Source organism: Rana temporaria, chromosome 11 (assembly GCF_905171775.1).
Source record: "Rana temporaria chromosome 11, aRanTem1.1, whole genome shotgun sequence".
Classification (NCBI taxonomy): domain Eukaryota; kingdom Metazoa; phylum Chordata; class Amphibia; order Anura; family Ranidae; genus Rana; species Rana temporaria.
In genome coordinates, this window is record NC_053499.1 from 129132830 (window position 1) to 129244768 (window position 111939).

At 42.6% G+C, this 111939-nt stretch overlaps 2 protein-coding genes across 2 annotated transcripts; one reads left to right on the forward strand and one right to left on the reverse strand.

The window, feature by feature from the left end:
* Positions 1-11777: 11777 nt before the first annotated feature.
* HSF4 (heat shock transcription factor 4) lies at positions 11778-91691 on the reverse strand. Its single transcript, XM_040329126.1, has 14 exons — positions 91487-91691; positions 65575-65683; positions 63873-64000; positions 51738-51862; positions 50054-50129; positions 41363-41427; positions 36296-36395; positions 34456-34471; positions 33022-33121; positions 26054-26278; positions 22903-23008; positions 17780-17845; positions 14815-14902; positions 11778-12393 (listed from the first exon to the last, which is right to left on the reverse strand). The coding sequence occupies exons 1-14, from the start codon at positions 91607-91609 to the stop codon at positions 12218-12220; spliced, it is 1503 nt and encodes a 500-aa protein (XP_040185060.1). The 5' UTR covers positions 91610-91691; the 3' UTR covers positions 11778-12217.
* A 6371-nt stretch (positions 91692-98062) lies between these two features.
* LOC120916827 (protein kinase C theta type-like) lies at positions 98063-104019 on the forward strand. Its single transcript, XM_040327770.1, has 6 exons — positions 98063-98494; positions 98832-99085; positions 100398-100599; positions 101400-101588; positions 102408-102536; positions 103897-104019. Exons 1-6 carry the CDS (start codon positions 98063-98065, stop codon positions 104017-104019), a joined length of 1329 nt encoding a protein of 442 aa, XP_040183704.1.
* Positions 104020-111939: the final 7920 nt, after the last annotated feature.

Genomic DNA, 111939 nt, shown 5'->3' on the forward strand with positions numbered 1-111939 from the left:
GTCCAAAGTATATCGGTAGAGGTTACACGTACATACATATTTAGTAGTGGTGGCTGCAAGGCATGCTTTAACTGTACTCCTGTATTTTATGATTGTTCACATTTTAAAAGTATGATATAACAATTGTAAGAAATTGCCTGCCTTTTAATGTTACTTAAACATTTCTATGCATTTGTATTAAATTATATCTGTATGGTTTTAATATGACTCATGGCCTTTGACTCGCATTTGGTGCCTTAAAATTCTCTCCTTATCTGAGGGATTGAGTATATCCTTTAAAAATAATAATGCAGACTCAGTACCTGAACAGAATAAACTTAGACAAGATAAGTGAGAAAACAATGTTTATTGGATTTTGGCTGTTTGTAAAACTATACAAATTTACAGCATAGTGCAAATAGGTCTCATTAGTGCATCAGATTCAAGTAGAGTTACAGTGTATACAAGGCTGTCAGTTACAGCTATGGTGGGCAAGGTTGTTACTGAAGGTATCGTATGGGTAACACGGGTATAGATAATGGCCCGGATTCACGTAGCACTTACGTCGGCGTATCTCGAAATACGCCGCGTAAGTGTAAATGTGCGCCGTCGTATCTGTGCGCCGTGCCCATAGAACTAGATACGCCTGAAAATAGGCTTCCTACGACCGACATACGTTTCCTATGCCGTCGTATCGTGGGCGCATATTTACGCTGGCCGCAAAGGGGCGCTCCCATTGATTCGAATATGCAAATGAGTGAGATACGCCGATTCACGAATTCACGGTGCATTAATATACGCGGTTTACGTAAGGCTTACGTCCGACGTATAGTTATTCCCCATCTATGAGGCGCAACTCATGCAAAGGTATGGACCAGGGAACAGCCGTCGTATCTTACGTCGTTTACATAGTAGTATGTGAATATGGATGGGCGTAGGTTACGTTCACGTCGTAGGCAGTGATTTGACGTATCTTAGGGAGTATTTTCGACGTGATTCTGAGCATGCGCACTGGGATGCGTCCACAGGACGGCGTATGCGCCGTTCGTTCGCCCCATCATTTGCATGGGGTCACACTTCATTTAAATGGATCACGCCCACTTCCACCTACTTTGAATTAGGCTGGCTTACGCCTACGAATTTACAATACGCCGGCGCAACGTTGGGAGCAAGTGCTTTGTGAATACTGTGCTTGCCGCTCTGCGCTACATCGGTGTAGCGTATATTCGATACGCTACGCCGGTATAACTATGTGCCGCTGTATGTGAATCCGGGCCTATGTGTGTAGCTGGTAAGAATAGTCTTGCATAGTTAATCCATAATAGCAAAAAAATGTAATGTTTGAGTTTTCAGTAGCAACCCTTTAATATTAGGAAATGAAAACCTGATAATTGGCACTGGGCACGATTATCTTCACTTTTCCAGCTTTGGAAAATGTGTTCACTGCTCCTTCACCTCATAATGTAGACACATCTGTTGTCAGTGTAAAATAAACAGTGAGCAAGGGTTAATCTCTACACCATGCTGGCAGGAGGCTGGCTTTTCTACTCTACTGCTTTGTACTTTGTTTTAATGCATCTGGAAGGTAGTTCACTGATTTTAACTTTAAAGGGGTTGTAAAGGTTTGTTTTTTATTTTCTAAATAGGTTCTTTTAAGCTAGTGCATTGTTGGTTCACTTAACTTTTCCTTCAAATTCCCTTCTAAATGTTTTTTTTCTTTGTCTGAATTTCTCACTTCCTGTTCCTCCTCAGTAAACTTTCCCCCATCATCATCTGAGCCATTCTGGCTGGGGGTTAGTGAGCGTGTCTGTCCCCTCCCTCCCCGCATGATGTAGTCCCAAGGGAGGGGGCGAGCATGCGTGATTCGGTTTGCATGATTCCATCAGCCGCATCTCTCCTGTCTGCAGCTCTCCCTGTGTCTTTGTCCTCTGTCCTCCTCCCCCCTCCCTTCCCTGCTCGTACCTGTGCAAATCTGCTATTAAATGGTGCCATCCGCTCTGTACCATAAGAAGTTTCCCTGTGCCTGTCTTCTGTAAAAACATCTGCCTCATTGTACCTGTATGAGCTTAGCTCCCGCCACTCAGCTCACGTGTGGCTTTCTCTTTCTCTTCTCTCCTCCTTTCTCCCCCTCTTCCCCGGCTGACGTCAGCAGGAGGGCCTGGCCCTGCCCACTACAGCTGTGAGCCGGAGAGAGAAGGAGGAGAGGAATCAGCTGTGCTCCCGAAGCAGAGCTCATACAGGTACGTTCGGGCAGTTTTTTTTGTTTTACAGAACACAGGCACAGGGAAACTTCAGATAGTGGTACAGAGCGGATGACAGCATTTAGTAAAAGTGGGTTAACAACCACTTTAGTTCAGTGTGGTTTTAAAATATTTTAACAAGCTGGGTGATATGCTTACATCACATACTAATTGATAAACTGCTGACTGTCTGTCCTTATGGAATCATGCTCTCTGTAGCCATATGCAGCAAGATGTGGCAGTATGTACTGACCATGTAGCCGCTGATTATTATAATTCCAAAAATTAACCTGTTACATGCTAGCATGTAACATTTGTTATTTCTTTATTTTAATTTTTGCATGTATGTGTATATGTGTGTAGTTGTGTATGCACATATATGTACACATGCGGTATGTACTGTATATGTATGTTATCCATGATTTTCTTTGATAGTTATATCCTATGATTTTATCAGTCCTGTTTACTTTTACATTATGTTTTCTTGTAACCCCGATGAAGGGGGAGTTTTGACCCCCAAACGTGTTGGCTTTTTTTTATTTTGATAAATGTATAAATGAACTTGAACTTTTTTATCCTTTGGCCTGGCACTTCTTCCATTAGTGAATATTCAGCGAGATGTCATTCTGTTGCTAGTCCGAATGCTACTGAATCCTGATCACTGGCAAAGGGAGTGACATTTTTTTGCCTTTAGCTACAGACAGAGAAATTCTATTAAGGACAAACAGACAGCCTCTTAACAATCCTGCCGCTGGTGATTTTACAAGTTGCCAGAGGCAGCATGACTTGCAGCAGAATCATCCATCTGACAACAGCCTAAACCCACACTGCTATTCGAAAATTGCAATGCTTGCTTAAGAGTATATCTTTTCAGACAATTGGAATAAATATGTGTATATATATATATATATATATATATATATATATATACATATATATATATATATATATATATATATATATATATATATACTGTATATAAAAACAAATTCTGGTAAAACACTACACATCAAATCTCTAAATATTCCAGTAAAAACATACTCAATGGTCTATATATAGAAAAAGTGTCAGAAGGAAAGTTTTTGCATTGCTCCCAACAACCAGATACTTCCAGTCGTTATTTTAGGCTAGAAAAGAGTTTGAATATTTGACATCACAAAATTTTTTCTTTGAATATTAGCGTGGATTATGTTGCAGATTTAACCCTGTTTGTCTTCACTATGTGTGCCTAAACAAAGCAGTCCATGTAGAAAATGTGGCCATGTATTTAAAAGCATTTTTCTAATAACAACTGACTTTTTTAATCACTTAAAGCGGGGGTTCACCCTAAAAAAAAAAAAATGTTCTAGCATGCCATCAAGCATACTAGCGCGAGCTACAGTATGCCTTTATTTTATTTTTTGGCGCCGTACTCACAGTTTAATCCCGTAGTGAAGTTTCAGACTCCCCGCGGGGAATGGGCGTTTCTATGCAGAGCGAAGATGATTGACGGCCGGCTCTGGCGCGTCACGCTTCCTGAAAATAGCCGAAATAGGACTTGGCTCTTCACGGCACCTGCGCAGTCAGCTCCTAGTCTGTGCGCAGGCGCCGTATAGCGCCGTGAAGAGCCGAGACCTACTCCGGCTATTTTCGGGAAGCGAGATGGGCCATAGCCGGCCGTCAATCATCTTCCCTCTGCATAGGAACGCCCATTCCCCGCAGGGAGTCTGAAACTTCACTACAGGATTAAACTGTGAGTACGGCGCCAAAAAAATAAATAATGGCATACTGTAGCTCGCGCTAGTATGCTGGATTTAATAGTAGAAACTTGTTATTTTGGGTGAACCACTGCTTTAAAGCAAGAACAGTACTACATTTAGTAGTGGGGCTAGTGCCTTAGCATTAGATGGCCTAACTATTAGGCCTCATGAACACTGCTGCTGATAAACAGATGTTTAGGAGCAATTGGGCATTTTTTTCATCTGCTCCTGAACTCTCCTCTAGGTTATTTTATCAGTACATGTACACTGGTTTGTTTATAGTCATTTCTAGGCAGTCGAGTTTAGCGGCTTTTTCTGGAACCCAAAAAAATGCGTTCAGAAGCTGAGTTTAGAGGCATTTCAAGCTCCAAATGGGGCTAAACGCGGTAACTCGCATTTAGCAGCATTTGGTTTACAATTTTTTTTTATTTTAAGCAAAAAAAAAAACATTGTTTTTCAAACGCTTCTAGAAGCAAACGCAGCTATACGTGGCTGAACGTGGCATGTACTGTAAACGCAGCCATGTGTAGACACCGGTTTCTAGCTGTCAAGTTAAATTGTTTAGGAGAGACTGAACAACGTCCCGTGTACATGAAGCCTTACATCAGATTTCCTATGGCGTTATATACTGTAGCTGTTCATATTTCACATTTCTGACTTCCTAGAACACAGGTGTCAAACACAGGGCCCGCGGGCCAAAACCGGCCCTCCAGGCCATTTCATGTGGCCCTTGCAGCTCTTCTGCAGCTGCAGGAGAGCTCCAGCCCTCCTTTGGTCCTCCTCTTGACCCTTACTTTCTGCTTTCAAGCAATGCATCCAGAATGAACAAGCAGTCCATTGAAAGGGCAAACTCTTCCTATGCTAATTATTTTCAAAAGGCCAATGTAATGAGAAAAAGTCCACCTGGTCAAATGGGCAATTGTTTACTGTCCTAAGAAAAAAGAGTTGTAACAACTTAATTGTTGTTTTCAATGACTACAGGTAGGGTTCTTTATGTCTTGTTTAACCACAAGATCAAATGGGTTTAGTCAGCCAATCTGAAACCCTCCAGCTTAAGTTACTGATATTAAATTGTATATAGAAGGAAGTTTTTAACTGTTAGATTAATGGATGGAATGATTTGGAATATACAGGTGATACCCGAAAAATTAGAATATCTTGCAAAAGTTCATTTATTTCACTAATGCAACTTAAAAGGTGAAACTAATATACGAGATAGACTCATTACATGCAAAGCAAGATAGTTCAAGCCGTGATTTATCATAATTGTGATGATTATGTCTTACAGCTCATGAAAACACCAAATCCACAATCTCAGAAAATTAGAATATTGTAAAAAGGTGCAATATTCTAGGCTAAAAGTGTCCCACTCTAATCAGCTAATTAAGCCATAACACCTGCAAAGGGCTCCTGAGCCTTTAAATGGTCTCTCAGTCTGGTTCAGTAGTAATCACAATCATGGGAAAGACTGCTGACGGGACAGCTGTGCAGAAAACCATCATTGACACCCTCCATAAGAAGGGAAAGCCTCAAAAGGTAATTGCAAAATAAGTTGGATGTTCCCAAAGTGCTGTATCAAAGCACATTAATAGAAAGTTATGTGGAAGGGAAAAGTGTGGAAAAAAAGGTGCACAAGCAGCAGGAATGACCGCAGCCTGGAGAGGATTGTCAGGAAAAGGCCATTCAAAAGTGTTTTGGACTTTCACAAGGAGTGGACTGAGGCTGGAGTCAGTGCATCAAGAGTCCCCACACACAGACGGATCCTGGACATGGGCTTCAAATGTCGTATTCCTCTTGTCAACCCACTCCTGAACAATAAATAACATCAGAAGCGTCTTACCTGGGCTAAAGAAAAAAAGACCTGGTCTGTTGCTCAGCGGTCCAAAGTCCTCTTTTCTGATGAGAGCAAATTTTGCATCTCATTTGAAAACCAAGGACCCGGATTATGGGGGAGGAATGGAGAGGCACACACTGCAAGATGTATATGAAGTCCACTGTAAAGTTTCCACAGTCTGTATTGATTTGGGGAGTCATGTCATCTGCTGGGGTTGGCCCACTGTGCTTCATTAAGTCCGGGGTCAACGCAGCCGTCTACCAGGAGATTTTGGAGCACTTCATGCTTCCTTCCGCAGATGAGCTCTATGGGGATGTGGACTTCATTTTCCAGCAGGACTTGGCACCTCCCCCACACTGTCAAAAGCACTAAAACCTGGTTCAATGACCGTGGGATTACTGTGCTTGATTGGCCAGCAAACTTGTCTGACCTGCACCCCATAGAGAATCTATGGGGCATTGCCAAGAGAAAGATGAGAGACATGAGACCGAACAATGCAGAAGAGCTGAAGGCCACTATTGAAGCATCCTGGTCTTCCATAACACCTCAGCAGTGCCACAGGCTGATAGCTTCCATGCCACACCGCATTGAGGCAGTAATTGCCGCAAAAGGGGCCCAAACCAAGTACTGAGTACATATGCATGCTTCTACTTTTCAGAGATCTGATATTGTTCTATGTAAAATCCTTGTTTTATTGATTGCATGTAATATTCTAATTTTCTGAGATTGTGGATTTGGGGTTTTCATGAGCTGTAGGCCATAATCATCACAATTATGACAAATCACGGCTTCAACTATCTTGCTTTGCATATAATGAGTCTCTCATATATTAGTTTCACCTTTTAAGTTGCATTAGTGAAAAAAACTTTTGCACAATATTCAAATTTTTCGAGTATCACCTGTAGTACACATTATTGCATGCATGGAAGCCACCTAGGTGCATGGGACATACAGTCAGTGTCATCTTAAGAGCATTATAGGCTCCCGGGCAATACAGTGCACTGGGCCCCTGTCTACACAATCACACACGAGAATTTACTGACAAAAATCATAAAATTTACTGGCAGAACCACATTTTTTACTGCCACTGCAAAAAAAGTACCTAAAATTACAGTTTTCAGGGCCGAACAATGCAAATGTCAGTATTTAAACTATAAACATATAGCTAGTGCTATTAGCAATGTGTTTAAGTTAAACAAAAGTAAAACAAAAAAAAAGTCTTCATTGACATGAAGGTCAGGTTACTATAACCCAGCCAGCACAGAGTTTCCTCTTACATCAGAGTCTGCAGGATTCCCCCTTACAGTGAAAGGGAACTCTTATGTAAAGGGGAACGCTGCAGATCATGATCTAAGGGGGGAACTCTGATGTGGAGGGGGGCTCTGGTGACCAGAGACCACCTTATATCAGAGTCCACTGCTTTCTCTTTCCCACTTACATCAGGGTCCGCAGCCTGAGTTCCCCCTTGCATTGTAAGGGGGAATCCTGCAGACTCTGATGTAAAGGGGAACTCTGATGTGGGGGGCACTCTGGTGACCAGAGACCACCTTCCGTAAATACACTAAGGTAAGGGGGTTCACTAATATAGGAGGGGTAACCTTTATATCAGTCCCCCCTTACATTTTTGCATTCACTCCCCCCTTACATCAGCAACCCCCCGCACTCGTGGAGGACCTGATCTTCTCTGTGATTTCCGCAGACTGGGCATGGGCAGTTCTAACCCGTCACTCTCCACAATATTTTACTGGGGTGGCTGGGCAGCCGGTGGGGCCCCCCAGGCAAGCAGGGCCCCTGGGCAACTGCCCAGCGTGCCCAATGGAAAAGATGGCCCTGCATACAGTATCTGCCTGATGGGTGGAGTGTCCATATGCTTGTGATGACAGGATAACTGGGGACTCTGGAGGCTCCTGATCATTATATTAAGTATTCTGTTGAACTTTAACAGCTATTTTGGAATTTAATAGATACTATTCTCTGGAAAAAAACAAGCTGCTGCGGATATTCATTTGGATGGGAGGAGTTTGCATCCTATACCTGTTGGCACACTCCTGATTCCACAAAAACATAAAAAAAAATATTATTAGTCAATATGATTCTTATTTACAAGACTGTGAATGTTGAGGCAAGCACTTTATTGGTTGCTAGAAACCAATGTCAGGCATTATGGCAGAGGAGCAGGAAGGAACATGAGACTGAAGGGGGAAGTTGGTTGAAGCAGGGGCCATAGTCAGCCTTTGTGCACATTAATTATATGCCACTGGCCCTAGCTCTGGACCAGATAACAGCTTGTAGAAGGCCAGATGTGGCCCTTTGTTTGGAGACCCCTGGTCTAGTATATGACTCTTGTACATGCAGGAGGTCCAAGTCAATATGGTTGTTCTCTTTTTTCCTATTTTTCGGTAAATCTGATAACCATCAAAAATTAGGTGGATACATTTTTTTTCACCATTAGGTTTAGATTATTAGCGGCTATTTTCTTTTTAGTACAATTACACATTTCTCAAAAAGTTTCCTATAGTGCAAATTAGGAAATATGTACAGAAAAATAAAATACAAAGAGCTGTTGAGCAACCAAATAGAAATTGGATTCTGACATAGTGTCTTCAGTAAATACATTATCAGATTTCTGATTGGTTGAACAGACTGCAGCACATATTTTACATTGTGATTAAAGCTGAACTCCAGGCAGATTTCAATGGCACAAATGAATTAAAGTGGATGTAAAGCCACTCTCATCCTTTCTAAACTACCGCCATAGTGCTGATCTATAAGGATATACGTCCCTCATGCATGTATCCTTACCTGTCAAATGTTTACCCTCTGTCTGTTATAAGAACTGAAAAACTGCAGATTCTGTGGGTGGGTCTGTTGTCTGGAGCTCGGTGGGTGGAGTTGTGAGGTCAGTAGACTCCCCATCCACCTCTACACTCCCCTTACACTAAATTCTGCTATGATCACTAACATCCAGTCAAAATCCAGAAAAGTAACCACATGACTTCAGAAAAGGAGTGGGGGTGGGAATTAAAAAATAATGCATGTCTCCAGGCTAGTGCATGAGATATGTAAATAACCTGTCACTCACAGCAAGGGGGCGGAACGGACTAAGGTTTTTCTCTGTAAGTCAGTTTTATTTCACTGAACAATAAAAGAGGATTGCTCAGAGCTGGATTAACTCTGTGTGGCAAGACTGGGCACAGATGATAGGAAACCTTATACTGTACAATGTGACAGCAAAGAAAAAAGAAATTTGGGTTTACATCCACTTTAAGTTCTGTAATCATTAATATGCTATTAAATGTATTTGTATATATTCAAGCGGAGTACATACCTGAATTTGACTTATTTTTCAGTCTACAGTACAGTCTGTAGATCAGAGCCATAGAGGGGAGGGAGAAGCAGCACAAGGAGCCAATCTGTGGTGTTCTGCAGTGCTAAAAGCATACTGAAAGGGGGCGACAGCAGAGTGACAGAGAATTAAGCTAATCACTGTGCTGCTTCTCTTTTCACTGTCCAGTCCCAATTTGGAGGCGGGACTTCTAGGGCAAAGTATGATTGCAACAGAGAAGAATCGGGTCTCCTCTTCTGACAGACAAATCGGTGTTGTATTGTAAAGCTGTGTACATCTCAGGGCTGGATGGACAGAAATGCAAGTCGTTTTTGGCCGATATAACAGCTCTGTGTATGTGTTTCATCTTTATATTTAGCCTGGAGTTAAACTTTAAATAAAACCTTAAGAGCCTTGTATACAGTGTGGAAGAGAAGAAGTCATATTTACTATATGTATACTATAGTTGCATGGCACATGCAGGCTTATTTATTATTCCACAGTAATCCACAGCAACCAATCAGAATCAATCTATTACGAAACTGAGTAAGATCTGATTGGTCACTGCCCTTTGCACATCACTACTCATTATGTTTCCGTAATCAATAAGCCTGGCTGTATTATGTCTTTCATTTTGATTGTTTATCCCACATGTTTAGCAACATAAATCAATATATGCCTATTAGAAACATAGATAAACCCTGGTAATTTGTCCTACAGGTGTCAGATGAAAGTCAAGAGAATCAGTGGAAGAAGCTCCGACCCAGAAGCAGTAAGCAGGGGAGAAAATGACAATGTTCTGATGCTGAAGGGGCTAACATAGAATACCATCAATTTACAATCAATCTCAGTAATATAGGAAAAGATTCTAATACTGCAAGAAGTCAAAGATCCATATATAGTTATAACCTTATAAATACTAAACACAAGTGCTAAGATCCTGGATATGTGTACATGTCCACATTGTGTAGATATATACTTATATATGTACACATGGTTGTCTAAATATATATATGCATATAAAAAAAACAAAGCTCAACTTTGTTAAAAAAAAAATGATAACTGACTTTGATGTCCAAAAGCTACAATAGAAAAATTACCAGCGTTTCCCAGAATCCTTAGCGGCTCACGGCAGGTAACTCATTACATTCAGTGGAACCCCCTTCCTTTCCTTGCCACGGCAGAGGAATGCAAAATTAGGGTCTCACGGGATCAGTTAAACAGTGTGAATTAGTTATGATTATAGCATAGCCTCTTTCAGGGCCACAAAAAAAAAACATATTATTTGTGTGCAAAACATTAATGGCGCTGAAAGAGGTCCAATATTCTCATGCTATATGTTTGAACAAAAGGTGGTGTTGTGTTGCCCCAAAATGTTTCCTGAATCCCGTTCTTTTCATACATTCAAACCTGGACGTGTTTGTGGTGCACACCCAGAATCCACCCCTCCCCTGCTGAAAATGAACCTTCGGCAATATATAACGTTTGGTATAAGTTAGCCTAGCAGATCTTTTTCTATAGCTGGAGTTAGGCCTGGAGTCCAATGGATCCATTAGTCAACTATTGGCAAATGTAGGTCTTAAAGGACCGCTATTGTGAAAAAATTTGTAATTTCAGTGGTAGACCTTTGGCTCCTTAGTCCCAGTCTAAAATGGATTTGATTATAAAACCGGAATACAATAGACTGTTAATATGATAGTAAAAGAGTAAAGAGTTTCTCCACACAGCTGATATTATTTTCTCCAGCACACATGCAACTGCATATTGCTTAAAATGTATGTAAACCCTTACAATGATCTTGTTCCCTTTTGGTTAAATGTACCATGGAAAGCATTTTGTTATTTCTGTTTAATAAATGTCCGAAATCCAGCACTTTGCATTGTGCACCTCCATGTTATGGGAAGAGGACGATGTGTTCTGTAGCCCTAACACACATACAGTCCTAGGGTAACAACGCTGTTCTTCCATAGAAACAGTACAGTGAGTTAGTGTTGTCATCCTAGAACTGGAAATGTGTTATTTGCAGGATCATAAGGTGAAAATAAAACCTAAAAAAAAACATATTTCGTCAAATAGCTGCCATGAAGCTATGATTATGACACTTCATGTTACATAATCTTATCCTACAAACTGCTAGATTATCTATTTTCATTTACATTTATAAGAGTTACTTTCCTGAACGATTACGCCTTTTTCTACAATACTATTGTACATGTTCTGTTAATGGAACATCTATTTCTACTATATTATTGTATATGCTCTGTTAATGGAATTTTGTTGATAATTATAAAATTCAATAAAATATTTGAAACGGAAAGACACATATTCAACTCTGTTTGTGTGAACGTTAAGAAAACTTTGACTGGTCTTCTGTTCGGTCTTTAAATGGCTAACATACTGCAATAAAGTAGGATTTAATAAAATGAATGCAGCCACCACAATAACAGGTAAGCTTTTGTTTTTGGGTTTAGATACACTTACATTTTTCTGCTTTTAAATCAGCTTATTTCTCCATGTTATATCACTTTTTCTTCTTTTCTCATTCTTATTAGTCAGTGGGGTTGATTTACCAAAACTGGTGCATCTGTGCAATGGTATCCAATCAGCTTCTAAATTCAGCTTGCTCAATTAAGCATTGGCAAAAAAAAAAAAACTGGAGACTGATTGGTTTCTATGCAGAGCTGCACTAATTTTGCACTCTCTAGTTTTAGTAAATCAACCTCAATGTCTCCAGTCTTTCCAGGTACATCTTGCTTTTCCTGCCTTATATGATATAAAAGGCAGTCAGAGTCAGACTGTCAAATTTTGAGTTTAACATGGCTGTCTGGTAACCATGTCACCAGCTCCCAATTTGCGAAAACTCACATTGGTGCTAACTGGCAAAAAAAAAGTACGAACAGGAGGGAATAAGCAGCAGAAAGTGGAGAAACATGTATTTTTGATTGGCATAAAGCACGTGTGAGAAACACTGAGAAAAGAAAACATCTGTATGGAGAACCTCTTCGTCTAGCTATACAGTGCAGAGGGTTCATTTTCAATCTGGAAACTTACAGTGGTCCTGTATAAAGGCACTCTTATTTATAACATGTAGTTAGATAGGTCACTCATTTCTATCCTCTGTTGGGTGCAGATTAAGGGCAGTGTCTCCTGGAATTACCCCACTAGAGAGGTAAGACACCACGGCATCATCAGGACCAAAAAGGGATGAAGACCTTGATAAATTGACCATCTCTTCAGTCAGGAAAGGGACGGCGTTCTCAAGCTCTGTTTCTTTTCCTGAAAAAGCAACAGACAACAAGCTTTAGTAAACTATTATAGTATTTGTGATTCTAGGAGAACTATCAAATAATTAAAGAAATTTCAAATTCAAGACATTTCAGATGAGACCCATAGTGCTAAGACGCCACCTCACATTACAAAGTTATTACTTACCAGAGGCGTAACTAGAACCTTCAGGGCCCCAGTGCAAGAAACCATGAACATTTCTTGCACCAGGGCCCTGAGGCAGCAGTGGTGGGGGGTGGGTGGAATCAGTGGCAAAGGTGGTAGTGGTAAGGGGGGTGGGCTCAGTCCGCCGATGGTGGTGGGGGGGATTGGATCAGTGGCAGTGGTGGTGGTGGGGGATGGGATCAGTCCACTGATGTTGATGGGGGGGGTTGGATCAGCAGCAGCAGTGGTGGTGGGGGATAAGATCAGGCCACTGATGGTGGTGGAGGGATAGGATCAATGGCAGTGGTGGAAATGGGGATGGGATCAGTGGCAGCGATGGTGTCATTCAATTTCTCCTCCTTGCTCAGTGTGTCTCTGCCTCTGTGCTCCCTTCACGTGCCTCCAGTGATGCCTCTCCTGACATGGGACATGGAAGAGCCCCTCCCCTTCACTCTACTGGCAATCAGTTGGTCAGCTGACTTTCCCTTCCCCAGTCTGAAGCTCTAATTTACTTCAAAAAAGGGTGGGCTCTGGGCACAAAGCACTGCGCCCTGAGCCCACCCAGTTGTGTGACATTAGCAAATTAATATTCACTAATGTCTTCCTGTTTCTCCTCCCGGCCAATCAGGAAGCGGGTTCTGAGACCCGATTGGCCAGGAGTCCTAAGACCCCATGGGGGTTGGTGTGGGGTGGCGGGCTGAAGCGACCAGGGTGGTAGATGTCTCAGATTTGTTTGCCACCCCCGACCAATGGAGCACCAACCGCCACTGCAGCTGGATTCTATAGAAATCTTCTGTGCATGGATGTCTAGTCCTCTTCCTGCTTCTGAACCCTGACTACTGTGGGGGTTAATAGCACTGATTCCTCTGTGAATCTGCAGTAAAAAAGCTCTTGATGGGAACTTATCCCTCTTGCCTCCTCCTCCTCTTCCACCAAGAAAAGTTTACACCGTATCTAACATGATCTCTGAATGGGGGGGTCCAATTATTTATCTTAACCTCCCATTCAGATGTTACATGTAGTGTACTTTGTATAAAACAACTTTTCCCAATGGAGGACGGAGAAAGGGGCGGGCCCCCACCAGGAGCTTGTTCATTACAGCTTCACAGAAGACTCAGAGCTATTAACCCCACAGCTTCTTAATTTCAGCAGTAGGAAGAAGACTGGGCATCCCTGCACAGAACATTTGTACAAGATATAGCTGGGGCATAACTAAAGCGCTAAAGCTATAGAGAATTTTTTTTTTTTCCGGCTAAACTTCATCTTTAAACTACATGACCATGCATTACACAAATGTATCTTTAAACTTCTTTACCCTTCTAGATAACTCTCTCTCCCAACTAGGCAACTTGGTCTCACAATTCACAGGTTTATATAAGGAGACATAAAAAAGAGCCAGATGCTCCACCTCGCACAAACCCATACAAAGTTTTATTCCAATAAATAAAAATTACTCACATGTTAAAATCAATACAGCGCCTTGTGTAACAGAACACTCTCGAGAGTATGTGTGTGGATCGCTTCTTCGTCCGGTTGTGTGTCCATGGTGACCTTACAGTGTCAACTCCTCCCTACATGTTTCGTCACAACTAACATCATCAAAACAGGCAGCTGTTGTTGATTTTAACATGCGAGTAGTTTTTATTTATTTTGTTAAACTTTTTGTATGCTTTTACACTATGTGGAGCACCTGTCTGTTTTTTATGTCTCCTTATATTGTCCCGTGAATTGTGAGACCAAGTTGTCTAGTGGGGAGAGGCTGCAAGATCCTGGATTCATCTGTTTTGCCGGATGGTTACATCAACCTAACTGCTTTATGAATTCTCTTATTTGGCGGGTCATGGCTTTTCAGTAAGCCTTTTGTGTAAAATAAGGTGGAGATGCAGGCAAGAGTGATGTGGATCTCATACATTTGAACACCTTTCATCTTTGCATATTTACTTTTTTGCACTGAGATTATAATTATGGGATTTTGTATGATGAATGGACTTGTTTGATTATTTTTGTGATATTGTTGTTAGTATTGTATACATTGCATTTTGATTTATCCTCACTTTTGTCTTTTATCAATTACTGTATTTTTATTAATTGTGCAGCACAGACTTGCGTTATGATGATATACATATTTTGATTATTTTTTATATGCATTATAACCATTTGTATCTAGTGGTGTGCTAGCTGCTTTTCTTTTTGTTTGGACCATAAGCTAAATTCAACTATTTTTTTTTAAGGTAATTGTTAATAACACAAAATATTAACTGCAGATACCTGTGCAGGGAGAGTTAAATTGTTGGTTTAACCCTTTAGATGGCATCTCTGCTACATTCTTCTCCAGATCTACTGAGAGCTGTTGCATCTAAAATAAAAATTCAAGTGTGAAAGCTCATTAAAAAATCAAGCCAATAAGGTACACACCCTGGTGTGTTAAATCCAATAATGCTGTAAAAAAAAATAGTGAGAATGTGCAAAATACATAATTCTATAGCAACCAATTAGAAATGTTATATTTTTCTTGGAACTGGTTTGTTAAATAAGCAGTTATTTTTGAGCAGGAGCAATATCTAAATGCCTCTCTACAAATGGTATTGAAATGCTCTTCATGTCAACTGACAAGTTGCAGACAGATGCCATACTGCCCACAGCTCTATTGGGTGTAGATGCTAAATAAAGATCAGACTAAATACATTGAATATATTGGGATTGACTAGAGAAGATGTTTAAAGTGTAGCTCCAGGCAATGTTGATTGTTCCGTATGGTGAAGAAAGCTTAGAACTACAGACAAATTAAAATTTAGGTTTAAAAAGAAAGAATTCTATTCAAGTATATATTCTGAACTTAAAAAAAAAACCTTCTATTGCTCTTGGCCTCCTCCAAATTCCTTTTTTCTTTTTTTTGTGGCTGTCATTCAACTTCCTATTAAAGGGTGGCTACCAGGGGTCAAGTCCTGGGGGAAAAAGTGTGGGAACTCCCACCCAAGAAAAAAAAATGATACGCTCATATGCATAATTACTAAACCGCAAGTTCTTTCTAAATCCCGCGATAACTCGCGGCAGACCTCCGCAATGTCTCCTGGGAACAATGACAAAAGCTCCCAGGAGACATTGCGGCATCGAGGAAGTGACGGAATACCTGCACACTACCCGATGAATCCATATACAGGAAGCGGCCAGTAACATAAAGGATTACTAAGATTCGCCTGCCCCTGACAGTGACTCGGGCGGCACGGGCGCCTCGGCTGCTCTCAGCTGCTCAAGTCCTGCAAAGGGAACTGAGTTCCTGCTGTGAAAAAAGTGCAGGAACTCCGTTCCCACGCGTTCCCGCAGGACTTGAGCCCTGGTGGCTACAATATTTATCCATGGTTTCACTACATGTAGGAATGTAGCCACCCTCTCTAGTTCGCTCCCCAAATGGACTATGGGATTTTTAGTGTGCATAAAGTAGTACACATGTCCTCAACTAATGTGCGCTGATTGTTCCAAACAAACAGATGTGAGGGGTAAACAACGTTTTGGGAGTTCACAAAGGAATGTTACAAGGAGGCAGAAAAACACTGCAAAAACTATTTCATAAATGCATTCTATGCATTAGGATAAAAAACCTTATGTGTGCAACAGCCACCCCAGCACCCCCTAATACTTACCTGAGCCCCATCTCTCTCCAGAGATTCCCACTAGTGCCTCGGCCATCAGGGACCCTCCTCCTGATTGGCTGAGAAAAAGCAGTGGCACCGTTGGCTCCCAATGCTGTCAATCAAGATCAGCCAATCAGGAGAGAGAGGGGGTGGGGCCGAACCAGGGCTCCGTGTATGAATGGACACAGGGAGCTGTGATTTGGTGTCCTCATTGCAAGCTGCTTGATGGGGTGGCACTCGACAGGAGGGAGGAGCCAGGATCACAGAAGAAGGACCCGAGAAGAGGAGGATCTGGGTTGCCCTGTGCAAAACCACTGCAACAGGGCAGGTAAGTATAACATGTTTGTTATTTTTAGAGAAAAAAAAACATTCACTTTAAGTAATGGATGTGTATAGATTATTTTTAGTGAGTGATAATAATCATTTAGTGTCACTTTATTCCTGAATGGCTGCTAAATTCGGTCAAAAACCGATCGTTAGTAGGCACAACCATCGGTTAAAAATCCATGCATGCTCAGAATCAAGTCGACGCATGCTTGGAAGCATTGAACTTTTTTTTTTCAGCACGTCGTTGTGTTTTACGTCACCACGTTCTGACACGATCGTTTTTTTAACCGATGGTGTGTAGGCGCGACGGACCATCAGTCAGCTTCATCGGTTAACCGATGAAAACGGTCCATCAGACCGTTCTCATCGGATGGACTGATCGTGTGTATGCGGCTTTAAAGTGGTTGTAAACCATTACAACCACTTTAACCTACAGGTAAGCCTAGATTAAGGCTTACCTGTAGGAGGAATAAATGTCTTCCAAACCTAAAAGGTTTGGGAGATATTTGCTGAAATAGCGGCACAGAGGTCTATGGCGCATATGCCGTAGACATCGTGCGCAGGCGCACTGAGCGTGCCGTTTCTTACGGCACTTGTAGTGCAAAGTGGATAAGCCTTTCATAAATAACCCCCAAAATCTCTCCATTTGTGATATAGACAGCAATAAAAAAAATGATATTTGGTGTTGTGGGGAAGGGAAAGAACGACTATTAGATATGTTGTGCTTTCTGTGTCCCCACTGAGGGCATTTCTGAATGTAGTTACTGTTATAGTAAGTGAGGCAGGGTCTCTCCAACAAAGACACCTCAATGAATCCTTGGCAAAAGTTTTAACATTCTCCTTTCTGTCCAAAAAACAGATTAAAGCTACATTTTAAAACCTGGAGTCTGTCAATAGATGCAGGTTCTCCAAAATGAAAGATTTATATTGGGACTTGTCAGGGCCGTCTTTATAGCATCATGGGCGCCTGGGCAAAGTAATGCTCTGGGGCCCCTACAATGATGACATACAGGTAAACAGACATCAAGTAGGTATCAGGCAGACTCCCTCCCCTGTGTATCTATCACTCTCAGTGCCATCATGGGCCCCCAATTTTGGGGCAGCGTGGGCTCAAGGACCAGCTGCTTTGGGGAAAGTGCAGGGGCCCCCCATGCAGCTAGGGGCCCCTGGGCAGTGCCCAGGTGTGCCCTCTCATTAAGACAGCCCTGGGACTTGTTAAGAGATTCCTTTGATGCTTCTCTATCATAAAATGTTAGTACAGTAAAGGTTCTCACCGGTGACAGACTGGTCTCCATGGCTGGAATACTCCATTCACTCACACACAGGCCAGCACTGAAAACCTGAAAACGTAGTATATACAGTATTATTCTACAGTAAAAGACAAAATGTATACAACCTATAGCATATTGTGTAGCCCCACAATTATACAGTCTGTTTATGTATTTTAGTGCATATAATTAATTGTATCTACAACTAGCAAAAGTTGTCTCATTACAGAATGGGCAAGGCTTGGGATATTACAAACAGTAATAGAGGAGGGTAAAGGGAATGAGAACATGAGTATTGCAGAACAGAATGTGGCGCATATCAGTGTTGCCAACCTACCAGATTGAATTTTACTAATACAACACCCAAATTTTACTGGCACAGCCAAGTTTTTTACTGGCATTTCCAAAAGTTCCAAAATTACAGTTTTAAGTGCAAATTAGAGTATTTAGGCTACCAACAAATACAATATGCAATTAGCAATATCATTTAAGGTAGATTATAAGGCAAAAAAACATATTTCTTATTTTATTTTCGATATAGTGAGTAAGTAGCTCAGGGACAGGAGACAGGAGACAGGAGGGCAAGAAATTCGAATGGACGGCCACACACATGAAATTGACTCTCACAGTGACACTGACAGCAGTGTGCAGCAGCACAGATGATGATGAGACCTCCCCGATATGACATGTCCCATTGACAGTCTCTCTCCAAGCCAAGTGGACGCTACTACTTGGCTCCATTGCACCATGACATGCTAAGGCACCGCCTCCACCAGAGTCACCCGATCACACTGTAGCAGGCACTCGGATGGTCTCAGCCAGCTCCAGACCAAGCCGAGCATCACAGCCATATTTTTTACTGGCAACCTTTTACTTGCAGGAGAAAATTGCCTGTGGCCTCGTACACACGACCGAGAATCTCGTTGTAAAAGAAACATTGTTTTCCTCGACGAGTTCCTTGTTAGGCTTGTCGAGAATCTTGTCAAGCTTTCTTTGCATACACACTATCAAGACTAAATCTCGTCGTTCTCAAGCGCAGTGACGTACAACACGTACGACGGCACTATAAAGGGGAAGTTCAATTCCACTGGCACAACCCTTGGGGCTGCTTTTGCTAATCTCATGTTACTGCATGTTAAGTAAAAGTTTGGTAAGAGACGATTCACGCTTTTCAGTCTGTTACAGCGTAACGAATGTGCTATCTCCATTCCGAACGCTACTTTTACCGAAGGTGCGCCCCCATCTCATACTTTATTCTGAGCATACGCGGGTTTCTAAGCATACACACGAACGTGTTTCTCGTCATAAACCAGCACAACGAGAAACACGACAAGGAAATTGAGACTCCCGACGAGAAAAAAGAGAACTTGTTCTCTTTTTTTCCCGTCGAGATCCACGACAGTTTTCTCAACGAAAAACATAGACACGACCGTTTTTCTCGGCAAAAAAGCTCTGCCATCAAGTTTCTTGATGCATTTCATCGAGGAAAACGGTTGTGTGTACGAGACCTGTTTTTTACAGGCTGCCAGTAAAAGTATTGATGGTTGGCAGCGTGTTGTAGAGGTGTGCAGCAGTCATCATGTGCAGGACAGGAGTGTGGAAGGAAGGACAAATAGCTGTATGTGCGGGAAAGGGGTGCAGAGGATATGACAGTGGACCATATGTGCAGAAAAGGAGTATGAAGGTTACAGCTGACGTAATGTATATGAGAGGTGGCGAGATTAGGTTATGACAGTTGCCGAAAGAATCCGAACATCGGTGCGGCTCTATACGGCGCCTGCGCACCGACGTTCGGCTACTTTCGGGAACTCGTGACGCGCTGTAGGCTGTCAATCAAATAGGAACGCCCAGTCCCACAGCCCATACCCGGAAGCGGCGGGAGAACATCGATCTCTAAAACGGTAAGTACTACATTCATTTAAAAAAAAACACCCGATTCTGCTTACTAAAATTAGCCTCAATCTAATGTTAAAAATGTATATTTTGGGTGAACCTCCACTTTAAGGTGAAAAAACACAAACCTTTACAACCCCTTTAATCTCTGCTGATGAAGTACACAGAGTACTTAAGCTGGCCATACAGTACAGTATACAAGATTTACCTTCAACTATGTAGTGCAAGGGCTTGCCTGATTGCGTACAAATTGAAAGTGTTTACGTTTGGCCTCATGTTATATGGTTATGGTAAATCTAAAGGAAAATCGTACAAGAAAATTGTATAATGTATGGCAAGCCTAACTAAACATGTAATGAAAGTACAGTAATGTTGTACACTGGTTACCAGAAGCCTGCTTCTCTTGAAACCCTATGAAAAATCACATGCAAGTGCAAGCGGTTGAGCAGCACATTGTGGTAGACAATAAGGAATGTACATATGTGCGCCCTATCTGAACTGTGTTTTTTTTTTTTTTTATTGAACCAAGGGTACGTTGGGGCAGTGGGCAGCACATTAAAAGGTACATGCAGCCATCTTATTCTGGCTGCTATACAGCATCACTCCTACTTTGCCTTATTTATTCATAGCACAAGTATACATTAAATATACCTGTAGTGTAAAGCTAGGTATACACTACAATCCAGTTGTACAGTCTAATCAGATTATAACATGTATAAGGTTAAGAATTATGCAAGTTGGCATTGCTGACCACCTTCTATGAATAGCAGTTGCCTGGATGCCTCAAGCCTCATCAATTTCAAAAAAAGGTTTGGTCGAGGAGAGTGCTGGATCTGAGAAACATTTTAGGGCCTGATTAAGTGGAGAACTGTAGGTTTAGTAGTATTGATATAGTAGTTAGGTTTCTCCAAAACCAGAGGTCTCCCTATCCACTGAGGAACTTCAGATGAAAACTGGAGGTGAAGAAGAAAAGCTGCACAAAAAAGATGCACCATTAGGTCTCATGCACACTGAGCATTCAGGCAAGATGCATAAGTTGCAGGCATTTGGGTGCAGGTGCAAAGTAGAGGTGAACCATCCAGCCCCAAGGCTGAGAGCTGCTGTGGCTGGACAGGGCTGGACAGTGCACTAAATGCTACTACGTTTAAGTATGGTAATATATACAATATTTTTTATTGTAATTTAAAAAAAATAAAGCTTTACAATAACTTTAACAACCTTAGTGATTTACTGCATCTTTTTGAAGCTCCATTTCTTCTTCACCTTCAGGACAGGCGTACAGATTAGAAAGTCGAAGTTAAGAGAGAATTCCTGATCAGCATTCTTTGCCTATTTCAGTGTCTCAGAAAACAGTAAAGCCACTAAATCAACATGACATCCAGGTTGTCATGTTTAGAACAGAAGGTCAAAAATGACAGTTCTGGCATTCTCTCAGTACAGATTTTATGACCTAAAGTAAAGCTAAAGGCAAAACTTATTTTTGGATAGAGTAACTGCGGGTTAGAACTCCTGACAATTTTTTTGCCATCTGTGTCCCACTGGGGAGATTTCTTTTCATTTTCTGTCCCTTAGCCAAAACAGGAAGTGAGAGAAAATCCTTCCAAAGTGAGGAAAATTTCGGGGTGTCACCAAGGTCACCAGAACAAGTGTCCCCATTGGAAGATTTCCCTCTATTACTATTCAGATGTCAAGCCAAAATTTGCAAGAGTATCTGGCTGCAGACTCTCGACAGGAAACATGTGACCTCCACTAACTTTTTTTAAATCAACTTTAATGTAACAACCAATAGAAACAACTCAAGTAAGTGGAGGTAACATGTTTCCTGTCACATATCTGTATTTCTTGTCTTGAGTAGCTCCAGTCTGCAGCCAGATACGTTGCATGCAAGCAGTGATCAAACTGCAGTGAAGGGGTTAATTTTGTGCAAAATGTAAAGGGGCTTTTATTACTGTAATTCAAAGTGTTCTCTTTACAGGAACACTTATAATTAAACTTTTTTCCCTAATTAAAGCTTGCGGCTCAGTGTGAGCTGCCATGACAGAAAGATCGGAGCTTCTCAAGGCACAATGATTGCTGCACTCGCCTACCACAGCAATCATTGTGCTGTAAGATCCTATTTTGGGGGTGTCTGTGTGCCTTAGACTCTGAGGCGGCCAGGCACCCCCATTAACCTCCAATCACCAGTACCACAGCGATTGGGGGTTAATTTTACCAGATAACAGTGTTCTCTTTACAGGAACCCTTACTTGAGTTGTGTCTATAGGTTGTTTGTTATATTAAAGTTGATTAAAAAGAATTGTGGATGTCACATGTTTCCTGTCGAGAGTGGAGCTCCAGTCTGCAGCCAGATACCCTTGTCTAGATACCCTTGTCTAGGAAACATGTGACAGGAAATGCAGATGTGACGGGAAACATGTAACCTCCACTTATTCAAGTTGTGTCTATTGTTTGGTTGTTACATTAAAGTTGATTAAAAAGTTGATTATGATTAAAAAGTTTGAGTGGAGGTCACATGTTTCCTGTCAAGAGTGGAGCTCCAGTCTGCAGCTAGACCCCTCTCAAAACGTGGAATTTTGATTGACTTTCACTTTCGATGATAATGGTAAACAGGGCAAATAGGGTAAATCTCCCTTATGGGGACACAATAAAAATGGACTAGTGTTCCAATCCCACTCCAATCTATCCAAACCCCAAAAAGATTTTGCATTTAGTTATACTATAAAAGTGAAGTTAGGAGGGCTTTTGATATTTAGAAGAAAGGCACTATAGGCCTTTTGGAGCAGAGGCAACAGTAGCTTCGACATATCCGTTATCTACTTTCTTATGCCATTGTTTTATTGACAAAACCTTTCACTTTTATAAGATACCTTAGTAATAAATATTTTAATATATTATAGATTTTTCATCTGTTTTTTAACCTGACCTGGCTGTACACTGTTGGGATTTCAGAGGAACTAGCCGAAATTCCAACTGTGGGTGGCCCTCAACAAAAGTTGATTACTTAGCTAGATTTTGTCGAAGGCGCCAGATTGAAAATTAGGTTGAAAGTGATCGAACTGCAGGCACTATTCAGGTATTTTGACAGCCTGAACTAGCAGCTGTCAAAATACAATAGCCAAGGCAGGGGGGATTCATCACATCATTTGTGTGATTAGAGCAATCTGATAGAACGGTATTAGTGTATGGTAAGCATTTTCAGTATTATATGCTGTTTACAGAGATCAAGAAATACTCACATCCAGCACAGCAGCTGAATCCAAGTTATATGGCTGACTTCGAAGCAACAACTGAAGCCCCTCCAAACTGACATCAGTATTATCCAAGGTATCTGGAAGATCTTGTCTGAAAAAAAATGATCACAAGCATATCATAGAGATAATTCAGTAGGCAATACAAATGAGTAAAACACATCAGGAATGCAATGTATCACTTAAAGGGGTTGTAAAGGAATAATTTTTTCCCCCTAAATAGCTTCCTTTACCCTAGTGCAGTCCTCCTTCACTTACCTCATCCTTCCATTTTGCTTTTAAATGTCCTTATTTCTTCTGAGAAATCCTCACTTCCTGTTCTTCTGTCTGTAACTCAACACAGTAATGCAAGGCTTTCTTCCTGGTGTGGAGAAAGCCTCTTGAGGGGGGAGGGGGCGAGCAGGAGTGTCAGGACGCCCACTAACACACAGCTCCTTTCTCTATCTACAAAGTAGAGAGTGTTCTGACACTCCTGCTCGCCCCCTCCCCCCTCAAGAGGCTTTCTCCACACCAGGAAGAAAGCCTTGCATTACGATATTGAGTAACAGACAGAAGAACGGGAAGTGAGGATTTCTCTGAAGAAATAAGGACATTTAAAAGCAAAATAGAAGAATGAGGTAAGTGAAGGAGGACTGCACTAAGGTAAAGGAAGCTATTTAGGGGGAAAAAAATACCTTACAACCCCTTTAAAAGTGATCTATACATGAATTTTACCATAAAGCTATGTTAACAGTCTTGTTTGGATGGATAAACAAAGAGTTACAGAAAGGCTGAGATACTTACCTGTTCCAGGGCCTGCTTCAGCACTGGCCACATGTCTGAAAGCTTAGGAATGCTAAGACCATATGACCAAGAGTCTAGGCCTTCTGACTTGAGGCTACCACTAATGACAGTCTAAAGCATCAGGCCGCGTACACACGATCGAGAAACTCGACGGGCGAAACACATCGTTTTCCCTGTCGAGTTCCTTGTTCGGCTGTCAAAAAACTCGTCGAGCCAAATTTTCCCATTGCCCGTCGAGGAAATAGAGAACATGCTCTCTTTTTGGCTCGACGAGTTTCCCGACGGGTTTCTCGGCGAAAAGTGTACACACGACCGGTTTTCTTCGGCAGAATATGTCTCCCATCGAGTTTCTTGCTGGATTCTGCCGAGAAAATCGGTCGTGTGTACGCGGCCTCAGTCTTTTTTCCACAGAAAGCAAGCACAGTATTTATATTATCATTGTATTAAGATATGTTGATCTCAACATATCTTTCCTTTCCTTCATTGGCTGCTCACAAATAGAGAATCTATTTGAAGACTAGACTACTGACCTCCAAAGTTTTGATTGACCTGGATCTAAAGTAAATAAAAAATTAGCTGTAGCACTTTTCCTCTATGATTACCACTCAATATAGGCTGATCCTCAAAGTGCGCTTTAAAACCATAAGGCATAATCCTTGAATTTTTTCAAGCCATAACTATAAACTCACCTTTTCAACGTGGCTATTGGGTTCAATGAAGTACATTACCTCCTCTAACCACTGACCCAATGACACTAATTGTGTATATCGACTGAACTTACAGCACAGAATAAAAGTACATTTTAAAGGGGTTGTAAAGGTTTGTTTTTTATTTTCTGAATAGTTTCCTTTAAGTTAGTGCATTGTTGGTTCACTTACTTTTTCCTTTGATTTCCCTTCTAAATGTTTTTTTTCTTTGTCTGAATTTCTCACCCTGACTATCCCCCAGCCAGGACGGCTCGGATGATAGGGGCAAGCTTACTGAGGACGAAGAGGAAGTGAGAAATTCAGACAGAAAAAAAACATTTAGAAGGAAAATCGAAGGAAAATGTTGGTGAACCACTTCCATACCAGGCACTTATACACCTTCGTGCCCAAGCCAATTTTCAGTTTTCAGCGCTGTCGCAATTTGAATGACAATTGCGCAGTCATGCTACACTGTACCCAAACCAATTTTTTATCATTTTGTTCCCACAAATAGAGCTTTCTTTTGGTGGTATTTGATCACCTCTGCAATATTTATTTTTTGCGCAACAAATAAAAAAAGAGCAAAGTCTTTCTTTGTTTCTGTTAATTTATTTTATAAATAAGTACCCTTTCTTCTTCAATGACGGGCACTGATATGGCTGCACTGACGGGCACTGATATGGCTGCACTGACGGGCACTGATACGGCAGCACTGACGGGCACTGATAAGGCGGCACTGATAAGGTGGCACTGATGGGCACCAATAATGCGGCACTGATGATGAGCATTTATGGGCACTGGTATGCGGCACTGATGGGCACTCATAGGCGACACTGATGGGCATTCATAGGCGGCAATGAGGGGCATTCATAGGCGCCACTGATAGGCACTCATAGCTGGCACTGATGGGTACTTATGGGTTCCACTGATAGGTGGCATGGACGGGCACTGATAGGTGAGCACTGATGGGCACAGATGAGCACTGATAGGTGGCACTGATGGACACTGGTGGGTGGCACTGATGACACTGGTGGGTGGCTTTGCTGGGCATCACAAATTTGTTTGTGCCATGCTGGTGCCAGTCAGTGCCCATTTGTGGGCAATGATTGGCATATGTTATGCATACATTTGTACATGTGGATGGCCATGGGGACTTACCTGGCCATCCACATGTTGGGTGCTTCCCTGATGGTCCTGGGCGGCATCCTGGTGGTCCAGTGTGGGCATCCAAGGGGGGGCTGTGCTCATAAACAATCAGAGCAAACACCCCCCTGTCAGGAGAGCCGCCGATCGGCTCTCCTCTACTCGCGTCTATCAGACGCGAGTGAGGAAGAGCCTATCAATGGCTCTTCCTGTTTACATCGTGATCAGCCGTGATTGGACATGGCTGATCACGCGGTAAAGAGCCTCCGCCGGAGGCTCTTTACTGAGATCGGTGTTGCGGTGTGTCAGACTGATACAGAACACCACCGATCGCCGCGATGCGCGCCCCCACGGGCGCAAGGCGGCTGTTATTCTGCTGGACGTCAATAGACGTCCAGTCAGGATAACACAACCACTTCCCGGACGTCAATATGCTATTGAACGGCCGGTAAGTGGTTAAGGGAACCTATTTAAAAAATAAAAAAGCAAACCTTTACAACCCCTTTAAGCGTTATGATGCCACTGACCTCTCCAATTGATTCCTTCGTCCTCGTCCCTCCAGTTGCTGAGATCCTGAGGGCTGAGGTGGGCTGCAGCTCTCTTTACCTTCTAGTATGGATTGAACCATTGCTACTGGCAACACAGGGGGATCTGAACATGCACTGCAACTTGCCAGAGATACATCTGTTTCTGTTGATCCCTTTACTCCAGGACTGATGGGTTCTTCTTTAATGAGCAGTAGACATTTATTCCTAAATATAAATCAGTTGGGTCAATGGCTATAATTAAAACTTGTATTTTCTAGATGAGAAACTAATCTCAGTAGTCTGGCATTGACAGTTTTGGGCATAACCTTTTATAAAAATGTATTTCCTTCCTGCATAACAATGATTTCTGGAATACCTAGAAATGGTCTATCCTCGGAAATGGTCTATCCTCAAACTGCCTTACTTTCTTCACTTTCACCCCATCTAACATTGTTTACCCTGACCTAACTGCCAATAAGTTCAATATCCCACTATATTCACCCTGGACATGTCTGCTCTTGTTTGTTCACACGTTTCATATTTAAATGTATCTTAAAAAAATGGAAAATGTTCTATCAAATACTTACCATAATTTTATTTCCTGATGGATTCCATCGAAGCCTACGTGTGTGTTAATCCATCCTCCGCTCCAATGCTATAGGACCCCATTCTCATAAATTTGCGATAACAGCCAGGGACTGCGTTCCGTAACTAGCCAACTCTTGACCGATGGGTGGAAACTCCGTCTGCCATGGAGTACATCAGGAAAGGAAAATTACGGTAAGTATTTGATAGAAAATTTTCAGTTTTCCTGACAGACTCCATGGCAGCCTACGTGTGGGAAATTACCAGCCAAACCACATGGGCGGGCAGGGCCGCCATCAGGAATTATGGGGCCCCTTACACAGCTTCAGGCATGGGCCCCCTGGAGAAGAGAACCGGGGGGGGGGGGGGTGCTGCCGCCTGAAATTGAGAAGCGGGGAGGCTGCCACGAATTGAGAAGCGGGGGGGGCCCTTTACAAAAGAATAAGAAATAAAGAAAAATATATATAAAAAAGGGGGGTTGCCATCTGGGGCCCTGGGGACCTCCGGGCCCTTTAATAAAAAAGAAAAAAGAAAAGAAAAAGGGGGTTTGCCACATGGGGCCCTATATATATATATATATATATATATATATATATATATAAAATAAATAAAACATTTTTATAAAAAAAAGGGGGGTTGCCATCCGGGGCCCTCTAATAATAATAATAATAATAATATAATATATATATATAAAAAATAAAAGAAATAAGATGTATAAAAAAAATATATATTTTTTTATAAAAAAGGGGGGTTGTCATCCAGGGCCCTGGGGATCTCCAAACCCCTTGGGACCTCCGGACCCCTATAAAAAAAATTGTCCCTTTATTAAAAAATAAAATAAAAATATATTAAAAAAATATATATTTCTTTATAAAAAATAAATAAAAAAAAGGGGGGTTGCCATCTGGGCCCCTGGGGACCTCCGGGCCCCTTACAGGTGTACTGCCTGTACCCCCCTGATGGCGGCCCTGTGGGCGGGTATGCTGATCAAAAACAAAACTTTAATTTGCCCCGTCAACCGACAAGAATTTAGACCAACGTTTACAGACGATAAGGATGCAGGTTCTATGCAATAATGCCGCATTATTGAGCATTATTAAGATACATTTAAATTAGGATGTTGGTATTGCTACTGATGTCATTTCTGAATTTTGCTAAGGCATTTGATACTATTCCTCATAAATATCCGATGCAAGAATTGAGGATACAAGAGTTGGTGGAGAATGTTTTTCAATGGGTAGCAATAGGTATAAAGAAGGCAGAAAAGGGGTTCTTGTTAATAGAACAAGTTCTAAATAAGCTGGAATTTGTTGTTTTATATTACAGGGATCAATACTGAGCCCAATGCTGGTTATTCTGTTTATTAATGACATTGGGCATATCCTTACAATTAATCAAATATAGCTGGGTGAAACCAGGATAGAGAAGGACTTGGCAAGACTGGTTAACAATAATCTGAGCAGTACCACTCAACTCCAAGTGACAATTGCAAAAGCAAACAAAATCCTGAGATGTATAAAAAGGAAGCTGTGATGCTAATTAGTATTCTGTGTAAATCACTTGTAAGATCATATTTAATTTTGGACACCATATTGTAAAAACAACAATAGAGTTTTAGAGTAGGTAGGTAGCAGACAACTAAACTATTAAAACAGATGAAAAATCTTACGGTAAAGGATTGAAAAAATGAGTCAAGCTTGCTAAAAAGATACTATGGGGTATATTCACATACAAATAGATTGGCGCAGCGTATGTGAGATACGCTACGCCGCTGTAACTTACATTAGGCCGGTTCGAATCCCCAAAGAATTTGCGCCGTAAGTTACGGCGGCGTAGTGTATCTCAAGCAGCGTAAGGGCGCGGAATTCAAATCGGCGATTAGGGGGTGTGTTTCATTTAAATGAAGCGCGTCCCATGCTCCGTTTCTAAATTTCCCGCCGTGCATTGCGCAAAATGACGTCGCAACAACGTCATTTTTTAAACTTAGACGTGACTTACGTCCATCCCGATTCACGGACGACTTACGCAAAAAAAAAGAAAAATTTCAAATTTCGACGCGGGAACGACGGCCATACTTAACATGGCATGTCTAACTATACGCGACGAAATAGCAGCTTTAACTATACGCCGGAAAAAGCCGAATACAGATGCCGTAAAAAAATGCGACGCCTACTCGTACGTTCGTGGATCGTCGGAAATAGCTAATTTGCATACCCGACGCGGAACACGACATGAACGCCACCCAGCGGACGCCAAAGAATTGCATTTTAGATCCGAAGGCGTACGAAGACATACACCTGTCGGATCTAACCCAGAAGCCGTCGTATCTTGTTTTGAGGATTCATAACAACGATACAACGTGGGAAATTTGAAAGTACGCCGGCGTATCAGTAGCGTACTCGCTCTGTGGATCTACCCAGTGCTTTAAGTGGGCCAAAAGAGGTGCCGGTACTCTATTAGGCGCCGGTGCCCCCCCCCCAATACTGAACATGAAAATATATATATTTTACAAACCCTCTCTTAGACGAAACCTAACATTTGATTTTGCTGCTAAAATTACATAAACCAGCTGATGATGTCAGAAACTAAAAAAAGAGAAGATAAAATGTGCACAAAGCATGACAAGGGACAGACACCACAGAAAATAGATAGGAGAAGTATAGAATATACATATCAGTCTGTGAGCAGCCATAGCAACAAAACATCACTCACCATTAGTAAAGAATCTGTACTTCAGATCCAAAGCAAAGTCCGATGACTGATTTTTCACTTTGCTGCACCGTCCTAGGAGGGATAGTCACCCGCTCACATCCACCACGCCGCACTGATCGCTCCTCACAGGCGCGCGGAAAGGAGTTGACGTCATCTAACGTGAGGTCAACTCCCTGCCTGCGCCTGCACGTACGGCTCAAGCCGTACTCTGCACACGGCCCGCCCCCCTCCACTAGCTGATGGCCGGCCCAGCCAATGACTATTATGGAGGAGACGGTGCGCGATGTAATTCGCCCGGAGGCCGGATTAAAAGGTCCGTCGGGCCGTATGATCATATTCCTGGCCTGGGGCTGTGTTCCGGTATGGGAAACCCACGTACTGGGCGCACGGAGAGGTGCTGGTACTCTCCAGGGCCATTTTTGGAAGTGGCGGTACTGAGTACCGCCGCGTTCCGGCCCAGTTAAAGCACTGGATCTACCCCTATATCTTAGAGGTAACCTAATACATTTCTAAAATGTATTCAATGCAAGTAAAGAATTCTATCAAAGTATTTTTTTTAATCCTAATTACTGTATAAAAGACAAGAGAGTTGTGTATGGAGGAAATAATTAGGATGGGGTTCTTTACAATAAGAATGGCTAAACTTTAGAATGCAAGATGAGGCAGTTAAGACAAAAAATATGAATTAATTTTCTTGCAAATAATAATTAACCAGAACTAACTAATTAACCAAAACAGTTTTTACTGCATCCAATTCGCATGACATGTGACTGGCTCTCAATGGAACTGGTTCACACATGTCCATGGCGGCAGCGGTGCAAATTCCAAAAGGGTCCTGTGCGTTTTTGGGTCCGGTTCAAGTGCAAATTCAGGCAAAAATTCTGACCTGAATTGGTGAACAGGAACACACCGGACCCCAGGCTGGAAACCGGGGCCGCACATATGTGAACCCGGGTGGAGGGCAATTGGGAATTATGCCTTTACCTCTATGAAATAATTGTCCACATGTGCACAATGGGATTTACTTTCCCTTCCAAAGTTGCAGGAGTCATGATGAATTGATTGAACTTGATAGACATAAGTCTTTTTTTAGCCTTAAAAGCCTATATAAATTATGCAACTCAAACTAAATGTAATATGCAAATAATATGGGATTTATTGTGACACTGATCTACAACTAAAATTAGGGGTATCTCCAGGGACAACATACAGTTGCAATAAAAAGTATGTGAACCCTTTTGGAATTATATTGATTTCTGCACAAATTGGTCATAAAATGTGATCATCTAAGTCACAACAATAGACAATCACAGTCTGCTTAAACTAATAACATACAAAGAATTAAATGTTACCATGTTTTTATTGAACACACCATGTAAACATTCACGGTGCAGGTGGAAAAAGTATGTGAACCCTTGGATTTAATAACTGGTTGAACCTCCTTTGGCAGAAATAACTTCAACCAAACGGTTCCTGTAGTTGCAGATCAGACGTGCACAACAGTCAGGAGTAATTCTTGACCATTCCTCTTTACAGAACTGTTTCAGTTCAGCAATATTCTTGGGATGTCTGGTATGAATCGTTTTCTTGAGGTCATGCCACAGCATCTCAATCGGGTTGAGGTCAGGACTCTGACTGGGCCACTCCAGAAGGCGTATTTCCTTCTGTTTAAGCCATTCTGCTGTTGATTTACTTCTATGCTTTGGGTTGTTGTCCTGTTGCAACATCTTCTGTTGAGCTTCAGCTGGTGGACAGACGGCCTTAAGTTCTCCTGCAAAATGTCTTTGAAAACTTGGGAATTCATTTTTCCTTTAATGATAGCAATCCGTCCAGGCCCTGATGCAGCAAAGCAGCCCCAAACCATGATGCCCCCACCACCATACTTCACATTTGGGATGATGTTTTGATGTTGGTGTGCTGTGCCTCTTTTTCTCCACACATAGTGTTGTGTGTTTCTTCCAATCAACTCAACTTTGGTTTCATCTGTCCACAGAATATTTTGCCAGTACTGCTGTGGAAAATCCAGGTGCTCTTGTGCAAACTGTAAAGTGCAGCAATGTTTTTTTTGGACAGCAGTGGCTTCCTCTGTGGTATCCTCCCATGAAATCCATTCTTGTTTAGTGTTTTACCTATAGTAGATTCACTAACAGGGATGTTAGCATATGCCAGAGACTTTTGTAAGTCTTTAGCTGACACTCTAAGGCCCCATACACACGATAGAATCCATCCGCTGAAAAATCCCAGCAAATGGGTTTCAGCGGATAGATCCTATGGTGTGTACACTCCAGCGGATCTGTTTCCGCGGATATTTCTCCCCTGGGATGGATTCCAGCAGATCGAATATTTGCTGACATGCCAAACAAATCTATCTGCTGGAATCCATCCCAACGGATGGATCCGCTGGTCTGTATAGACTCACCGGATCCATCCGTCCGAAGGGATCCCCCGCATGCATCGTAATGATTCGACGCATGCGTAATGATGACAGCGTCGCGCACGTCGCCGCGTCATAATCGCGGCGACGGCGCGACACGTCATCGCCAGAGGATTTCGGCGCGGATTTCAATGCGATGGTGTGTACACTCCATCGCATAGAAATCCGCGGAAATCCTCGAGAGGATTTATCCGTGGAAACGGTCCGCTGGACCATATCCGCGGATAAATCCTCCCGTGTGTATGGGGCCTAAGATTCTTCTTCACCTCATTGAGCAGTCTGCCCTGTGCTCTTGCAGTCATATTTACAGGACGGCCACTCCTAGGGAGAGTAGCAGCAGTGCTGAACTTTCTCAATTTATAGACAATTTGTCTTACCGTGGACTGATGCACAGCAAGACTTTTGGAGATACTTTTATAACCCTTTCCAGCTTTTTGCAAGTCAACAATTCTTAATCGTAGGTCTTCTGAGAGCTCTTTTGTGCGAGGCATCATTCAAATCAGGCAATGCTTCTTGTGAAAAGCAAACCCAGAACTGGTGGGTATTTTTTTACAGGGCAGGGCAGCTGTAACCAACACCTCCAATCTCATCTCATTGATTGGACTCCAGTTGGCTGACACCTCTCTCCAATTAGCTCTTGGAGATGTCATTAGTCTAGGGGTTCACATACTTTTTCCACCTGCACTGTGAATGTTTACATGGTGTGTTCAATAAAAACATGGTAAGATTCAATTCTTTGTGTGTTATTAGTTTAAGCAGACTGTGATTGTCTATTGTTGTGACTTAGATGAAGATCAGAAAACATTTTATGACCAATTTGTGCAGAAATCCATATAATTCCAAAAGGGTTCACATACTTTTCATTGCAACTGTATAATACCAGGAACTGGCCAGTTGAGTTTACAGCCAAACATGCCATGTGCTTGAGACACGCCAACTTAAATATCCACACATTTTTGAACAGGGCCAGAGGACGAGAGAGACACACAAAAGCATTTTATCAATGTATTTATCAATTCTGTATTACAACCAGCAATAATATACATTTTGGGGGTCTGCTCAACCACTGCATCAGTCCCTCTAGCTTGTTATCCATGCTCATCTTTGGTATGTTGCATACTTTGTAAAAGTAAGATGCATTACAGTATGTAAACTTCTTGTTCAGCATATATTCAATAACCATTGTCATCATTACACAATCAATACACAGTTGTAAATATTCCATTACATGTATTACCTTTCTACATCTGCACTTGGTTGTGCAGTTACGGAGTTGGCAGTCTGAGCCTCAGTCACATCTGAAATGATAGGCCCAGCAGGACTGCTTAAAGAGGACGCTGGATCTGTGGGCGGCTACATAGGAAACATTTTATTAAATATCCATAGTCTAAGATGCAGTTTAAACTCATAACAAATAAAAGGCCTTATGTGCGTTTATAATAGGGTAAAGGTGTATAGCCTTCCATACAGGGTCATCACTATACATTTGCAGCATACGGAGAAGGAGGAACTCCTTTATCTTTATTTTATTTCTAAAGACTAGTTATGTAATTAAAACATATGAAGGTATTGCACCTTATGTGTGCAGAATGTGTACAATGTCTCAGGACTTCAATAAAACCTCTGACTGTTATGTAAACCAAATTTATATGGTCTGCTTGAAACATGTGATAAACCTAATCTTTTTACATTGGCAACAAAAGGCCTACTTTTAACACCTAAATTACTTCTAGTAAAACAGTTTGTAGCAGTTCAAACCTTCCTTCAAATCTTACCCACAAGATTCTTTTCTGAAACCAGCATTTCCTTTCTGAAACTGGTGTTCTGTTTATATAGAAAATGTATTTACTTTCAATATAGCAATTACATTATAAGGTGGATTTAGACCCCTTTCACAGTGGGGCCACCGCCATGTTAGCGCTAAAGCTCCGCTCGTTTTTAGCGCTGTTTAAGCGGATGCTGGGAGGGTGCTTTTAACCCAAAAGAAGGGGTTAAAAACTCTGATGTTGCGGCGCTTCCAAAACGTTTTTCAGGCGCTTCAGGAGCACTCCCAAACCCCTCCAAATCCCTCCACTTTTCCGAATGCCCGAAAGCGCACCGCCTGGGTGTGAAAGCACCCATTGTAATGAATGGGAGGCAGTACACACGGTCGTTCCAAACCGATGAGAATGGTCCGACGGGCCATTTCCATCGGTTCACCGCTGAAGTGGCCTGATGATCTGATGTGCGTACACACCATCGTTCCAAAAACTGATCGGGTCAGAACGCGGTGACGTCAAACACACGACGTGCTGAATAAAACAAAGTTCAATGCTTCCAAGCATGTGTCGACTTGATTCTGAGCATGCGCAGGTTTTGAACCGATGCTTTTCTGTACTAATCATCGGTTTGGACCGATCGGGCAGCGGTCCATCGGTTCAGTTTTGAAGCATGTTTTAAAATTTTGGACCGAAGGAAAACAGACCGATGGGCTATACACACGGTCGGTTTGGACGGATGAAACTGAACCTCGGTCCATTCTCATCGGTTTTGTCCATCCGTGTGTATGCGGCCTGAGACTATCACAGTGCAGGTGCATTTATACAGAGACTTGATTACACACAGGTGGATTCTATTTATCATCATTAGTCATTTAGGTCAACATTGGATCATTCAGAGATCCTCACTGAACTTCTGGAGAGAGTTTGCTGCACTGAAAGTAGAGGGGCTGAATAATTTTGCACGCCCAATTTTTCAGTTTTTTATTTGTTAAAAAAGTTTGAAATATCCAATAAATTTTGTTCAACTTCATGATTGTGTCCCACTTGTTGTTGATTCTTCAAAAAAAAAATACAGTTTTATATCTTTATGTTTGAAGCCTGAAATGTGGCATAAGGTCGCAAAGTTCAAGGGGGCCGAATACTTTCGCAAGGCACTGTAGCTGTAATGGTTGTAAATATGCATACATGTACATATGTAATGTAATGCATTGACTTCATGTCATACACCAACAACCAACCTTGTGTGCACATACATGACTATAAAGAGTGAGAGCATGAGTACAAGTATGTATGTTTATAATAGGTTTATGTAGGCTTCTTAACACGCTGAAAGTATAATCTGTTCTCAAATACAGCAGCTAATATTTGAACAAAGATTAAACATGTGGTGTCTATTGCCTCTACACTATACATAAAAGAAGATATTCACTTGTACTACTGTTGTGGTGTCAAGAGGCTTAAGAGCTGAGGGTGTTCACCAGCTTTCTATGTACATGATATCCAGTTCTCAGCAATGTCCAGAGCCTGGAGTGACTAAAATAGAACAATAAATAGATGTCATTTTATAAAATATAATGTAATTTTGTTTCAAAAAGCTTATCCCAGATATAGGGATAGCAGTTGCCTCACATAAATAAGTTATTAAACCCTTGTCAAAGTTAGGTGATAAAAGAAACCCATCATGTAATTGCAGCATACAGTTTATGTAAATTTTTGTCATGGCTTTATTTCTGACATAAAACACTCGCTGGCCATGCTTAAAGTGGAAGTAAACCCTCCTATCGTTTTCAGACAAGGAAGCGGCCATCTTGACCTCTGTTTAATCTGTAACTGCCATAATGCTGTACATGTGACCTGTTATGAAACCAGCCATTGGATGGTTTGACAGTTTGGTTGAGAGCACAAGCAAATGTGACAGCTAGCATGCCGAGAAGGTTAACTGTTTTTTGTAACTATCAAATTGAAGGGTTTACTTCCACTTTAAACATGGGTGATACATAAAAAAAAATGGTCACAATAGTGAACTAAAGTTAACCTTATACCTGTAGAATTTCATTTGAACGAATGGATAAGTATAAAAAAAATTGTCTAAACTAGTTTCTTCGAAAGGTGATTCAACTATATTTAAACAACTTTTCATTCAAGTACCATATCTCAATTTTTGTAGAATTAACGCTTTACTTCTAGATTAACTTTGAAAAGTGCATGCACGTAAGACTAGTAGGTATGATTTTTTCTGACCTGGAGCAAATTCAACTATTACAAATTAATTTGTTTCCATTAGATTTGACCAAAAATTACCATCCTTGTTTTTTAATTATTATTTTTTTTGCTCACTGTGGTCGAAACTGATTGTTGAATCTTCCACTTTAACTCTTAAGCCTCGTACACACGATCGGATTTTCCGACAAGAAATGTGGAATATCATGCTTTCAAATTTTCCGACAACAAATGTGTGCCGTCGGATTGTCTGATCGTGTGTACTGTACACAAGTCCATCAGAGAAAAATCCAAAGTACAAACACGCATGTTCCGAACCAATGCTAACCATAAGACAACATTAGCAGAAGTTGCCTAAAGGGTGGCGCTACAGAGCTGAAAAAACATGTAGTTTTGTGTATGTTGGCCAACAAAGTTTTGCCGTTCACGGCCAATGCCCTTCGGACAAAATTCCACTTTTTTTCATTTCTTGGAGACTCTGGTCATAGATTTCTGCTTTTTGGGTTCAAAATATCAGAAAATTAGACTCACCGATTGGATGTAATAAGGGTCTTGCAGGGATTCCACTGGGAGATGTCTGCTAAACTTTGATAGCGGTAAGGCAGAATTTCCATCATCCAACATTAGAGGTCTGCAGTGGAACAGAAATTGTAAATGTACCTATTCTTCAGCATATAGTTTTGTTTGGCTGATATTGTATATCTCTTACCCATAGTTTTACATGCTGCCTCAAAAGCAAGCGATCCAACCTATTTGGCTACAATAGATTCTGGCACCAGGAGCTCAGCTCCGGTCTCTTTAAGGGCCCTTTCACACGGGCGGACAAACGGACCGTTTTTTACAAGTCCGTTTACGGACATGTAATGTATCCCTATGGGATTGTGGACGTTAGCGGATGATGCATCCGCTAACTTCCGTAACGATCCGCCTCCGCAAAGATCCGCTTTTTCAGAAGGAAGAAAACCCTATTTTTCTTCCGTCTGGCGGAACGAATCAGATGAATACAGACACACGGTCCGTATTCATCTGATTCCCCATAGGGGAGAGCAGAGGAAATACAGGGCAGTCTCTGCACAGTGTGCGGGGACCGCCCTGTCCGCCGACAGCTCAGCGGGGATTTGCGGATGATCCCCGCTGAGCCGACGGACACACACGGGGCGGATCAATACGGATCCGCTCCGTGTGAAAGAGCCCTAAGAGTAAATGCTGTTTTTCAGCACTGAGGGTTAGTGGTAAGAAGGATCAGTGTTAGGTTGACAGGGAGGGAAAATGTGTTACAAGGAGGGTTATTGTTAGTGTTACAAGAAAGGTTAGCAATAAAGGGATTGTAAAGGTAATATATATTTTTTTAAATAACAAACAAAATGCAATTGCACAGAGCGGCCACAAACCTCCCCTATTCGGATTCCCCGCCGGTGTTCCTGGCCCCTCCCCTCTTTCCAGTGCCCCTATGGGAAGCCACTTCCCATGGAAGCACTTGTGTGTGCTCACACCTGAGCCCCGCTGCTGTGTCCATTGACACAGACAGCAGGACTCGGCCCCGCTCCTCGGCTCCCTCATCACTGGCTTTGATTGACATTACTAGGAGCCAATGGCTCGCGGTGCCCCAGAAAAGCCAGCGAGACCCAGAAGTGAGGGGAGAAAAGATCTGCAGACATGCACGACTCTGGATTGAATGAGGGCTCAGGTAAGAAAAGAGAGGTGAGGGGGATGCTGACACCAAAAAATGTTTAGGCTTTACAATCACTTTACAGTGACAGGGAAGTCTAGTGTTAGGGTTACAGAAAAGTTGGTATTAGGGTTAATAGAGAAGGATAGTGTTAGGGTTACGGACAAGGCTAGGTTAGGGCATTGTTCTCCATGCCGAATACTACTAACATTTAACTCCTGGAGCTGAACGCTTATGTATTGGTGTAGAGGTATGGCAGCAAGTGCTTACAATCATTAGTATATAAGGAAATCTCTTTCTGATCTAAAGTTAATCATTCCCTTTTCTAGACTGAAAGATTTTACAATATATGAGCTCAGGACCGCTGATGGGGGGGACCACTGATCCTTCTGTAGTGGACTCAGAGACACAGGGGGGGAAGAACAGCAGGGAAAATCGGTGCGGCTGAGTGGAGGGGCAATTACAGAAGGATGCCCTGTGTAGCTCTCTGCAGCAGCTGAAAGTTGGTTTCTCTCCCTCACGCTGGCTTTCAGCTGCACAGACACTGTAATTGCTTCCCCAACATCAATCCCCCTCCCTGTTCTACCTGCCTCCGATTCCCCTTGTGTGCCTCCCTGTCACTGTGTCAGCCCCCCGCCCCTTCCTGCGGCGTTGACGGCTTCACTCTCCCAACGGCTGCCGTGGGTACAGGGTATGTGTCAGGATGGAAAGCAGAGGGAGGGGCCAGTAAGTATGTAATTTTCCTTCCTTTTTTTGAATGGATAAATTGAGTGACTGTCCTGTGTCCATTGATAACTGGGCATAGTAAACTGTGTTTATAAATGAACAGGAGCCTCTGTCTGTCCCCTATGCATTCATCTTCAGTGTAGCTGGGGCTACAGAGAAAGGAATTGAAGAATCTGTGTCCCTTATTTCTTTCTCTGTCTCAAAGGTGAGATGTCAGGGGACTAGACCCCTGATATCTCATCAAAGCCTCCACCCCCCAACAACGTGGTAAAAACAAAATGTAAAAAAATAAACAATTTGAAAATATATATATATATATATATATATATATATATATTTTAAAAAATTGTAAAGAAAAAGTAATTAAAAAAAATGTAATTGTAAAAACAAATTTTTAAAAATTAAAAATATATTTTTTTTAAATTATAAAAAACATTTTACATTTTTGTATTTTTTATTAAACAAATTAAGGGTTAATTCATATGGGTTCTGTGGGACATGAGCTGCTTGTCTGTTACTTTATGAGAATGCAGCAATTGTATGAACACAGCTGCAGGTCCTCATTTGATAAGTGTGCAGGTGTTGGTGAGTGGCCCGGAATGCCCACTGTCAATGTTTGGGGGGCCATACACCTGTATCCATACGCCTGTCAAATTAGGATCTTAAGGCTTCATACACCTGCTGCATCCCCATAGCGTAACATAGGCTGCCTGCACACAGGAAAGGGGTATATGTGCCCAGTAAGCAACTGGTTGAAAAAACATGGATTGACACTGTACAGGCAAGAGCACCTATGTGAATGAGCCCCAATATCTAATTTACACACAGAACTTTTTAATTACTCTATACAATTTTATCTTTTACATTTAGCATGTATTTTGTAAGTTATGTTATGTTTGGGTCCACTGATATTGATTTTAGTGTATGTTTACTGAAAATATTGTTTTGATATGTTCAAGGGGGGCCCTGTCAAAAAGGCTGTACGGGGCGAGGTCCCGCTCGCTCACACAGCGCGGTGGTATCGCTGGATCCAGGAAAAAGGTAAGCCAGCGCGCGCTGCAGGCTCTGCATAGCTATATACAAAAGAGAGGATGTTGCCCCTACAGGGAAACCAGAGAGTGGTGTCCCCTGGGACAACCAAGGGACTACCAGGGCAGTGACGGACAATAAGGCTCTGCATAGCTACCCCGAGCGTGACTCGGGGATACCGATTTTAGCACAAAAAATCCACCCGAGTCACGCTCAGGAATACCGCCAGGGGGGTTAATTGGATAGATTGGTAGCAGTGCAGCCATTGGCTCGTGCTGCTGTCAATCAAATCCAATGACGCGGGCGCTGGGGGGTAGTCAAGTTTCCCGTCGCATAGTTACACTTTTTTTTTGGTGCCTTACATCAAGTGTATTGCTGTCTAAAGTATGGCCGTCGTTCCCGCGTCAAAATTTATAAATCAACGTCGTTTGCGTAAGCTGTCCGGGAATACGGAAGTACGCTAAGCGCTTCGCCGTTCAAAAAAATGACGTCACGGCGCGCAAACCACAGCGGGAGTTAGGAAACGGAGCATGCGCAGTAGGTCCGGCGCAGGAGCGCGCCTAATTTAAATGGCACACGCCCATTTGAATTGGCCCGCCTTGCGCCGGAGGCCGCGGGCGTAGGTTTTCATCGCAAGTGCTTGGTGAATCAGGCACTTGCGATGAAAAATTGCGGCGGTGTAACTTATCTAGGATAAAAATTACTAACACTTTTACATCTAAAGTAAAATGACTCTTTGGTGGCAAACTATAGTGGTCTGTTTAGCCACATGTAGAAAGATTTTGGTAGGCATATCTTTTGTGATTGCTGGTACATTCTGTCTTGTTATGAATATTATTGCTGGGTATTTTACTGCCAATATGTAAACAGATGCAATCGGTGGAGATGGTAATCTTTTTGAGGAAACGTCTTGTAGTCTATGCCATCTACGTAATATAATGTCATTGTAAACACTATGGCCCGGATTCAGAAAGGACTTACGACGGCGTATCTCCAGATACGCCGTCGTAAGTACAAATGAGCGCCGTCGTATCTATGCGCTGATTCATGAAGGCAGTTACGCCTGAATTTGGCCAAGATACGACCGACGTAAGTCTCTTACGCCGTCGTATCTTGGGTGCATATTTACGCTGGCCGCTAGGGGCGCTTCCGTAGATTCACTCGTCGAATATGCAAATGACCTAGATACGCCGATTCAGAAACGTACTTGCGCCCAACGGATTTAGCTACGCCGTTTACGTAAGGCATATGTCCGGCGTAAGTTTACCCCTCATAAAGCAGGGGTAAGTCATGTTAAAGGGGTGTTCCAGCCTGTTTTTAAAAGTTTAAAAGTTTAAAAGTCAGCAGATACAAAAAGACAGGAAGTCCCACTGCTCCTGAAGCCCCCACTCCCCCCCCCCCCCAAAAAAATTACATGCCAAATGTGGCATGTAAGGGGGCAAGGAGTGGATTAAGCGGAAGTTCCATTTTTAGGTGGAACTCCGCTTTAAGGTATGGACGTCGGAAACGTCGGAACAGCGTCGTATTTTACATTGTTTGCGTAAGTCGTACGTGAATGGGGTTGGGCGTAGGTTACGTTCACGTCGACAAAGCATTGAGCCGACGTATCTTAAGGAGTATTTGCGACGTGATTCGTGATTCGATCGGACATGCATTTACATGGGGTCACGCTTCATTACAATACACTGCCCACTGCCTTGCTACTTTGAATTACGCGGGCTTACGCCGGCCCATTTACGATACGCCGACGTAACTTTGGGTGCAAGTGCTTCCTGAATACAGTACTTGCCTCTCAATGTTACGTCGGCGTAGCGCATAGGAGATGCGTTACGCCCGCTCAAAGATACGACAATGTATCTGAATCGCAGCCCATAAATTCCTTCCATATCCTCATAACTATATCTTCTGTATTTCTTTGCTGGACATTTGGTTTGCTGGGATGCCAGTTCCTTTTTTTCTCCCTCTCTCTGCCCCCACAATAGTCTTAGGAGCTGAGAGGGCATTTTGTACACAGTATTGTGAAAGCCAGTGGTCAGCAGGTCTGACTCAGCAGGTCCATTCAGCGCTTATCACCAGGGTGACTGGGTCAGGTGACCTGCACCCAGGGGCCTCGCTGAGCTTGTGATTTTGGTGGGGAGTTTTTGTGAGGGTGGTGATCTCTTACAGGCACTCACATCTTTCTCTTTATCCCACTGCTGGAGGGGCCCGGAGGCAGCTGTCCGAACAGAAACTGGATTAACTGTCAGGAAAAAGCACAACATCAGGTTATTAGTTTCAGAACTCGCTGCCCTCTCACCCAAGCTTTAGAAAAACAGCATATTTTATTAAGAAACACTTAACAAATGTCTCACTGTCCTTGGTATCAAAAACATGACAACTCTGTCAAGACCATAAAAACCTTAAAGGTGAACTCCGGGCACAAAAACGTCTATTTAAAAGTATTCCTCAACAGCAACAAAGGATAGAAACTAATTTTGTATGTACCAAATGTCTTTTTAAATCCAGTTATTACCTTGTAAAGTTTTGATGACATAGTTACTGTGCTGTACATAGCCTCAGCAGAGAGCAGAGCTGTGGGAGTGACCCAGCAGGCCCCACCCACTACAGACCTCATGCAGAAAACTATAGGAATGGGCAGAGATGTGACCAGTCACACTGCACATGGAAAGAGAGCAGTAGTGGGCGGTCTTTGTTACAGAAAGCTCCTGCACATAGGAAAAGTTTCTTACTGAAATACTACACAGATCTGGAATAAATACACACAGCCAGGGGCGTTGCTAGGTCTACAAAAGATCTGGGGCTAGAGCCCATAGCAGCGAAGTAAAGAAAAACATATGCTTTACATCATGGCCCCCAGAGAGCCACCCTTCATACATCATGGTCCCCAGAGAGCCACCCTCTGTACATCAGGGTCCCCAGAGCCCACCTTGTTATATCAGGGTCCCCAGAGCCCTCCTTGTTACATCAGGGTACCCTGAGAGCTACCCTCTTTACATCAGGGCCCCCAGAGACCCCCCTCCTTAAATCAAGGTCCCCAGAGTCCTCCTTGTTACATCAGGGTCCCCAGAGAGCTGCCCTCTCCTTACATCAGGGTCCCCAGAGCTGCTCCTTCTCTAGCATTAAATATAAGCCTCCTAAAGTTTCTTGCCTTCTTTAAATTCACAACATGTGAAGGGGGAGGCGGGAGCACTGGCAGCAGCCATGTCTAAATAAGAAGGTTCCATAATGGGAGGGATCAGAGTTAGACAAACTGTGGTTAGTTGGTTGATGGCAACCAACCACTGAGGAGACAGTGAGCCGGGAGGTGTGGCAACAGCCATTCCAGGAAAGGACTGCAAGCCAGGAAAGTTCTGCTCCCGGCTGAATGCCGGGGGGCGGAGTCACATGGTTGGTTGCTAGACAATGGGTGGTCCTAGCAACCAACCACTGCTGGAATGTCAGTCAGTGGCGAACAGGAAGCGGGACTGCCGCTGCAGGAGTACGGCACTGCTGGTTGGACCCGGTAAGAGACTCGGGGATATGGGCCCCAAATTCGGGGCTATAGCCCCAGAAGCCACCCCCTAGCGATGCCACTGCACAAAACACACCAAGATTCAAGTAAGGATACACGTGCCTTTTTTATTGAGAAATAAAAGGGTCTCCCATTGGACTTTATTGCAGCCAAAACCACATATATTAAAACTTCAGGTGGGTTACTTCTCTCTTTAAATGTCATGTAGTGGAGAAAAATGTCAGGGTGGGCTCCCAAACTTCCACCACTAGGCTTGGCTGCTTTTGCTGTTTGCCTTATATCTACATGATTTGAAGATTGAAGTAAAATCGTTTGCAACTGGAGCATATGTCCCTTTGTCGTTTCTATATATATATATATATATATATATATATATATATATATATATATATATATAAAGAACTACATTTTATTGTACAAAATTATACTCGTAAAACCACTTAATAAAAACATGTTTGCATTGATAACATAAAAAATGACTGGGCTCGTGCCCAACCTTAAATGAGGAATAGAAATATAAATAAAAGCTGCAAACACATCCGTGAGATATTTCTCACAGTAAACGTAACTTGTAACCACCATGCTGCGCTAAATAATATGGGCCAGATTCACAGCGGAGATACGACGGAGTATCTCAGATACTCCGTCGTGTCTCTCAGAGTATCTATGCGACTGATTCATAGAATCAGTTACGCATAGATATCCCTAAGATCCGACAGGTGTAATTGTTTTACACTGTCGGATCTTAGGATGCAGTACCGCGGGCCGCCGCTGGGGGGAGTTTGCGTCGTAAACCAGCGTCGGGTATGCAAATTAGGAGTTACGGCGATCCACAACGGATTTTCGCGTTCGCTACGTCGCCGCTAGTCTAGTTTCCCGTCGCAAAGTTAGTCGTCATTTTTGGTGCCTTAACTTTACACAGCACACGTATGTGCTGTATAAAGTATGGGCGTCGTTCCCGCGTCGAATTTTAAAATTTCACGTCGTTTGCGTAAGACGTCCGGGAATACGGAAGTACGCTACGCACGTCGCCGATCGAAAAAATGACGTCAGTTCGTGCAAAGAATGGCGGGAATTTCGAAATGGAGCATGCGGAGTAGGTCCGGCGCGGGAGCGCGCCTAATTTAAATGCCACACGCCCCTTTAAATTACGCGGGCTTACACCAGAGGCCGCCGGCATAATTTTTCACGCAAGTGCTTGGTGAATCAGGCACTTGTGATGAAAAATTTCGGTGGTGTAACGTATCTACGATACGTTACGCCGCCGCGATTCTACCTGAATCTGGCCCTAAATGCTCAATTGAAGTTCTCAAATCCAATTTAAAATATTTATAAGGTCCCAAGTGAAAAATTGTGATGAAGATCCTTCTTAACACAAACAGAAGTGTGAGCCAAAACCGAAGACCTTTCACCTCAAAAGGCAGACCACCTCCAAAGGAGTCGGATTTATGCTTACCATGTGCAAGGACGCCCTAGTTAAAGAAAGGTCTAACAGGCTTTTGGGAGTAAATCCCCATATAACGGCATTCAGTCAGGCAGCCTTGTAATAGGCATTTGATACTCCCACAAAGGACATGTAGTGGGAAGAAAACACTGGATAGTGTAAAACCTTTTAAAACCGCTCTTTATTACACTAAAATAACACTAGGTAAACTGTAAATGTGCATATCGCCAAACAAACCCAACAGGTAACAATGGCGTTTGTCGTCACTTCCGGGGGACGCGGTGACATAGACATGCCGCTCTGACCATACGCGTTTCGTCACTAGCCAGGTTTGTTTGCGATATGCTAATTTCTTTTTTCTGTTTCAATATTTTTATTGACATTTTTATTGTAGACAAATATAACAATAATATCTAAGACTGCAATAAAATAGATATTTCGAGTTTCCTCAATAGCATTATAAATTGTCAGTAGCCATATTCAAGTCTGACTTAGAATTTAAGCATTAAGTCCCAATATGGTCTTAAGGAGCATTCTAATAAAAACAGATCTAAAATAAGAAAGGAAAGAAGGAAAATAAAGATGGTATAGGAAAAAGAGAGAGGGAGAGAGGGGGGAAAAAAGGGGGGGGGGGGAGAGGGTGCTTTCTAACTTAAAAGAGAAACTCCAAGGGACTTCTTATAACATTAAGATAATTAATCCAGGGTTCCCATACTGTATTAAACCAAGCAATCTTGTCGTCTTTAACCTCTTGACGACCGCGCCATAGCCGAAAGACGGCTACAGCGCGGTCGAGTTGTTCTGGGAGGACGTCCCTGGGACGTCCTCCCAGAATCTTGCTCCCACGCACCCCCTGGGGCGCGCTCCCGATTTTATCCGTGACCGCCGGGTCTAGAAGACCCGGCGCATCACGGATCGCGGTAAATTGCCGCTGATAGCAGCCGTTTACCATGTGATGATGCCCGTTTCTTCCCCCCTCTCTGTATTGGTACAGTGTGAGAGGAGAGGAGGAGAGAGGAGGCAGCAGTGCTGTGGGCTGGATCTATGACAACTGCAGTCACAGATCCAGCCATCCATCCCTGCACAATACTCTGCCAATACCCCTATGCAATACTCTGCCGATACCCCTGTGCAATACTCTGCCAATACCCCTGTGTAATACTCTGGCAATACCCCTGTGCAATACTCTGGCAATACCCCTGTGCAATACTCTGGCAATACCCCCACAATACTCTGGCAATACCCTGCCAATACTCCGCAATAGCGCTACAATCGAAGCCAGGATAATTTATTTCAGGCTTCCCAGCCTAGAGGTGAGATGTGGGGTCTTATTGACCCCACATCTTACTGTAAAGAGGACCTGTCATGCTATATTCCTATTACAAGGGATGTTTACATTCCTTATAATATGAATAAAAGTGATCAAAAATGTATTTTTGGGGAAAAAAGTGTCAAACTAAAATAAATAAAGTAAAATGAACAATAAAATGTTTTTTGTTTTTTTTAAGTGCCCCTGTCCCTGTGTGCTCGCATGCAGAAGGGAACACACACTTAAGTCCCGCCCACATATGAAAACGCTGTTCAAGCTTCACATGTGAGGTATCTCTGCGAACATTAGAGCGAGAGCAATCATTTTGGCCCTAGACCTTCTCTGTAACTAAAAACAAGTAACCAGTAAAAATATTTAAAGCGTCGCCTATGGGGATTTTTAAGTAGCAAAGTTTGGCGCCATTCCACGAGCGTGTGCAATTTTGAAGGGTGACATGTTAGGTATCTATTTACTCGGCGTAACTTCATCTTTCATAATATGCAAAAACATTGGGCTAAGTTTTGCTGTTTTGTGTTTTTTTTTAAGCACAAAACTTTTTTTTTTTAAACTCGTTCTCTAGGGTCTTTGCTAAAAAAGCATATATAATGTTTTGGGGTTCTATGTAATTTTCTAGCAAATAAATGATGATTTTTCCATGTAGGAGAGGAATGTCAGAACTGGTCTGGGTGTTCCAGAACGCCTGATGGTGCTCCCTGTATGTGGCCACGCTGTGTAAAAGTCTCACACATGTGGTATCGCCATACTCGGAAGGAATAGCAGAATGTGTTTTGGGGTGTAATTTGTGCTATGCATATGCTGTGTGTGAGAAATATGACAGAAACGAGAATTTTTTTTTTTTTTTTACAGAATTTTCTGTCTTTTTTCTTTGAAAGCTCAAAAAATAAAAAACCCAGAGGTGATCAAATACCACCAAAAGAAAGCTCTATTTGTGTGAAAAAAAGGACAAAAATTTCATATGGGTACAATGTTGTATGAGAGAGCACCGAAAGCTGAAAATTGATCTGGTTAGGAAGGGGGTTTAAGTGCCCAGTGGTCAAGGGGTTAAGAGCCAATAATCGTTCATTAATCATTATCCAAGACAGCTTGGTTTTCAATAGATAACATGGAATTATAGGGGTCTTCCAGGATTTGGCAATAGATATTCTAGCTGCAATAAATATAAAATGAATTAGTCTTTTAATTTGTTTTGACGTTCCCTCTACCTGGCGTCCCAATAATGCATTCAGTGGCGATTTTGTGAGGTTCACATTGGTTAAGGAATATATAAAATTATAGGTACGCATCCAGAATTTCCTCACTTTTTGGCAGGTCCACCAAATGTGGTACATGGTTCCTTTAGTATAACATCCTCTAAAACAATGTGGTGATGCTCCTTGGACAAAAGAAGCTACTCGGACTGGAACCATGTACCACCTCAACATGACCTTATAATTTGCTTCTATTAAAGATGTGTTAATGATCGATTTAGAAGCATTTAGGACTAATTTACTCCATTCTTCAATTTCCATAGAAGAACCAATATCCTGTTTCCACTGTTGCATGTAAAATAGTTTTTGGGGGTTCAAGGATAGGATACCATAGATGAATGACTTGAAAGTCTATCGAGAGACCTACAAAGATTCTCCATAGGAGTGAACGTCGATAAATTAGTAGTGGTTGTGGTTTAATTTCAATAAGAAATTTGTATAACGGTAGCATTCCGAATCGAGCAAATTAAATCGTTTCTGTAGGGTTGATTTCGATAAGGCACCCTTATGATGACAGAGGTCTGCTATCCTTAGTAAACCCTTATTAGACCACCATGAAAAATCTTGTGGACGCAGACCAGGGAGAAATTAGGGATTATTGAGCAATGGTGCCAAGGGTGCATCTGGAGATTTAAGTTTATAAGAGGTAGTTAGTCTATCCCATAAATGAAGGGAAAAGGATAAAGACGGACATAAAATAGTTGGTCTGTCTCTTCCTTTTATCCACATTAAGTGACTAATGTTGGGGTACAAAAAGGATTCCAACTTCATTCATAATGGTTTAGATTGCTCAGTATGAAAACAAATTAATTTCCCGGTAAGGTAATGATTAATTTTTCCAATTAAAGGGGAAAGATTCACGTAAAGTTTGTACTATGGTAGGTTGTAAAGATATATTGAGATATATTGAGAGCTTGCGATTTAGAATGATTTACCTGTAATCCAGTAAAAGTTGTAAAATGACTTAATACCACATTCAAATTTGGCAAAGATGTGATCGGGGAGGAAAGGAGCAACAGAATATCATCAGCGAACAGTGCCCATTTGTGTTCTCGAACTCCGCAAATGACTCCCATTATATCTGGATGTTCCCTTATTTTGATGGCCAATGGCCAATGGTTCTAATGCTGTTCTAATTTTTAATTATTATTTCATAATTTTATTGGTAGTTTCCACTTTTGTTGTAGTGGTAACTACACAATCTTATTTGTTCTTTGATTTCTCTAACTTGTTTTCTTTTCCCTTTTTCCGGTCCCCTTCTTTTATGAATGCTCTCCCTTTTTACGTTATGGTTTGTCTAGAAGATCCAAAAGTTACCCTAAAGGGTACTAAGCAACATCTAAAACGTGAGTACAGTCTGCTGAACCATCATGTCCAATAAAACCCAAAATACACAATCCTTACACACATGTACAGGGACTGAATTCCCCCTGTAAAAGAGCTAGTTTTCCAACAATACTACAGGATTGGAACTGACATTTTACTACTACAGGAAACACATTTTTCCCAAACATCTGCTCCAAAATACTTGCACTCCAGATATACATCAGTATATTTTTCCAATGGTCAGGATAAAAAACGAGGGGTTGCTATCTGTTTTGCCAAATGGATCCCCTTCACGCCCACTAATGTCATAAAGGATGAAGAAGGTCGCTACATTATGGTGGTGGGAAAAATTAATGATAGTGTGGTCACCTTTTTATCCTATTATGCCCCCAATGTTGCCCAGATAGCCTTCTTTCATACAATGCTAAAAGTAATTATGCCTCATGTATCGGGACATGTAATCTTCGGTGGTGACAGCAATACCTCCACCCAGATCAGGCAGGATTTGTACCCAATCGACAAGCCCCGGACCAGACCAGACGCATCATTGAGCGAATCCTCCCAGTAGACTTACGCATAAGTCAAACAGGGTCACTGATTGCCAGCTGCAATATACCTGTCAATATCTTGGAGACCAGATCCCCGATGGTTCGTTACAGTCTCCTGGATAACCCGCTTCTGGGTTCTCCCTGAGCCGATCCCCCACCATACAGCCCTCAGCTTAGGATCTTCCTAGAAAAGTTGGGGACCCAGTATGTCACTGGGGCTCCCTTCTCCATCAGGATGGAGCTTCGTGTAGAATGTGACTCCGGCCAGGTGGGCCACGCCAGGGGGGTCCATGAATGCGCGCACCCTAAAGGTGGATGCCGCACCTGGATAGGGGATTTATTTATTTGTTTATTTATGTATTATGTATTTGTTTTATTCATTTATTTGTTTATTTTTATTATTTATTGAGTATTATTTAGTTGTATTTATTTTTTGCATTTGAGCAGTAAAAATATTCATAAATGCACAAATCACATGTTTTAATGCATTTCTCTGGAGGAAAAAACTGTTTTGACCATCAGGATTCACACCGCTCATGTTAAGCCATGTTCCTATATTGTTCTTCTTTATATATGTTTAAGTAGATGTAAAAAACATAGAAGCCAACTTTGCTATTTTGTTTTTAAGGTCTCATTCGGGTGGATGGTCTGCTGCGTTCAGATGCATCTAAACATCATCGATGGACGTAGCATCAATCTGTGATGTGACCACATACAGACTGGACAATTATATGGTCAGAGCAGAACAAATTGGCTGGTCAGACCAGATGAGCGATTGATTTGCCGGCCATGGCTGCTCATGCACACTTTAAGAGTGTAGCTAGTTTCTGTACCAGCAAGAATCGCGTAAATGAAGTCTAAGCCCTGGTGCGATTTGACATGTCAAAGTGCATATCAAATTGGCAGCATTTGCCGGCTATGGCACAGTTCTAATTGGTGCAATGCTGCACCGATTTAAAAAATGTAGTTTCAGTACTAATTTTTTAGATTTCAGCCTGGGATTTATATTGACATCTGTGCAGTAACTGTTATTGCGGCCGAAATCGGGACTGACAAGCTGGAGTGAAATCGTGTGAGTTCCGCTGAACTCGCACAGCTTCATTCCCTCAGCCCAGTGTGAACCTGGGCTAAAAGGTGCACGCTCAGGAGATCATTTTTTCCACTTGCTTTACTACTCAAAAAGTAGGTGCATATTAATAGTCACATCGCCCTTCATGCACATGGTTTTCCCAGTGTAGCAAATCATCAAGTATTGAATCCAGGATCAGGGTGACAGTCCATACATCTTCCAAAGCAAGCCAACAATGGTACCTCCCATATTTAAAGATTGATGGATATGGGTTATTAGGACACTTTTTTTAATATTTGTATTATACTATACTTTAGCCCTAGCTGTAGCTCAAGATGAGAAAATTGTTCCATAATCAAGTTCTAGAAAGAAGATGACCAATGAACTAACCTTGTTGATAATTTTCTGCTGCTGGGAGTGGTTCTGTCTGAGAGAGACAACTTCGCGCCATAGAACTTCATTCTGCCTGGCAAAAAAAAAGAGATAAATTAAAAAGATTGGAAATTACCTAAAAATGGCCTATTATATTACCATATCAAAGCTTATATGAGATTTTAAAATTGCGACAGCGGATTTGGAGAGAAGATCCCTGGCTCACTGTCACAACGGGAGCTTAGGGAGGTGCGGAGGCTGCTGCATCGCTAACATGTCACACCCTGAATATGGGTGTAACATATTGGGAAAGTTGAACGTATCCGTTAACTAATGTTGTATTTACCAGATCAAAAGGATTAAAAAAAATAAAAGTTTTTTGTTATGGATTACATACGTTCAAAGGCCTCATGCACACACAGTTCTTCTGAATGCCTTTCTCCTGGCAGTAGAAAAACTGCATTGAAAATGAAGGCCTCTTGAGCCCCTTAGGGAGAGAGAACCTTGAGTGATGGGGGCATGGCCAGGTACAGGACAAGGCGGTGGTCACCAAGGATTGGTTATTAGGAGGGATGAGATGGGCCTGAGCTCAGGTAAAACTATTGCCCCAGGGAATTCTGGGTCTTTCAGGAAAACGTGTTTCGAAGAGCTGGCCACCCTCCCGCCCCTTTTTTCTATGGTATGTCAAAGCTTGCTGTGGTTTCTCGACCTTGCCAGCATAAAAGGCTGTAATGGGCTATGCCCTTGATGGAAATCGGAAGTAGGCGGCCTATTCAGCACTTATGGTAAGGGCAGGCCCCCCCCCCCCTTTGGAATTGAGTGCTCACAGTACAACTGTGACTGGTACTGGTTGAAAAGTTTTCACATGTTATGTTGAATTTAATAAAGCTGTGGCCTTGCCCTTTCCAACCTAATGGTTGTAAGTGTGTTTATTCAATAGGATGAGGGGCAAGGGGGAAGGTTTTATATAAATTTATGTTACAGTTAATTGTACCTGGGCTCATTGCGCCTCAGCAGTCAAGTGCCTTAGGTGCATTTAAACGTGTTCAGGTGCATCTAAAGTATTTTAGAGTTAAATTTATTGGCCAGAATAGTCATTTATTCTGGCCAATAAAATTAATGAATGGTCAAGAGCTAAACGTACAAAGCATTTAGGTGCGTTTACATGCGTTTCTGCTCTTTTTTCTGCCCAAACGCTTTTCTCCTGTAAGTGATTTTGACGCGTTCAGGATTCTGCCTTTTAGAGCTCCTGCTTCTAAACACCTGTAAATGCCTATGTGTGCATGGACACATAGTTTAACAAAGAGGGGCGTTTAGGGGCAGAAAAAAAAAACCAACAAAGGTCTGTCAAAGATATAAAAAAAATCTAATTTTTAATTTTGTTTTACTTGATGGGGTGTTGATCTCTTCCAAAACTTATTTTCAAGACCAAAAAGCTATTAGTGAACCTGCAGCATTAGCATTTTGACGGTGAAATTTTATTTTATGGTCAAGAATTTGAAACCAAGGGGAATCTTAGAAAAAAATATATATATGTATATATATATATATATATATATATATATATATATATATATATATATATATATATATATATATATACACACAAAATGACTTAGAAGGGGGGAGTTCCTAAACCTATTCTCTGAGAAAAATAAAAAACCTTGGTCCTAATCATCTCAGCGTGCATACTAGAACTCACTGTTTCATATCTTGCATCTGGCATTCTGTGTTCTCTTGTTGATTCCTCAGGGTCTGGACTTCATACAGGAGTCGGCTCACATCCTCATGTCGAAGTTTGGTCTCTTCACTCTTCACAACAGACACCTGAGCAAAATGACAATGAAGCACACAGTCTATTATCTTTTAATGACATTTATATTGCACCATACAAGCACTGCATATATTTCAGGACTGTGTAAAAAAAATGAGCTATACACCCTAGACAATGACATGTGCATGACGAAAAAAATAGTTTTGTTTCGTTTAGATCCGTTAATCTAGTTTTGTTTAGTTTAATTCGGTAGATTCATTCAATTTGTATTCAAAATTCGTATTCAGAATTCATTTTAAGTCTTTTTCAAATTTTCTAGAATTTAACATTTTTTTTTTTCAATTCGAAACGTTCGAATTGATACATTTTGAATCGACCAAATCGAAAACGTTACCTTTTTTTCGATTCGAATGTGGACAAAGAAAAGAAAAGTCTTCATGAAATTATTAGAATGACTCTTTAAATCACCTTTGGCTTAACAAAAACAGAATTATTTCTAAATGGTGTTCTAATAACACACAGTCTTTTCCCGCATACATACGATTGGAAATTTCGACAAGAAAACCATAGATTTTTTCTGATGGAATGTTGGCTCAAACTTGTGTTGCATACACACGGTCACACAAATCTTGTCGGAAATTCCGAGCATCAAGAACGCGGTGACGTATGACAAACTGAGATCAATGAAGTTCAATAGGCAGTTTGGCTCTTCTGCTTGATTCTGAGCATGCGTATGTTTTTTGCACTTTGGAATTGCATACAGACGAGCAGATTTTTCCATCTGAAAAATAGAGAACCTGCTCTTAATCTTTTGTTGATGGAAATTCCGACAGAAAAAGTCAGATGGAGCATACACACGGTCAGAATTTCCGACCAAAGGCTCACATCGGAATTTTCTTGTCGGAATTTCCGATCACGTGTACGCGGCATTAGATTTCAGAAACAGGTTTACAGTTCGAATTTAACTGGAATTCAATGTAAAATTTGATCTGAAGTTCAATAAGAATTTCAGAAATTTGGATGAATTTTGTTTTGTTTATTCAGAGCATTTGGTAAACTTTGTTTATACCCTTCCCGCCGAGCGTACACATATATGCGTCCTCAGTTTTCAGGGGTTATACCGAGATGATGCCAAGCAGCTAACACAACAAATAGACAAATAGCAAAAACAAGTAGAACCAAAAAAGTGTAGCGCTAAAAATTAGGATAAATCCACCATACACAAAATGTCACAAAATAAACAAAAACAAACAAATGTCTGTAAATGAACCAAGAGGTGGTGCACCAATGGACAACTGAATGTCTATATAGTAGTAAGTGAAAGTTCAAAACTTGTTGATGATTTCAAACATGAAAATGATAAGGTGAAGAGACAATGAAGTGAAGAAAACCGCCACCAGTAGGTAGAAGGCTTACCAGAATGTTTGAACCCGAAAGAACGAACGTTCAGTGGGTCAAACAGGCTTTGTGTGGAATGACCACTGGGGACTGGATCGTCAGTTGCGCTCCAAACATTGACAGATAATTCAAACCACTGAGGGGAAGCTATCCTTGTAGAGTATTCTCATAAAGAGAGGTGGTCCAGATGATCCCAAGGTGATATGAAGGGATGTGAATCAAAGGATGGGAGGAAAAAGAAGGCACCAAAGTTGGATGTTTTTTCCGACGGAATTCCGCTCAAGCTTGACTTGCATACACACGGTTACACAAAAGTTCTCTGAAATTTTGAGCGTTAAGAACGCGGTGACGTACAACACTACGACGAGGCGAGAAAAAGAAGTTCAATGCTTCTGAGCATGCGTCAAGTTGTTTCCGAGCATGCGTTCTTTTTTTTTCCCCCATCGGAATTACATACAGACGAATGGATTTTCCGTCGGAAAAATTGGAAACCTGCTCTCAATCTTTTGCTGGCGGAAATTCCAACAGCAAAAGTCTAATGGAGCATACACACGGTCGAAATTTCCGATGAAAAGCTCACATCAGACTTTTGCTTGCGGATATTCCGCTTTTGTGTACAGGGCATTAAAGTCTGAAAAAGACTTGAGACTGGGGCAGAGGTTCACCTTCTAGTTACCCTAAACATACAGCCAGGGCTACACTGGGATGGTTTAGATCAAAGCATATTCATGTGTTAGAATGACCCAGTCAAAGTCCAGACCTATCCAATTGAGAATCTGTGGCAAGACTTGAAAATTGCCATTCACAGACACTCACCATCCAATCTGACAGAGCTTCAATAACGTTCTGGGAAAAAGAAAAATAAGCAGTGTGATGTGGCAGTATCAGTGCATCAGCACTGTGTCTTACAACACACACCAACAGTCATTGGTTCAGCGCAGCTCGCTGGTATGAATGGCCCTAACAGTTACGACTAGAAAATGCATTTCTGCAGAAAATGCATGGGAATGCTAAATAGCTGACAAGCCACGGAGTTTGCATCCAACGCTGAGGCGCACTTCAGGTTCCGGCTTTCGGCTTTCCGGACGCTGTTGAAACAACACAACTTGCAGGGCTGCCCTATCCTCCAGTGGCTTGTCATCTCCTTTAGGAAAGCTCATATATGTATATATATATATATATATATATATATATATATATACAACTGACATATATCAACAGACACCAACCTCTCTCCTCACTCCTCACTACTCCCCCCCTCACCTCTTATAAGCTCATCAAGCAGGCATAGGCATAGGTCTGACGAAGGAGTTGTGCATGCTCTGAAACGCGTTGCCGCCCACCACCTTCCCCTGATGTCACATCAGCCATGTGTGTTCCAGCTTGTTTCCAGATCCCAGGCCGCCTCATCGCGTCTTTACCTCCTCACCAATCCATGTCACATAGGAACTCTGATAGCTGCAGGTCGGCTCTCTATCTCCCCCAGTGATCCACATGAGGACATCATACTTCTAAGACCTCTTACTATGTTGTAAGTGTTTTTAATCCCACTGTGCCTATAATAAATATTTTAACTACTGCACTAAGAGGCGCCTTTCTCTTTTCTTTATGCTCATCTCTCCCCCTTACTAAAAGAATCTTGCTGGCTATTTTAATAAAGGAAGAATATTATTTTGTATCTTGGTGTGAGGTATTCCTGTTGCTGGTACAGTTGATTGGTAAGGGACAGATTAGTCTTAGCTAAGGAAGGTGCCACACACAAAGTGTGCCCCATTGATTAGTGTCCATGATGGAGGCCACTCTGTAGCAGTGACAACTATGACAATACTGCCACTGATATTAGCATAAAGTATACCCAAATCAAAAATAGGCTGTGGTAGCAATAATAATAACCATAATGATAAGTTACATTATGACCAATTTTTTTTCTTTCACACAAATACTCTTGTTTAAACTCTAGTTTCTTGAAAAAAATTTAAATATGCAAACCTCAGCTGGTTTACGATGTGGAAAAACTCTAGGATTTTTTACTCCCCCCTAGAGGGCAATCTATACTACTACACTACAGCCAAACAAATGATTCTTACTGCACAGAAGAGGATCTTTATCTACCGTGTTTTTCCCAAAAGTAAGCCCTACCCCGAAAGTAAGCCCTAGTCAAAGTTGATTAAAAATCAATTTTTTCAAACCTATACATTGCTGCAGTGTTTCCGTTTATTACTGTGTTAAAAAATATGGTATTGTTATGTTTAAAGCCACTGCTGATCCCTCCTCTTCTCGCCTCATGTGCATCCCGTCGCTCTTTACTGTAAGCAGCGGGCTGGCTCTTCTCGTTCATCCTCTCCTCCCCCCTGACATCTTCAGCCCATCCCTTCTTACTGCATGGAGTGAGCCGATGACAGGTGACCTCGGCTCTTCTCTCTCATTCTCTCCTCCCGGATGATGAAAGAAGAGCAGGTGAATACCGGTACACCAGGGAGCTGTATACCCTACGGTAAAAGGTATTTTCTATGGTACTGCACCTTATACAGTGCCAAGATGTCTTTCTCAAAATACCGTAATGACTCCTGACCTGACAGTTGGGGGGGGGGGGGTGACAGGGGGACACAGAATCTTTGTAAAATTTGTACATTCCATAAATAAATAAGCCCTACCCCGAAAGTAAGCCCTAGTGTGTTTTTTGTGGACAAAATTAATATAAGACCCGGTCTTACTTTTGGGGAAACACGGTAGCGAAGACAATGATTTTGAGGTCTGATGTGAGCCCTTCTATACAGGAAACTGCACAAGTTGAATTCTGGCAAAAAAAAAACATTTAACTGCTCCTACCCCTTCTAACACCTGTACTAACTACCCCATAGAAGAAAAATACCTACCTATTCTAAGGCTGCTCTTGTCTGGTTATGTGATCTGCTCCCCTCCGTCAGCTAGCAGCCGCTTCAGGGGAGAGGAGGGAGCGCCGAAAACGATTGGTCCATAGTAAGCCTATAAACAGAACAAAAGGGCACAAAGGCCTAGTGCATTACCAACAACATTTTTATTTAAAAGTCAAAACCAATAAGGGCATACTCACAATAACCATAGGCTAGAACAGCGATGTACATAAACCCAGGTGGCAAGGTCAATCAGACATGCCAGCTGATGCATTTCAAGAGACAAGCTTTGCTCTGAAAAAGAGGGCTTGTCCCTTGAAACGCATCAGCTGGCAAGTCTGATTGATGTCAGGGTCATGCGAGTTCCATCTCCAATAGAACCACCTTGCCACCAGGGTTTATGTACAATACTGTGCAAAAGTTTTAAGCGGGTGTGAAGAAATGCTGAAAAATAAGAATGCTTTCAAAAATGTATATTTTAATTGTTTATTTTTGCCAAGTTACAAAATACAAAGTGAGTGAACAGAAGAAATATCTAAATCAAATCAATATTTGGTGTAACTCCCCCTTGGCTTCAAACCAGCATCAATTCTTATACTTGCACACTTTGTACACTTGCACAAAGTCAGGAATTTTGTAGGATTAGAGGCGGGTGTATGATTAACCAACTATACCAAGCATCAATTTCAGGTTGAAACACAGGCATTAACTGAAACAGAAACAGCTGTGTAGGAGGCTTTCAACTGGGTGAGGAACAGCCATACTCTGCTACTAAGGTGAGGTTGTAGAAGACAGTTTCATGTCACAGGTCAAACACCATGGCAAGAGTGAGCACAGCAACACGACACAAGGTAGTTATACTCCATCTGCAAGGTCTCTCCCAAGCAAAGATTTCAAAGTAGGGGTTTAAAAATGTGCTTTTCAAGCTATTTTGAAGAAGCACAAAGAAATGGGCAATGTTAAGAACCGTAGACACAGAATTCAGCCAAGGAAACTTAATTCAGCAGATATAAGACACATCATGCTTACTTCCCTTCAACATCAGAAGATGTCCAGCGGTGCCATCAGCACAGAACTGGAGGAAACCATTAGGACTCAGGTACACCCATCTACTGTCTGGAGAAGTCTGGCCAGAAGTGGTCTTCATGGGAGTATTGAGGCCAAACAGCCATACCTCCGACGTGAAAACAAAAGCTAAGCGGCTCAACTATGTTTGAAAACATATGAACTGGGGCGCAGAACACGGCAGCAGGTGCTCTGGACTAATGAGTAAAAATATTTGGCTGCAGCAATTTGTTCACCGATGGGCTGAAAAGCAGTACAATTAGTGTCTGCAGGCACTCAGTGACAGAAGTAGTAAAGCATGGTGGAGGTTCCTTGCAAGTTTGGGGCTGCATTTGTGCAAATGGAGTTGGAGATTTGGTCAGGATCAATAGTGTCCTCAATGTAGAGAAATACAGGCAGATACTTATCCATCTCGCCATACCATTAGGGATGAGTGTGAGTGGCCCCACATTTATTCTGTAGCAGGACAATGGCCCCAACCATACAGCCAATGTCATTAAGAAATATCTTCAGCAGAAAGAAGAATAAGGAGTCCTGGAAGTGATGGTTTGGCCCCCACAGAGCCCTGATCTCAACATTACCTGAAGAGAAAGAAGGATCTAAGACAGCCTACCTCCATAGAATATCTGTGGTTTGTTCTCCATGATGTTTGGAACAACCTACATGCTGAGTTCTTTCAAAAACTGTATGCAAGGATACCTAGAAAAATGTATGCCGTTTCAAAGGGTGGTCACATATTGGGCCAAATATTGATTTGATTTGGGTTTTTCTTCTATTCATTTATTTTCCAATTTGGTAATTGATAAAAATAACACTTCTATTTCTTAAAGCATTCTTAATTTACAGCATTTACAGCTGTTTTAGCCTATGGCTGTTTTAAGTATGTACTTTAAGTTAATACACTAAGCCTTTGCACCCTTTTGTTTTGTTTATGTCAATTCTAGATTCTCTGGTCTGAAGATGGCAGCATTGGAGCAACTTAGCTGTCCTGTAGGTGCGCTAACACCAGAATGGTCACCTATCATAGACCTTTGGGTTTTCAGTAAACTGTTAGTGCTATGGTTTCAAGTGTATATGCTTTAGTGCATAGTAAGCCTATGTGGGACATAACCGTTTTGGAAAGCTGACTATGGAATTGCTCCAGAGATGACTTATCCCCACACCAAACAGTGAAAGAGTTGTCTATGAAACAACCCTGAAGCAGGCAATATATTTCTCCTCCACCCATGTCATAAATGCATTTGCATAAGGGGAGCTGCATTCTAACCCATCGCAGCTTCTCATAGTGGTAAATAGTAATCCTGTTTAAATAAAAAAAATTTTTACAAAATGATCATTGAAAGATGCAAAATAAATTGTGTTTGTACCTCTCCAACCAACAACATCTTAGATGCCTCAATCCCTAATTCACGATCAGTACACATTTAGGTCCAGATTCACAGAGTGTGGGCGCACATTACGCCGCCGTAGAGTAACCAATGTACGCTATGCCAACGCAGCGCAGAGGGGCAAGCAATGCATTCAGCAAGCCAGTGCTCCCAACGCTGCGCCAGCGTCGCGTGGGATTCTAAGGCATACGCCGGCGTAGGTGGAAGTGGGCGTGACCCATGCAAATGAGGCATGACCCCATGCAAATGATGGGCCGAGCGCCAGACAGATACGTATCATGAACTGCGCATGCGCCGTGACGTGGACGCATCCCCCTGCGCCTGCTCACAACCACGTCGGAACAACTGCCTAAACTACGCCGGATCACTGCGTACGGCGTGAACGTAACCTACGCCCAGCCAGACACACGTCCAACGTAAAATACGCCGGCTTGTGTTTCCTGGTGCATACCTTTGCATGTCTGCTGCTGGGTTGCAACTCCTTTATGGGGAATAACTTTACGTCGGACGTACAACTTATGCGCACCTCGCGTTGCCTGCATCGGGCACACGCAGGTTCGTGAATCGCCGTATTTCCCTCATTTGCATGTTTGAATGGCTAATCAATGGGAGCGGCACCATGCACCCAGCCTAAATGTGCGTCCACCCTAGGCCAGCGTAAGCAAGCTACGTCGGCGGGGTGTAGCCTGGTTTTAGGCGCACATCTGTTTGTGGGTCTGGTGCACAGATACGACGGCGCACATTTGCACTTACGTCGGCGTAACTTGTTATACGTCGGCGTAAGTGCTTTGTGAATCTGGGCCATAGTATACAAACTTAAAATATTCCAGCTACTGTAGATTGCTGTCAAGACCTTGTCTGATCAATCAATGGAAGTGCTGCTGTGATCCTGGCTCATTAGAGGTAATACTAACAGTCCTAGCCTTTTTTGACTAATAACTCAGGAGAACAGGAGTGGAAATATTTCTGAGCGTTGTTTTTTGTTAATTGGGATTCTTATGTAACTTAGGGAGTACATACATAACGGGAGTAACAAGGTATTCCTTTTTTTTTCAATAATGTCTCTCTAATTTGTGAGACACACTCATATTTGAAAGATACTGATCAGTTTTTGTGGAATATTAGGGATTGTTTTATGCCGGAAAGAATGTGTTTTGTCACCTGGGCTGTTTCAAGTTTGAGGAGCTGTGATGGGTTCAAATGTGGCTCCCCCTCATGCAAATGCTTTTATGACAGGGTGGAGGAGAAATGTATTTAACCTCAACAGTTGTTTCAGAAACATTGCCTGCTGTGGGGTTTCCTCTTAGGTGAAGTGTTCGCCATTTGGTGTGAGGGCGCCTCATCTCTGGAATAATTCCATAGTGACCCAAGTGTGATGGTAGAAAATTGGAAATGTAATATGCAAACTAGCGAACAACAGATTCGGTTTCTGGACCAATATAAGTGAGTTACTAGAATAGTGAATTAATCAAGGGCAAGGGTGGAAATATTAGAGGAGATGAAAAGGAAACTTTGTGAGAGGAGTTATCCAGTTGAAATATTAGAATGAGTATTAGAATGAGAGAAAAATCAGATTGAGAAAGAAAGTATGAAGGGACATAATATTAGAAAGCAGGAGTAATTAACAGGAATAAGAGCCGGTTCACACTGGGGCGACTCGTCAGGCAACTCAGCCGCCTGACAAGTCGCGTCCCATTCTAGTCAATAGAACCGACTTAGAAAAAGGTTCTTGTACGTCTTTGGGGGCGACTTGCATTGACTTCTATACAGAAGTCATTTTGCAAGTCGCCTCTGAAGTCGTCTTCAGGACGCCTTGCACAGTCGCCCCCGAAGTTGTGCCGCCACAGTGTGAACCGACTCTAAATATACCTTCTTTTTTGTCTGAGTGTCTCAATTTAATTACTTGTCAAGAAAAATAGACACTGGTATATTTTGGGAGAAAACTATCCAACTATAGTAGAATTTAAAAAGAGACCTATACAGTTGTTTAGGAGGGATCGCATAGTATACAGCCAGTTATTGAAATTTGATAATGTACCCTTCCATTCATTTGATTTCCACCTTTTGGGTCCAGCATAGATGTGTTAATTTCTGTGTTTGAATTGTATGTAGTGATGAGAAGGGAGAGTTTTAACCACCCCCAAAATGTATATGGAATACCCATTAGATAGTATAAAACATGTCAGTAAACATATGAAATATATATTATTCAGTGTCAGTGTGTGGACATAAATATGCGATCAGGGGATTTATTGAACTGAAATACAATTGGTTAGACATTTCATTGATATTGGTCATATGATTTCACAATTAAAGTATATATCTATCAATCATACCCCCACATTAAGGAGAGATTGAGTCTGAGAAATGGTATTAAAGAGGAGAGAAGTGAAATGGATATATGATTTGAACACCTTACAACCTTATTTTTGTAATTTGATTTTCTTATACATTGGTATATATTGTGAATACGAATGTAATTGGTATCATATTTGATGTCAGAATGTTAATATGGAGATTGTTCTTCCACATCTTCTCTGTAACAGATGAGTAATGTAAGACCAGTCATTTAAGATTTCATTCCAGCGAGGCAGTGTCACTTACAGATTTAAAAGAATGAACACAAGATGCTGAGGAGTAGCAGACAATAGGCTTGAGGAAGGGTTGAGTGATTAAACCCAAAACTGTTTTGTTGTCTTTTTGGAAATTTTTAAACATTCAACATTTGTTTTTCCAGATGAATTAAGAAAAAACACGAGTGCTACAGATTTTTTGTATTTTTTTTATATGTGGGAACAGCTTCCAGCTGACGGCACCTGAGTTTAAAGAGTAACTGCACATTTGTGGGAAAAAATAGCAAGTGAAAAAAAAATTATATAGCATATAAAATTGCTACACAGGTCATATTGTAATTGAATGTCATTATAAATGAGCTTTCCCTTTCAATCGGCAGCTCTGTAACTTTCTGCAAAAATACAATGCAATATGGCTACCTGGAAGCGTTCTGTACACAGATAATGTATGCAAGGCCCGTAGAAATGTAATTTCCTGCATGGGTAATTGGCTTACTTTAATAAGTCCGATTTTGGTCATCCCGTGCAACAAACATGTCATATTTGTTGAGATACTCCTAAAGGAAAATCACATCTAAAGGGATTCAGACCCTATCCATTTCCTCAAAACCCTGCAAGTGCATCTGCTGATTGATAATATAAAGTCATTTCCATTCACATTCACAGGGACACAGACAAACAAACAGCTATTTCTTCAGAATAAAAAAAGGTAGGAATCTGCAACAAAGTTTACTAAAATCCTTGCAATGTACATACCAAAGCTTACCCAGAGGGGAATGATTTTTTCTCAACAAAAGTGGAATAAAAGGTGTGCAGTACACCATTGTTTGAGTATATGTTAATGCTCTTGGCCAATGTTTGCATCATTGCATGGAAGGACAAATATGTAATGATTTTGCTATGCGTTTATCTTTGTAATACAGGGAGTGCAGAATTATTAGGCAAATGAGTATTTTGACCACATCATCCTCTTTATGCATGTTGTCTTACTCCAAGCTGTATAGGCTCGAAAGCCTACTACCAATTAAGCATATTAGGTGATGTGCATCTCTGTAATGAGAAGGTGTGTGGTCTAATGACATCAACACCCTATATCAGGTGTGCATAATTATTAGTCAACTTCCTTTCCTTTGGCAAAATGGGTCAAAAGAAGGACTTGACAGGCTCAGAAAAGTCAAAAATAGTGAGATATCTTGCAGAGAGATGCAGCACTCTTAAAATTGCAAAGCTTCTGAAGCGTGATCATCGAACAATCAAGCGTTTCATTCAAAATAGTCAACAGGGTCGCAAGAAGCGTGTGGAAAAACCAAGGCGCAAAATAACTGCCCATGAACTGAGAAAAGTCAACCGTGCAGCTGCCAAGATGCCACTTGCCACCAGTTTGGCCATATTTCAGAGCTGCAACATCACTGCAGTGCCCAAAAGCACAAGGTGTGCAATACTCAGAGACATGGCCAAGGTAAGAAAGGCTGAAAGACGACCACCACTGAACAAGACACACAAGCTGAAACGTCAAGACTGGGCCAAGACATATCTCAAGACTGATTTTTCTAAGGTTTTATGGACTGATGAAATGAGAGTGAGTCTTGATCGGCCAGATGGATGGGCCCGTGGCTGGATTGGTAAAGGGCAGAGAGCTCCAGTCCGACTCAGACGCCAGCAAGATGGAGGTGGAGTACTGGTTTGGGCTGGTATCATCAAAGATGAGCTTGTGGGGCCTTTTCGGGTTGAGGATGGAGTCAAGCTCAACTCCCAGTCCTACTGCCAGTTTCTGGAAGACACCTTCTTCAAGCAGTGGTACAGGAAGAAGTCTGCATCCTTCAAGAAAAACATGATTTTCATGCAGGACAATGCTCCATCACACGCGTCCAAGTACTCCAAAGCGTGGCTGGCAAGAAAGGGTATAAAAGAAGAAAAACTAATGACATGGCCTCCTTGTTCACCTGATCTGAACCCCATTGAGAACCTGTGGTCCATCATCAAATGTGAGATTTACAAGGAGGGAAAACAGTAAACCTCTCTGAACAGTGTCTGGGAGGCTGTGGTTGCTGCTGCACGCAATGTTGATGGTGAACAGATCAAAACACTGACAGAATCCATGGATGGCAGGCTTTTTTTTTTGTTAAGTTGCCCAAAAATTTTGCACAGTAATAGTCACCTGCACACACAGATATCCCCCTAAAATAGCTAAAACTAAAAACAAACTAAAAACTACTTCCAAAAATATTCAGCTTTGATATTAATGAGTTTTTTGGGTTCATTGAGAACATGGTTGTTGTTCAATAATAAAATTAATCCTCAAAAATACAACTTGCCTAATAATTCTGCACTCCCTGTATATGCTAGTCCCTGAGAGGTTGAAATTTGTTGTTTTAAGTGTTGTTCCTCTTGGGCTACAATACAAAATATGTTTTTTTTAATTGCATAGCAAGTCCCAATCACTAGCTTCTTTTTTGCACATATGGATGCAGAGTCTAGATTGCATATCAACCTCATGGCTGCCTAGATCCAAGACCCAAGTCATCCTTACATTGCTGCAGACTGCATCCATCACCACCAAACACCACTGTAGAGGGAGCCTTTTAATAGGGAACATAAAAGACATCCACCCCTGGTCACCAAAATAAAGAGAGCATATGTCTTTGACTGCCAGCAAAAATGCAGTGTGCCACGTATCTGGTAAAGTGGTATTGAGCAACAGGGGCCCTATATTACTATAGGGGCCTAGTTATTAGATTAAATCTCTATTATTATTGGTTGTCTTACCTTTCTCTTGATGTGCTCTAATAGATGTTCATTTCCTTGCAAGAAGTACAGATGCTGAAATTCTGTGTCATCTCTTTCAGGCTTTACTAGTCCACCTTGCTCGATGTTCACCACCTTTCTGAAGCCATCTACAAAAAATAAAGAAAAACGACTGTCCTAAAATGTAATTGTGTATGTTTTTGGTGAATTAACTTATTGACTAAATTAAAAAGTTCCCATATTCCCGGTTATTCAAAGGTCATTGCATAAAGACTAGACATTGGTAGACATTATGACATTTCCTTTGTGATGTAACAGAAAGTAAAGAAAAGCTTCAGGCTGTATCAGGGAAACATGTGCATGCTCATAATACACAGGCTGGTCTCTTTAATGCTCCCCTTTCCCTTGGTTACAAAGCTGCATATAGCGTAGTTCACCAACAGATAGGGACTCTCATCCTGCCAGTTCATTTTTATGATTCATACTTATTGACTACATGAGGCTCTACAGATTTGTTGTCATAGTGTATGAACTAGCATTGCCCTACAGGGGACATGAATTAATCTGAAGGCCTACTCTTAAATAGACATGTGCATTCGTTTTCGTCCGATGGCATTTTCGTCCGAATTTCAGGTATTTTCGTTATCCTTTTAACAAACGATAACGAAAGCACAGAAAACGAAAACAGAAAGATCCGACATAAACAAATGCTTTATTTTCGTTTTCGTTGCCGTCGAATGTGCCTAACCTTAACTCTATTAGTCCAATATTATTCCACATAGAGAGAAAAGATTCGACATAGAGAGAAAAGATTTGACATTATAGAGACATGAAGAAGAGTCGACATAGAGAGAAAAGATTCGACATAGAGAGAAAAGATTAGACATAGAGAGACATGAAGATTCGACATAGAGAGACATAAAGAATCGACATAGAGAGACATGAAGAGTCAAATTTTTTTTTTTTTAAAGATTCTGTCGATTCTTCTTTTTTTTTTCTTCTTCTTCTTCTTCTTCTTCTTCTTCTTCTTAGAACATTCGACAGACACCATAAGCCTTCAATGACAGATTCTACCTTAATTGTGCCTAACCTTAACTATATTAGTCCAATATTATTCTACATAAAGAGAAAAGATTCGACATAGAGAGAAAAGATTCGACAATATAGAGACATGAAGAAGAGTCGACATAGAGAGAAAAGATTCGACATAGAGAGAAAAGATTTGACATAGAGAGAAAAGATTCGACATAGAGAGACATGAAGATTCGACATAGAGAGACATGAAGATTCGACATAGAGAGACATGAAGCTTCGACATAGAGAGACATGAAGAGTCAAAATGTTTTTTTTGTTTTTAAGATTCTGTCAAATATTCTTTTTTTTTTCTTTAGAACATTCGACAGACACCATAAGCCTTCAATGACAGATTCGACCTTAATTTGGATTTTCGGAACGAATGCATTTTTTTAACAAAAAACTAAATAAATAAAAACAAATTTCGGGAGCAACGAAATAAATTTATTTTTCGGACGAAAACGAAATTACGAAACAAAATATTTCAGTGTGCACATGTCTACTCTTAAACAATGACTGGAATATGCAAGGCACCTAGACAATTACACTTTCAGTCTTTCCTTTGGTGTAAATACTCTACTACCTTTCCTCTCAGAATGTGGGCACTGCATGCAAATCATAAAATGTTTCCATTCTGTTCTGTACTTACACATATTCAGCTGCCTCACAAAACTTGCCATGTTATTGTGCTTGAAGTACTTGGGTAGAACTTCCTTCGCAAACCTGCCTTGGTCAAAAACATGGAAACTGGTGCCATTCTGTAAGAGAGAATTTGGAAGACATTTAATGGTGCCAGGAACTAAATAATATGAAATGGAAAAGAATAAAGGAGTAGTATTGCCCATTAGAAAAGTGGATATTAGCATATGTACAGGAAGGTTGCTGCACTGAACAGGAGTAGGCACCTGGAAGTGGTGAGACACTGAAGATGGAACGTGCTCACACTGATAGATAGTGGAGCCGGCCGGGAATATAATAGAGTGTTTCAACCCAGGAGCAAGGGCGCTGGCAAAGGCACTGCAAATTGTGAGCATTTTTATTGATGAATAGGTATTAATTCTGCGATGAGGGACTATAATCTGAAATCTGGCTGCTGCCTTACCTCAACTTTCCACACCTGTAGGTGGAGTCTATAAAGGTAAGTCTAAAAGAGAGGTATGTGTGGTGATGCCCAATACTAGTGTCTATTTTATTAAATAAATAAATTCATGTGCACTGTGCCTTTAATTTTAGTACTAATAAAAATATGTGTTCAAGTTGACGCATACAAACGATCGGTTCATCCGATGAAAGCGGTCTGATGGATTTTTTCATCAGATATCCGATGAAGTTGACTTTCATCAGTCTTGCCTACACACCATCAGATAAAAAAACAATCGTGTGAGAACGCGGTAACGTAAAACACAACCACGTGCTGAGAAAACTGAACATTAATGTTTCCAAGCATGCGTCAACTTGATTCTGAGCATGCGTTGATTTTTAACCGATGGATTTCCCCACAGACGATCGTTTTTTTCTATCGTTTTTTTAACCATCAGATAATTTTAAAACAGGTTCTAAGTTTTTTCACCGATGGGAAAAAAACTGATGGCGCCCACACACGATCAGTTCGTCTGATGAAACCGGTCCATCAGACCGTTTTCATCAGACAAACCGATCGTGTGTACGCGGCATAACTGATTTGTGTCCCTTATTTATACCATATTACCACTATTAGCTAAATGAATCGAGTCAACAAATTTTTGCGTGCTGTCCCAATAAATGTTGCACTGAATGAAAAGCGCGTGTTCTTGTTCAAACCTAATTACCCTAGTTGTAACATATTTAATAAATACAATTAATGCCGCGTACACATGGTTGGAATTTCCAACAACAAATGTTCGATGTGAGCTTGTTGTCGGAAAATCCGACCGTGTGTATGCTCCATCGGACATTTGCTGTCGGAATTTCCGACAACCAAAAATTGGAGAGCTGGTTCTCAAATTTTCCAACAACAAAAGTTGTTGTCGGAAATTCCGACCGTGTGTGCACAATTCAACACACAAAAATTCTACGCAGGTTCAGAATCAATTTGACGCATTCTCGAAATCATTGAACATTTTTCTCGGCTCGTCATAGTGTTGTACATCACCACGTTCTTGATGTTCGGAATTTCAGACAATATTTGTGTGACCGTGAGTATGCAAGACAAGTTTGAGCGAACATCCGTTAGAAAAAAAGCACGGTTTTGATGTTGGAATGTCCGATCGTGTGCACGTGGCATAATACTGGTAAATGTTCTATATGAAAGTGCTCTCATGCCCAGTAAACAAAAATCTCCTGTGCAACAAAACAATTTATAGGTCAATAAATAAATGTTAAAATCATAAGTCCATATAAACTCTCCCAATCCAAAGTGGATGGTGCTTAAGTATTTGTGCAGATATAACCAGCGGGTGTACACTGTAGGCATAACAAAAATAGTACTACAAACTACTGTACATCATGTCTTTATGCACTCCCTAAGGTACACAATAAAGGAGTTCCTCTAAAGCTGGCAATACTGTATGTGGCGCTACCCCCATAGGAGCCATTTGAGTATTACCCAGATAGTCCTTAATTCTTCACTGGCAGTCAGGTACACACACTTAGGCTTGATGTAGTCAAAGATCAGTCTAGGGGTGTTGTTTTATTGTTTTATTGGAGGAACTTGGATAGGGTAGGGTATTAGTATTAAGCCCCATACACACTATCAGTTTTCCTGATGGTTTTCTCTTCAGGTTTACCAAAACCATCTAATATGAGGTCAAACCTTAAGCGTTTCAATTTGAATGCAATCAGGCAGGTCCTTGTACTACATGGTTTTGGTAAACCTGAAGAGAAAACCAGCAGGAAAACTGATAGTGTGTATGGGGCTTTAGTAGTAGTAGGGTACTCCAGAACGAAACTATTCACAATTTGAGGATGTAGAATTGACTAGTAGGTGAAGTCCCATGCTGGGATAAGATGGCAGAGTTCTCCTGTGTAGCAGTGTAGGAATAAAGAGTAGGAACAAAGTCTCTTTTAGTAAAGGACAGGTAGACAAAGCTGTCCAGGCCACTAGACATTGATCTCTTTAGTTGGACCCTTGGCTGACTAGACTAACCCAAAGGGGTAGCCAAAAAGGAACAGCCCCTAGATCTTTGGTCTGTATTCATAGGAGTACAAGGGCCACTCCTCTTTAGCCTCATGCCCTCAGGTCGCCCACTTGAGGCCGCATGGCAGCAGGTGCCAGGTAAGGCAAACCTGCCTCACCCATGGCTGGTGCACTCAAGTGTTCTCTGAATATGTAGGCTAATCTCAGCATGCTCAGGGACACCTCACCTGTAATTTTCCGAGACTGCTAAATACTCATGCTGCCTATTTGCCTAGCTCCCACCCATGTTCCAGAAAGCTCTACTAGTTTCTAGAAGGCAGGAGGAGCCCCTAGGAAAACTTAACAGCACTAGAACACCACGAGCAGTCCTAATTAATGAATTGCATCATTCTGTGAAGCAAAATGCTGAAGATAGATATGCCTCTAGCCCCTCCTTATGGCGGAACAGCAAATTACACTAATCAAACAATTACGTCCTAGCACCCACACTAAGAGGGTGCTCCACGTACATTCGATTTTCGAAGAAACATTTGTTTGAATACATTTATCAGATTAAATATACATGAAAATTCTTAGTACATTCGATGACTTGAGGAATATAATTTAAAAGGTCTTCAAAAATGTTTAAGTGAATGGACTTTCCTGAACGAAAAAACACATTCACTGTTAGAAATTCAATTGTTCAGGAAAACAATTCTATCCTGCTCCTTCAAATTTTCTTGACACTGTGGCCAAAAACAAAAGACAATTTGACCTCACTAGTGATTAGACAATCTAACAAATGTTCTTAACCATTTGCCAACTGCCAACAGTACATTTATTGCTGGTAGGCGGCTTCCCAAGGCACCATGTCGTGCGCTGTACAACCCATCCCCTGGGGTGTGCAGTGGCATGATCCACTCCAGACACAGCAGATTGCGGTACTCAGTATTGGGCCACTGTGAGCAGCCTAGATACCAATAGTACAATGGAAAACATTCATGGCATCATTGTTTACTACTGTGTGTGATCTTTGACTGGTCACCAGTGATCACATGATACCTGGGCCACAGCACCCTGTACCATGTGATACCTGTGGGTCAATCACAGCATCACAATAGTAAGCTATGAGGTTGATTTACTAAAACTGGAGAATGCAAAATCTGTTGCAGCTGTGCATTGTAGCCAATAATATTCTAACTTCAGCTTGCTCAATTAAAGTGGTTGTAAAGGCAGAAGTTTTTTTTATCTTTAAAGATAAAAAAAAACCTTCTGTGTGTAGCAGCTTCCCCCAGCCCCCCCCCCTAATACTTACCTGAGCCCCATCTAGATCAAGCGATGTTGCAGGAGGGTCTCAGCTGCCTGGGACTCCCCTCCTTACTGGCTGAGACAGCAGCGCAGCACCATTGGCTCCTACTCCTGTCCATCAAAGTCAGTCAGCCAATGAGGAGAGAAAGGGGGAGGAGCCAGGCAGTGACTTCATGTCTGAATGGACACAGGGAGCTGTGGCTCGGCTCAGGTTCCCCCATGGCAAGCTGCTTGCTGTGGAGGCACTCAACGGGAGGGAGGGGCCAGGAGCGCCAAAGAGGGGCCCAAGAACTGCACAGAGCAGGTAAGTATAACAAAAAAAATAAACTTTCGTATCAGTCTGCTGCTGATATAAGGTAGCATTTCCTCAGTCTTCTTTCCCAGCCATCAGATTTCAAAATGTAACTTTATAACCAGTCACAGGGGGAGAGGCTGTAGCAAGACTCACCAGGTTTGACATGATTGTATCATCTCTGAACCAGCATTTCAGTCCAGGAAGTAAATGCTGACCCTGGATGGTGTCGGTGTTCTGTCAGAATCGGCGACTTATCAGAATAGGTAACGGAAGTGACATCCCGTCACTACACCCAACATACGTCTGCTGTAAGCCTGGAGTCGGAAGGCGGCAGCGGACATCTTTTTACACCCAGCCAAGTCTTGCATTTCACACTTATTTTTACCAGTAAACTCAGCTTATATAGTGAAACACAGTATTTAGAAATGCGTGACACTGTTTTAATGTTCAATTTTAAAAGTAGCGGCAAGCCTGCTGATTTTACAGGTTTGCCGCTGCTTTTAAAATGCAGAACACTGCTGCTTTTAAAATTCAACATCAAACGGGTTTCAAAAATGGTACCTAATCTGGAACACCCAGTTCTAATTTCATGGATTTGAAGTGGTGGTACTTACTTTTTTTATTTGACAAATCTGCATTTTTGTTCATTTTTAATAATGACTATATCATGTCATTTGTTCATGCATATTGCATTTATCTGTATCACTATTTAAATCAAGATCAAATCTTTGCTTGTTCAAATATGTTGAAAAAACTCAACAATTTCTATTGAGTGTACTTACTTTTTCACATGAATACATGTATGGCTGAAATCCAGGGAGATATAAATAAATCAAATAAATCACTTCAAGTCCAGAATGTTTCATTACCATTTTTGAGTTACCAGCACTGTCACACTTTGAATGAAAGTCATGCAACATTGCACCCAAAATAATTTGTTAGCATTTTTTGAGACAGCTATAGTTTTATGTTTGTGGTACTTAATCACCACTTTTTTTTTTTTGCTATATAAATGAAAATAATTTTTGAACAAAAAAAAACAAATTTTTTGTTGTAAAATTTTAAAGTAAATAATCGTTCTTCCCAAATTTGGGCCAAAATGTATTCTGCTACAGTTCTTTGATTAAAAAGAAAAAACAAATAGGTGTAAATCATTCAGAATGTGTGAAAGTTACAAATGATGGTATTCATATTTGAAAATTGTTCAATCATAATGTACTGATCTAGACTAGAGGACTGTACTGACTGTACATAATGAGGAGGAGACAGATCGTTGTTGCTACTTAGTAGGAACACACGATTTGTCTCCTCTCCCCTGAGAGAACCGGGATTTGCGTGTTTACACACACAGATCCCGGTTCTCGCTCTGTCACAAGCTAGTGCTCGGCGGTCATCGCACCCGCCGAGCACACGCATCGGCTTCAGGGTAACGCTGCGCGCACCTGCTTATTTTTTGTTGTAAAATTTTGCAAATAAATAATCGTTCTTCCCATGTTTGGGCCAAAATGTATTCTGCTACATTTCTTTGATTAAAAAGAAAAAAAAACAAATAGGTGTAAATCATTCAGAATGTGTGAAAGTTACAAATGATGGTATTTATATTTGAAAATTGTTCAATCATAATGTACTGATCTCATTTCTTGAGGCACTAAAATGTCAGGACAGTACAATTAGCTCACAAATTATCTATTTTTCAAAAGTAGGCGGTACAGGGTATTTAGTAAGAGACATGGTGATTTTTTTTGTTTTTTTTTGTGTTTTTTGTCATAATGAAGAAATTAACCACTTCAGCCCCGGAAGACTTTACCCCCTTCCTGACCGGGCCATTTTTTGCGATACGGCACTGCATCGCTTTAACAATTGCTTGGTCGTGCGATGTTGTACCCAAACAAAATTTATGTCCCTTTTTCCCCACAAATAGAGATTTCTTTTGGTGGTTGTCACGAGCAAGTGCTCGGTGGTCATCGCGCCCGCCGAGCACACACATCGGCTTCAGGGACACGCCGCGCGCACCTGCTGGGGCGTCCTAAAGAGCTGACGTACAGCTATGAAGGCTCGCCCAGGGGAGCCATCCTGCTGCAGTATGACTGCGGTGGCTGGTCGGGAAGGGATTAAAGAAATTAAACTGTGGGTATAGATTGTGTATATGGGATTGTATGATTTTTTTTCTGGTTTATTGGCATAGATAGATGGAGATAGATGGACTTTTTCAACCTGACTAACTATGTGACCATAAAAATTAATTTTTTTTTTTACAAAGTTGTAATTTTAATAAGTTAATTCTCAAACATAGCATAGGCATACCTACAATTACATCCCAAAACACATTTTGCTATGCCTCCTAAATGCATAGGGGGGCTCAAAATCCCAGGAGGACCTTTAAGCTTTCAAGGAACATAAATTACACCTCTAATTTCTTAACTACCTATCATACTTCTTGAGTCCCTGAAGTGCCTAGACAGAAGACACATTCACATTTTTTAAGACAAACACTCCAAGCTATTTTCTGAAAGTTCAATTATATAAAGAAAATACTGCGCTAGATAATACACCCTAAAAGCAGCGGTGAAGTAATAAATAATAAATAGAGCCGCGCTAAAAACATGAATTAACAAATAAAAAAACACATAGAAATGATATCCAATATAGATCACATATGTGTTATATTAACCTCTATACTACCAGCCGCCGTCAATTGACGGCGGCAAGGTAGCTCAGGTATTCTGACAGGACGTCATATGACGTCCTCGTCTTTTAAAGCCGCCAGGGGGCACGCCGCCGGCAGGCGCACGAGGCCGCGATGGCCCCCGGGCACCCGCAATTGCCCAGTAACTAAGCAGGACCGTGGATCTCTGTGTGTAAACACAGAGATCCACGTCCTGTCAGGGAGAGGTGACCAATGCTGTGTCCCTTGTACATAGGGACACAGATCGGTCACCTCCCCCAGTCACCCCCCTACAGTTAGAACACTCACTAGGCTACACATTTAACCCCTTCCCCGCCCCCTAGTGGTTAACCCCTTCCCTGCCAGTCACATTTATACAGTTATCAGTGCATGTTTATAGCACTGTTCACTGTATAAATGTGAATGGTCCCAAAAATGTGTCAAAAGTGTCCGATGTGTCCGCTATAATGTCGCAGTCCCAATGGCAGATCGCCGCCATTCCCAGTAAAAAAAAAAAAAAATCATAATTATGTCCCCTATTTTGTAGGCGCTATAACTTTTGCGCAAACCAGTCACACTATACGGTTATTGCGATTTTTTTTTTTAACAAAAATATGTAGAAGAATACATATCGGCCTAAACTGAGAATTTTTTTATTTTTTTTAAATGGGATATTTATTATAGCAAAAGTAAAAAATATTGGCCCAGATTCACAAAGCACTTACGCCGACGTATAACAAGTTACGCTGACTTAAGTGCAAATGTGCGCCGTCGTATCTGTGTGCCAGACCCACAAACAGATATGCGCCTAAAACCAGGCTACACCCCGCCGACGTAGCTTGCTTACGCCGGCGTAGGGTGGACGTACATTTAGTGCATGGTGCCGCTCCCTTTGATTAGCCATTCAAACATGCAAATGAGGGAAATACGGTGATTCACGAACCTGCGTGCGCCCGAAGCAGGCTACGCGAGGTGCGCGTAAGTTGTACGTCCGGCGTAAAGTTATTCCCCATAAAGGAGGTGCAACCCAGCAGCAGACATGCAAAGGTCTGCACCAGGGAACACAAGCCGGCGTATTTTACGTTGGACGTGTGTCTGGCTGGGCGTAGGTTACGTTCATGCCGTACGCTGTGATCCGGCGTAGTTTAGGCAGTTGTTCAGACGTGGTTGTGAGCAGGCGCAGGGGGATGCGTCCACGTCACGGCACATGCGCAGTTCGTGATATGTATCTTCTCAAAATATTCCAATTGCACACCTTCCAGGAAAATAGCCAATAAGTAAAAGGGTGCTGAAACGATCACCAGCTGGGAACCGGAAAGCAAATCATATACACATATTCGCCAGCACACCAAGGATCATTTAAAAAACGTCCAAAATTTAATGCATATTAGCGATCCAAAAAGCAATGTTTCGAGGTCGCGCAGGACCTCTTCGTCAGGCAAAAGATCTTTTGCCTGACGAAGAGGTCCTGCACGACCTCGAAACGTTGCTTTTTGGATCGCTAATATGCATTAAATTTTTGGACGTTTTTTAAATGATCCTTGGTGTGCTGGCGAATATGTGTACGTGATATGTATCTGTCTGGCACTCGGCCCATCATTTGCATGGGGTCACGCCTCATTTGCATGGGTCACGCCCACTTCTACCTACCTTTGAATCTCACGCCACGCTGGCGCAGCGTTGGGAACACTGGCTTGCTGAATGCATTGCTTGCCTCTCTGCGCTGCGTTGGCCTAGCGTATATTGGTTACTCTGTGGTGGCGTAATGTGCGCCCACACTCTGTGAATCTGGGTCCTTGTGTTTTTTTTTCAAAATTGACGCTCTTTTTTTGTTTATAGCCCAAAAAATAAAAACCGCACAGGCGATGAGTACAATGTCACCATAGTTCAGCCATTCAGTACTACACTGTGATTGGCTGTGTACCATGTGATCACTGTGACCAAACACAGAGCCTACAGTAGTAAACAATGACCTAATGATTAACAGCTGTTGTTTACTACTGGTAATGCGATCACTGTGATTAGTCACAGTGATCACATTCTGGACACAGTGGTCACAGATTGTGCTGTTGCATGCTCTAGTCAGAGCACATGAGCCCCCGATGCTGTAGGACATACGGGTATGTCCACTGCATTGGCACTGCTTCCCTCCGGCTGAATATATGCATTGGCCTGACGGGAGGTGGTTGATACAGCTGTGTAATAATTAATACATCCTTAAATGTATTTCTATAGGCAAGCAGTTGGTATCAGTCTCTTGTAGACCCTGTACAGGGGGAGAGGGAGGGAGAAGCACTACAAGGAGCTAGTCAGGTGTGTTTCAATGCAAGGAGCATGCTGATAGAGAAAAAAGCAGAATGACGAGAGATAAGCTCATTAGTCTGCTACTTCTCTACTCTGCAGGATTGGGAGGAGACAAGTATGGTAAGTGAAAGTGCAGCTGAGAAAGATCAAGTCTATTGCCCTACCAGGCAGGTCTGTGCTGTGTGGCACAGATGTGTTGATCTCAGGAATTGATTTATGGAAATACATTGTTTTTTTTTTTCAGGTATAACAGCTCTCATATACATATTTCATATGTGCGTTCAGCATTTTTCCTATAGTTTGGCTTTAACCACTTCAGCCCCGGAAGATTTGGCTGCTCAATGACCAGGCCATTTTTTTTGTGTCGCTTTAACTGACAATTGCACGGTCGTGCGACGCTGTACCCAAACACAATTGTACCCAATAAGAACGTCCTTTTTTTCCCACAAATAGAGCTTTCTTTTGGTGGTATTTGACCACCTCTGCGGTTTTAATTGTTTGCGCTATAAACAGAAGAAGAGTGACAATTTTGAAAAAAAACACAATATATTTTACTTTTTGCTATAATAAATATCCCAATTAAAAAAAAAAATCCTCAGTTTAGGCCGATATGTATTCTTCTACATATTTTTGATAAAAAATTGCAATAAGCGTATATTGATTGGTTTGCGCAAAAGTTATAGCGTCTACAAAATAGCAGATAGATTTATGGATTTTTTTTTTTACCAGTAATGGCAATGATCAGCGATTTTTATCTGGACTTTTTATGGACCTTTTTATGGACACTTTTGACACATTTTTAGGACCAGTGACAATTATACAGCGATCAGTGCTATAAAAATGCACTGATTACTGTATAAATGTCACTGGCATGGAAGGGATAAACACTAGGGGCGATCAAGGGGTTAACTGTGTTCCCTAGGTGTGTTCTAACTTTTGGGGGGATGGGACTGACTAGGAGGAGAGAGAGGTCGGTGTTCATACTTAGTATGAACACACAATCAGCTCCTCTCCCCTGAGAGAACCGGAATCTGTGTGTGTTTACACACACTGATCCCGATTCTTGCTCTGTCACGAGCGATCGCGGGTGCGCCACCGGAGCCGATGCGAGTGGCCGGCGGGGATGTAGTAATTATTTTATCTTTTACTGCAGCAGGTTGGCTCCCCTGGGCGAAATGACGTCACCTTATGTCGCTTTGCCTTTTTGACCACCAGGCACCTAGTGGTCAAAAGGCGTAGCGACGCAAGGTAACGTTGTTTCGCCCAGGGGAGCCAATCTGCCGCATTAAAACTGCGGCGGCTGGTCAGGAAGGGGTTAACAAACAATGAAAGTTAAAATAATTGCTACATGTATTACTTTAATGCAGACAGTCTACTACTGTGTCTGTTGGACAAAATCTGCAGCATACAAATACAATGACCTGTGCTAGGATCAGTCATCTGTGGGTAGTCGAGTTATTATAACACATCGACACAGGCCATCAGGTTTCTAAAAGTTCATTTTGTACTAACTGGCAGATACTACAGACCAACCCACATCAAGTAGTTAAACATCTCGAGGCTATATGCCAGATCATAAACTTCAAATAAAAAAAAGTCTTGCAAAAGCACCTGTGTGTGTACTCTGACGGAATGTGCTTTCTTGTTGGAAAGCTACCAATGTAAAGGGTGCCTCCACCAAACTTTCTAAGATAGAATGTAAACAACACCTAACAGCATAAAATGTATTTCTGTAATCCAGGTCCTTTGATATTTTCATTTTACTTATGTTCAGTAGTAAGATTCATGAGCTTCTGATGAGTAGCAGTTCATTCATAGATGGAATCCCTGCACTTTGTATGTAACATAATCCTGATTCGTGCACTACTCTACAGTGCCTTGAAAAAGTATTCATTACCCTTGAAATTTTCCACATTTTGTCATGTTACAACCAAAAACGTGAATGTATTTTATTGGAATTTTATGTGATAGACCAACACAAAGTGGCACATGTAGATCTCCACCCCCCTAATCACACACCAAGGCTAATTACTTAAACATTCTAGACGTGTCGGCGCCGGCCTATAATTATCATGATCTAATCACTGCACATTCCTTCATTAACAGCATAACAAACAAAACACCATCACACACTGAGTTCCCTAGACAGACGTTCCGTCTCCGCATACAGCTTGACACCTATTCACACCTCTGAGCATCAATAGGCTTTAGGAAGTGTTATCACACAATTAAAGGCCTTTCAAGAGCCAGCCTTATTTAACATGTTAACAGTCTTCACAGAGAGATGAGTCATAGAATATTCTTTGCGGGCATTAAGGAATATACTGTAGATCACTGTCCACGCCAAAACAATCCAACATGTGTCCCCCATCTCCTGGCTCAATCTGTGCCCAAAAATCACTCCTGTTACAGCACATAATAGGGAAGTAGAAGGAACATGATAAATGTTTTTTCAATTTTTTTACAGATAAATATGTGAAAAGTGGGGCGAGCATTTGTATTCAGCCCCTTTACTCTGATACCCCTAACTAAAATCGAATGGAACATATTACCTTCAGAAGTCACCTAATTAGTAAATAGGGTCCTCCCGTGTGTAATGTAATCTCAATATATTTACAGCTGTTCTGTGAAGCCCTCAGAGGTTTGTTAGAGAACCTTAGTGAACAAACAGCACCATGAAGGCCAAGGAACACACCAGACAGGTCAGGTATAAAGTTGTGGAGAAGTTTAAAGCATGGTAAGGTTAAAACAAAAATATCCCAAGATTTGAACCTCTCATGGAGCACTCAATCAGAGAGGCAGCCAAGAAGCCCATGGTAGCTCTGGAGTAGCTGCAATGATCCACAGCTCAGGTGGGAGAATCCTAGATCTGTCCACAGGACAACTATTAGGCCCCGTACACACGACCGGATCTGTCCGCTGGGATTTATCCACGGATCAGTTCCAGCGGACAGATCCGGTCGTGTGTAGGCCCAAGCGGACATTTTCCAGCGGATAAAAATCCAGCCGACGGATTTCCAGCGGATAAAATTTTCTTAGCATGCTAAGAAATCTATCCTCTGGAATCCTGTCCTTCGGACTTATCCGGTCGTCTGTACAGACTCACCGGATAAGTCCGCCCGATCCCCATCCCTCGCATGCGTCGAAGTGATTCGACGCATGCGTGGAAGTATTTACCTTCCAGGGTCGCGCACGTCGCCGCGTCATCGTTGCGGCGACGGCGCGGCCACGTCACCGCGGATGTTTTCCGCTGGGATTTTGATCTGATGGTGTGTACAGCCATCAGATCAAAATCCGCCAGCGGACATATCCGATGGAAACGGTCCGGCGGACCGTTTTCATCGGATATCCGCTCGTCTGTACGAGGCCTTAGTCATGTATTCAACAAATCTGGTCTTTATGGAAGAGTGGCAAGAAGAAAGCCATTGTTGAAAGAAAGCCATAAGAAGTTCAGTTTGCAATTTGCTAGAAGCCATGTGGGGGACACAGCAAACATGTGGAAGAAGGTGCTCTGGTCAGATGAGACCAAAATGTAACTTTTTGGTCTAAAAGCAAAACGCTATGTGTGGTGGAAAACTAACACTGCACATCAGTCTGAACACAACATCCCCAACGTGATACATGGTGGTGAGGAAAAAAAATGTTTTTATATCTTTTTGGGGGATATTTATTATAGCAAAAAGTAAAAAATATAGAATTTTTTTCAAAATTGTCGCTCTATTTTTGTTTATAGCGCAAAAAATAAAAACTGCAGAGTTGATAAAATACCACCAAAAGAAAGCTCTATTTGTGGGAAAAAAAGGACGTAAATTTTGTTTGGGAGCCACATCGCATGACCATGCAATTGTCAAGTTAAAGCGACGCAGTGCAGAATCGCAAAAACTGGCCAGGTCCTTTACCTGCATAAAGGTCCGGGTCTTAAGTGGTTAAAGGGTAAAAGTTTGTCGCCATTCCACGAGCGGATGCAATTTTGAAGCTTGACATGTTGGGTATCAATTTACTCGGCGTAACATTATCTTTCACAATCTAAAAAGAAATTGGGCTAACTTTACTGTTGTCTTACTTTTTTATTAAAAAAAGTGTATTTTTTCCCCAAAAAGACTGCTGCGCAAATATGGTGTGGCAGAAAGTATTGCAACGACCGCTATTTTATTCTCTAGGGTTTTAGAATAAAAAATATATATAATGTTTGGGGGTTCTAATTGGAGGGAAGGAGATGGTACTGAAAAAAGAGAAAAACACATTAGAACTGCTGTTTTACTTGTAATGCCAACGGCAGATCACAGAAGGAAGCTTAGGCCTGCAGAAGGCCACAAAGCCGCGGCCTCAATTACCGGCGGGCGTGGGTCCACCACAATCACGCGGTGGGGGAGGTGGGGGCGCACGGAGACACAGGAGACTGTATATGTGACCCCTGCAACAACTCTCCTCCATTTGTCCCTGGACTCTCTCCCATATATACCCTTTTGAGCTTGGACTCTTTTATGCTATTAACTGTACACTTCCCTGTACATTATTATTCTTATCTAATATACTACCAAGAAATTCTTGTTGTAATTTGGTTCATGCGCATTTTACTTGTGTAGTGCGCCCCCACCTCCCCCGCCTTGCGATCGCGGCGGGCCCGCGCCGGCCCGTAATTGAGGCCGTGGCTTTGCGGCCTTCTGCAGGCCTAAGCTTCCCCGGGCGACAGGTCACAATTTCTTGCCGCAATTGCGACCGGGCATCCGGATTTTGTCGAGCCCTGCATTATGTTATTATGTTCCTTTAAGCACATGGTGGTAATTTTTGTGTCTGTTCACAATACTTCACTTTATTGATTCACATGAGACAGCGCATATCTTTTATATTTTGAGCACCGTATCTTCACCGCCTTATATTTAAGAGTAGTAAAAGTGCAGCAGTCTCACCTATATTTAGTGCAAGGTTTTTCTATAATTTTATTTTTTTCTTTGTAAAGTACAGGTACACTTTACGAGATGCACTTGGAATTATCTATAAAGAAAATGAAATTCAAGTAACGAAAGATTCTGGCTAGGGGCTAAAAACTGAATTGTGTTCTTTGATTATTTCCTTGTTTTGCTTATAACAATATTTCATACATTCTTGGTCACAAGCCAGTACAACTCACTGAGCAATAAAGAGACTGATGACAGCCGAGGACAAACACGAATATCTTTACCAAAAAATTTGCACACAGGACATGGCCGATAAAATTGCTGTTAAAACTACAGTAGCAATACTTGACTTTGACCTCAAAAACGTGACTCACATTGCTCCATTTATGCTGAGATAGCAGCTTGTGTAATAAAACCGAATTCCCTCAGAGATAATGAACTCACTTTTCTTCTGGTAATGCTTGTTAATCATGAATCAACCAATTCAAAACATCACTGAAATGACACACAACCTCCTTGACTTAAAGCGGATGTCCGCTGAAAAAAAAATATTAAAAGCCAGCAGCTACAAATACTACAGCTGCTGACTTTTAATATTAGGACACTTACCTGTCCTGGAGTCCAGCGCCGTCCGCAGCAGAGGACGAGCGATCGCTCGTCACTCTGCTGCCCCCCCGCCATCCTCGGTGAGGGAAGCAGGCTTCACTGCCCGGTTCCCTATGGCGCAGGCTACGCCTGCTGATTGGCTCCTGCTGTGTACTGGGAGCCGAGTGTTCCCAGAACACAACAGGGGGGGGGAACGGGAGGTGACGTCATGCCTGCAGTCTGCCCGAGACTGTGTGGTGGGAAGTGGGTGCAAATTCCTGTCTTTAGACAAGTATCTGCACCCCCCTCCCCCTGAAAGGTGTCAAATGTGACACCGGAGGGGGGGAGGGTTCCGATCAGCGGGAGTTCCACTTTAGGGTGGAGCTCCGCTTTAAAGTTCCAGCCAAACCTTCTTATCTTGGAGAGAAAAGGGATTAGAAGTTCTGTTTATTGCTATGCTGCGTACACACGGTCGGACATTTGACCGGGCGGAGTTTCCGACGGAAAAATAGAGAGCGGAAAAAATCCGATGGGGAATACACAGGGTCGGAATATCCGATGAAAAGCTCCCATTGTACTTTTTCAATCGGAAATTCCGACCGTGTGTACACGCCTGTAGGGCATTTTTAACTCCCTTCTGCTCTAAATCATAAAAATAATCATAAAATCATAAAATTAAATGAATGATAATAATCGTCAGAATTATTATTTTTGTTTAATTGTGTCCCCTTTACATTAGTGATCAGAATCGCAATCTTTATTTTTTATTTTCATTTCTATGGTGCTTTGCTCCCTGGGGACTCAAAGCACTTAGGAGGTGGGGCAGCCATCTTGAGCATACTCAGTTGAGCTATTAAACCTACCAGCATGTCTTTAGAGTTTGGGAGGAAACCTAAGTACCCAGGAGGAAACCTGTGCAAGCCAAGGGATGACATGCAAACTCCTTGCAGGTAGTGTCCTGGTCAGGATTAAAACTGAAGACCAAAGGCAGAAATGCTAACAACCACTAAGTCATCATTCTGTACTGACCCTTGTCAACATTCTTGGTCAGTTGGATTAGGACCCCTTACATTGACATACATACCTCCCAACTTTTTGAGATGGGAATGAGGGACACCTATCAGCAAAAGTATGCAGGCATAAGACACACCCCTTGCCACACCCTCTTAAAGGAGAATTGAACAAAAAAATTGATTGGTTAAACTCACAACTGTCCCTGATTTCGAGGGACTGTCCCTGATTTGGAAGGACTGTACCTGATTTGGAGCAATGTCCCTCATTCCTCCTCATTTGTCCCTCATTTTGGTCTATAGAGTTGTATATAAAATGCACTTGATATCTATCAAAAAGTGTTTTCCAGCCCTAAACCTTTCATCTGATTTCTAAATGGCTACATTTGTAACTTCCAAAAGCCAATATAAAGGAATAGTAGTGGTAAAAAAAAGATTTTTATTTATTTTAAGATTTTTAGGGGAAAAAACGGGTGGAACTCCACTTTAAATAATGGCATTTCCATGTCCTGTGTACTGTGAGACCAGATATAGTGAATGCAGAGTCCTGGGTTTCGTAACACTTTAAGTCCCTCTCTAACTACTACCATTGGCATTTGACAGATGTTTGGACATGCCTGTTATAATTTACATCCTGGCATTATTCTATTCTGTGTGAGAGACAAGATGGCAGTACCCAGTGGCGTAATAAATTCTCTGGGCCTGGAGTTGAGTTTGTGAGCACTGATTATGAGTTGATGCAGTTATTTAAAAGCTGACTATGGTAGTTAATATTTGGTGCATGTTTTTGTATACACTGGAATGGACAAAAGGTTGCTTTAATTACATTTTTCTTAAAAACCTGTCATAAGAAAAATATGGGTACAGCCACTTTTAAAAATTTGAATAGCAGCACTGTCTGAGGATCTCTAACTGCTGAGACCTGGACTGCTCTCCCGCGTACTTGTTCTGTAGTCTCAATTCAAAAATCAATGCCGCAGTGTCAGTATGACGACCATACAACTAACAATTTCACAAGTAAGTCAGTAAAGACAACCCCAAAATGTCTCTTGTGATAGGTTTCCTTTAACTTGCTCTCAGTAGTTGGGCTCCACTACAGCAGCCCTGTGGAGTTCTGCTCATATGAATTTGGTATCAAAGGACACATCATTCATTTCTCTGTAGCAGCCTGGTGTCTTAAAAACTTTCAGACAGGATTTTCAAGTATTGTAAAGATTGTATGTGTGCATAGGGTGTACCTCGTGTGGTGCCAATTCCTGTCTCCCACCTGGCAGTGCTGCCAGCTTCTCTCCTCTAAGTAAATATTTAATTAACCTGCCTTCCTTTTCTGAATGGACAAAGTGAGTGATCTGTATGTGTTCATTCTTAGGCCCCGTACACACGAGAGGATTTATCCGTGGATACGGTCCACCGGACCGTTTCCGCGGATAAATCCTCTCGAGGATTTGCGAGGATTTTGATCCGATGGAGAGTACTCACCATCGGATCGAAATCTGCGCCGAAATCCCATCGCGATGACGTGTCGCGCCGTCGCCGCGATGATGACGCGGCGACGTGCGCGGCGCTGTCATATATGGAATTCCACGCATGCGTCGAATCATTACGACGCATGCGGGGGATTCATTCGGACGGATTGATCCGGTGAGTCTGTACAGACCAGCGGATCAATCCGTTGGGATGGATTCAAGCGGATAGATTTGAAAGCATGTCTTCAAATTTTTATCTGCTGGAAATCCATCCCAGGGGATAAAAATCCGCGGAAACAGATCCGCTGGATTGTACACACCAGGGGATCTATCCGCTGGAGCCGGTCCGCGGATCAATTCCAGCGGATGGATCCTCTCGTGTGTACGGGGCCTAAGAGGATAACGAAAGGTTAATTTTTTTTTTTTAAAAACAAACATGTCATACTTACCTCCTTTGTGCTGTTGGTTTTGCACAGAGTGGCCCCAATCCTCCTCTTCTTGGGTCCCTCAGTGGCGCTCCTGGCTCCTCCTCTTCTCGAGTGCCCCATTGGAGAGCTGCTCTCCCTCGGGGCACACGTGTGCTCCCGTGTCCTGCTGCTACATCTATTGACACAGGCAGCAGGACTCGGCCCCACCCCCTGGCTCCTGCATCACTGGATCTGATTGACAGCAGCAGGAGCCAATGGCTGCGCTGCTATCAATCTATCCAATCAGGACTAGAGACACCGGCTGGAGCTGGTGGGCTCGTTCCCGTCACTGGAAAGACCGGGTTCAGGTAAGTAAAAAGGGGGCTCTGGGGTCCGCTGCATCACACAAGGTTTTTTTTTTCACCTTAATGCATAGAATGCATTAAGGTGAAAAACCACAAGGGTTTACAAGCCCTTTAACTGAATAATAGTATATACTGTTTACTGCAGGCTGCAGAGAAAGGGACTGGGGAATCTCTGTCCTCAGTTTCTCAAAAGTGAGACTTCAGGGGTCTCTTTAGACCCTTGATATATCACCAAAGCCCCATAATAGGGTTCCTAAAACAGTGTGTAAAAAAATAATTTAAAATAATTATGTAAAAATAAAAATAAATGTGTGTCCTACTGACACCAATCTCTGCTCTACTGACACTGGGGTTAGGGTTTGGAGTTAGGGTTTCCCATTGAAGAATAAGGCTAGGACTTAGGAATTGGAACAGGGACCTCCCCCAGAGGTCAAAGGTCCGAAGGCGGGTTCCCAGAGGTCAAAGGTCATGGGCGTGGCTGACCCACCCCCACCAAAGTGTACCGCCTACCCCAACTAAGTCGGGGAATGAACAAGTCGGAGAATGAACAAGTCGGGGAAAGCGTCCAACCTGACACTGGCAATAGGCTGCGCACACCAATGAATTGTGTAGTTATGTTTTCAATGTATAAAAACTTACATCTGAGACATACAAATAAGACCCCCCCGCCCCCAAGAGTGACTTCATGAAATTAGTCTCAAAACACAAAAAAAATTAACAAAGTGACTAAAACTCTGTTCTCTTGTCTGGTCTGTGCTGCTATTACTAGTTAGGGAAAGTCATGGAACTAAATGCCTAACCATGACATAGCAAAGGGATATGTATGCACCAAACTGACCCCTTCAGGCCAAACAATTTGGGGGGACTTTGTAGCCATTAAGAATGCCCATCAAGTGTCCACTTTTAGCATATGTGTAAAGAAACTTCATATTTAAAAAAGAAAAGGGTCTGGACATTTATCCCATTGAAATGCTGTAGCATGATCTAAAGCAGGCCATGAAAACAAGGAAGCTGATCATGGGCCATAATATATCTGTACAACCATAGTGCAGCACTACAAGGCAAGACGCCTAAAAAGATTGCGCAAATATGGCTGCCCCTAAATAAACCTATAATTACAAATTATACGTAGAAACAATGCTTGTAAAATATGTTTAATATTAATAAGATTATTACATGCAGCTACTTTCTGTATATGTCCTGTATATCTAAAAAAAAATGAAAATACTATATATTCCCTTTTATGTTTAAATCCTTTTATTAGGAATAACAAAAAATAAAAAGCAAAAGGTACTAAGCAAGGAGCAGCACCAGGTATAACATAAATTGCAGTGACAATGCTTACAAAAGATGAGCAAATAAATATTACATCCCAGATACTGTATATGGGAACCAATGTCCCACTAACAGAACCCATTAGTAAAAGGGATAAACTGTAACCATAATTGTTCATTTACAACACAGGTGTCAAACACAAGGCCTGTGGGCCGAATCTGGCCCTCCAGGCCATTTTATGTGGCCCTCGCACGTCTCCTGCAGCCCTCCTCTGGTCCTCCTCCAAACCCCTACTTTCTGCTTTCAAGCAATGCATACAGCTTCTTTCCAGCAGCAGCATAAGGAAAGGGGGGTGCATTGTAATGGAAAGGAGATTGGGGACTCAACTTCTGATGGTGGGTGGCTCTTGACATTTAATGTAAGGGGAGGGGATGTGCTGGACATCTAATCTTGCAGATACAACCGGCCCTTTTGAGGGCAATCATAATGCTGATAGGGCCCACGATGAAATTGCGTTTGACACCCCTGAATTAGAACATATCAAACAATTGAGAAAATGTAGTGTTTAAGTTCCTGACAATATGACCACACCAGCAGTCAGGTACTAGACTCAAGTACATCAAGAAAGAAAATGTAGGTTAGAAAATAAAAGGAAGAATAGGGGAAAAGAAAGAGAGTGCTAAGGGACAGAAGAACGTTACTAAATATTTTTCAATTTTAATTATTTTTATTTTACTATTTATGCTTTCCATTTTGTAATATTTTCTTTGTAAATGATTTCTTGCAAAGTCTCTTTTCTTCAAAATAATATAAAAAAAAATCATTACACTTAATCTCTGAATGCTGTAATCAGACCTGTAGAAAATGTTTTCTCAGTAGAGAGCTATCATATTTGTAATCACTGTTACATTCCTGTCTGAATGTGGCAGTGAATGTCACAGACATTTCCCAAAGGGCGGAATTGCAGATGCTCTGAATGATGCATGTTTCCATTAAAACATGTGGTGGCGGCTAGTTTGTGTGTTTGTGTGTGTGTAAAGGGTTAACTGTGAGAGAAGTATGGGTGTTATTTAGTTTTTTTTAGAATCATACTTACTTAGGTGGATGCTGCATCTGTCCCCTGGTGCCTCTAACACTGAGAACTGAGCGAATGAACACCGCCGATGGCTCGGTTCTCACAGCTCCTTGAGCAGAGAGCTGCTGACTGTTTTGGAGCTAGTGGAAATTAACCCTTGATGTACCTGTCAACGACTATTATGGATTTTCTGCTGTGTATACATTGAAGAACTCGTGCTTCACTGCTTGCATCATTACCTATTTTTTTTTATTTTGCAAGGAATGATACTGAAAGTGGATGGACCAGTGAAAGAACATATGATGTGATACAGTTTGCTTCAACTACTTTATACAAATACTGTACATATATATATATATATATATATATATATATATATATATATATATATATATATATATATATATATACAGTATATACACACATGTGTGTATTTTTTCTAACTGAATAGTTCATAAATCATAAGAACAAATAAAAACAGCGAAATAAAAAAGTTATTGAACGATACCTTTTCAATTACCATATATACATTCGAGTATAAGCAGACCCGAATATAAGCCCAGGCACCTACCTTTTCCACAAAAAAATGGGAAAAAGTATTGACTTGAGTATAAGCCTAGGGTGAGAATGCAGCAGCTACTGTAAGTGGAAAAGAGTGTCAACAGTGCCCATCTACAGCCTCACTGTGCCCATTTGCATGCCTCAGCCTCACTGTGTCCATCTGCATGCCTCAGCCTCACTGTATATCTGCATCCCTCAGCCTCACTGTCCATCTGCATGCCTCAGCCTCACTGTGACCATCTGCATGCCTCAGCCTCACTGTGCCCATCTGCATGCCTCAGCCTCACTGTGCTTCAAGTACCTGATCGGCGTTGTGCCCATCTGCCATTTTGCCGGCGTTATGATCTCCCAGCGCTCCCAGCGCTGTGACCATCTGCAGTCTTATTATCTCCCGGTGCTGTGATATATTCAGTCTAGTTGGCGGCCAAGCAATGTAACAAAGCGCCACCTCCTTCTCGGTTTCCCAACAGTGAGTCAGTGTTTAGCCTATCATGGACGAGGATGAGGAGAAGGCGGGGCTTTGTTATCTGCACGACCGCCAACTAGACTGTCATGGATATGCAATAATGTCTGGCAGCTTACCTTCTCCTCTGTGTGTCCATTAGAGGCCTGACTCTCTTTCTGGCTGCCTCTTATCACCTCTCCTCCCTGTATGGCTTCACCCCAGGCCATCACAGGAACTCTATATTAACTAGTGCACTGCAGGTCTGCTTTGCTGTTCAACTTTGTTTGTTAGCTTGTGTTCCTGTTTGCCATGTGCTACGTTAACCTTTCTGTGTACCGATTTTGGCTCATCTGACTACTCCTGTTTGCCTGTTACCCTGACCTTTGGCCTGTCCCTTGGTTACCCCTGTCTGCCTGTTGCCCCGACCTCGGCTTACCCATCACTATTGCTTGTGTCCTGTGTGCTGCTTCACCTCTCTCCCTACGGAGTGTAACCTAGGGGACTCCAGGGGCCGTGACCTGGATCCAGCTCCAGCGAAGGGCATCCTCACCACTAGAGGCTCTGGTGAACACCAAGCTGGGTCTTAGACTCCACGCCCTGGGGAATCTTGGGCTCACGCTTCCTGTCCATCCAAAGCAGTCGGCTCTAGGGTTCACTACCTTGCGTTGCGCCCCTGACTCCAACGGGGTGCATTTGTCATCTGGCCACAGGTGACCTGACAGACTGGAGATATCACAGGACTCAAGTATAAGCCTAGGGGGGCATTTTCAGCACACAAAAAAATGTCTCGGCTTATACTTGAGTATATACGGTAATGAGTTTAGTATTCCACTCAGGGACTGCTTGATCTGTCCTTCCATAGAAAAAACATCAAAATTTAAGTGCAACATGGCTTAATCAAAAGAGATTTCAGTGCAGCAATCCCATTAGAAATGTTGTTGGCACTCCCAAGGCTGTAAAATGTTACAAAAGAATTTAAAAGGACTTGGACCCCCATCAATTCACAGACTAGCAGATAGTTTACAATCAGTCAGAATGGGTCACTACTCTAAAAATGGTGTCCCACAATCAACAATGCAAGCACATGCCATACAACCCTCCAACAAGTGAAAGCGGACCCTAGGGTTGCAATGAAGAGCCTGCCCACATGTCTTGCTTCTGATAACCTCATGTTCATGGGTATATCAAAAGAAACAACTGACCAACAATTATATTTATGCTAGGTTACCAAAAGAGAAACTAGCTCTCTCTCCAAAGGAACAAAACTGCCCTGATGATAATGACTACTTTGGTGTCTTGCGGCATTAAGCCTGGTACACACGATGAGGATACGAATGGTTGTTCTTTTTTTTGCATGCTAGTCTCATATCAAAACCAAAGTTATGAAAATTCTCATACGACAGAATACAACTTAGGAAGTGATGTCATGTATTGCATTGTAATGCATTCCTTAATTTCCAAGCATGCGTGGTCTTGGTCAGTCACATGATTTTTTTGCACAAATATTATACTAATTACAAAAAAATCAGTAGTTTTGTGCTTGAAGGATGGTGCTCGGCTCTCAAAATGTGTACTAATAATTAGATTATCGAAAGATCGATAGGAAAGCGGTATTTTTCGTCCAATGTCTACTAGGCATTAGAGGGACAATGATCAGTGAACAGCTTAAAAAAAAAGCAGAACCATATGTTATTCCAAGTGTTATGCCAAGAAGCAGCAACTGTGAAGCATGGTAAAGCGAGTATGTTAATGTGGGCCTGCTTTTCTGCCTAAAATCTTGCAATTGCTAATAAATTCCAAATCATTTAAATACATTTTACAACACAGAATGCCAGGACATTTGGCTCTGAAGAGTCAAACAGAATGATCATGCAGCATGATAATATTTCAAAACACAGAAGTGTATCAACTACGGAGCGTCTCAATTAGAAAGAATGCTCAAGACTACAGTACCGACCTTAGTGCCAATGAAATGCTGTGGTATGATTAGACACCCAAACGATTTACACACACTGAAACAGTTTTGCATACAGGATTGGGCCGTATTAAGATTATTTCCAATAATGTATATCCACTATGTACTAAATACACGGGTTCACAGTTTTTGTGATAATAACCTTGGATGTTTACACCATTTGTTCAATAAAGATGTGGCATTGTAATATGCTTAAAAGGGAAAAAACTGTGCTAATAAAATTAAATAAAAATTTGAAAATTCAAATGGATGGACCAATCCAAATGCAGCAGCTAAATGTGGTATATGCACAAAACATAGATAAATAGGAAAAAGATGTGCTAGTTAAAGTCCAAAAATAATTTACTGTATTTATTGGCGTATAACACTCACTTTTTTACCCTGAAAATAGAGGGTAAACTGTGCCTGCGTGTTATACGCAGGGGGCTGTGGAAACGTCCCTCTTAAAGTTGGGGTGCGTGTTATACGCCAATAAATACGGTAATTGATTGAAGAGCATAAGCTAATTCTAAACTAATTCAAAACTAACAGATAGCAAGAAAAGCAGGCATGTGGCTATAGCCCAGCCAAGGCCTTTGCTTGCACAAAATATTTATTTTTTACTGAGCAAAAAATTAGGAATTAGACAATATTACACTATGGTCAGTTTTTCTTTTTGGGTTCATTGCTGAATATTACGATGCAGAGCTTATAATGTCATCAGTGTGTGAGTAATTGCAACCATCCATCCAGGGTTCCCTGAGATCTTCTGTGCAATCAAAGGCCTTGGCTGGGCTATAGCCACATGCCTGGTTCGATTGTTATCTGGTAAGCGAGTTTCCTATAAGGTAGCACTTTTGTGAATCAATCACTGTGGTGTCTACTACTGGATGAATTCATCTTGCCTTTGGAATTATTGGAATTTATTTATGCTCTTCAATAAATTAACTGAATTATTTTTGGACTATAACTAGCATGTCTTTTTCCAATTTATCAATGTAATATGCTTGTTTGTGAAATGTGACTTTATTTGGGAAAATTGGCAAAAAGTGATCGATTGTCCTAAGGAATACGGCACCTCATCCCTAAAATCTTGTATTGGTAATCAAAGGGAGTAGGGAATGCGGGATTATTATGGTGCCACAGAAAGTCAATACCAATATTTATAAGAAGTTTTAACAAAATTTTATTAATTACAAAGTAAAATTAAAATACATATACAAAACAGTAAATTACAGTAAATTTGTCACGTCTTAATCCCCTGATGAAGCCAATGTTTGGTGAAACTAGTAGGAATGACTTGACCGCTATATATGAGATACATGCTCCCTTTAGGCCTCGTACACACGATAGGTTAACCAGAGGACAACGGTCTGATGGACCGTTTTCATCGGTCAAAACCGATCGTGTGTGTGCCCCATAGGTTATTTAACCATCGGTTAAAAAAAAGCCAACTTGCTTTAAATTTAACCGATGGATTCCTAACCGATAGGTCAAAACCGATCGTTAGTAGGCACAACCATCGGTTAAAAATCCATGCATGCTCAGAATCAAGTCGACGCATGCTTGGAAGCATTGAACGTTTTTTTCAGCACGTCGTTGTGTTTTACGTCACCGCGTTCTGACACGATTGCTTTTTTAACCGATGGTGTGTAGGCGCGACGGACCATCAGTCAGCTTCATCGGTTAACCGATGACAACGGTCCTTCAGACCGTTGTCATTGGATGGACTGATCGTGTGTACGAGGCTTTATACTATCCATGTGATTTGCCCTTATTTACTGTTTTGTATATGTATTTTAATTTTTCTTTGTAATTTTGAAAAAAAAATTGTAAAAACTTCTTATAAATATTGGTATTGACTTTCTGGGGCACCGTAATAATCCCGCATTCCCTACTCCCTTTGATGACTTTTTATTATTAAGGCTAGATGGCTCATAATGTATTAATACAGAAAAATAACTTAACAATTATATGCTAATTAACCTACAGGATCTTACTACAGACTTACAACATTTTCTCATTCTTAATTTTTAAATATGCTTTAATCATTTTATTAATAAACATTTTTCTAAGATAATTGCTAATGAAAATAATTAAAATTTTAAATTTAAATGTAGGTAACAAAATTAATTTTTTTTAATTTTAATGTAGGTAACAAAAGCCAAATTTAAAATACACAAAAAGAGCCAGGTTCAGGTAGAATTACAAGACAAAATGTATATCATAAAATTAAATATTAGTTCATAATCAATGTTTTCTTGATTAGCCAACCAGGTATCTTTCTTGGCTACAGGTGTACTTATGAAGGTTAAAAAAAAAAAATATTAATTCAGTTCTCTTTTCCTCTCTGTATATGATATTAAGCTCTAAAGCCGCGTACACTCAATCAAATTTCTGATGGAATAAAATCAGATGGACTTTTACATTGGAATTCCGATGAAGTTGACTTTCATCGGTCTTGCATACACACTATCAGACTAAATTCCGACTGTGCCAAAACGCAGTGATGTAAAACACTATGAGGAGCCGAAAATAATGAAGTTCAATGCTTCCGAACATGTGTCGACTTGATTCTGAGCATGCGTGCATTTTTTCCTCTGATGGAGTTCCACACAGACGATCGGAATTTACTATCGTTTTTTTTGTCTTCGGAAAAATTTAAAACGTGTTCTATTTTTTTACACCGATGGGAAAAAAGTCAGATGGGGTCCTCACACGATCGGTTTCTCAGAAAAAACGATTGTTTGTACACAGCATAAGTATATAGAAAAGACTTACAAAATCCCTATAGCATCCCCAATCCCTACAGTTTTGAACCTCTTCATCTGGGCCTCACCAATGAAACACTTACCACGCTCCAGCATATAAGGTGGTTGGTTTCTGGATCTTCTACCAGTGTCCACAGCTTGGTGAGGAAGGCTGGCACGTTGCTGCAGTACCCGTCCATCGCCAGGGAGTTAGCAGATTCCTGCATGGTGACCGATGTATGCTACTCAAACTCCATGCCTATGAGAAGGTACAGTGATGGGGAGAGCTGAGAAGAACCCATGGGCTGAGGTCACAGTGTCACAATGAGAGCGGTTGCAGCTGATTCACACCACCAGGTCACACTGTCAACCACTCAGCACTATTTTGCTGGCACCGACCCCCTCTCCCCAGCACAGAACAATGCTCAGTGATGCAGTATTCATACAAAGCTCTGAACAAACATACAATATTATGTAAAGGGCTCATACAAACCCACCAAAAGGCAATGGATCACTGCACATCGCTAAGACACTTCAGTCCTATAAGATCACACAGCTGTGAATGACAAACACATCCTGTGATACATTGTACTAGCACATGTCCTTGTGTATTGCCTACAAGCTGTTACAGTGCATGAAAACCCCAACAATTAACTTATTTTATTTGCTCCCTTTTGGTCTGTTTAATATACTATTAAAAGTCTTTTGTTATATTTGTTTGATAAGTGCAAATAAAATCTGTTGATCTTTTCAGAAATTCAGAGTCCTCGGCAGGCTTCCTGTGTTATCTCATAGAGCCCTCCTATTTCCTGTCTTGCACTACAGAAGAATTAACCTTTATGCCAGGGGTGCCCAACCTTTGGAAGGGTGAGGGCCACTTAAGCGACTTGGTAACTGGTCACAGGCGACAATGAGTGGAGCTGGTGGATGGCAGCCCACTCTACTCTATAAAGCCCATGCTACTCTTTTTTTTTTTTGCGGATCGGATTGGAGGTAGGCGTTTGTAAACAGACACAAGTCCATATACATCTGCCACTCCTTAGAAGTGAATGGTGGGTCCAATTGGGTCGGACTGACTGTGTGAAAGGGGCCTAAGTCTGCTTTCATGCTGATGCACGGTTGTTTACCCACACCACGAGTGCAGCACAGTTCACCTGTGGCTTTTCTACAGGTTAGCTGCACTTTGCCATAGACTTCTATTATATCCTGTAGGTGTGGGGCACTTTCAGAAAGCTCACCAAACTCACAGGTAATAGAAGTCTATGGCTCAGTGCAAGTAATCAGTTTAAAAGCAGCCCAGTTACCACTGCTGAACAGATATGCCATATATACACTGTGATTTTAGTAATAAACTTGCCTTTAATAACAGTATTCTATTCTATTCCATCCCAGAGCAGGAGGTCACGGGCCACATCAGAGGGCTCCGTGGGCCACTGGTTGGGCACCCCTGCTTTATGCTGTAGAGATTAGAGCAGGCCCGTTGCAACAGGCCAGGCAAAGGAAGCAATTGCTTGGGGCCCCGAGCTGGCCTGGGGCCCCAGCATCCAGCGGCTTGAAGAGGCACAGGCACACTGGCGTAGAGTGGGGGGGCAGAGGGGGCCGTGGCACTGGGCAAAAAATGTAGGGGGGGCGCAGCGCAAAATCCGGTGCCAGTGTCACGCCGTCCCAATGTGGATGGTGTCACTCGCTGCGCTCCAGCTGCCATATTCCGGCTCAGGGATGGGCAGCGGCTACCCGGTGATTGGACGATTGGGGGGTCATGTGCGGTGGCAGAGGCTGGGTTGTTCTGGGAGTCCCACCTCTGCCTCGCCATGTGAGCCGCCGCCGGCTTCTTCTTCTTCGCTGCGGACTGAATCTACTTTTCCCCATTGTGGCAGCCAGTCTGAGACTGGTACAGCGGCGCACGCTCTATCCCACAGGCAAATGTGAGTGAGGAAATGACAAATCGCCAGGCTCTTCCTAAGCAAGTAAACTATGGTATGTGACAGACACGATCACAGTACAGTCACACAGTGCACACTACACAGAGCATCACCATCTTCTCCACTAATCTCCAATGTCCTCCCAATGTCCTTCCTCTTCCCCCCCAATTATCCCTAATATCCCTCCTGTCTCCTCACTGTCCCCCCAATTATCCCCCAGTATCCCCACTGTCCCCACTGTTACCCCAATATTCCTCTTGTCCCCCCAATTGTCCCCAATGTCCCTCATGTCCCCCCAATGTTCCTCCTGTCCCCTCAATTATCCCCAGTGTCCCTCCTGTCTCCTCACTGTCCCCTCTGTCACCCCAATTATCCCCAATGTCCCTCCTGTCCCCCCCAATGTTCCTCCTGTCCCCCCAATTATCCCCCTGTCCCTCCTGTTACCCCAATTATCCCCAATATTCCTCCTGTCCCCCAATTATCCCCAATGTTCCTCCTGTCCCCCCAATTATCCCCAATGTCCTTCCTGTCTCCCCAATGTCCCCCCAAGGTTCCTCCTGTCCCCCCCACTTATCCCCAATGTCCCTTCTGGCCCCCCAATATTCCTCCTGTACCCCAGTGTTCCTCCTGTTCCTCCAATTATCCCCAATGTCCCTCCTGTCTCCCCAATGTTCCTCCTGTCCCCCCACTGTCTCTACTGTCCCGGTTTGCGCAAAGTTATGCGAATTGAGTCAAGTTCCGGAATTGCGACAAATACCGATGGCAATGCAAATTTCGTCAAGTTCCGCGAATTGCATCAAGTTCCGATGGGTGACAGCGGCGCTATCAACCAATTGCGACAAGTACCGCGGTTAAGGTAAATTGCGTCAAGTCCCGTGAATTGTGGCAAGTTCCGCGAATTGCATCAAGTTCCAATTGGCGACAGCGGCGCTATAAACCAATTGCGACAAGTACCGCGGTTAAGGTAAATTGCGGCAAATCCCACGAATTGCGTCAAGTTACGCAAATTGCATCAAGTTCCGGTAGTTGACATCGACACTATTAGCTAATTGCGACAAGTACCGCGGTTAATATAAATTGCGTCAAGTTACGCAAATTGCGTCAAGTTACGGAATTGCGTTAAGTTCCGATGGTTGACATCGGCTCTATTAACTAATCTGCGACAAGTACCGCGGTTAAGGTAAATTGCGTCAAGTCCCGCGAATTGCGTCAAGTTCCGCAAATTGCGTCAAATTCCGATGGTTCACAATTTGCGCTATTAACCAATTGTGGCAAGTACCGAGGTTAAGGTAAATTGCGCAAAGTTACGCAAATTGCATCAAGTTCCGGAATTGCGACAAGTACTGCTGGCAATGCAAATTGCGGCAAGTTCCGCAAATTTCGTCAAGTTCCGTGAATTGCATCAAGTTCCGATGGGTGACAGCTATCAACCAATTGCGACAGGTACCGTGGTTAAGGTAAATTGCATCAAGTCCTGCGAATTGCGTCAAGTTCTGCAAATTGCGTCAAGTTCCGTTGGTTGACATCGGCTCTATTAACTAATTGCGTCAAGTACTGCGGTGAAGGTAAATTGCACCAAGTTCCGCGAATTGCGTCAAGTTACGGAATTGTGTCAAGTTCCGATGGTTGACATCGGCGCTATTAACTAATTACGACAAGTACCGCGGTTAGGGTAAAGTGCGTTCAGTTCTGAAAATTGCGCCAAGTTCCAGAATTGCGTCAAGTTCCGATGGTTGACAGCGGCGCTATTAACCAAATGCGTCAAGTACCGCCGATATTACAAATTGCATCAAATTATGTCAATTGTCAAACATGCGTCAAGTTTGGATGGTTGAAGCCGCGCTATTACCCAATTGAGTCAAGTACCGTGTTTAAGGTAAATTGCGTCAAATCCTGCGAATTGCGTCAAGTTCCGCAAATTGCGTCAAGTTCCGATGGTTGACAATGGCGCTATCAACCAATTGCGACAAGTACCGTGGTTAAGGTAAATTCTGTCAAGTTCCGCAAATTGCGTCAAATTGCGTCAAGTTCTGAAATTGCGTAAATTTCCGATGGTTGACAGCAGCGCTATCAACCAATTGCGGCAAGTACCGCAGTTAAGGTAAATTGTGCAAAGTTACGCGAATTGTGTCAATTTCCTGGAATTGCGACAAGTACCGCTGGCATAGCAAATTGCGGCAAGTTCCGCAAATTTCGTCAAGTTCCGCAATTACCACAATTGTATCAATGGTCGCAAATTGCGTTAAGTCCCGCGAATTGCGTCAAGCCCCGCGAATTGCATCAAGTTCCAATGGTTGACAGCGGCGCTATCAATCAATTGCGACAAGTACCGCGGTTAAGGTAAAATGCGCAAAAAGTTGCGCGAATTGCGTCAAGTTCCAAAATTGCGACAAGTACCGCTGGCAGTGCAAATTGCGGCAAGTTTCCACAAATTTCGTCAAGTTCTGCAATTACCACAATTGTATCAATGGTTTCAAATTGCGTCACGTCCCGCAAATTGCGTCAGGTTCCGATGGTTGACAGCGGTACTATCAACCAATTGCGCAAGTAACGCGGTTAAGGTAAATTGCGCAAAGTTGCGCGAATTGAGTCAAGTTCCGAAATTGCGCTGGCAATGCAAATTGCGGCAAGTTCCGCAAATTTCGTTAAGTTAAGCAATTACCACAATTGTATCAATGGTCGCAAATTGCGTCAAGGCCCGAAATTGCATCAAGTTCCGATGGTTGACAGCAGCGCTATCAACCAATTGCGTCAAGTCCCGCCGTTAATACAAATTTCGCCAAGTTACGCAAATTGCATAAAGGTCCGGAATTACCCCAATTGTATTAATGGTCGCAAATTGCGTCAATGTCCGATTATTTTAATCTCTTACCTGAATGCGTCAAGTCCCGCAAATTGCGTCAAGTTCCGTAATTACCTCGATTGCGTCAGTTACATAATAGATTTACACTCAAAAGCTATTTTCTAAAAACAATTATATATATATATTTTTTTATTAATTTATAAAAAAAAAAAAAAAATTACTTTTTTTTTAAATTAATAAAAAAAAAATGTAATTGCTTTTAAGTGTAAATGTAATGCTGCAGAGCATTGCGCCTTTCTCCTAGGGCTGCAGAGCATCACACCGTTTGCTACAGAGCATCGCGCCTTTCTCTCCAGAGCATCGCGCCTGTCATTGCCGAACATCGTGCCTTGTCTGCAGAGCATCGCGTCTTTCTCCCAGGGCTGCAGAGCATCACACCTTTCGCTATAGAGCATCGTGCCTTTGCCTGTAGAATATTGCGCCTTTCTTCAAGGGCTGCAGAGCATCGCACCTTTTCCCTGCAGAGAATCGCGCCCTTCTCTAAGGGCTTCAGAGCATCACCTTTTTTTGCAGAGCACCGCACCTTTCATTGCAGAGCGTCATACCTAACCTGCAGAGCATTGTGCCTTTCACTGCAGAACATTGCACCTTTCATAAAGGGCTGCCGAGTGTCACGCCTTTTCGCTGCAGAGCACTGTGCCATTCGCTGCAGAGCATCGCTCCTTTCATTGCAGAGCATCATACCTTACCTGCAGAGCATCACGCCTTTTTTACAGGGCTGCGGAGCATCGTGCCTTTTCGCTGCAGAGCATTGCGCCTTTCTCCCAGAGCTGCAGAGCATCACACCTTTCGCTACAGAGCATCGCACCTGTCGCTGCAGAGCATCATGCCTTTACTGCAGAGAATCGCGCCTTTCTCCCAGGGCTGCAGAGCATTGCGGCTTTTTTTACCTTTTTTGCAGTTATACTTAAAAGCAAACTAAGTTACGCAAAACATTGCGCCTTTTTGCTGAAGAGCATCGCGTCTTTCTCCCAGGGCTGCAGAGCATCGCGCCTTTCCCTACAGAACATAACGCCTTTCTCCAAGGGCTGCAGAGCATCGCGCTTTTTCGCTGTAAAGCATTGTGCCTTTTTCCAGAGCTGCAGAGCATCGCACCTTTTACTGCAGAGCATTGCACCTTTGATTGTAGAGCATCATTAAAAAAAATAAGAATAATAATAATAACAATATAAAAAATCCCAGTGGAGATCAAATGCCACCAAAATAAATCTCTATTTGTGGGGGAAACTGTAAATGTCATTTGTATACAGTGCTGCATAATGATACAATTACCAATTGAAGTAGCACAGCGCTAAATAGCAAAAATGTTCTGGTCATGAAAGGGTTAAAACCGTGCGGAGCTGACATGGGAAAAGAAAAAAAAAAGGATCCTTATCCTGGTGTGTTATCTTTGTGAAATTTGCCAATCTGAGGACAGCACATTTCATGGATGGGATTGTGTTTCTGAATGTGACATTTATCAATGGGAAGTAAAACGGAATAAACTGGATTATTCCAGAAATTTAAATCTCAACAGTCATCTCCCCTCCCCCTCCCCTCCCCTCCCCCCCCCCCCCCGCAGAATAGAGAACATTTGAAATTTGACAGTTGAAACAGCTGGACTTGTTTACCTATTGTGACATCACAGCAATAATAAGGGGAGGAGTCATGTGATAATACTGCGATGTGATTGGACAGTGCCGCAATAAATAGCAGCCTCTCCGGGGGGAGGAGCACAGAAGAGTCCTGACTTCTCCTGAGTGAAGACGTGTTTTTCTGATCTCCTGAGATTTCTTCTTCTGACCTTTTTTCTGTGATTTTCTCTGCGTTTTTAACCAGTGAAAGGAGATAAAAGGATGATTCCTAAAAGCTCTGACACTAATAAGACCATGAATGTCGCAGCGATTAGAACCATCATGAGGAATGCTGTACCAGCTAGAAAGCCCATGAAAAATGTGGCAGTGGGAGACCCACCTCTTGTGACTCCCCCTAGCTGTGACACTAGAAACAGCATGAAACGTGTTACAGCCATTAGAAACATCATGAAAAATGCCTTACCATCTAGAGTGCCCATGAAAAATGCCGCAGCACAAGTCCCTGCTCTTGTGACTCCTCCGAGCTGTGACACTAGTAACACCATGAAACGCGTCGCAGCGATTAGAAACATCATGAGGAATGCCGCTCCATCTAGGAAGCCTATGAGGAATGCAGCAGTAGAGGTCCCAGCTCTTGTGACTCCCCCGAGCCGTGACATACAAGCGGTCCAGTTACAAGTCAGACCTCCACGCTGTGACAGCCAATCAACCTTCATCCTGCACCGTCTGCTCGGAGAAGGCGGATTCGGACAAGTAAGTTCTAATTTTCCCACTTAGAATTAGATTAGTAGCTCCACCCACAAAACAAATCCCTCCCCAGTAACTAGCCAATGTGTACCAGCCACCCAAAACGGATCCAGCTACTGGTAGACTTAATGATGTCACTGTGCCTCATGGAGGGGAGGAGCCGGGAACACAACATGAAGAAAGCTCTCCCTGTCATAGATATCAGAAGACGTCATGGCGCCTCGCAGCCTTCATCAATAACGACTTGTGACTCCTCCCCAATGCTAGTTCCATCCTTTCCCAATAATGAAGAACGTTCTTTCCTATAATAACACAAATGATTTTTCTCTTTTCTCTCATTCAGGTCTTTCTGGCAACTCATAGCGCAACCAAGAAGATCGTCGCCATCAAGTCCGTCGTGAAGACTTCAGATCAACGTGACGCCATTGAAACCGAGCTGAAGGTCATGCGGAAGGCGGAAGGGTGCCCATTCCTCACCCAGCTTCACATGACTTTCCAGACGCGCCATTCTGCCTGTTTCGCTATGGAATACGTCTCTGGAGGCGATCTGTTTGATTTCACCGTAAAGTATTCGCCTCTTCCGGTTTCCGTCATAAGGTAAGTCTCATCACCACAATGACAATAGAAAGCAATCTTTAGAAGAAATGTCCCTTTACAATCCAGGCTTTAGGAGTTTAGAATTCCATTGTAAATAATTGTATACAGCAATGTAATCTGTAAGATTACAGTGTACTGTATGTATTGTGTGTTTTTTTACTTTTTGAATTTGGCGCCGTGCTCCGCCCCCGTGCGTCGCAGCTCTCGCAGGGAATGGCGCTCGACACTGTGGATGGAGTGGAGGAGACACGGCGCGCACACACAGCGGGGAGACATCGCAGGATCCTGGGGACAAGGTAAGTAACTTTTCCTGGATCCTGCGATGCGATCCTGAGTGTGGCTCGGGGATACCGCTTTTGGTGCTGAAAATTCACCCCGAGCCACAAGCGGGATTACCGCCTAGGAGTTGGAGAGGTTTGTGATGCCGGGCGACGGAGCAGGGTTTCTGATGGTGTGACTGCCATGATTGGCTGTCACAGTGGTCACATGATCAGAGAGCTCCCAATCGCATGTAGAGAAGAGATTGGGAGCTTTCCTTTAGCCACCGGTAACTGTGCCGGGAGTGCATTCTCAGGACAGCTCTGTTTACATTCTGGTACCCATACATGCGACCTCTCATCAATAAGACCCACCCACCTAGAGGTGACATATATGCATACCACCAGCATGAAGGGGTTAACACTTCTGGACCAATGATGTACCGGTACCTCATCACCCTGGTACTGATTTTTAGAGGTGGCGTCTAACTAACCGCTGGATTAATTTTATATGCAGCAGGAGGAGACTTCCTCCACTCCCGGCACCTTCCACAGCTTTCTCAGGCTCCTCCATCCTCCCGGGAGACCCAGACGACCAGCCGCCACGTCTACTGACTGGTCAGCTGAACAAAGCCGTGATTGGCTATGGTAACCCGGATGTGATGACATTGTGACCTGACATTTTTAAGAAATCAAAATCATTCAAAAACACAGATCTCGGTGTTGTGGATGCTTTTAAGGGCAGAGGAGAGACTTGGGGTCTTCTAGTACCGGTCACATGCCTATTACTGTGACAAGCATGTTTATAGCCTGGATCCTACCAATGGGATCTCCCAGGAGCCTCCAGAATCTGGGATCTGGTAAAACCAGAAATGGCGAGCAGGTGCCATACCCAGAACTCCGACCGTACGGTCACCTAAATAACCACAAAGGTGGGACCGGTAATGGGATAGAGCCAGGTACCCCCTCCCCCTACCCATGGATAATGTTTCTACTTAAATCTAATGACTGTAAAATGTAATTCCTTCAGAATCAATATTTTTTCTCTTTTATAGATTCATTGCGGCGGAAATATCCTGCGGATTGGAGTTCCTCCACGAGCGGGGCATCGTTCATAGAGACATCAAGAGAGAGAACATCCTACTGGACAACAAAGGTCATGTCCGCATTGCAGACTATGGATTGGCAGTAATGGATCTGTATGGCGATAGGACGGTGACGGGAGTAGCCGGAACAATTGGATACATGGCACCAGAAGTAAGTCACCCTCTTTTTACCCATCACTAGGCCTCATCTATTCAGTATATCACAATCCAATCACTATCCCTCTGATACTTGTAATATGAACATTTTAGACTGTATACAGAACACTGTAATGTAAATCACCTGATTGGTAATCATTAGGGTCTTAAAATCTTTTTAATAATTTGTTAATATATGTCCATGGGGGGGCAGCCATTGCATAGGCCGGCTCTGCCTCCTGGTTTAGCTGTTGGGCACAGTGGTTGTTCTTTGCTATTTCTCTTGCTTAAAGCAAGCCTAGCTACAATCTCTATAATAATGGACATATGAAATAGTAAACATATAAAAATTTCAAAAGCTACATCAAGGTTAATGTTCCAATGATTTCTACTGGAGAGCAGATATCACTACCTGCTCTCTGTTACACTCTGCAGAATTACGGCCCATTCATTAAATGCATGCCACTGTGTAGAGCCTGTGGTATCCTATGAAGTTCTGTATACTTGGCATAACAAAGAGAACCCTGATTTGATTAGGGTGAGTCACATGACTAGGCTCGCGCTTACGTTTTTATTTTTTATTTTTATATTTACACCCATTCCCTGTAATGGCACTCAAAGTCCAAATTCCACCGCTGTGCTTTATGAATGTAATTTTTATTAATGTAGCGCTATTGTCACAGGAAGGACATACTGCTGCTTTGTAAATGCCTCCCTTAGAATACATGTTCAATAAATATATATTATTGTTTCTTCTATAAAAGGAATGTAAGTTTGTAGGAACTAAGTAACTGATTTCTCTTCTCTGATTGGCAGGTTATAAACGGCGACTTCTACCAGTTTGAACCCGACTGGTTTTCCATGGGAGTTGTCATATACATCATGGCTACAGGCACCAAGCCATTCTGTAACCGTACCACCCAGGAATACAGGAAGGCTGTGAGTTATGAAGATCCCGTTTACCCTCTGGACATGGACCAACACCTGAAGAACTTCATAGATGGAGTAAGTACAAGACGTTTTCTAATTCTGAAGAGGCACAAGGAAGGTTTCTAGGCCTACTGCTGCTGCTTTAGGGGTATAATGTGGGGGGGGGGTTGCGAGGTCTGGTTGTCAGCTGGACTGTTGAGTAGTTTGGCTTCTTCATCCCATGGTGAACATCCAACGGGAATACTTCATCCTGGAGCTGAGGGCTCAGAAGATGCCACATGGGGTCAATCACTTTATGAGGTTATTAAAGCAGAACTCCTCCCCATTTACTATTGTTTTGAACATAGTGGGGAGGATTAGATCACCTGCCATCATTGTAATCTTGTCTGTGTCCCTGTTGGGGACATTTTGTTTCATATCCTGTCCTGGGGACACGGAAATCCCACCAAGGAGGGACACAGAAAGCAACCTAACAGAGAGGTTCTAACCCTTTCCAACTCCATTCATCAAACTGCTTTTATCGCCCTGTGCTGATAAATTATGTTAATGAGAAGAAAAAAAGATCTTTAAAAAAATCCAATCTCCTCCCTTTTCATGTGGCTGTAATTCTACTTTAAGTGTCACCGCCAATCTAAAGAGCTCAGGGAGTTAGACGCGATCTAATGGCGGCACATCATAAAGTGTACTCATTTGTTGTGCTGGAATATAATATGAATTCCATCCATGTCAGCAGACATCCAGCACCTGTACTTGGCTATATGTGTCTTCACATGCTATGATCGTCCAATGGGTGAAAGGACCGCCCAGGAGGAGACACACTGTAGTCAAAGTTTCTTTTTCTTTTATAAAAAGTGCAAAATGAACTCAAAATAACTCTTAATTTCTCTTTTATAGCTTCTATGCAAATGTCCGGAGAAGAGGCTTGGAGTCGGCAGAGACATAAGACGGCATTTATTCATGAGGCTCATCAATTGGAAGTCGCTGGAACAAGGGAAAGGATGGCCACCTTTCTCAGTAGCCCAGGTAAGTACACACATCTTTATAGGATGAGGATCAAAAAGAAGATTGTTACACACTGTAAGGAGCATTGCTGTGTCCTTACAGCTAATGTAGGGGATACAGACATATCCCAGCCTGCAGGAAAACCTCGTAAACGGCCAGAAAAGGCCAGAGGACACCTCGGTTGACCTCGCAAAGACTCCGTCCCCGAGGTTTGCTGAGGTTAGCCGAGCTGTCCTCAGGCCTTTCCGTGCATTTCCAAACAGCGGCGATCAGCGCTGTTTGGCTCCTCTCAGCTCCGGCGCCCCCCACCTCAAGCCAAACGCGGTACTGCACACCGATTTGGCCTGAATCGTGCTCGTGTTGCGAGACAACACTCGTAAACCGAGTTACGATTTTTAAAAATACAGTGCTCGTATTGCAAAACGCTCGTTAACTGCGTTACTCGCAATCCGAGGTTCCACTGTATTTCATTTTCCTACGGGAGAAGTAAATAAGAATGAAACTTTCTATGCATCAGACACAATGGGGATGATTTACTAAAACTGGAGAGTGAAAAATCTGATGCAGCTGTGTATGGTAGCCAATCAGCTTCTAACTTTTCGCTTGTTCAATAAAGCTTTGACAAATAAAATGCCAGCTGATTGGTTACCATGCAGAGCTGCACCAGGTTTTGCACTCTCCTGTTTTAGTAAATAAGCCCCATTGGTGCACAGCTGGGAGTGACAGTTGAAGTGAGAAGGTGCAATGGTTCATAATACAATCTCTGGGCTGTCTAGGACATTTGGCTCCGACCATCATGGTGTGGTGGAAGGCAGGGGACCAGACATGTAGTTTGCTTCTAGATTTGTATCCTATCTGCTCCTCCACTGCATGGAAAGAGGAAGAAGGTTCCAAGTCGTATTAAAGAAGTTGGTCAATGTTAAAGCCCAATTTAAAAAATAAAAAAATTGCACAGTAGGCAACCACCCCCACCCCCACCCACCCTGCACTCTAATGTTTTATTGCTTGTAAACTCTAGGGGCAGAGAAAGAGGAACCTCGCCCTCACCTCTCTGCATCACCATGTACAATACAGGCCTATCAGTCCTACATTGTATGTGAGGTAAGCATGTGACCGTGGCTGGGAAAGCTTAGAGAGGGTCTGTGAGGGACCAGCATAGATGAAGGTTGTCCAAAGCAAGGAATAAATTATTACACCTTATTCCTCTACCCCTAGGCAAAAAATCCCCCCTCCCCCTCCACACACACACAAATACTGCAAAGGATAATTTATACGTGTTTCTGGAATAGGACTTCAAGCAATATCCTGATATTTACTCAGGTCATAGATCTATGAATAGAGAATCTCATATTTGTCTTATATTTGTCTTTTCATTTTGCAGCCCTTGGACATGGACATGGAAACATCTTGTCGACTTCCTCCATCAGCGATCGATGTAAAGGCATTGGAAATTCCAGGAAGAAAAATACACATTCCTGGATTCTTAAACATCGACAGGCTGTGAGGAGGCCTGTCTTGCTGTCAACCTGTACTGTCATGCCTGTCAACATGTAGTGTGTAGTGTGGTGTGTATGGTGTGTGGTGTGTGTTGTGTGTAGTGTGTAGTGTGTTGTGTGTTGTGTGTTGTGTGTTGTGTGTTGTGTGTAGTGTGTAGTGTGTAGTGTGTAGTGTGTTGTGTGTAGTGTGTAGTGTGTAGTGTGTAGTGTTTAGTTGACAGTGCCTGCCAGCAGGGTGCCAGCCAGCAAGCCACCCACAGCAGGGTTCCAGCAAGCTACCCATAGCAGGGTGCCAGCCAGCAAGCCCAACCACATCAGGGTGCCAGCCAGAAAGCCACCCACATCAGGGTGCCAGCCAGCGGACCCACCGACAGCAGGGGGTCAGCCACAGCAGGGTGCCAGCCAGCAAACTCACCCACAGCAGGGTGCCAGCCAGAAAGCCACCCACATCAGGGTGCCAGCCAGAAAGCCCACAAACAGCAGGGTGCCAGCCAGCAAGCCCACCCACATCAGGGTGCCAGCTAGCAAGCCCACCCACATCAGAGAGCCAGCCAGCAAGCCACCTGGGGGGGGGACAGGTGTGCAGGGGGAACAGATATGTGTGTGGAGGGGGCGAAACATATGTGCAGGGGGTACAGAGGGGGAACAGATGTGCAGGGGGTACAGATATGTGTGTGTGGGGGGGGGGGGGTTGAGGATAACAGAGGTGTGGAGGGGGGGGTGCAGAGTGGAACAGGCATTCAGGGTGATACAGTGATGGGGTGATCTGAGGTGGGAAGGTGAAAGAATTGTGGTGATATGAGACCTGAAAATACAAGAACTGGGGTGATTAGATCAGATGTACAAGGATTCAAAAAAAAAGGAGCCACCCACAGCAGGGTGACAACCAGCAAGCCCAGGCACATCAGGGTGCCAGCTAGCAAGCCCACGCACATTATGGTGCCAGCCAGCAAGCCAGCCACAGCAGGGTACTAGCCAGTAAGCCACCAGCAGTAGGGTGCAGAGTGGAACAGGCATTCAGGGTGATACAGTGATGGGGTGATCTGAGGTGGGAAGGTGAAAGAATTGTGGTGATATGAGACCTGAAAATACAAGAACTGGGGTGATTTGATCAGATGTACAAGGATTAAAAAAAAAAGGAGCCACCCACAGCAGGGTGCCAGCCATGAAGCCCACCCACATCAGGGTGCCAGCCAGCAAGGCTACCCACATCAGGGTGCCAGCCAGCAAGCCAGCCACAGCAGGGTGCCAGCCAGCAAGCCCACCCACATCAGGGTGCCAGCCAGCAAGACCACCCACAGAAGGGTGCCAGCCAGCAAGCCCACCTGCAGCAGGGTGCCAGCCATTAAGCCCACCCACATCAGGGTGCCAGTCAGCAAGGCCACCCACAGAAGGGTGCCAGCCAGCAAGCCCACCTGCAGCAGGGTGCCAGCCAGCAAGCCCACATAAAAAAACAAATGAACTGTACAAAAGGAGCCACCCACAGCAGAGTGCCAGCCAGCAAGCCCACCCTCAGCAGGTATTCATTATTTATTTAGTTATATTTAATTATATTTATTTTCATTTCTTAGAGCGCCCTCAGTAATATACATTGTATATATTTTTTTAAGCCCACCCACAGCAGGGTGACAACCAGCAAGCCCACCCACATCAGGGTGCCAGCCAGCAAGCCCACGCACAGCATGGTGCCAGCGAGCAAGCCAGCCACAGCAGGGTACTAGCCAGTAAGCCACCAGCAGCAGTGTGCCAGCCATGAAGCCCACCCACATCAGGGTGCCAGCCAGCAAGGCCACCCACAGAAGGGTGCCAGTCAGCAAGCCCACCTGCAGCAGGGTGCCAGCCAGCAAGCCCACATAAAAAAAATGAATTGTACAAAAGGAGCCACCCACAGAAGAGTGCCAGCCAGCAAGCCCACCCTCAGCAGGTATTCATTATGTATTTAGTTATATTTAATTATATGTATTTTCATTGCTTAGAGCACCCTCGTTAATATACATTGTATTTTTTTTAAGCCCACCCACAGCAGAGTGCCAATCAGCAAGCCCACCCAAATCAGAGTGCCAGCCAGCAAGCCCATGCACAGCATGGTGCCAGCCAGCAAGCCAGCCAGTCACCCACAACTGCACTGTACAAAAGGAGCCACCCACATCAGGGTGCCAGCCAGCAAGCCCACCCACATCAGGGTGCCAGCCAGCAAGCCTACCCACAGCAGGGTGCCAACTAGCAAGCCCATGCACAGCATGGTGCCAGCCCACCCACATCAGAGTGCCAGCCAGCAAGCCAACCCACATCAGCATGCCAGCCAGCAAACCCACCCACAGCAGAGTGCCAACCAGCAAGCCCACCCACATCAGGATGACAGCCAGCAAGCCCACGCACAGCATGGTGCCAGCCAGTAAGCCACCAGCAGCAGGTTGCCAGCCATGAAGCCCACCCACATCAGGGTGCCAGCCAGCAAGACCACCCACAGAAGGGTGCCAGCAAGCAAACCCACCTGCAGCATTGTGCCAGCCAGCAAGCCCACATACAAAAAAAACTGTACTGTACAAAAGGAGCCACCCACAACAGAGTGCCAGCCAGCAAGCCCACCCACATCAGGGTGTCAGCCAGCCAACAAGCCACCCACATCAGGGTGCCAGCCAGCAAGCCCACGCACATCTGGGTGCCAGCCATGAAGCCCACATACAAAAAAAACTGCACTGTACAAAAGAGCCACCCACATCAGGGTGCCAGCCAGCAAGCCCACCCACATCAGGGTGCCAGCCAGCAAGCCCACCCACATCAGGGTGCCAGCAAGCCCATCCACAGCAGGGTGCCAGCCAGAAAGCCCACACACAGCATGGTGCCAGCCAGCAAGCCCACCCACAGCAGGGTGCCAGCCAGCAAGCCCAAGCACAGCATGGTGCCAGCCAGCAAGCCCACCCACATCAGGGTGCCAGCCAGCAGGCCCACCCACATCAGGGTGCCAGCCAGCAAGCCCACATCCAAAAAAACAAAACAAAAAAAAAACAATATGTATTGTGATTTATTGTAATTTTTGGAAAATAAAATGATTTGAAAAAAAAAAAAAAAAAACTGCACTGTACAGAGGAGCCTTGACGAGGCAGTGCAGCTTCCACATACATTTGCAAATGTGTGCAATGTGACTGCCTGCATGGGGATGCACAGAGCGCCTGTACCCCTCACACAGGGTGTGGATTCATACGCCTTGTGTGAACGAGGCCTTAGGACCGCACTTTCAGAGCAGCCTAGGCAAAGTAGTGCAGCTTCCCCATTTGCAAATGTGTGCAACTAAGACCTCTGTTTTTAATGTCAAGTGTTAGATTGTACCTTTTTGATTTATTTGCAGACTAGCTGGTAAGTGTGCTGGGAAATCTTCTGTTTTTGTGATGTGCAAAGCCCTTCCATGTGTCCCTTACTTCAAAAGCTAGTTATATACTGCTGTAGCTGTCCTGCTTTGTACACTGTTTTTAGATACAACTTAAAGGGGTTATAAAGGTAAAAGTTTTTCACCTTAGTGTATTCTATGCATTAAGGCAAAAAAACACCCGACAATACCAGCCCCCCGTTTTACTTACCTGACCCCTCGAAAGTCCCACGCTCGCCCCCGACATCCCCTTCGGCGCTCAGCCTGGCCGTTGATTGGTTACAGTGGATGGATTGAAAGCAGTGCAGCTATTGGGTCACGCTGCTGTCAATCACATCCAATGATGCAGCGCGCCGGGGGCGGGGGCCGAGTGATATACAGTGAGCGGCTATGGCAGCCAGCTGTATCACGGGAGCGCGCCCGGAAGAGCTCAACACCATGAAGGTGTTGAGTCCTTGCAGGGGGGAGCCGAGACAGCTGCCGAGGGACCCCAGAAGACCAAGTTCGGGGCCACTCTGTGCAAAACGAGCTGCACAGTGGAGGTAAGTATAACATGTTTGTTATTTAAAAAAAAAAAAAAAAGTCCCTTTAGTGATCCTTTAACCACTTCCATACTGGGCCTATTCTGGCACTTCTCTCCTTCATGTAAAAATCATCATTTTTTTACTAGAAATTTACTCAGAACCCCCAAACATTATATACGTTTTTTAAGCAGACACTCTAGGGAATAAAATGGCGGTCATTGCAACTTTTTGTCTTGCACGGTATTTGCGCAATAATTTTTCAAACGCAGTTTTTTTTGTATAATGTGAAATATGATGTTACGCTGAGTAAATAGATACCTAACATGTGACGCTTTAAAATTGCGAACACTCATGGAATGGCGCCAAACTTCCGTACTTAGAAATCTCCATAGGCGATGCTTTAAATTTATTTACAGGTTACCAGTTTAGGGTTACAGAGGAGGTCTAGTGCTAGAATTGTTGCACACGCTCTAACGCATGCGGCGATACCTCACATGTGTAGTTTGAATGGCATTTACATATGTGGGCGGGACTTACATGTGTGTTCATTTCTTAATGCGAGATACCGGGGACAGGGGCGTTTTTCATTTTTTTATTATTATTTTACTTAACTTTTTTATTTTTACACTTATGTTTTAGATTTGTTTTTTTGATCACTTTTATTCCTATTACAAGGAATGTAAACATCCCTTGTAATAGGAATCTATTGTGACAGGTCCTCTTTATGGAGAGATGCGGCGTCAATAAGACCCCACATCTCTCCTCCAGGCTGGAAAGCATGAAATCGAGAAAAAAAATTCACTGACCTCATGCTTACTAGCTGCGATTGCGGCTTTGTTTACAACCAGGAATCCGGGCCTCCGACGGTCATAGAGATGACTGGTGACCATGTGGTCACCGGAAATCTCTATCATCGTCATCCGGTGCCGGCCGATACTTTCTCCGGGCCCCCGATGGCACGGGAGAGCCCGGAGAAGCACTGGATGGCGGCGAGAGGGGGGCACGTCCCCTCCCATCGCCTATAAGAACGAACAAGTAGCGTAACTGCCGCCACGATCATTCTTATCGTGCACAGAACCGCCGGATGCAAAGAATGATATCTAAAGGATGCCTGTAGCTGCAGGCATCATTCAGATATTCCCCAAAAGTCAGCAACGTCATATGATGGCGTGCGGTAAGGAAGTGGTTAAATAAAAACTACATTTTTAAAACCAAAAGTGGGGTAGTTGTCTGGTTTTGTATACTGTTTTTAATGAAACCTACAATTTATTAAAAAAATGGGGTAGTTCCGTTTTGTATACTGTTTTTTTACACAAAACTTTTATAAAAACTGCAATTATAAAAAAAACAGGGAGAAGCTGTCTTGTATTGCATACTGTTTTTGGATGAAACTTTCATACAAACTACAATTATATATATAAAAAAATAACTTGGGTAGTTGTCATTCCTGTAAAGACTGCCTTAATGCATTGTATCGATATTATACATATACAATTTTTCTGTTGTCAATAAATATCAAACATATGACCAGAAAAAATTCCCAGAGCACTATGGGTTACCTAAAGAGGTAGGCAGCACAGCAGACAAAGCCTGAATTTGGGAAGGTTTGTGTGACTGAATCCTCAGAGGGGAGCGGTAGAAAAAACACAATACATGGCTGTAAATGTAGGCCTGCTAAAAAGGGATATTTCAATGAACTGCATAGCAGGCCTCTGTTGTAGAAGCCCTTTCCTCAGAGGATGGACAGCAAGCAAAAAGAAGAAGGTCATTACCCTTTAGTCCGTGGGCCATTCCACTCCTGAGAGCTCAGGAGGAGTTGGTAGTACCAAGAGGAGTATGAAGGTAAAAGGAGGATACTAAGGTTGAATAATAAAGAACGAAAGCCAACGGAAACTGCCATGAAAATCAGAATAGATGGGGATGATCTGTGACCCTCAATGAAGTGCTCGTGAAGTGCTAACTGTGCAAGAAAAAAAGATGGCAGGCTGAAACAAAGAGGAATAGGCCAAGAAATAGACTGACTAACCAAGGAAATAAATAAATGAATACCTCAATTTCCTCTGAAATATGCAAATAAGAAGAAGTATCATTCCTGCACATCCAACAAAACCCATAGGTAGTGATGGTAACAACAGCCTCAGCTCAGACTCCATCCAGGCCTTGCCCGCTCTGACATGTTTCGTCCTGTCCACTGGATTCAGCCTTGAAAGACCTCTATGACAAAGCCCCGTGGGCAGGCGAAACGAGTTGGGGGCATGGCTTGGATGGAGTCTAGGCTGAGGCTGCTCTGACTATCACTACCTATAAATTTTGTTGGATGTGCGGCACCTAAAATTATCCTTCTTCTTGTTTGCATTCACTGAGCTGAGACAAGCCCCTTGATAGCCTGCACTCCCCAATGACTGTTCTCCAGACTTGGACCAACTGATTTGTCCCTCTTTCCTCCTCATTTGTCCCTCATTTTAGTCCGATCTCTATAGAATAAAATACTCAATTTAATTTTCAAAACGTTTTTCCCAGTGCTAAAGCTTTCATCCAATTTCTAAGCGGCTGTATCTGTAAATTTCAAAAGCCAATATAAAGGAATAGTAGTGATAAAAAAAAATCATTTGTAGGTTTAATCCATCATCTTCTTTGTAGAATTGTCCTTTAATAAGGTATGGGGAGGGGGGGGGTCCTATGCCTGCATACTTTTGCTAAAAAGCGTCCCTCATTCCCATCTCAAATAGTTGGGAGGTATGGAAAAGGGTAAAAATCCTAAAATCCTGAATACACACACCAAATAAAGAACATCAAGTAAAGCACTCAAGTGATATACAGTATATCGTCCATACAAGTGCATGAGCAGCAAAGATCTCTGCAAACTTTTTTGGAACCTGTGCCCAAAAAAAATAAAAATAAAATAAAAATATAGGCAGGCAAAACAGCAAATGATGGACTTTTGTCTTTTTTTAATCTCACCTACTATGTAACTAAAATAACTAGTCATTACTATTTCCTGTGGTCTCCCTGCAGCTTATTGTTTCTCCGATTACTGACTTGCAATGCCTTGTTCTGCACTGTCTCCATCTGGAGGCGGCCATCTTGGTAGAGGCAGGGGTCTGCTTCCTCATGCTAGAACCTCCAGCAAGGAGAACAGTGAGAAGAACACTAGTGACATCACTCCAAACCTCCAGAGACTAGCAGTGGGATGCAGCAATGCTTTAGATCTCACGCTACAGATATACAGCTATGAGGAATTAGGCACAGGAGTGCCTAGGCACACTTACATACCAGGAAGGTCTATCTTTCAGGAGGAATTGGAGACAAAGGATACATTTTAGGGTAGAGTTTATGCACAATTGTCATTTATATTAGTTTCCTATAACAGCAAATCCTCAGTTTTTCAGTTTGGGACCCCTATAAAATCTCTTTGCATTCCTTCACCTTCACCCTTGTGATACACGCCACTCACTAGGGAGACATATTATATCATCTGTACGGTGCTGTTTGGTTCACATCAATTGGACTCCAATTCTCATTTGAAAGATTTTGTCTGCTTTTCACATTTGACTTTGGAATGAATGGATTTTACAGAACGAAAACCAAATACACTATTAGAAATTTGTTTGAATTAATCATCCTGCTCTTTTACACTTTCTTATAACTGCAGTTGAAAAAGAACGTCGATTTGGCCCGATTGGAAAAATGAACAAACTCTTTTAGAACATTATTTTTCTAAGGATTTTTGTTCGAAAATCTATGGCCAGATTTAGCAGCATTTTCTAAGTTGCGTGTACACAAGGCCTATGTATTACCAATTACTTATCATGCATGCACTTATAATCGGGTGTTTGCTTGTTCACCAAATAGCGAACAATTTGGGGTGTTGCAGCAAATTTGAAAGCCGCTGAACACCCTTTAAAAGTCTATGGGAGAAATCAAAAGTGCTAATTTTAAAGGCTTATATGCATGGTATTGTCATAAAAAAGTGATTGGACACCTAAGTCATGCCCCAGGGGACATGTATCAATGCAAAATAAACTTTTAAAAATGCC

What these genes read in the sequence shown, in the direction of transcription:
- LOC120916827 (XM_040327770.1), top strand. Translation starts at nt 98,063, where the DNA reads ATGAGGAATGCTGTACCAGCTAGAAAGCCCATGAAAAATGTGGCAGTG. An exon ending in GAGAAGGCGGATTCGGACAA is followed by an intron (nt 98,495 to 98,831) that starts GTAAGTTCTAAT and finishes TCTCTCATTCAG; the next exon opens with GTCTTTCTGGCAACTCATAG. An exon ending in CTTCCGGTTTCCGTCATAAG is followed by an intron (nt 99,086 to 100,397) that starts GTAAGTCTCATC and finishes TCTCTTTTATAG; the next exon opens with ATTCATTGCGGCGGAAATAT.
- HSF4 (XM_040329126.1), bottom strand. Translation starts at nt 91,609, where the DNA reads ATGCAGGAATCTGCTAACTCCCTGGCGATGGACGGGTACTGCAGCAAC. An exon ending in CGAAGGAATCAATTGGAGAG is followed by an intron (nt 23,009 to 26,053) that starts GTCAGTGGCATC and finishes ATTTTTTTTCAG; the next exon opens with ACAAGATCTTCCAGATACCT. An exon ending in TGGAGACCAGTCTGTCACCG is followed by an intron (nt 14,903 to 17,779) that starts GTGAGAACCTTT and finishes TTTTTATTTTAG; the next exon opens with ATGCAACAGCTCTCAGTAGA.